General features: G+C 38.6%; 3 protein-coding genes and 3 pseudogenes across 19 annotated transcripts; 2 read left to right on the top strand and 4 right to left on the bottom strand.

Moving 5' to 3' along the window:
• Positions 1-4,513: 4,513 nt before the first annotated feature.
• On the bottom strand, positions 4,514-4,967 carry LOC127185167 (40S ribosomal protein S23-like; annotated as a pseudogene).
• Positions 4,968-16,617: 11,650 nt separating this feature from the next.
• On the bottom strand, positions 16,618-27,765 carry Fmr1nb (FMR1 neighbor). The gene is made up of 5 exons (XM_051141932.1): positions 27,468-27,765; positions 25,259-25,354; positions 21,218-21,355; positions 18,356-18,452; positions 16,618-16,621 (listed from the first exon to the last, which is right to left on the bottom strand). The coding sequence occupies exons 1-5, from the start codon at positions 27,763-27,765 to the stop codon at positions 16,618-16,620; spliced, it is 633 nt and encodes a 210-aa protein (XP_050997889.1).
• Positions 27,766-48,683: 20,918 nt separating this feature from the next.
• Positions 48,684-49,451, top strand: LOC127185180 (hepatoma-derived growth factor-like; annotated as a pseudogene).
• Positions 49,452-67,925: 18,474 nt separating this feature from the next.
• Positions 67,926-104,029, bottom strand: Fmr1 (fragile X messenger ribonucleoprotein 1). Of its 17 annotated transcripts, none has more exons than XM_051142217.1 (18): positions 103,755-104,029; positions 94,764-94,816; positions 92,712-92,805; positions 89,721-89,792; positions 89,174-89,322; positions 87,248-87,341; positions 87,046-87,162; positions 84,773-84,943; positions 84,583-84,661; positions 81,302-81,411; positions 79,739-79,873; positions 79,197-79,259; positions 76,868-76,954; positions 74,153-74,348; positions 73,405-73,512; positions 72,498-72,680; positions 71,742-71,830; positions 67,926-69,584 (listed from the first exon to the last, which is right to left on the bottom strand). In XM_051142217.1, exons 1-18 carry the CDS (start codon positions 103,803-103,805, stop codon positions 69,474-69,476), a joined length of 1,962 nt encoding a protein of 653 aa, XP_050998174.1. In that variant the 5' UTR covers positions 103,806-104,029; the 3' UTR covers positions 67,926-69,473. The 17 variants fall into 17 exon arrangements, 16 of the variants coding, with proteins under 16 accessions (XP_050998174.1, XP_050998177.1, XP_050998175.1 ...); XM_051142220.1 differs by having other exon boundaries at positions 72,498-72,644; positions 103,755-104,028; XM_051142218.1 differs by having other exon boundaries at positions 71,748-71,830; positions 103,755-104,026.
• Positions 104,030-108,996: 4,967 nt separating this feature from the next.
• On the top strand, positions 108,997-109,409 carry LOC127185054 (60S acidic ribosomal protein P1-like). Its single transcript, XM_051141588.1, has one exon. The coding sequence runs from the start codon at positions 109,003-109,005 to the stop codon at positions 109,363-109,365; it is 363 nt and encodes a 120-aa protein (XP_050997545.1). The 5' UTR covers positions 108,997-109,002; the 3' UTR covers positions 109,366-109,409.
• Positions 109,410-133,073: 23,664 nt separating this feature from the next.
• LOC127185495 (zinc finger protein 644-like) lies at positions 133,074-142,710 on the bottom strand (annotated as a pseudogene).
• Positions 142,711-144,179: the final 1,469 nt, after the last annotated feature.

Here is a 144,179-nt window from a genome sequence, read left to right as displayed (position 1 = left end):
CCCTCCTTTCCTACACCTGCATTTCTACATCTAAGATTGTTTCTTTAATACCACTAATGCCTGTAACACACACACACACACACACACACACACACACACACACACTTGCATTATTGTTCTCATTTTACCCTTCTTCCCTCCTTTTGCAATTCTCTGTTCTAAAAACACTATTCATCTACAAACTGCGGTTGAACAATTTGTTCAGCAGTTAAGAGCACTTACTGTTCTTGCAGAAGACCTGAGTTCTGCTCACACCATCCATGTTGACAGTTCACAACTGTCTGTACCTCTAATTCCAAGGGATCTGATATCTGATATCTCTTCTCCTGGCCTCCAAAAGCACCAGGCATATATGTATACATATATGCAGACAAACACTCATACACATAAAATTAAATTTTAAATCTACAAACTACATTTTCTCCAATCAGTATCTAATACCACAATCTCAGAAACACAAAGCAACAAGAGGATGAGTGGTAAATTTTTTATGACTACTACAACTGGTTTTACCATAAATAGAAATAGGGAATATAATTCCAAGTGAAGACAATTCATCAAAAGGACTCATACAAATTAAAACACACAAAAAGATTGGGTAAGGGGCAAAAACAAATACCAAGAGATGTATCCACCCCAAATATGTGAAACACAGATGTATAAAACACAACTAAAAAAAAAAACAAATATCTGAGATAAGAATCCACTGCAACACCTCCAGAAGCACACAGCTCCTCAATAATTGGAGCCAAAGGCACTAGGATAGCTGAAATGACAAAGAAAGTATTTATAGAATCCTAATATTTAAAGGATTAATAATCATATAGAGAATTCAAATAAACAGATGGAGGAAGTAAGGGAAACAATCAGAGATCTAGAAAATGATGATCAGTAAATGGAAATAGAAACTCAGAAACAAAAAATTAACAAGAAATTCAATACTTTGAAAAATATTTCAAATTAACAAGAAATTCAATACTTTGAAAAAGATTTCAAGTCACAGGTGGTTGATATTTCCCAGTCTTCTATACTTTTTTTTTGGAAAACTCACACAAATTTTCCACTATATGTTTTATACATTCTAGCACTAAAATATTTTGTATACCCAGAAAAAGGTCTATTTTTATTTGTTTGACAACTTCATGCACTTATATAATGAATTTTAGTAATTTTCACACCTATCTTACTCCACTCCTGTTCAGAACACTTAATAAATCCACCTCCTCCTTTCATGTATTATTTTTTATTTGTGGCTTTCCAATCAGTTTCTTATGCCAGCATAGGTGGGAAGTTATTTACTGGTCAAGAGAAACCTAACAAATGGTACACATACACTGTTAATTGTCACTAGACACCCAGATGGATACAGGGAAAGGCATGATAGATGGATGATAGATAGACAGAGCTTGTTTTTTTCTGGCAGTATCATTGGGTGATTATGCTATTTACAGTACATTAGCTTCACAATGATGGAACTAAACATTACATTTACCCAGATTTAGCCATGCGTTGTGGCACACACCTGTAATCCTAGCACTCAGGGGGACAGGCAGGTGGATCTCGGTGAATTTGAGGCCAGCCTGGTCTACAAAGATAGCTCAGGATAGCCAAAGCTACACAGAGAAACTCTATCTCAAAAAAAAAAAAAAAAAAAAAAAAAACTACTCAGATTTTCTAGTAAAGTTTGTTGTCCAGGGCACAAGTAGAAGATCTTTGTTTTTTCACTATTTTGTAATTTTTGGTTTCAAGTCTCAATTTGTGCTGTTAGGGAGACTGTTAATTCTCAATGTAATGCAATTCCGCTAATCAGGCTAACTTCAGCATCACAGCTACTTCTCATTTAGCTAATGTCTTTTCACTTGGAATAGATACAGTAACAGCACGAGCTAAATGAATGTTAATGTTTGTGCATTAATGACATACTTCTGATTTCTCCATCTATCTCTTGCAAGACTTAATCATATGCAAGACAGGATTTGGTACTACATTAGACATCAGGGTTGGAGATAGCAGTCTGAACAACCTTGCTCCTTTCCCAATTTTCTGGCAATCTCTTTGGCTTTTAATTTTTAATAAGAACCTTCACTGGCTAAACTTTTCATCTCTGGTCTGGCATTTATTAGATATCATTAACTGGTAAACTTCAATCTAAGACTACATTCTTTACCCACTGGTTGGTTATCTTTGATAAAAATAACCAGAAACTTAGCTTTTAATTCATCAGAGAACAGAAGTAAATGTTCATGTTTCTGTCTACAAGGTTTTCAGCCCATTCATACCATCTTCAGATCACATTGTGGTTACAATTTAAGTCTCATAAAGTACTTTTCCTTAAGCACTTGGTTCACTTCTATCTGCCAAAGAACATTTCTGTTACTATTTTCGTTTAGCTTCCCATAAATGTTGTTAAACATTATAGCACCAATGTCAGCTTCTTGATAGACAAGTTTACAAGCAGTCACATTTACTGAAGTCATTTTGTCATTTGCTATGCCTGATACTTTTACTGTTGTTGTTAAGAACTGTGGGCCTCTATCAACAGAACAAAGTGACAGCCTACAGACTGGGAAAAGATCTTTACTAATCCTACATCTGACAAAGGGATAATATCCGAAATACATAAAGAACTCAAGAAATTAAATACCACCAAACCAAATTATCCAATTAAAAATGGTGTACAGAGCTAAACAGCGAATTCTCAACAGAGGAACACTGAATGGCCAAGAAACACTTGAAGAAATGCTCAAAGTCCTTAGTTATCAGGGAAATGCAAATAAAACTACTCTGAGAGTCCATCTTACACATACCAGAATGGCTAACATCAAAAATTCAAGAGACAGCACATGTTGGCAAGAACGTGGAGAAAGGGGAAAAGTACTCTATTGCTGGTGGAAGTGCAGACTTTTCTCAGAAACTTGGGAATCATGCTACCTCAAGACCCAGCTATACCACTCTTAGGTATATACTCAAAAGATGCTCCACCATACAACAAGGATATTTGCTCAGCTTTGTCCATAGCAGCCTTACTCATTAATAGCCAGAATTCGGAAATAACCTAGATGTCCCTCAACCAAAAAATGGATAAAGAAACTGTGGTACATTTACACAATGGAATACTACTACTCAGCTATTAAAAACAAGGATATCTTGAAATGTGCAGGCAAATGGATGGAACTAGAAAAGATCATCCTGAGTGTGGTAACGAAACCCAGAAAGACATGCATGGTATATACTCACTTATAAAGCTTATAGATGTCTTCTGAGAGACTCCACACAGCAGAGGATTGGGACAGATGCTGGGACTAGCAGCTGGACTCTAGGCAGAATGGTGAGAGTAGTGTGGAAGAGTGGGGTAGGGCATGGGGGTGGAAAGACCAGGAACATTCAGGAATTCCACAAGGAGACCATCAAGGCCAGTGAATCTGAACTCAGTGGGCCCTGCAAACTGATGCACCAACCAAGGACAATGCATGCAAAGTACCTAGAACCCCTGTTCAGATGCAGCAGCTGGACTGCTAAGTCTCTATGTGAGGGGTTGGGGGTGAGAAGAGGGGAGACTGCCTCTGACCCTCTGACATGCACTCCTGTGCCCACGAGTTGATCACCGCCCCTTGGCAGGGTGGCCTTGAGGGCACACAAAGGAAGGGGATGCAGGCTATTTTGTTAAGTCTTGATAGGCTGTGGCCAGAAGGTGGGGGAAGAGTCCCTCCTCCACGTCAGAGGACTAGGGGAGGGGAATAGGGCAGAAGATGGAAGGAGGGTGGGAACTGGAAGATAAGAGCAAGGGGATAACAATTGGGATGTAATGTGAATAAATTATAATATTTTTTTTTTAATTTTAAAGAGAAAAAGAAAATAGACCTGTCCTTAAGCATCATTTGATACTTTCTCACAGCAATGAAAAAAAAGGAACTATTGTTTGTTGCTTCTTTTGCTTGCTTCTTTGTTGTCTTTCTTCATAGTTCGGAGAATGTACTGTTGACTAAACGGAGTTTAATTTCATTTGTATCCAAGGAAGCCACTGAAACATAGACTAAAGTTTTCATTCTATGAAATACCACAGAACTTCTTCACCTTAAGAAATTTTACAGTACATATGTATAGATCTTACCTTCAACAACAATTTTTCAACTGTGTTTTGTTGGGCAGTTCATCCAGCAGAATAAATCTACACAGTAAGTGCACATTTCCCAGGTACTCCATCTTTATCAACCTTCACCTTATAAAAACTCTTACATACACTTTATAAGCAGCCTCTGGATCTATATGGGATTTACTCTAGTTTCTATAAACTTTTTTTTCTTTGTGATTAACAAAATTCAGTATCTTCTGGAGAAACGCAATCTATTCAGATTATAATGAATCTTGGTAAACTTGATTTTCTACCCCTTTCAGTTGTTGTCATTGTCCAGGTAACTCCTAGTCTAAGCTGTATCTCTGTAAAGAACTTGCTAAGAACTTATTTTTTTTTTCAGAATATGAAAGTTTATTACTGTGTTTGCATTGTCAAAACTTATGATCTTGGTCTTTCCTTCTTGCCTTTGTAGAAGGCCAAAAGAGACACATTGGCTACTTTAACAACCTTGAATCGGACTCCAGGAATATCACCTACAGCCTGACCTTTTCGAACAAATCCAGCACCCAGAACTTCATTGTTTTCCTCAATGAAGTTCAAGCAGCCATCATTGGGCACGAACGCTGTGATCTTGCCGTTCTTGATGAGCTGCACCCTCACACACTTCTGGAGAGCAGAATTTGGCTGCTTGGCTTCAACCCCCTTTTCCAGCACAATTCCCTTAGCACAAGAGGCACCTCCAAAAGGATTGGCCTTCAGGGTTGTGCCCAAGTTTTCTTGTATTGCTTATCATGCCACTTCTGGTTACATCGGTGACTGCGGAGCTTCCTGGCAGTACGGAGACCACGACACTTGCCCATCTTGCCGGCAACACGGGCCCGAGAGAAAGAGAGAGGCGCTGCCAGAACTTGTTATTTCATAGTCCTGACAATACCTCTTTAGCTGCCTTACTTTCCAGATTACTACCAACCCAGGGAAGACAAAGCTAAGGCTATCCCATGACTATGTCTTCAACACACACACACACATACACACACGGGGGGGGAGGGAGGAAGGGAGGGAGGAAGTATAACACAGCAGGGCTCATAAACATCTATAGGCTAAGTAAGTAATAAACCCAGATGAACTTGGATATCATAAAGAGAAGTGATTTCTTAGAAAATTTTAGAGTTGAGGAGCTGCCCTCGTTGCATAGTGCTTGCTTAGCACGAGCACAGACTGATTTTAATCAATAATGCCAAAAAAAGCTGATTTTTAGAAAACATCAATCTGTTATATTAGAGAATACCAGGTCAAGTGTGGTGATGCACACCTTTAATCCCAGCACCTGGGAGGTAAGGGCAGATTGACCTCTGTGACTTCAAGGCCAACCTGGTCTACATAGTTATATGGTGAGTTTCAGGACAGCCAGAGCTAGGTAAAAGGACCTGTGTACAAACAAACAAACAAAAAACCCCACACTGTTTAAAGAGTATTTAACTCTGGGTAGTTAGTTATAGCTAATTTTATGAAGAAAAAAAAGAGATCTCTTGAAGTTTTATTTTGTTTATGTGTGAATGTGTGATACATGTGTGGAGGCCAGCAAAAGATTTTTAGGTGTCCTGTTCTATCACTTTTGGCCTTATTCCCGTGAAACAGGGTCTCTCACTGGACTTGGAGCGAGGCTGACAGCCAGCAGGATCTAGTGAGTGTCTCCAAGCTCCCCTCTCCAACGGTGCTTAAGTTAGCATTTGCAGCCAATCCATATTTGTGAATGTTGGAGATTCAAACTCAGATTGTCATTTTTGTCCAGTAAGTACTTGAACCATTGAGCCATTTCTCTGGTCCAGGTAGAATCTTTTTTTTTTTAACACAAAGAATACAGATTCGGATTTGATGCATACAATAAAGCTTTAATTCAATTTAAAACAAGGACAAAAAAATTATCTTTTAAAAGTTATTTGGATTTCGATGATGAGGAAAGTGTCCTCTCTTCTGGTAGGTCTGCATTGTCAGTTGGAAAGCAATGCTATGAAAGAAAAAAAATAGAGTTAAGTGACTTGAAAGGACTAATATAGTATTATATATATATATATATATATATATATCATTCTATTATAAAAGTAAATGACAGCAACAAAATTTTCAAACTATAAGCTAGATATGCTGATCAACATATACTTTAGGAGTCTGATAGACACATGGATCATATCTTGGACTTTTAGCTATATGTTACACTACCTGCTCCTTAAATATGCACAGTAGAATATTAGAAGAGGATGAAAGAAGGGATCTCATACTCATATACCATGAATCACTTAAAGGCTTAAAGATGTGTCAGTCTTTCTTGAATAAATGTCATGCTCAAGACACACTGGTTACTGTGACCATGATTATCAAATAGCTCCTAGCCTTAGAGTCAGAAGAGGAAGATTCCATTTCTTTATTTACTATGAATGGATGAATGATTCTTTAGCAGACAAAGCAGCACCCAAGCAATTTGATACTTTTCTTCACTACTTTATTGTCATCCAAATATTCCTAGCTGTAATACAGCTTCAGATGATAAACTTTCTGAAGTATTTGCCTGTAAAAATAAGTGTCAGTCAAATGGGTTAATCATAGACATATAAAGTAAATAGCAATGAAACAGTGAGCACTGTTGTAGAATAATAATTGGAGAACATTCCTTATTATCACATGGTTACAGGAGACAGTTCAACATTCAATAACGAAGCCCAGGGCAGAGTGGTGATCAGGTCTCAAGGCACTGAAATTAGCATTTGGAAACACAGCTGGACCTTCCTCCAACAATATCCTACTGTCAATTACCTCTAGTCTTTCTAGCACCTTCTGCTGCTCTCCTTGCTTTAGGTTCCTTTTTCAGCTTTGATCTTTGTTTCTTCAAAACTTTAAGGATCCTCTTCATCTTCCTTCTTAAAGGATTAAACAATATGATATATGAAAAGTTCAAATAAAGTTTATTTTTCAACAGTAGTGAGATAGCAACACTATTTACCCAGGTTACTAAATTTGCTGTCCAATTTTTTACCTCATTCTAAAAATACATACTTCATTTGTCTCCTTCAAATTTATCCTTATCAACTAACATTCTTTATAGTCATTGTCATCTTATGATCTGCCACAATCAGAATGTGGCATCAAATTCCTCTGTAGCATGAATGGTACCTACTCAACAACTACCTTACATATTTTCTAATCTAGGGCATCTTCCCTTTCACCCCTACTCCAGGGAGAATTCCCTGTCCTCTGACCTTCAAAATCAATAATAATGGTTTATATTGCATTGCTATTTACAATTTTCAAAGCATTTTAAATTTACTTCTGCTGTCATGTGGTAGCCAATCCAATACTCCCATGTGTCTGTGTAGTGATCAAGTGGAGGACATTATGTGCCAAAATCTTGCCCAGTTACCTCATACAGTTTATTTCATTTAGTTGTCGCAAAAATACAAGAAGGTACTGTATTTTGTATTTTGAAATGATTAAACTATCACTCATATCATGTATTACCATACTGCAGCACTAGCTAATACATGCTAACCACAGGAATGTTACAGATTGTATTACTAATGCCTTCATGTGTAAGAATGACCTTATTGAATTTTTTATAAATTTTCTTTTTAATTAAAATATAATTACATCATTTCCTCTTTCCTTCTTCCAAATTCTCCCATGTACACCCTCTCTCTCAAATTCACTGTTTAGCCATTACTATTACATGTATAGATATGTGTATGTATATGTATAAATATATAAATAAATCTGTATAGTCCATATAATAGTACTTGTATCCAAGATCATTTAATTTTCCTGAAGACAAACACAGGCACTAGCTCTATCCTTTTCATTTTTCAGATAAAAAACAAAACAAAGCAAAACTGGGACACCATTAAGAAAAGTAACTGGCCTGAGGTTGCCAAATTACTTAATGAGCCAGGATTCAAATGCAGACCTAGAAAGTTTAAAGAACAGTTTTCCTATCTCTGTGATAACCTATTCTTTTCTCCCCTCTGAACATGCAACTCCTTTAGGGTAGAACATTACCTTATCATTGATAGATCTTTATCAAGAACTGTTGATTATTGTTTATAGGGCTTTCACACTTCCTAAAGAACTAAACACACATGAATGGGGGGGGGGTGATGACAGAGGTTATGTAGGTAAATTCAAAGAAGATAGAGCTGAGTTCTGCCTACAAGATTATAAAAAGAAAAACAGAATCACCACCTTATACTAAGCAACATAAGGAAGAGAGCACCAAGTCACCCAACACTTTCCAAAGCAACTAGACTCTCAGCTTGTGGGACCCAGAAATAAATAAGGCTGCCTTTGAAAAGATGGCTTTGAAGATAATACTCACTTTTCTCCCCTAAAACTACATTACTGTGTTGTCAGTGAGCTCCAATTGTTAAGACAGATGTGAAGAAAAGAAATACCTTTTGCTCAATTAATCATAAAAATGTCTCTAGGAATAAAGTGAAATAGTGAGTAAGGGCCAAAAATATATTTATATGATGTACTTATTACCTTGTTATGTTGCTTTGTTCTTAACTGCAGTCTGGGGGAAGAAAGGAAGAACTAAAACTATATAGTTCTCAGTCTACTGAGGCCAGATATGTATTAAAATATAAAGAGTTTTGTTTTGTTTTGTTTTTATTTCACAAAGGCTACAATGTGATTTACTGATTGCTATTTGACAGTTCCAAGGAGCCTGGGACATCATTTCATAATAAAATACATTAACATTTCTATTACAAAATATATACATGTTCACTCTAAGCAGTAAATAAGAATAAAAATTAAAAAATAAAAATAAAAAACAACCCTCAGATCAGATTAGATCAACATTTGTTGCTTAAATGACTTAGAAAAAAATTAGGTTTATAGAAATTTTAAACATCCAGAGTTATAGACAAGAAATTAAGGAAATTAAGGCTTAAATAAGCATCCTGATTCTGTAACCTTAATATATCTTTTTATCATAAAATGACCAGATGTTCTTTATCCATGGGGTTTATTTTAAATTTGAGGGTATATATTTCACTTTTACTACCAAAGAAATATATGGCATAGTTATATTGTTTTGAAACCTACTATGGGCTGAGTAGATTGTGTGTGTGTGTGTCTGTCTGTGTGTCTGTCTGTGTGTCTGTGCGTAAGTCATAACAAGAAGAAGTCATAATGTTGAGTGGGAATGGGTAAACATGGGAAAGATTAGAAGGGAGTGAAGGGTAGAAATGATATAATAACAATACTCATGTATGAAATTTTCAAACAGTAACAAACAAATATTTTTAAGGCCAAACATGGTCTCTTGTATCTGCAACACTACTGGGGGAAGGGAAAACAAGTAGATTTCCAAAGACTACCACATTCAATGAGACACTGTATCAAAAGATAAGCTGGTGAGGGATCAAAACATTGATCTATGGCCTCACAAATACGCACTCATATACACACCTGTAAACATACATGAACATCTATACATACACAGAAACAGGGAGAGAGAGAGAGAGAGAACACTAACTCACCTAGTTTTCAAAGGACTTGGTTTTCATTTTATCTTTATCACTAACTTGTCATACATACTATGGCTGAATAAGTAACAGGAAATGATTAGAGCCCGGCATCCTAGAGACTGCTTCGGGTCTCTTGCCAGCTAAGAAGAAAGAATCCCAGCAGAATTACCATCTGCTGTAAAGGCTGCTGGCATAAACTTAATATTCTTTCCATATATAGGTATTTTATGTCAAAGTAAAATGGACCCACCCAGGCTTAAGGTCTGAATGTATAACAGGCTTGCATTATCTGAGACTCTGAAAAGAAAACCTTAACTTTAACTTCCTGTATCTCTGTATGCTAGAGTTTTATCTTATTAACTTTTATCCTATCAAGTGTCCCTTAGGAACTATCCAGTGATATGATAGTGACTTTAAGCCCCCAAAACAATATTATATATGACTACTGTAAAAATTTGCCTTCTTGGTGCATCATGTGTTTCCATAACTTTAATCCCAACATTCTAGGGGCAGAGACAAATGGATCTTTGTGATTTCAAGGCTAGAGTGGTCTACAAAGCTATCAAGGTCCAGGTAAGCCAAGGTTACATATTAAGGCCTTGTCTCAAACAAAGAGAAACACAACAACAAAATCCCACAAACTTAGCTTTAAAAAATCCACACCCATGCTATTAGGTCTTTCTTTCCTTGCCCTGGTGCTTAAACTTGTAATAAAACATCTTTAATAATACCTATAATTCTGATTTATAAGCTGTCTAGTTCTAAAATTATTTTCAGCATTGGAGTCAGATATCCTGGTTTGGCCTGAGTTGTGGTCCCAAAATATTAAGGCAAACTCTTCAGGCTGCTGAGGGTAGTATGGAGTATGCCTCCTACACCTATACCCCAGAACACTGACAATACAACTTACATTACTTCTGATGTAAAAAGTTAGATATTCTTGTATTTTTTGAAAATACCCAACATAGATATTAGGGGTAAAATGATTTGTCCCATATGTTAAAGGTGGTTTTGTTCTTATATATAATGTCTAATTTCATGGCTAGCATACTTAGAAAGCACAGGTCAACTTTTTCACATTCATTTACTTAAGAGTATACTTTCTGTTATGAAATAAACACTTCTAAATATTAGAGAACTAAAAACATGTAAGACATAAGATCTGTACTACAGGAATAGACCTATTAGAAAGAAGAGCAGATTCATAAGCTGATAATTACAACAAATTGAAGTCACAGACTGGTATGTTAGAGGTTGGTCTAATGTATTTTGATGCTATTTACTGCTTGCTGTCTCTGTGCCCCACAATTGTTTGTAATCTTGCCTAAGAACATTTTCCTGTTTGACTACAAAAAGAAAAAAGCCATCACACCCAGGCAGAGCAAATGGAATAGGTGTGGCTAAGGTTCCTGGGTCTTTGGGAAAGCAACCAGAGGGAAGAGCAGCACCATGGGTTACTGCAGAATGAAGCACATAGCGGGCATAGATAGAGATTTGGCCCAGATGATGATAATTAGCAAGTATTTGGGATAATGGATAGATGGTACCTCAATAGAAATTATTAGAAGCAGATGGCATGGGATTGGGGCAGAGTATGGGATACCTGCCCCAGTGTGAGATGTAGTTTAGGGGATTAATATTTGCCCTGCCCCAGGTTAACTAAGGCTATTTTAAAATATAACTGCTGTTTGTGTCTTGATTGACTGCTAGCAAGTTAGAAAATACCGCTGTAATAAAAATTATAGTAAGTCATACTGCTAAATTAACCACAACACAGGTAGGCAGACAGTGGTGGAAAATAAGCAAAAAGATGCCGGATCCAGAATGGACAAAAGTTTGGAATAACCTTCCTAAAACAGATGACATCTAATCTGAGATCTACTGCTTGCCTGGAAATAAGCTAGATAAGAATAGTGGAAGTGACGAAATACGTAACAATAAGTCACTCAGTGATTGAATGGTGATATGCAATATAGTCTACGAACATTCAAGTAGAGTGGTGTGACTGGGATCACTAAGTAGGACCACAAGTCTTAGGTAGTGTGATGGTTAATACCTTGGCTGTCAACTTAATTGGATCAAAGTTGTTGGCTAAGAGCCAAGCTTCAGACAGAACAAGTCTGTGAAAAGATTCCCTGGAAGAATTAACAAAGCAAGTAGAGACTGTCTCCTAAAGTAAACAGTGCCTTCTGGAACTGATGAAGATATAAAAAAGTCTGAGGAAAATACAGTGCTGATTTTCCATGCTTGCCTTTGCTCTTTGTTGGTTGAATTGTGGCTGCCATTAATGCTGTCCTCACTCTTTAATGACATCAGAACTCAGCTCCTTTACCCTTACAGTGTGGACTGAAAACCAGCAGTTCTCCAGAAATCCTCTAAGCCACTCAGACAGAGCGTTCTCAGCCTCTCCAACATGCAAAAAGCCACTCAACTATCCAGACTGAAATATCTAAGACAATTTAGCAAACTCCCATTGTAATACATATTCTTTTTATTATATTCACGTTATATCCCGATGGGATTGTTATCCCCTCACTCTTATCTTCCTCCTCCCTCTTCTGCCCTATGCCCCACTGATAGACCTCTGATGGGAGGTGGGGGGCTCCTTCCCCATTGTCTGGCCACAGCCTGTCAGGTCTCATCAGGATAGCTTGCATCCTGTTCCTCTATGTGCCCACAAGGCTGCCCTGCAAAGGAGAAGTGGTCAGATCTTGGGCACTGGAGTGCATGTCAGAGGTTCAGAGACAGTCTCCCCACCCCCATGCAGAGAATTAGCTGTACTTCAGCTACATCTGAAGGGGGGGCGGAGAATCTAGGTTCTCTGCATGCATTGTCCTTGGTTGGTGCATCAGTTTGTGCAAGGGACCCTGTGTCCAGATCGGCTGGACTTGATGCTCTTCCTATGGAGCTCCTGACCCTTCTGGGTCCTTCCATCTCTCCACTCTTCCGTACAACTCTCAGTGCCCTGCCCAGAGTAAGGCTAAGAGTTCATATATGTCCAGATCCCCTGCTGTGTGGAATCTCTCAGAGGATATCTATGTTGGGCTGATATCCACTTATAAGTGAATATATACCATGCATGTCTTTCTGTGTCTGAGTTACCTCACTCAGGATGACTTTTTCTAGTTCCTTCCATTTGCCTGAACATTTCAAGATTTCCTTGTTTTTAATAGCTAAGTAGTATTCCATTGTGTAAATGTACCACAGTTTCTTTATCCATTCTTTGGTTGAGAGACAACTAGGTTGTTTCCAGGTTCTAACTATTTATGAATAAAGCTGCTATGAACATAGTTGAGCAAATGTCCTTATTGTATGGTGGAGCATCTTTCTGGTATATGCCTTGGAGTGGTATAGCTGGGTCTTGAGGTACAGTTATTCCCAAGTTTCTGAGAAAGCATCGGATTGATTTCCAAAGTGCTTGTACAATTTTGCACTCCCATCAGCAATGGAGTACTGCTCCCCTTTCTCCACATCCTCAACGGCATGTGCTGGTGTTTTTTATCTTAGCCATTCAGATAGGTGTAAAATGGACTCTCAGAGTCATTTGATTTGTATTTCCCTTATGGTTAATGAAATTGAACATTTATTTAAGGGTTTCTCAGCCATTTGACATAGAAAAATGCAAACAGATCCATATTCTATCACCCTGCACAAAATGCAAGTCCAAGTGGATCAAAGACCTCAGCATAAAACCAGGTACACTAAATCCTTTGGAAGAAAAAGTGGGGAAGAGCCTTGAACTCAGTGGCACAGGAGACAACTTCCTAAACAGAACGCCAACAGCTCAGGCTCTAAGATCAAAAATTAATAAATGGGACCTCATGAAACTAAAAAGCTTCTGTAAGGCAAAGGACACTGTCAACAGAACAAAACGACAGCCTACAGACTAGGAGGAGATCTTCCCCAAGCCTATATCCAACTAAGGGCTGATATCCAAATTATATAAGAACTCAGGAAAGTAAACACCACCAAACCAAATAATCCAATTAAAAATGAGGTACAGAGCTAAAAGAAAATTCTTAACAGAGGAGCATCAAATGGCTGAGAAACACCTAAAGAAATAGTCAATGTCGTTAGTTATCAGGGAAATGCAAATCAAAACCCATCTTACAACCATCAGAATGGCTAAGATCAAAAACTCAAGGGACAGCACATGCTGACAAGGATATGAAGAAGAGGAACACTTCCCCATTACTGATGGGAATGCAGACTTATACAACCACTTTGGAATCAATCTGGCACCTTCTCAAAAACTGAGAATAGTGCTACCTTAAGACCCAGCTATACCATTCCTGGGCATATACTAGAAAAATGCTCCAACATACAACAAGGACATTTGCTCAACTATGTTCATAGCAGCTTTATTCATAATAGCAATATTTGTAATAGCAACTTAGATGTCCCTCAACGGAAGAATGGATAAAGAAACTGTGGTACATTTACACAATGGAATACTATTCAGCTATTAAAAACAAGGAAATCTTGGAATGTGCAGGCAAATGGAATGAACTAGAAAAGATCATCCTGAGTAAGATAACCCAGACTCAGAAACGCACGGTATATACTCACTTGTAAGTGGATTATTAGCCCAACATAGATGCCCTCTAAGAGATTCCACACAGCGGGGGATCAGCACAGATCCTAGGACTCCCTGCTGAACTCCAGATGGAACACTAAGAGTGGTATGGAAGAATGGAGTGATAGAAGGTCCCATAGAGTCCAAGAGCCTCACAAGGAGACCATCAAGGCCGATGGACCTGGACCCAGGAGGGCCAGCACAAACTGTTGGACCAACCTAGGACTTTGAGACAGACAACCTAGACCTCCTGTTCCGATCTAGCCAACGGACAGCTCATTCTCCTCGGTGGTGGGGGTATGGGGACTGCTTCTGACATGAACTCTGGTGGCCCCAATTTAATCACTTCCCTATGGTGGGGAGGCCTGGTGGGCACACAAAGGAAGAGGAAGCAGGCTATCTGGATGAGACGTGATAGGCTGTAGTCATATGGTGGGGGAGGAGGTCCCACTTCTGTCAGAGGTCTAGGGGAGGGGAATAGGGTGGAAGAAGGAGGAAAGGTGGGAAGGGGGAAGATATAGAGTGGATAACAATCAGGATATAATATGAATAAATAGAATAAATTTAAAATTTTTTAAATATGGCTGATGTCTTCAACATCTCAGTACACTCTACATTAAATAGCAAAGCAATTATTGAATGGATATGCTCAGCTGCACAAATCACGAAGCACCAAAAAATAGAGGACTTCTAGTTGGTTCTGGGGAGTGACAATAATCTTCACCAACACTGCTTTCACTTCCAACCTCTTCTCATTTTTCATTGCTCCAATAACTGGCAATTGTTAGCTCTCTAGGTGATATATCAATAAAGGATAGTGTCCAAACTTAAGAGGCAAAAGAATATCAAAATCTCATTTGTTTTGGTTTAAAACTGAAGACAAAGAGGTGTTAAAACAAATTTCTCCCTAGGGTACACTCTAATGGCTCATGTTTAAGACCGAATGTGATAGCCGGGCATGGTAGTGCACGCCTTTAATCCCAGCACTCAGGAGGCAGAGGCAGGTGGATCTCTGTGAGTTCGAGGCCAGCCTGGTCTACAAAGCAAGTCCAGGACAGTCAAGGCTACATAGAGAAACCCTGTCTCGAAAAAAACCAAAAAAAAAAAAAAAAAAGACCGAATGTAATTAAGAAGAGCACATGGTGGGGCTGGAGAGATGGCTCAGTGGTTAAGAGCACCACTTGCTCTTCCAAACGTCCTGAGTTCAATTCTCAGAAACCATATGGTGGCTCACAACCATCTATAATGTAATCTGATGCCCTCTTCCATAGTGCAGGTGTACATGCAGGCAGAGCACTGTATACATAATAAATAAATAAATAAATAAATCTTTAAAAAAAAAGAAGAGCACATGAGTACTTCCCAATGATAAAATGGCAAAAGGATTCTTTCAACAGAGGCATACATCGTGTTACTGTGGATCGGTACTTGGCTTTTAGTTCCTGTGATTTAAAGAAACAATTGTATCTGGCTTCTTTTCTTTTTTAACAATCTAACTTTAAAACTTAACTGTATGTAAATGTATGTGTTAGAGGGGAGTTTGGGCATGTGACTACAGGTGCCGTTGGAAGCCAGAGGCCTCAAAAATCTCCAGAGCTGGAAATACAGGTGGTTGTGAGCATGGCTTTGAAAGAACACTACACATTTTTAATTGCTGAGCCCTCTCTCCACTCCCTCGTTTCATTTTTAAATAGGTGCATATAGATTTTTACAGCTATACCTATTTCATTTGATAGGATTATTTATTTTGACTAATTTAATATCTTATGTCCTTTATTCTTTGAAGTGGAAACAGGATGTGCGCTAAGAGGATTATTCTAAGGAAGTATCTTAGCCCTCAAAGGGAGTTTTGAAACCTTTGGTCTCCAGTCATCTCCTTATCTGGTGTTTGCTTCTAAAAACAGCCTACCAAAAAAAAAAAAAAAACAGCCTACCAGGAGAATCTGGCTGTCCCATCTACCCTCAACCACTGCACCTAGAAACTGAGCTGAATACTGACTGAGGTTAAAGTGCCACCTGTCCAGGGGCCATAATCAGCAGCTCAGAATGACAGAAGGAGCATACTGCTCGTATACAAATTACTGCTGTAACAGCAGAGGAAACCAAAACATATGTACTTCATCTTCTTATTCACAGAGGCTGAGTCTCTCAAATAGTCTGTATTTTGTAAAAACATAAAATATGTTTTCAGGGGATAAACTGTGGATTTCATTGTAAAGAATCCAGTGGATATGAATGTCTTCCTAAAACATGTTGGTAAATGTGTAATGGAAGATTCAGGAGAAATTATACCAATCTTATTATCCATATACTTCCTAAATTATAAAGCATAGCTCTAGCCATTGAATCCTAACAAAGATTTTGCATTTATCATAAGTTATTTTTTATATAAAAGCAAGTTTTGAAGGGAAGAAGGGAATCAAAAACTCCACTCCTACCCCCAATCACCTAGAAAAAGGAAAAAAATTAGAAAAGCAAACAAAGGGCAGGAAAGATTGCCCATTGGTTAAGAGCATTGGCTTCTTTCCCAAAGGACATAGGTTTGATTCCGAGGACACACAGGTGACTTACAACCATTTTTAACTACAGTTCTAGCACATTTGATGCTCTCCTCTGGCCTCCTCGGGCACCAGCAAAGTATGTGGTACAGGTATGCATACAGATGAAGCAACCACACAAGTAAATATATAACTAATTTTTAAAAGATGACATGACTTTGCTTCAAACAGAGAGAAAGAGACAGAGATGGGGTGAGGGTAGACAAAGGCTATGGAATAGAAACCATGAATTCAAGTAAGAATACTTGGTACATGACCATGAGGACTTGGGTTTGCTTATTAGCAGGGAAAAAAAAAGCCAGACATGGCCTTGTGTGCCTGTAACCTAAGCCTGTCTCAAATGAATAGGTGAAGGGTGATGGGCCAGAACATCTAGCATCCTCTGGCTTCCTCACAAGCATAGGCACGTGTACCCTCATACACATGAGCATATACCACACAGAGAATATTATCCACGCAAAATTTAAATCCAAAGGAATTCTAAGAAAAGGAATTGGCTTGAATGCAAGCAGAAACAGGCAAAATGCTGCAGTTGATAGAAAAATTTTCAATGATCTGTTAAATTTGCACCTTGTGAAAGAAAACCAGAAGTACAAGGCCAATCTGAGCTATGCAGTAACTTCAAAGCCATGCTGCACAACTAAATGAGTCCCTGACTGGAAATAGAAAGTGACAAGGCTGGGCAAATGGGTTTGTGATATTGCACTTACCTTAGCAACAAAGTCTTCTGATCAATCCTTAGTATTATACACACGCACGCACGTACGCATGCACACAGACACACACACACATACAATCTGTTGAAGTAATAAACAGAACCTTGAGATCCTTATGGAAAGTAAAATAAGGTGTATAAACATCAGAAATGCTTAATCTGCAATCAACAACTTTTCCCAGAAAACTGAAGGAGGTACTTGCTCTCAGTCATGCCTATGGTGAGCCTGTACTGGAATCTGAATGTGGGATTTCCTTAATACTATGTTTCTAATTCCCTGGCAATTTTTTCAGCTCTGGGAGTTGAACCTTTGAGCCTCATGCAAAGGAAGCACTATGTCATTAAGCTATATTCCTTGCCTCACACTTTCACGCTCATTCTGGCTCTGCTGTGTACTTTCATACCCGCTCTGTTTCAGTGAATAGAGCTACAAAAAAAAAAAAAAGAGCAAATTTGCAATCAGCAAGTGCTAGGTTTCCTTTCAGATTTTGTATAAATCTCTATGAAAAAGATCAGATATAATTTATTTTAAAGACAGCCCGATGTGTGTGCTCTAAGACCAAGGATAGAAGACCAATGGCAGCCTAACATTTCCAGAGATCCATTTCATTTGCAGTTAATAACCACCCTAACTGCACACATCTCCAACTTATGGAGTTCTTTTTCCTTCCTGTTGGGATTTTTATGATGAAATATACAAAGCATACCAAACACAGCATCTTTTAGTTGTGAAAAAAATAGCATGTCTTAAAAAGAAAAATTTAGTAATTTTATTTTTGTGTTTTTCCCAAAAAACAAAAGGCACCCAAACATCATCTGATCATATTTAAAGCGTTAGAATCAATGTGTCTACATACAAATATCCATGTATAGTTAGCACTTAACAAAGAAAGGATTATGTTTACCTACCTCCTGCGGCAAAGAGAGCAACAATACATAGGCAGAAGTCCCACGATTATCATGACGATCACAGAGCACCCAAACACCCGGAGCATCTGTAGAGGCTCTGTTGGTTTAATTATGACCCGTTACTTTTAGGACTAGGCAAGAGAAGCAAATCTGAACTATTTTACAAAGTCTTTATTTTAAAAAATATGAGTTAATAAAGTAAAATAAAGGTAAACTTCCTTATTATGTTTCAAGTACTTTCAAAATGTGGCCTCCAACAGCATCTTAAACAAAATAACCAGACTTTCCATTGGCAGAATATGATTCATAATATTGGATTCTTTATATGGCCCTAAATGTTCTTATTCTATGGCCATATGTTCTGCATCGTAGAGAATCTGAAAAACAAATCAATCTATGAACAGTTAACTTGGGAAAGAAATGGCTTTTTCAGTGATTACTTCCAAATTACAAAGTACTCAATTAAACACAGAATCAAAAATTTGCAGGTGAATAAGCATACTTTAGCTTCATATGCACTGATAAATTCACTATAATGTGATTAGGAAATTGTAAGTCATGGCTCAATTTTTCCACTAAAAGAATCAAATGTTTCCTCACACATAATAAAAACAGTAAACTGATTAATGAATTCCAAGTACCATATGACAGCATTAAAACTGCAATACTATATTCATGATCAGGCTTTAGTTTTCATCATTAATACTAGATATACAAAAGTAAGCTCTAAATTGAATAGGGACTTATATAAACCTAAGATACTGTTCTGCATGGATCTTATTATTATTACTTCTTAGTGCTCTATCACATCAAATCCATTCATCATGGAACTGGAAGATAGTATGTCCCCACTAGCAAATGAAGGTAAGAAAAAAAAAAGCAGATGGTATATTGCTTTAACTTCAGAAGGAAATAAAAATCTTAAAAAGGTAATTTTACATGGGATCATTTTTAAAGAGACAGAACAAAGGAGAGCTAATAAAGACACCTAACAGGAACCAGCCACATCTACTGCTACATCAAAGTCGTTGAAGACAAGATAAATGGGAAGACAGTTACATCGGAGCAGAAATGGAGAATAAAATGTTAAGTCATGTCTTAGCGTTTTAAGACATGTCTAACTGAGGTTATTAGGACTAAGCAGAAACTGATACCCCATAGGGAAAGGCCTCCCATGTAGCCTTAGAAGGCCAGAAGCTGGTAGAGTGTTTGCTTAGTGTGCATGAAGCCCAAGGTTTGACCTTTAGCATCACATAAATTAGGTGATAGTGCATGTCCATAATCTCACGGCAAATTTTAAGTCATCATCTGCTACAAAGGAAGTTCAGAGTCAGGCTAGAAGACTAGACGTGTCTCAGAAAATAAAAGTAAAATTTCTTTCTGATTTTTTTCCTGGCTTCCTATTTCCTATTCTTCCCTCCTCCAGAGGAAAAGCCAGAGAAATTTTTACTTACCCCACGACAGGTCACAGAAAGCAGAAGGTTTTTTTCCCAAAGCTAGCCAAAAGCTCAAAACTGTTACTATGACCCTCCACTGCCTTTCAATTCTCTGACCAGCTGCGTGCTGTGACACATGACTGAAATCTGAACATCTGAGGTTGCGATAGAAAAATGAGAAGTTCAACTACAAAGCAAATTTGAATCAAGTCTGAGTTCCATAAGATTACACTTATTAGTAAAAAACAAAAACAAGCAAACAGCCGGGTGTGGTGGCACACGCCTTTAATCCCAGCACTCGAGAGGCAGGTGGATCGCTGTGAGTTCAAGGCCAGCCTGGTCTACAAAGTGAGTCCAGGATGGCCAAGGCTACACAGAGAAACCCTGTCTCGAAAAACAAAAACAAAAACAAAAAAACAAGCAAACAAACAAAAAATAAAACAAGTGACAGAAGGGAAGAGAGAGAAAACAAAAAGAAATCTCTAACTTAGTATGTCATAAGATCTCAATTTCATAAAGGGCCCTCCCTGAGGCAAATACTGGGAAGGAAAGAATGTGCTACAGAGATGCCATTAAGACTCTGGAGAGACCGTCTCAGAGTTTTCCATTTAAATCAGTCTTTTGTCCAATCATTTATACATGTGTCCATACTTCATAGAACCTTAAGTATATTCTTGTATCATCTCCTCTTAATTCAAAAGCCTAAGTGTAACATTAAAGTATAATCAAATCAATTTGTGATGTTTTTCTCCTGCTAATCTCTCTTTTGGTACAAGCTTATCATCTAAGACTGTTTCCAGTGAGTGAGACGGGATTAATCTCTATGATAGTAAATGTTGATTGGGAACTGACTAGATTCAGAAAAGCCTAGAAGGTTAGTAAAGCACACCTCTGAGCTTATCTGTAAGTCATTAGCTGTGTGACCCTTGCCCCACAGATTATGTCAAAAGAAAGCTGACAATTCTGCCAAGCTCTGAAGCCCCTGTGCCCTGACCCAAACCTTGGAAATAAAGACTATGCCTTGTTGTACAACTTTGCACAAGCTGTAATAAATCAGTGCCTAAGTTTTACCTTTCAATAGGAGGTGGTCAGTAATTTGATAAATAGAACATTGCTGGGCACCATTCAACTACCTTCTCTTAGAAAGATGGCCATGCCTCATACAGTAGCTTAGATGTTTTGAAAAGAAGGAAGTGAGTGAACCAAATGAGCAGGTTAGACCAATTCTAAATGGTTAGTCATCATCTAAGGGCTAAACAGAAACCACTAGAAAACTACTGAAAATTTCTATTGATACTATTGGTCTTGGTTTGGGAGTTCCTTCAAAATGTTAATCTAGGAAGGCTAAAGATGTACTTAAAACCTTGCAACTATTTATTTAAACATTTTTTTCAGGATTTAATGTAAATAAACGAATGAGACTTACTGTCTCTCAGTGGGGCATAGCACTTCATTTTGGTCCCAGATGATGAAAAGCAACACTTGGATCTGAAACATTCAGTCTTGTTGAGATACGCCTTCTTATTACATGCCACCACTTCCTGGTTCTCTCTTATGATGCATGCTTTCAAAGATAGGAATCCAAGAAAGAATTGTTAGCATGATTAATAAGCACTTTTCATAGTCAAAAAATACAAAGCAAGAGAAAAATGAAAAACTCAACACAGTAAATTCTAAAATATAAATAATGATGAATGCTAAAGTTAAAATGAGAAAATAATTAACAATATACTTTTCAAATTGGATTAACTGCAGAAATATACAAGTTGTTAACTAATAGGGTATCTTTTTGATAGTAGGTCTCCAGTATACTAGGCCAACCTATATATCAAGTCCTCTATACAAACACAAATGGCCTTGAACTTGAGACAGAGCCTCTTGAACACTAGGAGTACAGATGACCACTGTGCCCAGTTTCATGCAGTGCTAGAACTCAAACTCAGAGCTTTGTGTATGTTGGGTAAACACTTTGTGAATAATCCCATGCTGGTAAAATAGTTTTAAAAGAACTATAAGCCATGAGGGAAATAGTAGTGACACAAAGACAACAGAAAGGATACTTTTTGTGATTTTGAAATCATGACACTACAGAAAAATAGAAGGTAGTAGCAATTATTCTATTAAGTAACTCAAAAAAAGCAAATGCTACATACATGTCCTCTCTCATGCATACATCCCATATCGTATATTCTAATTTTTATATCTGTGTGAGTATGTGGTAGGTATGAAACTAGAAAGGAAACTTATGACGGGGTAAAAAGAGGTCCTAAGGAAGTTGGAAAAAGAAAAAAAAAAAAGTAAGCTGAATATGTTGGGGAGGGTGGTTAAGATGGCTCAGAGATTAAGAGCATGTACTATATTCCAGAGACCAGAGTTTGATTCCTAATGCCCATATCAAGTGGCTCACAGCTGCTTGTAACTCCAGCTCCAGAAGGATCCAATACCTTTGTTTTCATTGGACACTTGTTCACACGTGCATAACCATATATTGGCATATAGACACATGATTAAAAATAACAAAATAAATAGTTAAAACATGAATATTTCTGACATGAAGTAAAAGGGGGTTAACTTAGGGAAGAAAGTGGACAAGCAGGAGGTGAGCAGGAGAGTAAGACCGGTAAGGATCAACAAAATCAGACCTGGGGAGGGTGAGGTAGGGGAAGGACAAAAGGCCTGTAGAGAAAAGGGAAACTGTGGGCTGAGGCATCTCTGAGACAAGCTGGAGATCTAAGCCATGGTAGGCTCCAGGGGGGATATGAGAGGGACTCTAGCAGAGACTCCTAGTAACAGAGGCCATGGAGATTGAAGAGGACAACCTCTAACTAGACAAGTCTCCTAGCAAAGGGAGGGGAACACCCAGCCCACCTACATAAAATTTGACCCAAAATTTACCCTGCCTACAAGATGTCCAGGGATAAAGATAGAGCAGAGAGAGCAGAGACTGAGGGAAGGTCCACCCAATGCTGGCCTAACACAAGACGCACTCCATGAGAGAGAACCAACCCCTGACACAATTAAGGATATTCTGCTATGCTTGCAGCCAGGAGCCTAGCAGAGTTGTCCTGAGAGGCTCCACCCAGCAGTGTCTCAAAACAGATGCTCAGACTCATAGCCAAACATTGTGCAATGCATAGGGAACCTTCTAGAAAAGTGGAGGGTAAGGATTGAAGGAGCTGCAGGTGACAGGGGCTCCACAAGGAGACCAACAAAGCCAACTATCCAGGGCCCAGAGCGGCTGGCTGAGACTGAAGCACCAACCAAGGACCATGCATGGACTGGACCTTGGCCCCCTACACAGATGTAGTTGATGAGCAGCTCAGGCTTCATGTGGGTTCTCTAGTAAGGGAAGCAGGGCTGTCTCTGATATGGATTCTGATGCCAGCTTTTCAATTGATTCCCCCTGGTGGGACTGCTGTGCCAGGCAACAGGGGAAGAGGACATACTCAGTTCTGATATTACTTGATGAGCTGGGGTGGATGGGAAGTGGGGCTCCCCTTTTCTGAGGAATAGGGAAGGGGAGGGGGAAGAGGGAAGAAGTGAGGAGGGATGGGGCTATGACCAGGATGTAAAGTGAATAAATAAATACGTAGATAAATAAATGAAAATGTTACCCTAAAACCTATTCCTTTGTATGCTATTTTTAAAAAGCTAATTAAAAAACACAGATGTGTATTTTTAAAAACAACCTTCAGAGTCACAAAAAAAAGTTTCCTTAACTGGCATACAATAATTGTATACATTTATGGGACACAGTGGCCTTGCAATAAATATATAATTATATATGTATATGTGTGTAATGATTATTTTGGAGTAATTAGTACATGCATCACCTTAAACCTCAAAATCTTTTCCATTATGTAGTTCACAATTATTGTTTTTAAAGAAGATAGCACATACAACCGAAAAATATTAATCTTGTTCTTTTAAATATGTGAATCAATACAGACCAAATTTTTCTTTAAAAAAGAAAGCAGGGCTGGGAATGTGGCTTAGTTGATAAAATGTTTGCCTGATATACATGTCATCCTGGGGTGGGTCCCTAGCACCGTATAAAACTAGGCTTGGTGGAATGTGGCTGGAATTCTAGCATTTCGGAGATGGAAACCAAAGGAACAAAAGATCAATACCATCCTGACTACATAGGTTACCCTTGGCTGTGCCCCTGTTCAACAATAATGAAAGAAAGCAATGGAGCAAGGAAGAGTAAAGAGGAGGGAGGGAGAAGAAACAATTTGATTTGAGGAAGAAGTTTTATACAATTGATTTTGCTTTTATTTCTTGTGTTAGGAAAATTAAAATATAAAAACAAAATAGCCTGTGATCCAAACACTCAGGGAGACAAAGGCAGGGGGAATCTGTCAGTTTGAGGCCACCCCGGTGTACAAAAAGATTACAGGACAGCTAAGGCTACATAGAGATACCCTATCTTGAAAAAAATAATAATAATAACAAACAACCATTTCAAAGGCCACTTCAGTGCTTACACTACTGTAATTACCCTCAGCAAGTGGTGGACAGTTTATCTCTGCTTGTTTTCAAAGCTCTAAAGTTTAACCTTCATTTATTTCTGTTATACTCAGTAAGCCCTTCTTTTAGCCTATTCTTAGACATATTTTTTTTTGTTCATTCAACTTGACTATGGCAATAGTTTTGTTTTAAGAACTCATTTATTTTGCTACCTATGAGGATAGCTACTTTATACTTGATGAAATCACTAGAGAAGCATAAAGAGATTTTCCACAGAAGTCTTCAATGATGTAATCTAGAATTAAACAATGGATTTAATTTTGTGTTTAGATAAGTATATCAGATCTTCTTAGAATGAATTCTATATAGTTTTTAGTAAAATCTTTATCATGACAATTTATGAGAAACTTTGCTTTGAAAGGGGACCACATGCTGTGCAAAATAAAATGTGTTTGTGGTTAATAATCCTCAAGGGCCATCATGTGCTTGATTTAAAAAAAAAAAAAAAAAAACAAACACACATATACAGATCACAAAATGATGCAACTTGAAACCTGGACATTTTATGATTAACACAGATGGGAAAACATCTGGTACATTCTGTAACAACAGAGCCACTGCTTAATGTCACAGAAGACATCAATTTAACAGTACTGGTTCAGTTACTAAATTAGGCCATGCCTCTCAGGTAAGTTATAAAGGCTTTAAGTATTTCTAAGAGAAAAATATTTTATGAAAAATTATAAGCTAAAAAAAAGAAAAATTATAAGCATAAGCCTTAATATGCCACATTTGCCTTACAATTATTATCCCAGATCATCTTCACAATTTCTGGGGTATCTTCATTATAAGATGAAAATGCTGATGTCCAGAGTCAAGGCTCAAAGGCAGTTCCACTCCAATGTTGAGAAAACAAACTACTTCCTAAGTACTTAACTATTGTTTTTAAAACAAGGGCATTAAGTAAAAAAAAAAAAAAAAAAAAAAATCAACTTACTTGTTGGAAAGAAAAAATTCAGCAAAATTTCCCCGTGGGAACCATGTTCTAGAGTTTCACCATGCCATGGCAATTTCTCTCTTGGAGACACAGAATCTGAAAAGTGTTAAGTGAGATTATTAATTCCAGTATATATAATAAACATTTTCAATGAAGCTTTTATAGTAATTAACCTTTGCTTAACTAATTATGGAAATATAACAGATGTTGCATTTTAATATTCTAAAAGCATAGACACTGATAATCAGATTGTGATTCTGGTACAAAACTGCACATGTATTCAAATTAACAAATAGTTAACTTACTAGCTCACACATTCCATTGGCCTTCTGGGCAATGTTTTAAATAACAAGTTTGGCTAACAAAAGCTTAGTGTTTAAAATTTTACCAATGGAAAATTCAGGAACAAAAAAGAATAGAAAAATAAAAACGGTATGCATTCCAACTAAATTAGAACCTACGAAATAAATTGAAAACTGTGCTGATGTCCTTACACAGGGATACAGGTCTTAGACCTCTTTCATTCTACTACAAAGATACCCTGACACAAACATGTGTATATACACCGAAACACACACAAATAAAAATGAAACAAGTCTGTAAAAATTTTGAGATACTAAAAAACTGATTATGTGCATGCAAAAGGTAAAATAAGTTAACTCATCTATATCATATATAAAAAGTAACATAAATGGGTCAACAATCCGGATATAAGAGCTAAATCTTTAAAATTCTTAGAAGAAAACAGAAACAGTATTTATGAACTTGGATTTGCCAATGGCTGCTTAAATATGACACTGAAGGAACAAATAACCAAAGAAAAAAACATAAATTAGCATTCCCAAGAGTTTAAATCTTTCATACATCAAAGGGCATTATGTTGAGCATGACTTCACATGCCTGTAACCTCAGCATGCGGGAGGCATCAGAAGTATCTTGACAAGTTGCAACACAACCTAGGCTAGGCAGGCCTAGGCCAAGTAACAAGGTGACTTCAAACAAAACAAAGGCATTATGGACATTATGAAGATAATAAAAGACAATGTACACAACTGGAGGGAATAGTTACAAATCATCTTATTAGATAATGGTCTAATATATAGAACACATAAAGAATTCTGAAATGCATTAAAATTTTAGAAATACATTTAAAATGGGCAAAGTTTAGAAAGAACAGTTTTCCAAAGTTAAAAAATGTCAACAATCACATGAAAACATGTTCAGCATCACAAGTTATTCAAGAAATGCAAATCAAAACCAAAGCATGATACATTTTACATCTATAAGGAAGCTATCGTTACAAAGGGAGAGGAACAACAAATGTTGAACACTGCTGCTGGAGACATTAATGAGTAAGTCATGACAAATCTGTCTATGGCCTCCTCAGAAAAGTCAATACGTAGTTCCTATATGACCCTAAATTCCACCTTGCAAAAGTTGAAAATAGATCCACACAAAAATTTATATACAAATGCTCATAGAAGCATTACAACAGTCAACGTAGGAAACAACACAAATTTGGCATACTTGATTAAAAATATAAATATATGTATATGTATATATGTATTATATATGTATTATATATGTGTATATATATATGATGCATGGGTGTGTGTGTGTGTAAAAAAAAATCCGTATAATGGAATATTATTTAGCCCTAAATAAGGACTGACATTTTATAAAAAGAAGTGTGTGAGGTAGAGAGTTTGTGAGGAAGAGTGAAATACATTTCAATCCCCTCAATTCACACTCCCAATCCTGCCTTAATCCGCCATACTTGCCTCTCCCTCAATCCCCTTTACCCGGAACCGCAATCCTGCCTTACCCTCGCAAAAACTCCCTCACACATTTCAATACCGGATTCAAATCCTCAATTACTTAATACACTTTTAATCACCTCAATCCATGCCTCACCTCTGAATCCCCACTCTAGGCCGCCACGCACTGCTTTACAGGCCCCAGCAGTCCCTGCCCCTCCCCCACCCGCATTCCTGCCCCATCCCCGCAATCCCTGCCTCACTAACCGCCTTGGTCTCTATCAATTCCCCTGGGCCTCGGTTCCCCTCACCCTGCCACCTTTGGCCCCAAGCACGCCCTTTTCGCACCAATCCCTTCCCGGGCACTACCCATCATTCTGCCCCACCCTTATCCTCACCTCACTCACACTTCCCAAGGCCCTGTCCCACCTTGTCTACTCTCCAATACTTACTGGTGTTCACAATATAGCACAGGATCACCAAAGTCCAGATTAAAAGCAGAAACAGACCCAAGTTCCTCCGGTACCACATATTTTGCAGACACTGGCGAACTGCAGCCCAGAAGCCAAACTGAGGGACGGCCGCCATGTTGATCGTCGGACCAGATCTCTGTGGTCCTTGAAACATCCTGGGAGCCGGATTCTCGCCTCGGTGGCCGCTATCAGAAGTTGTTATCTTTGAGCGTACTCCACGGAGAGCCGCGCTCTTCGATCTATGCCTTCCCTGCCTTGGCCTGATATCCGAAGGCATGATTCAGGACTCCGGCCGGCCTAAGGCAACACCTCACAGCCCAGCCCAGAACCTCTGCAGCTTAAGCTCTCGTGGGACTTGAAACTCCTGGAACTCGGAACTCTCGTACCACTTGCAACAATAGCAGGTCTCGCGAGATGTCAGGCACATTCCTTCCCAATGACGACTTTCTGTAGCCTTCCGCACACCTACCCATTTTAACCCCTTGCATGGATGGTGTTTTATATCCTCCCGTTCCCGTGGCGCACGCCTTTAATTCCAGCACTCGGGAGGCAGAGGCAGGCCTTTAATTCCAGCACTCGGGAGGCAGAGGCAGGCGGATCGCTGTGAGTTCGTAGGCCAGCCTGGTCTACAAAGTGAGCAAAGGCTACACAGAGAAACCCTGTCTCGAAAGACAGAAATAAATAAATGTTCATAGATGATTACTGACTAAGTTAGGTGCTTTGTAATATGTATTCTAGTAGTATTGCTGCTTATTGTGTATCAAAAATAAATAACTGAAATTTAGATTTTAAGATAGGCTTGTAATTCTACTTAACATTCCTGTTTGTGCTGTAATTATAATAGTCACTATAATTACTCACTTCTAGTGGCCGTTATCCAAAAGTGGCTTTTTAAACATAAATTTTAATTATTTTAAGTTCAACAAACCTAAGGAATCAGTTATTTACTCACAGTCACCATCAAGTGTTCAATAATCTGCTTGTGTGCCTTAGGACTATCATCTTGGATATGGGGATGATTTTTGTAGTGGCAGAAATTTGTGTGGTGCTGGATCTAACATGTCTAAAGTCAATAAAGTAGATATTGAACAGATAATCATATAGCAGAACTGTATAAGTGGAATAAAATGCTATTTTCCTTCTGGGGTCCCTAAAATTGAGTTATAAATAAGCAAAAATAATGAGAAATATTGCAAAATGATTAAGAATGCTTGCATTTTATTACCACATTTGAAATCAGTGAAATTGACACCTTTCTTCTTACTAGACTTGATGTGTCACATTTAAAATGGGATGCTTCACATGGTCTATACCCTTTTTTCTTTCTTTCTTTTTAATATTTGCTGTAGTGGCTAGGGTTATATTCACTCATTCATTCAATTTTTTGTTGTTGTTGTTGTTGTTTTGGTTTGGTTTTTGGTTTTTTTTTTTTTGAGACAAGGTTTCTCTGTGTAGCCTTGGCTGTCCTGGACTCACTTTGTAGACCAGGCTGGCCTCGAACTCACAGCGATCCACCTGCCTCTGCCTCCCGAGTGCTGGGATTACAGGCGTGCGCCACCACGCCCGGTTCATTCATTCAATTTTTATTGTTTCGGTTTTTTATTCATTTCCACTTTACATCATGGTCATACCTCCTCTCCCTTCTTTTCCAAGTCCCACCCTCCCTCCCTGTTTCCTCTATGTCCCCTCCTACACTTCATAGAAAAGGAACTCCACCCACCCACTCCAAAGTATCGACTTGCATCAGGACTGAGGGCATCCTCTTCCCCTGTGGCCTGTCAAGGTAGCCATACCAAGAAAAAGAGATTTTAAAAAACAGGCAACAGAGTCACCCCCTCTCTCCTTACTAGCTACATGAAGCCTGAGCTGCCCATCTGCTACATTTGTATAAGGGGCCTAGGTCCAGTCCATGCATGGTCCTTGCTTGGAGCTTCAGTCTCCCCAGGCTACCCTGGGCCGTGGTTAATTGGCTCTGTTGCTTTTCTTGTAGAGCTCCTGTCCCTTCCAAGTATTTCTATCCTTCCCCACACTTTTCCACAAGACTCCCTGAGCTCCACCCAATGTTTGGCTGAGGGTCTCTGCATTTGTTTCCATCACCTGCTGGATAGAGCGACTCAGGACAGCTATGCTAAGCTCCCCCGTCTGCAAGCATAGCCGAGTCATTAATAGTGTCTTGAGTTGTCTATCTCCCATAGAATCTCAAGCTAGAGTCCAGCCATTGGTTGGATATTTCCTCAATCTCTGCTTTATTTTTGTCCTGCATATCATGTAGGTATGGTAAGTTTTGGGTTGAAATTTTTGTGGGTATGTTGGTGTTCCCCTCCTTCCACTAGGAGTCATATCTGGATAGACGGTGGCCTTTTTAGACTCCATGACCCCTGCTAGTAGGAATTTCAGCTAAAGTCACCTGTATATACTAACTAGAGCCTATCCTGTCATAGTTCTCCAACTTGTCACAGAAAAACCCCCATCCAAGATTTCTTTTCTCTCTGCAAGCCCATTGTCCTTCAGCCCCAGCTCTCCCCAGGTCTGATATTGACCCCTCATTTCTCTCAGTCCTCCCTCTCTTACCATGTTCCCTCTCTTTAACCACTTCCTCTATTCTATTTAGACTTGTGAGTGATATTTAAGCGTTCTTCTTTGGATCTTCCTTGTTACGTATCTTCTTTGGGTCTGTGAATTAAAGTATGGTTATCCTGTATTATATGACTAAAATCCACTTATAAGTGAGTATATACCATATGTGTTTTTCTGGGTCTGGGTTACCTCACTCAGGATGATCTTTTCTAGTTCCATCCATTTGCATGCAAATTTCATCATTTCCTTGTTTTTAATAGCTGAGTAGTATTCCATTGTATGGATATACCACAGTTTCTTTACCCATTTTTTGGTTGAGGAACATCTAGGTTGTTTTCAGATTCTGGCTATTATGAATAAAGGTGCTATGAACATAGTTGAACAAATATCTTTGTTGTGTGGTGGAGCATCCTTTGGGTATATGCCCAGGTGTGGTATAGCTGGGTCTTGAGGTGGAGCTATTCCCAATTTCCTGAGAAAGCACCAGATTGATTTTTGCTGTACTTGTACAAGTTTACACTCCCACCAGCAATGGAGGAGTGTTCCTCTTTCTCAACATCCTCACCAGCACGTGCTGTTACTTGTGCTTTCGATCTTAGCTATTCTGATGGGTGTAAGATGGAATCTCAGAGTCATTTTAATTGGCATTTCCCTGATGACTAAGGACATTCAGCATTTCTTTAAGTGCTTATTGGCTATTCAATATTCCACTTTTGAGAATTCTCTGTTTAACTTCGTACCCCAGTTTTTGATTGCTTTATGTGGTTTGGTGGTGTTTAATTTCTTGAGTTCTTTAGTGTGTCTGGTTTTATGTTAAGGTCTTTGATCCACTTGGACTTTAGTTTTGTACAGGGTGATAGATATGGATCTATTTGTAATTTTGTACATATAGACATCCAAGTAAACCCACACAATTTGTTGGATATCTGTTTTCCATTGTATGGCTTTGGCTCCTTTGTTAAAAATCAAGTGTCCGTAAGTGTGTGGACTTATTTCTGGATCTTTGCCTCTATCCCATTGGTGACCCAGTCTATTTCTATTTCTATGCCAGTAACATGTATCTTTTATTACTATTGCTATTGGCTATACCTCTTATTCTTTTTTAAGATGATTTACATTTATTTCTGACCTACACACACACACACACACACACACACACACACACACACACGACAAGAAAAAGAGAAAACTCATATTAGAGGAGATTTTTTTAATTCCAATATTTTTTATTTTATTAATTTATTCATATTACATCTCAATTGTTAGCCCATCCCTTGTATCCTCCCATTCTTCCCTCCCTCCCGCTTCCCTCCTACTCCCCTCCCCTATGTCTGTGACTGAGGGGAACCTCCTCCCCCTATATATGCTCTTAGGGTATCGAGTCTCTTCTTGGTAACTTGCTATCTTTCCTTTGAGTGCCACCAGGCCTCCCCATCCAGGGGACGTGGTCAGAAATGGGGCACCAGAGTTTGTGTGAAAGTCAGATCTCATTCTCCACTCAATGGTGGAGAATGTTCTGTCCATCAGCTAGTCTGGTTAGGGGTTTGAAGTTTACTGCCTATATTTTTCTGGCTGGTGCCATAGTTTGAGGAAGACCCCAGGACCCAGATCCGCCTGTCATCAAGTTCCTCTTGTAGGTTTCCAGGACCCTCTGGATCCTTCTGCTCCCCCATTCTCCCATGCTTCTCTCACGTAAAGTCCCAATAGGATGTAGAGGAGATATTTTTTAAAGTGGCACCCAAATAAAATGTGGAATCCAGACAGAATCAAAATAAGAGAATGCTATAACCCTTTTTCTAGCAAATCCCATTAACTGTTTTGCTTTCAGTCAAAGAATGCTTCAAATGGTATTACCTTAATGCATTTAGGTTTAGAAGGGATGCGAAAAATAATCTCCTCATTTGCATCTTTATCCCTATGGTATATATTCACTTTCTACTAATTTTCTTCTGTCATTCTTTGGAAAATTAGTAGATGTTGCATTATAGGAATAATGGAAAAGGTTTCCTATTCAAATAATAATTGAAATCTATCATGCACTGCTCCCCATCCCATTGCCTGGGAATATTTCACAATAATCATTAATTACAGGATCTGACAAGATAATAACATGCTTTCCATTTCTTTTATTTTTGTTTTGTTGTTTTCTTTTGCATCTCCAAAACTAATTTAAATAGAACACAATTATCCCAAATTGCTTATTAACACTTCTGAAACTACTGTTTGCAAATGGGGAATCAGGAATTGTCTGAGATTTTTCTCACTACTTTCAAGTATCAGGAGAGCTGGTGTTTCATAGATGTCAGAATAAGATGCAGGACTCTTGAGTAGGTGACAAAGAGCAAAAAGTTCTTCTTATACATGCTACAATTCAAAAGACCCATGAAAAACTGCCTCACAACAACCACCTTATTCATGTTATAGCACATATGAAAAATAAAATTAAATATATGGATATGTACCACCAGGCTACTCAAAGGACTCAGAACATCAACCTAGAGGGTGGCAACTCAGTTCTGACTACTTCACTTGTTAAGCTCTTTTAGGCTTCTTTTCTGTTTGTACCAATTGTGGGCTATATAAAGCCTGACTGTGAAGATACCTTCCACTACTGGCATTCTATGACTCACTAAATATAGCATTTGAGAGATTTTGTAAGCAGGTAAGGCCTGGTTCTTATACAATGAAATCTGCCCAAGCAATCTGCATTATATTGCTAGAAACTCAGACTTGAGCATTTCCAGGTATTCACAACAGTAATGTAAAAGTATTGCCACAAAAGTCTGGGCTTGACATGAACTCTGAAACCTCAATGTCCACCTCCAGTGACACACTTCCTCCAGCAAGGCCAAATCTCCTAATCCTTCAAATAATGCTACCCCCAAGTACCCTTGTTCACAGTTACACTACATCCTTCAAGACAGCATCTCAAAGTCTCAAACTCAGAGTGTGTTGCAGGACATCTGATTCCATTGTGACCCCCAAGATTGTGAACTGTAAAAACATGTTTATTCTTTGGCATGGTTCAGCCCTAACACACATCTTTTTAAAATTAATTTATTCAGATTACATCTAAATTTTTATCCCCTTGCTTGTCTCCTCCCATTCCTCCCTAACACACATCTTCAATCTAAGAACTTTGTTTATTGTAAACAGGTGATTATGGTATGCCTCAGCCAGCCCAAACACACACCTTTATTCCCAGAACATTCTGTTTATTGTAAACAGCTGATTATGGTATGGCTCAGCCCTAGCACACACCTTTAATCCAAGAGCTTTCTGTACACAGAATTTAATAAATTTAACAGTAGATCAAGAGGCAGAGCAAGAGAACAGCTGACAGGGCATAAGTAGATAGGAGGAACTTTGGAGAAAAAGAAGGAGGTCTTTAGCTTTTAGCTCTTTATTGGTTTTGGCTTTTAGCTTTTGGCTTTTTCCTTCTGGGCTGTCAGGTGAGCTAGCAGGTCTTTTCCTCCTTGGCTAGTAACTGAGCTAGTGAGCTTTTTATCTGACTGGCTGTCCTTAAACCCAAACCTGGTGTGTAAGAAAATCTGAAAATTTTAGTTTTTAGTTTTCTAGATTCTATAATATATGAACAGGTGTGTGAAGAGACTGGTTAGAGGCTATGAAAGACAGTGATACCTACAATGAATATACACCCACTCAATTCAGAGCTGTGCACATGAAAGCATATTCTATTTCTAGCTCTTTCCACTTTGTTCCTTAACTGTGGAGAAGCCAATCTAAATCCCCATGTCCCCTGCCTCCCTTGAATCCCCAAGATTCCCTTTCTACTTCCAGAGGAAGAGTATCATTAGTCTTAGAGTCTTTTGCTCCCCCAGACCATGTTTCTAGTATTGTCAGTCTCCTTCCTACTGGAGCTTATAGTATCTGATTGCACTTTAAGAGTCTACTAAATACCCAAGTTCTCAACTTACATATCATAACACCTGAATATGAACTCCTTTTGATGAAAATTCTTTCTCATTTTGCTTTTTTTTAAAGACATGGTCTCACTAAGTAGCCCAGTGGTCTGGAACTTAGTAGGTAAGACAAGATGGCTTTGAATTTTTGATCCATTACTCTGCCTCCTGATTGCTGTGATTATAGATGTGAGCCACCATGTCTGCCTCTAGGCTTTTATTCTTATGTTTAGAATCAAAGTGGCCACATCCCTTCCAATATCTTTCCAACTTCTTTCTTTCTTCTTTCTTTCTTTCTTTCTTTCTTTCTTTCTTTTTTTCTTTCTTTCTTTCTTTATGTGTGGGTGTGGGTTCCATAGCACAAGTGGAGGGTAGAGGACAACTTGCAGACTTGGGATGCACCAAACCAGAACTTCTCAAGATGTGATGCATTGCAGTGGAGGGCAGTGGGAGCACATACTTCTAATCCCAGCACTATATACGGCTCAAGAAATCCTATTCACATCATCTGTCATGGCAGCAAGAGCCTTTATATTCTAAGCCTTCTCATTGGATTAGCTTCCAATGTTCAAATAAAAAAGCTGATAAATTATTTATTGTAGAGAAAATTTAATCCAGCAACATGGATACCCTGGCAAGGGATCATATCCAAAGATTGAGGTCTATGTGTTCTGGCTGTAATAAAGGCACATCCTTTAGTATATACCTTTAATCCATCTGACTGGAATACAGACCTGCCTTTAGTAAACATCCCTAATCTCAAACAATGATGTCTAATTGAGGGGCAAAGTAAAAAATCTGAGAGAGATTTACAGAATGATTCAAATTCAAATTCAGAACATTCTCAACTCTCAGGAAGTCAGGGAAGAGAGGCTACTTAAGAGCAGTACAGGGAGAGAAACTTGAGTTCAGTTTGGTGCAGGTCAGTTAAGTGCAGTTGAGTTCAGATGAGCTTGTGCAGTTTCCATCCATTCAGTGTGCTCAGTCAATGCAGTCAGTGCAGTTCAGTGGCAGTTTTTCCAAGCAGAGCAATTTAGTGAGAAGATTAGAGAAGCCAGCTTGAATCAGTCATTTTGGAGAAGAGTTTTAAGCCAGAACAGCTGAGTTGAACCAGTCAGAGTTCAGAAAGAGCTAGAAAGGGAGAGCTAATTCATCAGTAAGTCTTGTAGGAGGGACAAGACCTGCCTTGGGCAAGAACAGAGCCAGCCTGGCAACACATGAGCAGAAGGGGGCCTGTAGAGTCAGCTTGAGACCTGCCTGGACATGCCTGGGCATGCCCAGAGACTGATGATGCCATGATGGGAACCAAGGAGGAGAAGCCACAGCAGCAGCTCACAGTTTAGGAGCCAATGGGACACTGGGAGGGGGTATAAAGACATGTCCTATTTCAGCAATAAACGAGTCTGCTTTGGCCACTTGCCTGACTCCAGGAGTCTGTGTCTTGATTTTGCACCAGCTCACCTGTCACCAAGGGTTTTGGGCCTGGGTCCCAGTAACAAAGTCTCAGAAGCTAAAAACATTTAGGCCTAGGTTAACAGATAGAGATTAGTAGCTGAAGCTGTCAAGATCCGGGATTGCAGAAGATTAGACTGTACAGAGGATAGAAGCTTCCAGGCTTGTCACTCAGGAGGCAGAGATAGGTGGATTGCTGTGAGTTTGAGGCCAGCCTGGTCTTCAAAGCAAGTCTAGCACAACCAAGGCTGCAGAGAAACCCTGTCTCAAAAAAAAAAAAAAAAAAAAAAAAAAAAAAAAAAAAAAAAGAAAGAAAGAAAGAAAGAAAAGAAAAGAAAAGCTCTGGGCCCAAGCCATGGATTCATAAAGTTTTGGTATGGCTCTCATCTCATTCCCTCATCTGAGGAAATATCAACAACATTTGGGGCGTCTCTGGGACAAAGCTGGAAATCCATGACAGAGTAGGCTTCTAGAGGATATCGGCATGACTCCAGCTGAGATTCCTAGCAGCAGGGCATGTGGAGACTGAAGTAGCCACCTCCTATACGCAGGCAGGACTTTCAGTGGAGGGAGTAAGACATCAACTCACCCACAAAACCTTCAACTGAAAATTTACCCAGATCTGCTTGTCATAAAGTTCTTCTTGTAGGTTTCCAGGACCCTGTGGATCCTACTATTTCCCCATTCTTCCATGCTACTCTCGCCTAAAGTCTCAAAGGGTGTCCTCTCCTCTGACCCACTTTCTTGGTAAGTAAAGTTTTTCATGGTACGTATCCCTTGGACTAGTGTTTTGATATAAGTGAGTATATACCGTTTGTCTCTTTTTGCTTCTGGGTGAACTCACTCATTATGATAATTTCTAGATCAATCCATTTGTCCACAAATTTCGGGAATTCCTTGTTTTTAATAGCTGAGTAGTATTCCACAGTATAAATGTACCACGGTTTCTTAGTCCATTCTTCTACTGAGGGACACTTTATGACAGGCAGATCTGGGTCCTGGGGTCCTCCTCAAACTAAGGCATCAGCCAAGGAGAATATAGGCAGTAAACTTCGAACCCCTACCAAGACCTAGCCGATGAACAGGATATTCTCCATGGTTGAGTGGAGAGTGAGATCTGACTCTCACACGAACTCTGGTGCCCCTTTTCTGACCACGTCCCCTGAATGGGGAGGACTGGCAGCACTCAGAGGAAGGATAGCAAGTTACCAAGAAGAGACTTGATATTCTAAGAGCATATATAGGGGAAGGAGGTCTCCCTCAATCACAGACATAGGGGAGGGGGGAAGTGGGAAGGAGGGAGGAATGGGAGGAAACAAGGGAAGGGCTAACAATCGAGATGTAATATGAATAAATTAATTAAAAAATGTCAAAAAAAAAGAAAGAAAATTTACCCTGCCAACTAGGTATGCAGGGATATAGATGGAGCAGAGATGAGGGAATAGCCAAACGACGACTGGCCCAAATTGAGACCCACCTCATGAGAGAGATTCAACTCTGACACTATTAATGATAATCTGCTATGCTTGCAGACAGGTACCTTAGAATAGCTGTCTTCTGAGAGGCTCCATCTAGTAGCTGATGGAAACAGATACAGAGACCCACAGCCAAACATTAGGCAGAGCCCAGGAAGTCTTGTGGAAGAGTGAGGGGAAAGATAGACAGATCTGGAGGGGATAAGAACTCTACAAGTAAACCAACAGAACAAACTAACCTAGGACTATAAGGGCTTAAAGAGACTGAATCACCAAACAAGGACCATGCATGTACTGGACCTAGGCCTCCTACACAGATGTAGCCAATCAGCAGCTCAGGCCTCATTTGAGTCCCCTAGTAAGGGAAGCAGGGAATGTATCTGATATGGACTCTGTTGCCTGCTTTTGGATCACTTTCAGTGGAAGAGGATGAGCTGGGGCAGGGAGGGGGCATCTCCCCTTTTCTAAGGAGAAGGGGATAGAGAAAAGGGAGAATAGAGTGGGAGGGTGGTATCAGGAGGAAAGGAGGGAAGGGGCTGTGGTAGGGATGAAAGTAAAATTTAAAAGAGAAAAATATGCCAGGTGTTATGGTGCACGCCTTTAATCCCAGCACTTGGGAGGCAGAGGCAGGTGGATCCCTATGAGTTCGAGGCCAGCCTGGTCTACAGAGTGAGTCTAAGATAGCGGAGGCTACACAGAGAAAACCTGTGTCAGAAAAAACCCTTTCCTTTCCTGATGTTTCATGACTCTGCCTCTCTGTGCCCTCCCCTTAGCTTCTCCTTGAAGGGAACACACCCTGAGTGGATCCATGGGATGGAACATCTGCCAAGTGCCTTTAATTGCAGTAAAGAACAAATGACCTTTACTAGAGAGAAAGAGAGATAGTCATGCTGCTCTGCCCTGAGTCTGTATAAGCATTCCGCTACCATCTCCCTGATTGGGACCTTTACTCATGAAGGGATCTGTCACTTCAAAGAATGACTGAACATTCACTTCAAAGAATGATTTATGCTGACTTTATCTTCCCCTGAACACCTGGTTATAGTTTTTCTGCTTTAAAAGAAACTCACTTCCTCCCCTCGCCACAGCTCCTGAGACTGGCGGCAGTCCTAGTTGGCTAGAAGCTCATCCTATGGTAAATAAAGTTGCCTTTTCATATATCTAGACTGTGGTGGTTCTCTCCTATTTATTGCACATCCCTCACACTCAAAAAGTAAATCACTGGTTATACTCCTTAACCAGTTATATACCCAAGTAACCACACAGAGAGATTAGGACATATTTAATTAGCCTAGAGCAATAATTACTCCATTCTAAACCTTCAAGCTAATATAGTTTTCTCCAATTCAGATTTACTTTCTCATATCCTAAGTTGGATTCATTTCTTCTAGTGTTTCCCAGTCCTTTCCACATGGATCTCTCCTGTCCTTCCTCCTCTTTCTGTTCCCCTCACTGAACCAGGATGTCCCACCCTATTCTCTCTTATTGTTCAGCATTGGCTAGTTTGTTTTCATTGGTAATACAGAGAACAAATGATGACATGTTTACACACCTTGAGACAGGAGATACTTAGAATAAACATAACAATGCAATATCCAGAATCCAGAGAGTAGGGTATAGAAATCAGCATTTGAATGAACAAGGGTAAATTGTACCCATCCACAAGAACATTATGCCAAAGCTGGTGTCTCTTCACGACAGTAAAACCTTAAAATACATTTACACTCCCAAAATACTAAATTTAATAAAAAAAAAATAATTTTAAAAAAATCACAATACCAGAAAGAAATAGGTTACTTGTTTTGGAGTTGCTGGGCAGTGGGATTCTGTGGACTCCTAAACATTATAGACTGTTTCAAGTAGTCTTGGTTATCCTACAGAAGTTTAGAGTAGAACCTTATTGCTGAAGATACCAAATGCTTGAATCATAGAACATGGGGAAATCAAGATGGAAGTTTCGTCCTGCTTACTAGCTTTCAAAGTGCTAGACAGTGTTATGCATACTACAAGAAAAGAGGAATCATCAGTTTTACCCAGCTGTAAACTCAACAAGCAATAATGACTAGCCTGGCAACCAGTCTAAGTGTGACACAGATATATAATAGGAATAACCAACCACTTTCTGATTGGATTTAAGGCTCACTCCACAAGAGGAAACTCATATCTGGAACCATTATCTGGCTAAGAACCTAGGGCTAGATGGGTCCTAGCCAGTAAGAGAGAACCTAGTACTAATATTCTACTGAATTGATATGGTATTAAACTGCCCCTTAATGATTTACCATTATGCACATAAATTAATGCATTTCTCAACTCTCATCAGAGAAGCTTCATTACATGTAGTTAGTGATTAATGCAGAGACATACAACTGGCCAAGGGACAGAAAGTAAAACTGAGAGACTTCAGAATGATCAGCCCTTATTTTATTCATTGTATATATTGCACACACACACACACACACACACACACACACACACACACACACACACACACACACAGAGTTTAGGGAGTATTGTGAGGAAACATTAGAAAGAGCTGTAAGGAGGCAGAGGTAGTGGATAGCTATAAGGAAATGTCTTCTGAATACAGCAGGCCACAGCAGGGCGGATACAAGCATAAACTCACAACCTCATACAAGCCCAAGCTAGTCGAAATTCTAACGCGGAGAGGGAAGATAGACCTAAAGTCCCACTGCTAGCTGAGTAGCTATTGGCAACTTTCAGCTGCTGAGAGAAGGAGGGTTGGTTTTTCATAAATTGAACATGGGCCAGTGAAGGCCACACATCTAAGACTATGTAGGCAGCACAAATTGGACTTGATGAAAAAAGAGGACACAGAGTTGACTACGTTGGAAAAGTTGGGTGGTGGAGGGTGAAATAACCAAAACATATATAAAATGCTCAAAAGACTAATAAAAATAAATAAAATTGAAAAATTTTAAAACCTAGCATGATGGTCCAAGCCTATAATCTGAACACTTGGAAGATGAAAACAGAAGAATCATAAATTAAAGGTCATCATCCCAATTAACCAAAATACCTTGAATGTAACATTCATATGACCCCTGATTGTTCTGTGGCTCTTGCTGTATGCAATTTTTCTACTTACGTGTAATAATATCACCCCCCCAAAAAAACAAATAAAACAATTTTTAAAGATCATCATCCATCCAAACAAGTAGAGGACAGACTGGGATATGTAAGAGGTTACCTCAAAAAATAAAAAATAAAAAATAAAGAAAATTGAGGTCTGGGACTATGGTTCAATGACAGCATTTGTGTAACAGATACAATGTTCTGAATTCAATCACCAGCAACACCAAAACAGAAAAAAGTGTCTAGGCAAAGAAAATGAGAACAGTGAACAGTGCTTGTCATGGAGGAAGCTAAAAAGACACCAGAAGGAACTAAAAAAGTATGATCAATGAAAAAATTTGGAAGCCAGGCATGGTGGCACACGCCTTTAATCCCAGCACTCGGGAGGCAGAGGCAGGCGGATCGCTGTGAGTTCGAGGCCAGCCTGGTCTACAAAGTGAGTCCAGGATGGCCAAGGCTACACAGAGAAACCCTGTCTCGAAAAACCAAAAAAAAAAAAAAAAAAAAAAAAAAAATTTGGGTTTTGGGCTCGAGGTGAACATGGGTTTGGGTGGTTGTTTTATAAGAGATTTATTAGAAGAGTTGTTAATTAAAGGGACAGCAGCATATCAAGGGCACTGAGGAAAGATAGGCTCACAGAGTTAGGGTCTCTTAGAGTTTTAGAGGAAGGGGAAAGTGATACAGATCGAAAAGTTTTCTCCACTTGGCTGTTGCTAGAGTAACAAGTAAACAGTCAATTGAAGAATGCTCACTGGTGGTAAACATCTTTGCTGGCTGGCCATTACTGTCAGTCCAAAGGGCAAGAATCTACACAAACAAGTTACTTTAGTTGTAGAAACCAAATGACTTGTACTTGCAGGAATTGTCACAATTCAACAAAAATGGAAGAATTTTACAAGAATGCATAGCTCTGGCTAACAGCATTATAGCTTTACAAACTGGTTTGGTCCTGTCTAACATCAGGTATGGGCTCTTTAAACAAATAAGCAGATATTATGTCACACTTAAAAGGATTGCTAAATTAAACTAATCCTTTTTTTTTTTTTTTTTTAACTAAACCATGTCTTCTTTTCCTTTGTGATATCTTCAACTCAACTTCCAGGTTATTTTTGATTCTTTATTCTCATACCTAATCAGTCTTCACCTGTTAAATTTGCTTCAAAAATTCTTCCTAAGCCTATCTTTCTCTCATGTTCCTATATCAGCAGCCCTAGATTGGACTTTTGTTACTTCTCTGGTATAGAAAACTTTCTTAAATAATTTCGCAACCAATTTATGCAAACACTAATAATAACTTAAGTCTCTCTTCTCACCCTGACATAGGCATCTCTACTTGAATTACTCATGTGGTAATGTAAAAACCAAACTAACGCCATGTTCTGTATGTCCTGTAACTGATGCCATGGTCAGTATTTTCTGTGAGACCAGTCCTCTAGGTGACCCTTCCCCCTGCATTCCAGGAATGACCACGCACTGCTGTAAACTGCACCTGCCAGCAGTCCCCAGAAACTCCACTCAATCTGCCTAAAGGTTGACGTTCCTGTGACCCACAACTTCCCTTGAGATTCAGCCTCCCCCAAATCTGCGTAAATGTTGACATTGATGTTACCCTCCACATCCGCTCATGGGCTTTTTTCCCTTTAAAAACCCATTACCCTTGAAGCTCTGGTACCACTCTCCTATGCTGTTGCATCAGGAAGGATTGTGTCCTGAGCTCGAGCCCATGATACAGTACCCTGTATATGTGGCATTGGCATCGAGTCCTGGTGGTCTTTTTGGGGTTCTCGTGATCTGGGCAATCTGGGTATTGCAGTAACAGCCATACTTTGATGATTATTCACCAAAAATACACACTTTCTCCACTGCCCTTTATCTCTGTCAATATCTCTAAAATAGTTTGCTCGAGTAAAAAATATGACTCTTCTTTAATTAAGCTAATTTCTTCAAACCCCACTATTGAATCAATAGAACTTCTCTGTCTTTGAAGCTATCCAAAGTGATTAGTTTCAGGTACTAACTCGGCTAAAACATGGAGCCTTGTTATTTTTTTTTTTCAGACATTAGTTTCAGTGTTGATTGAAGCTATTTTCTAGATGTTTTTAACATCTACAATCAACTGACTTTAAAGAAAACCACCCACCTTGTCAAATTTCTTAGAAAACCTTAAGAGTAAAACTCATGTTTCATTTATTTAAAAAACGTGAAAACAAAACCCATCACATTAAAAAATGAAAGAGTAGATGGGCATGGTGGCGCATGCCTATAATCCCAGCACTTGGGAGGCAGAGGCAGGGGGATTTCTATGAGTTTGAGGCCAGTCTGGTCAACAAACTGGCTGTCCAGGACAGCTAAGGCTACAGAGTTGTAAGACACCATGTGGTTGCTGGGAATTGAACTCAGGACCTCTGGAAGAGCAGGCAGCACTCTTAACCACTGAGCCATCTCTCCAGCCCCTGAAAAAGTATGATTTCTTAATCAATCCTAATCTGATTTTAAATTGCACATTAGACTTGATATTGCAGTGTTAAAATACTCTTACTGGGTTTGCTGTGGAGAAAACTGACTATTAAATAATGTCTGCCATTGAAGAATTCAGATCAGCCAGAGTTAGCCAGAATGCAGCCGTGCTAAACCTTTATTAAATATCTATGCCAAGCTGAAATAAGAAAAATTTCCACTGCTGCACCCCATTGCTTCTATCCCACCCTACTTGAAATCCAGTAGCTCAAGATATCTCCTAGAATAACCACACCTTCATGCCCACCTAACATATATATGCTAAGGCCAATGGCCTCCAGGCTGCCCCTCTCCCCTCTGGGCTGCTCCCTCACTCCTTCCCGCACTTCATTCAATTTACCCAATCCCCTTAGAGGTTAATTTTGTTAGCCAGTTAGGTTTGTACTAATTGCTGTTGCAGAATCATGCTTCTGTAAAGTGTATTTAAACCCACTGCTTTGGCTACCTGGGATCCCTCAACTCTTCTGAGTTTGATGGACCCCAACATGTCGGCTTAATTAAAATTCCTTTGCTTTGGCATCAACTCTGGACTCTGACTCTCAGTGGGCTTCCAGGAATAGACTCTGACGACCTGAGTCTAGCAACATCTATCTAGCACAGGGTTTAAAGCAAATCTGATTGCATTAGTCTCTTGCATAGTGCTTCTCCATAGGAGGGAATCACCCCCACTGTGTGGCTTCTCCAGGGAAGACAAAGAAATACTTACTAACCTCAGACAAAGCACCAATAGACCAGAGAAAGGAATCCACCATATCCACCCTGGCATACAAATGAGTTTCCTAGGATTATTTTGAGGAGCATGGGGGACTCAAAAACAGCTCCAACATGGGTTGTAGGCGTGGGTGTTCCCCAGCATTGCTCACTCTTACAGCTACTGAAGATTCTGAACTTGCAGTCAGCCTTCCAACTCCCATATACTCTAGCTCTCACAAGACTACCTGCAGCTGGGACAGGATCACTTAAGTGACCAGAATCTTCCAACAAAGACTTTTAGCAGCCTCATTAGCATTACTACAGGCCTATCTATCACTAGTATTGTTCTGCTTAATTTGTTGACAGAGAGCCTAGGAGTTCTCTTAGCTCACCACAATACCCCTACTTCCTGATGGCAGGCTGGGAAAATGTAGCTACAATACAACCCTGATGATTCATATACCTTCCCTTTGTTTATAAGAGCTCAGCATTTGCTACCTTCTTATTCCTTCTCATGTTTAAACCAAACTTTCCCAGACCCTGGCTCCACCTTACCACACACTCTTTCCTCCTTTTGATTTAGCTAAATTTGCCTCTTTGAGACTAAAATATCCATCTTTAACTCTGAGAATAGGATCAATGCCCCTCACATACTTTCCCCTAAGATCTGGCTTCTAATTATTAATATCATTAATCTTATAGCACTTGACTATGAAAAACAGAATATTGAATCATTACCAACTTTTCACTTAACTGGGAGCTTTTTCAAGACATTACATCTTTTTTTTTTCTTTTGGTTTTTCGAGACATCTTAAAGTAGGCATAATCTAGCTGTTAGCTTTTGTGTACATTCCATTGAAATTCCCTTTTTCAATTATTGCAATTAGGTAATTATTGCTGCACCTTATGCAATTACAATCTGATAAGATAAAAACAGAAGGCACGAGGTTGCGTGAATGAGTTTGGTCATGTGTTTTTGTGGTAAGTGAAATTCGTAGTAAGAGTCCTAAAATATTTCAGATTTATAATTGAAGGGGGAATGGCCATAAATGAATGTTAATTGCTTTAAGAATTTTGACTCTCAAAGCTCCTCCCAGACTTTGCTGTGACATTCCACTCCCTTTACATACCTCCTTAATTTTCTCTCCTTTATGCATTCCCATTGGGTCTCTTTTGTAGGTTTTAGTCTCTTGGACATGGCTGACATACCTTGCCTTCTACCTCGAACTTTTAGGGCAGAGCTTTCCCTTCACTACATAATCTGGATAGTTTGTTGTTCTTGCATTTTTTTTCTCTTTCTCCCTTTCCCCTTACCTACATTTATATACTTTAACTTGCCTTATATGAAAAACAATCCAGAGTCCTCATTTTTAATTCTAGGAAAAGGAATGTTAGGATTCTGCTTCAGTCTGCCCACCTGTGATGTCATGGCATATCTGCCAGCGAGGGGCTTGGCCCTGCCCAGGGCTATAAATGGGCAGACCCACCTTACCCTTCCCCCTCTCTCTCCTCTTCTCTCTTCCTCTGTCTCTGTCTTTGTCACTCTCTTTCTCTCTCTGCGGTACCCCTCTGAAGGAGAGAGAAACCTGTGTTTTAGGGTCTTATGAGGGAACAGGTGAGGTTAATCCACTAGAAGACCAACCATCGCTCCACTTTGAGATGCTGCTCGAGAGAACTGCTCAAGGGAAGGCTTCAAGGCTCCGGGCTCCTGCAGAGGTTCCCGGTTCTGGTTACTCCAGGTTTCAGCAGAAGAAATCCTGCTGGCAATGCCAGGGGAATTGTTCCTAGGAACTGATACCCTTACAGTTTTGTTATTGTCTTCCTTAATCCTCTTTTCCTATTGTTTTGGTTAGTCAGGTTATAAGCGATGTATGCTCGGTTAATAAGTTGTAATAAAAAATATCCTGGTAAAGAAAACTGAGACTACACCTCTCCCCATTTTCTTTCTCTCCCCATGCTCATTTAGTAAACCTCATATAATCTAATATCTGTTGCCTGGCATCTTATTCTCTTATTTCTTATTTTAAATTATTAAAACAACTAATTGTCTTTCACCAAGTATAGACTATGTGTTAGGCACCATGCCAGCATTATGTTTATCCTCCATAAGCCTTGAGATAAAGGTTAACCTATTTTTCTGAGGAAACTGAGGTTCAGAAAGTTTGCATGACTTGTGTTATGCTAAAATTGATACTTTAAATAAATTTGAAGTTGTGTGAAGTGGCAGATAATGATTCTCCCAATGTACACTGAAGGCATTGAGTCTGACCCTCTCAACAGGACAACCACTAATGCATTGCTTAAGCTATAAAGTACTCAACTGCCTTCTAAAACTCCATGCTTTGAATATTTATGAAGAAAATACATTTCTAATAACATTCTGTTGACCAGCTATGTTTTGAGAATTTTCTTCAAACCACATGTGGGAGGAGTCTTGAAGGGAGGGAATGGGGGACCTATCACATCTTTATAAGGTCCTAAAGAAAAACAAGCATTCAATTTCATAACGCTCTCCTTAGGGATCCAATGAGTTTACTGGACTTACTTATAGAGGATGGGTGAGAAATTATAGGAAGGAGCTTGGGTGATCCAATAGCAATTCTACTATAAGATCTATATCCAGCATGGATGATAGCTTCCTCATGATGGTGCAAATGGAATCCCCTTTCCTAGTTTGTCCCAGCCTATATACTCTAGCCCCTCCCTGAGACCCTGAGGATATTTGCAGTTAGGGCAATTGCACACAGCTGGTTGGGAGGGGTGGCTGTATACTCAGGTGAGGGTTCAATGACCCTCCCTACATCCTTCTTCTTTAAGGGAATGCCAGTAGTCAACAAGATCACTTATGATGATCTTTCACATCCAGATACAGCTGAATTCATAAAAACGATGGCTCATTTGGTAGCAGATATGTTGGATAACATCTTGTGATCCAAAATTACAAACTCTCCCAGAACCCTCTCTTGACACAATCCTGCAGAGTTTATTACTCCAGCCTTGAGTCACACTTCAAATATCCAGCAGGACATCTGTTACATGGTTTCATAATTTTCTATTACTGTTGTGGCTACTTATAGTAGACTGGCTCCTAAAAAAAGAGGCAAAGTGTACTCTAATCCCTTTTTCTCTATTTCTAGGATAGATGCTGACTAGTTGAAATATAGTCAAACTTGTTATAAATATCCCAGGCACCAGAATAAATGCTTTACATTTGCTCACCAATTTCATGCTCATATCACCTGTATGAAGGATAAGATACTATTGATATCCAGTTTACTGGTGAACATTATTAACTTTAGAACATTTATATAACTGTCTAAAGCTTCATGAATAGAGAATAGTAGTTTTTAATTAGAACACAGGTAGCTTCATTGTAGAATTTAAGAATGTTTAATTTCAATGCTATTGTTTATAACATCTTCTAGTTCCTTTATTTAAGAACCATTTATATGTATGTTTTTGGTTGCATTTCTGTATGTACACCATGTGTATATCTGGTGCCCTCTGGAACTGGAGTTATGGATGGTTGTGAGCTGCCTTCTGAGTATGGGGAACTGAACCCAAGTCTTCTTCAAAAACAATATGTGTTCTTAGCCTCTGAGCCGTCTCTCCAGTCTCTTACTGTTCTTAGCCTTTTGCTTCAAAATACATATACTCTGAACTACATATGCTCCTAGATATTGTGTTGAGCCATCTCCCCATGAAACCATTAAGTGTTTTAATATAATAATCCCAAATGACTTTAATATACTTAACCTACAGACATCTTCATTTAACAACAGAACACATTTTAAAACACAGGTTGCTTACCTCAATCACTACACGGCTGGCTGGAAACTGTGTCCCAGTCTTCTGCACAATATTAGAAGAAAATATTGTACTACTACATACCACTAGCCTGGGAAAGGAGAAATACTGAAAAAATTTAAATGTTGTTCCTACTGAATATGTCTCACTTTTATATGATTCTAATTTTAAAAATTGGACAAACCATCTCTAAATCAGGGACCAATGATCACAATAGGAAGTTAGCACTGTCATCTTATGAAATCTAATGACCTTATTCTATTAGCTAATTGTTCCAAAAATCCTTCATAAAGAAAGGCAACCTTTTCTTGTTCAAGATTCAATATAGGATCATAAATTGTATTTAGTGGCATTGCTTTACTATCCTATGATCAGAGTAAGTTCCTCAATACTTCTTTGTATTTTATGACCTCAAGAATTGTAGAGTATGGTTGATTTGTTTTATAAGATATCCAACAGGCCAGGTGTGGTGGTGCACTCCTTTAATCCCAGCACTCAGGAGGCAGAGGCAAGTGGATCACTTTGAGTTCGAGGCCAGATTGGAATACAAAGTGAGTCCAAGACAGCCAAGGCTACACAGAGAAACCCTGTTTTGAAAAAAACCAAAAATAAAAATAAAAATAAAATAAAATATCCATCAGCCTAGGTTTCTCCAGTGCTTCCAAAGGATTAGATTGAGCTTATTTAACTTGTAGCATGAACAATATAGATGTGATGGTGCATCTCAACCATGTACCCTACAAAGGAGGCACATATCTATTTGTCCTTATAACTCTTAAATTTTATGTTGAATTTTGTCTACCAATGCCATTCTCTTTTGCATCTACAACATGAATCACTGTCTGATTTGTGGTATAGGTGCAATACATATTGAGTGAATTTATCTCCATTTCTGTAAAGGCAAGTAACTACCCAAGCTCAAAATCTATACATCAGAAACCATACTTTCTTCCCCTAGTCACATGGCAATCATCAAATGCCACATGTTTTGTCTCCTAAATATTAAGAGATATGCTTCTTACTCTATCCCACTTTGAAATATGCTCTCAGTCTGTAGCTATGGTTGGCCTTAAACTTTCCGTGTAGACCAGACTACCCCCCAAACTTACAGAAATCCATTTTCCTCTGCCTCAGGAGTGTTGGGATTAAAACCATGGACCTTTGGAGGAGCAAACAGCGCTCTTAAGCCCTGTCTTTCTTTCTTTCTTTTCTTTTCTTTTCTTTTCTTTTTTTTGGGGGGAGGGGGGAGTTGTTTTTTTGTTTTTGTTTTTGAGACAGGGTTTGTCTGTGTAGCCTTGGCTATCCTGGACTCACGTTTTAGACCAGGCTGGCCTCGAACTCACAGCGATCAGTCTGCCTCTGCCTCCCGAGTGCTGGGATTAAAGAAGTGTGCCACCACCTATCAGCCTCTGTCTTTCTCTTTTTAATCTATGTCCAGAAACTGCGTAAGAGAAAATATCAAAGGCGCCAACGCAGATGCAGTGGCTGTTTTGGAGCTGGCGCTGGGGCCACCATTGAGGCGTGGGCCGCATGCAAACTTGGGTTTGAGCCTCCAGGCTCAGTGCTGAGCACCTGGTGTCGTGGAGCACCTGGCACCCGAAGCGGCCCCGCCATATCGCCATCCAACAATCAGAAAGAATGCAAGTGGGGGAACCTGGTGTTAGCAAAAAATGAAGGGATACCCACATTGGCCAGCTCAGGTTGATGAGATGCCTGAGGCTGCAGTGAAATCAACCTCTAACAAATACCAAGTCTTTTTTTTTTTTTTGCGGGGGTGGAGGGTGAGGGGTTGGGGAGATAGGGGAGACCCATGAGATAGCATTCCCAGGCATTCCTCTTCCTTTATGAGGAATCCAAGGAGAAGTTTGGTAAGCCCAAGAAGAGGAAAGTGTTCAGAGAGGCCCTGTGGGAACTCAAGAACCCTACAGTCAAGGCCTCTGGCTACCAGTCCTCCCAGAAAAAGAGCTGCGTGGAAGAGCCTGAGTTGGAGCGTGAAGCCCATGAAGGTGATGGTGATAAAAAGGGCAATGCAGAGGGTAGCAGTGATGAGGAAGGGAACCTGGTCATTGATGAGCCAACCAAGGAGTAGAAAGAAAAGAGGATGCTGAAGATGAGAGCAGGGGGCATGCTGGAGGACTCCCCTAAACATCCCAAGGAGTCAGAAGACCGCAAAGAGGAGGACAAGGAGATGGTTGCCTTGGAGGGTGAAAGGTGAAGAACAGCACCCCATCTGAGACAGGCTCTGGCAGGGGACCTCTTCCAGAGGAAGAGGAGGAGGAGGAAGAGGCTGCCAAGGAAGAGGATGAAGCCCAGGGTGTCAGAGATCATGAGAGCCTGTAGCCACCAATATTTCAAGAGGAGCCCCTGCCCAGTTCCTGTTGCTGTCTGGCTGCTACTGGGGAAACTGGCCATAGCCTGCAAACTGGGACCTTTTTCCCACGCAATCCACTTCCCTCCTTTGCTCACTTATGCTCATTTTCTTGGCCCTCATCTCCAGGTCCCTCCCTATATACCCTATGACCTGAGTTGGGGCCATGTGCCCCGGGATGAGATGAGGCCATTGCATCTCCTAAGATTTGTTTCCTAGAGTTTCTTTTGGGGTCTGGGCTGCTGTTTCCACAAAACTCTTGACACCTCTGTGCTCCTGCAGGCATTCTAGACCTTTGGGCTGAGCTGAGGCAGGAGTGGAGGTGATGGAATATAAACTTGAGTGTGGCTTCTGGGTGGCATCTCTTGAGCTCCTGTCTCCTGCCCCCACACCTGTTTTTCCATCTGCCTACATTCAAGAAAGGGGACACTGTGGAAGAAAGGCTCCCATCCATAAATTCTTAGTGATTTTGAGAACACTGTCTTTCCCGGATCTCAGGGTTCAAGAAATTGTAGTTTAACATCAAGACTTTGGGTTTTCCAAGTTGTTAGGGCCAAGGACCCAGACAGAGCTGAGACCTGAAGGATAGACTCATCATTTGCATTGAGCAAATGTCTCTTTAGCTCTCAGGTCAGAGGGTAACATGGGGAGACCCTGATACCTTCTTCTCACTTCCTACAACTCTCAAGGCCAACCTGTTGTAAGGTACTTCACCCAGACATAAAGGTAAAGACACATTTTTAAGGAAACGTTTTTAATAAAAGAAAATTACACACACACACACACACAAAAAAAACCCCCAAAAAACCAAGCCTATTACTCCTACCCCTTTGTGCTCACCATTCTGGCCCATCCCCACTGCTGACACATTTCCGAGGTGCACCGGGAAGCTCGCCTTCTGTTCAGGGTTGATGCTTTCTCTTTGGAGCTGGGCCTTTGATGTTTTTCCAGAGTTGGTCCTCTGGTGTTACCACACATCCAGTTCGTAGTCCACTGAGAACACGGGGAAAAGCCCCCTCTCCCCAGCCTCTTCTTAGTGGTTTCTTACACCCCTCTTTCTTCTCTTGTCTTTTACTCCTATCCCTTCTTTGGGCTCTGAAGAAAAATTGCTGACTGTAGCTTTGGAAGTGTAGCTCTGAGAACTATAGACAATCTGAGTTCTAGGAAAATAAAGCAGTTGATTACTAAAAACAAAACAAAACAAAACAAAAACTCATCTCTTATAGAATGGGCCTCAGAATAGATTTAATTGCACGTTGACAACAGAGGTTACTTTGATTTTTAAATGTATTTTATTAATTTATTCATATTACATCTCAATGGTTATCCCATCCCTTTTTTCCTCCCATTCCTCCCTCCCTCCCATTTTCCCCTTACTCCCCTTCCCTGTGACTGTGACTGAGGGGGACTTCCTCCCCCTGTATATGCTGATAGGGTATCAAGTCTCTTCTTGGTAGCCTGCTATCCTTCCTCTGAGTGCCACTAGGCCTCCCCATCCAGGGGACATGGTCAAATATGGGGCACCAGAGTTCCTGTGAAAGTCAGACCCCACTCTTCACTCAACTGTGGACTTAAAGAAATGCTCAACCTCCTTAGTCATCAGGGAAATACAAATCAAAACAATTCTGAGATTCCATCTTACACCCATCAGAATGGCTAAGGTCAAAAATTCAAGCGACACCACATGCTGGCAAGGATGTGGAGAGAGAGGAACACTCCTTCATTGCTGGTGGTAATGTGAACTACAGCCACTTTGGAAATCTATCTGGTGCTATATCAGAAAACTGGGAATAGGGCTTCCTCAAGACCCAGCTATTCCACTCCTTGGAATATACCCAGAAGATCCTCCAGCACACAACAAGAACATTTGCTCAACCATGTTCATAGCAGCCTTATTCATAATTGCCAGAACATGGAAACAGCCTAAGTGTCCCTCAGTAGAAGAATGGATAAAGAAACTGTGGTCCATTTACACTATGGAATACTACTCAGCTATTAAAAACAAGGAATTCCCGAAATTTGTGGACAAATGGATTGAACTAGAAATGATCATAATGAGTGAGTTAACCCAGAAGCAGAAAGAGTCAAATGGTATATACTCACGTATATCTGGACACTAGCCCAAGGGGCATGTCCCATGAAAGTCTTCACTTACCAGGAAAGTGGGACAGAGGAGAGGACATCCTGTTGGGACTCTAGGTGAGAGAAGCATGGGAGGGTCCTAGAAACCTACAAGAAGAACATTATGATGGGCAGATCTGGGCCCAGGGTCCTGCTCAAACTATGGCACCAGCCAAGGACAATACGTGCTGTATACTTTGATTTTTTAAAATAGTTCCGTAAGTTGCTTTTTCACTGTGTCAAAATACAACAGAGAAATCAGTTGAAGGCAGGAAGGTTTACTGTAGAGGTGTAAATCTATGGCTACTTGGCTTTGTTGCTTTTCTGGGATGCATATAATAATTCGGCTCATGCAGGGGAGCATGAAGGAGAGAAAATAGCTTACTTTGTATCGTTTAAGAGACAGAGAGACACAGGAAAGCACCAAGGACAAAAAATATCCTTCATTCTCCACAATTGAGTGGAGAGTGGGGACTGACTTTCACACGAACTCTGGTGCCCCATATTTGACCATGTCCCCTGGATGGGGAGACCTGGTGGCACTCAGAGGAAGGATAGCAGGCTACCAAGAAGACACTTGATACCCTATGAGCATATACAGGGGGAGGAGGTCCCCCTCAGTCGCAGTCATAGGGAAGGGGAATGGAGTGAAAGCGGGAGGGAGGGAGGAATGGGAGGATGCACGGGATGGGATAGCAATTGAGATGTAATATGAATGATTTTATTTTTCAATAAAAAAGAAAAAATATCCTTCAAAGGCATATTCCTAGTGAATTATTTCTTCTACTCAGGCCACATCTCCTTATAATCCATTCAGTATGAATTTATTAAGGAATTAAATCATCGGTGAAATTAATACCCACAAGATCCAGTTACCTTGAAAAAGAACTACTAGCTAGGACCTGAACCCCCAACATGTGAGCCTTGTTGTTATCTTACATCTAGCCCATAACATTTCATTCTTGCCTCCCAATACTTGCCAATCTCACAATGAACACAAGGAAAGCTCTTAGTTGTGACTCCCTGTAAAACTGAAAATAGAATTAGATGTTTAGCAACATACGACTGTAGAATAGAGTACACAATCTCATTTCAAGGACGAATTTGGAACTGAGAAAATGAGATTTGGGACTAAGACAAGACTGGAATTCAGTCAGGAAAGCAATAAATTCTGTAGCATTGTGTCTGGCATCCATGGCACATAACAATACAGCGTGAAATCTCAAGAACTTGGACTATAACATCCATACAGCCTGTAGCCTAAATGGCTTTTCTATTGAGGTGGTTCTGTTCACTTCCTGAGGATTTCTGGGTAGATATTTCTGGTATCTCCACCTTTCTGTGGAATCTCTGTTTCAATTTAGGCATCATATAACTTCAGTCATCACTCTCTCAGGAGTTGTACAAGAGGAGCCCAATACTGCCAAACTGCCTGGCGTGCAAGCCTTTCCTTTTTTTTATTTTTTAAATATATTTTATTAATTTATTTGTATTACATCTCAATTGTTATCCCATCTCTTGTATCCTCCCATTCCTCCCTCCCTCCCACTTTCCCCCTACTCCCCTCCCCTATGACTGTGACTGAGAGGGACTTCCTCCCCCTGTATATGCTCATAGGGTATCATATCTCTTCTTGGTACCCTGCTATCCTTCCTCTGAGTGCCACCAGGCCTCCCCATCCAGGGGATGTGGTCAAATATGGGGCACCAGAGTTTGTGTGAAACCCCACTCTCCACTCAACTGTGAAGAACGTCCTGTCCATTGGCTAGATTTGGGTAGGGGTTTGATGTTTATTGCAAGTATTGTCCTTGGCTGGTACCGTAGTTTGAGCAGATCCGCCCATCATAATATTCTTCTTGTAGGTTTCTAGGACCCTCGGGATTTGTGGACAAATGGATTAAACTAGAAATGATCTTAATGAATAAGTAAACGCAGAAGCAGAAAGAGTCAAATGGTATATACTCACTTATATCTGGACACTAGCCCAAGGGGCATGTCCCATGAATGTCTTCACTTATCAGGAAAGTGGGACAGAGGGGAGGACATCCTATTGAGACTCTAGATGAGAGAAACATGGGAGAATGGCAAGCCTTTCCTTTAAAATCTGGCCATAGGCTTTCAGTTCTCTAATACTACTGAATTGTGCATATCTTGAAAATCAGCATAATTTAGAATACACATGACTATCTTGAGCAGTAGCAAAAGTCATGTGGAAAAAAGATTGCAGTGGCCTCTGAGTGCCTGAATGGCTGAGTATCGAGAACTACCCTCCTCATGTGTTTTTGTGCAAGCTCTGCGATGCTCTCGGCTTAAAATTAAAAAGTTTCAAATAAGCTTGCACCTTTATATTCTTGACTTTCAACTAGTTTGTGGGATGCCGTTAGGGTGTTTTGTTTTGTTTTGTTTGTTGTTGTTGTTGTCACAGTCTTAAGTAATGGCTTGATTTTTATGGCACTAATATCTTCAGCAACAACATCTTCCATGTTCCTATCATTAAACACGCTTCTTTTTGAGCAAACTCCAAGATTCTCTTTGTTCCTTCCCCAAGATTTTCACTTTATACATAGATCAAAGTAGTCATCAATACCTATTCAGGAGCCTGAATGCTAGGCTTCCTAAATTTTGTTCACCATATTTGTCTGTCACCTTTAAATTAAGCCTCACACAAAATTTCAGGGCATGGCCAAAATATAAACACATTTTTGTTTATATTTTTTGGCCCAAAACACAAACAACGACCTCTAGCTCATTTCTCAACAGAGCCTCTTTTACTTTCTGAAACTTCATAAACAGTTTTGTCTTTTCATGTTCCGATCACCATTCTGGTCTATTGAACTGAAAAATAGAATCACCCATTAAGTTCTGTTTTGCTTTCTGCATTTGAAAATTGGGACTTTTTCTTACCCATTTCTTGAAAATTGTCTAAATTTCTCTGACAAATCATATCCAAAGGCCTCTGAGCACATAGTTAGATGTTGTTATAGTAACAGCCTTACTTCTTAGTGCCAATTTTCTGTGTTAATTACCTTGTATTACCAAGACAAAACACCTGCTGTCAACAACATAAAGAGAGGAACGATTTATTTTGATTCACTGTTTTAGAGGTGCCAATCTCCTATTCTAGCTCTGTTTCTGTAATGTAACAGAGCAACACATTGAAGACAATGTAGTGGGGGAAATAGTGGAGCAGAGCTGTTCATTTTACCATATTCAAGAAGCAAAGAAAGGAGGATGAACTGGGGATAATTAAACTCTTTAAATGTATATTCCCAGTGATCTATTTCCCCTAATTAAGTCACATTTACTAGTTTCTATGACTTCACAAAAATGACATCAAACTATATAAATTCAGAATGGATTCTGCCACTTAGTAGGTCATGATCTAATCAATATCCTCCTACCCAACCTCCTAATACTGAATTGGGAAGCAACAATTCAACACATGAGGTTCAGAGAACATTTCATAGTCAAATCATAACAATGATGTTTACAGGATTCATCAGTATGCCAAAGAATGTGTTGTCAAGTGAGGAAAATAATAAAGAGTAGCACACATTTCATTATGTAATTTTCCCTGTTGCTTAAGATCTCATTCCATGGAGCACAGGTCAAGCGATGAGAAAGACAGCCCACAGCTTTATTTGTGGTAGTTTGGAGCCCTCTAACGAGCTTCAACAGTTTCTAAAGGGTAGCTCTTTTTGTGCTGAAGTATTGACCCAGAATCAGGTAAGCTATAACAGACAATGCATAGTTAGAAATAGTAGTCCTCCTTTGTCCAAGATTTCATTTTCTATGTTTTCAGTGACCTATGTTTAACCTTAAGCTAAAATATTTAGTTTCGGTATTTTGAGGAAAAGAGAAAAGATTCACAGAAGTTGTGTTTTGTCATAATTTGTTTGCTTTGTTTTATACATGGTTTATAAATGAAACTATATCATAGATAAGTGTATGAAAGAAGTATAATACATAATTGAGTTTAGTATTACCTGTTGTTTCAGGCATGTGTATGGGAGTGCTGTGATGCATCTCCTATAGTTGATAAGGGGCTACTAGAATTCAAAGTCATACAAATAGCCAAAATAATCTGAAGTAGGTATCAAGATTACTTAGTCAATATGACTCCTGGGCACTTCAGACAGATGAGTATATCAATACAAAATACAAAAAAAAAAAAAAAAAAAAAAAAAACCAACAACAACAACAAAAAAACTAGTTGTGCATTGATTCCCCCTAGTTACTTCCAATGGTTGGAAATTTCTATGCACAACCAGTTGGGATCTGTCAGCTATCCTTAAAAGGCAAAAACCCCTTTATTAGAGACATATTTTAAAACTGGGTTTCACTACACACCCATGGCTGACCTAGAACTCACTAGGTAGACAAGGAAGGACTCAAATTTACAGCAATTTGGTAGGATTAAAGGTATATACCACCATGGCTGGACTGATATCTTTATACCTTTTAAAGATTTATTTTATTATTTTAAATTGTGAGTATAGGCATGTGTCTGAGTGCAGGTATGCACATATGGATGCAGGTGCTCATGGAAGCCAGAGGTGTTGGATCCACATTTCTCTGACTCATGCAGGAAAAATATTCCAGGTATTCACTATGGTCAGTAGGGATTTAAAAAGAAGGTAATTATTGTGTAGTGTGAGACACTATGAAAGTTTGCTACTCTTATCTGTGGAGGAGAATATAACTGATTTACATATAATGCCAGATACTATACTTCTACATCCACCACTGTATCTGAAACAAGATGATTCTTCCTATATGATACTTCCAGTAGACTGTTGAACTCGATCATGGTGCTCATATACAGGCTTAGATTTTTTCAAAAACCTACTTTATTGGGGAGTTCTTAAATGCGTCTACCTCCCTTCCACCCCACTGGCCAGAGTTAGGGGGTAAAGGTTATTAGGAAAAGTGGGTTGTGGATCTTTTTGTATCTAGTTCCTTGGGGCAATTCTACTCTTTGTTGTCAGGATACCAGCAGTCCAGTTAAATAGCAAATACTAAACAGCAACATGAACCAGCAACAGTGGCACCATTCAGCAGAAACAGCAAACATCTGCTGAATTGGCACTAGTCAGCAGAAGTAACAAGACTCTGTTGGAGTGCTACAAGTTGTTCTCTGGAGTGTTTCTCTCTCTGAAGAATAAAATAGATGGAGACCAGTGAAGCATTGTGAACTGTTGCAAAGTGTAGCAATGCAAAAGCATTTTCTCACTGTATGTGGGCTTCTATTTATCCCTTATCAGAATACATACAAAGATGTTTTTCCAGATGGCAAAAACCATGCTCCTCACATAGGACAGCTTCCAGCAAAACATTATGCAGCCTCTCACATGTCTGTTTTCAGCTAACAAACAGCATATGCCTCTCATAAATTTGTTTTCAGCTGACCAAGATCATGTGACCTCTCACAAGCTTGTTTTCAACTGAGGATGAACTAAAAACAGTTTCACATCCCACATCTTGGACCAAAACAAACAAACAAAACACATAAAAGTATCCAAAACTTTCACTACACTCACATACAGTCATTGCTATGAACTTAGCTCTTTCAAAAGTTGACTTTCCTTAAGAACTCATTAGCTTTGATGAAACTTACTTGGAACTGCTTGACTGCTCTATAGTTGAAGCTTTCCTTTCTGGTTCTCCTTTTATATCTATAGCATGGTCTGAAGTCTCTTTAGAGATTCTCTTGACACTTAGTACTTTATGCCTTATGGGTATTTTTACCCTTGAATCTTACACATCTGCTTATGTTTTGGAATCTACTTCTCAGAGAACCTGAACATACAAAGTAGCACTTGTTGGGAGCTTGCTGGAGTTTGTTGGCCTAGTTGATTGTGCAGTATTGAGGATTGAACATGCCATCTTAGAAAAGTGTTTTATCACTTAGCTGTATCCTTAGCCACAGAACTTGTTTAAGTGGCCAGCGCAGTTGTTGCTTGAACTTATTGCATATACCATCATCCCTTAGTCACACCTGCTGAATGACAGTGGAAAGGAGCATGGCAATACCAGTGAATTTTATGTGGGCGCACATATTGCTGAATTCCACTGACATGTTATACCATGTAAGGAAATCACAATTCATGTCAAAAGTAATCAAAGTCTTAAATCTATGTGTATGCTGATCAGGAGAGGTGGTGATTGCAACACCTAAGTAGAGAGGAGTTCCAAAGCAGACAGACAGAATTTACCATATGTCCCTATGTAGGGAGGAGTAGTCTCTGAATTAATCTACCAACACAAGCCTGTAATGAATGTTCTGCTTTGTGATATTCACTCTGAAGTACATGCTCCTGAACTTTCCGAGGAGCACAGGCTCTGGGACTATCCAAGGCTTATTTTCATGTTGGAAAAAAAAAGCAGCTTTTGTGATGATCTTCTTCTCAGATCTAAACATGTATCTACTGGGTGGGCCATCATGAATCGGACAGCATACAGGTACACTTAACTTACTAATTACAGATGTTTTGCTGTTTTCAGAATGTAATCTTTGCTAGGTGATTAGTATAGATGCGTTTATTGTTTTAGCTTGTATAAGAGGTTTCCAAAGAGAGTATGGAATGCGTTTGACTAATAGTCTCATCTTGGGTGGCCTGATCAAAGAATGATGGTATTAGCAGAAGTTCATGACTCTACAGAAAAGTAGATTGCAATAATTAAAAAGCACACTGCTTCATTGCCCAAAGCACTACCTGAAGTTCCATATGTTGTGCTGAGTTATGCTATATATTTCCAACACCTATTATCATTATGACAGCTGCCTTATTATTCCATTGAAGTATTTTTTATCATGGAGGAAGGCCATCTCATATGGTTAGCAGACTTCTTCATGTGGTATCAAGTCTCAAAATTGGGACAGTAAAACTCAATTTTACACGGTAAAACTAACATAGTATCCGTTGTAGGGGCCATTGCTTGTCCTTGCAGTTAGCTTGCATGCTAGTTGGATCTCACATATCATCTGGTCACCTTACTTCATTTCTCAGTTACAAACTGTTCTAATTTATTTCTATTGCTGCGATAAATATCATGACCAAAAGCAACTTGGGAAGTAGAGGGTTAATATATCATACATATTCAAGTCATACTCTATTATGAAAGAAATTCAGGCCAGGAACCTGAAGTCAGGAACTAAAACAGTGCTCATGGAGTACTGGCTTGCTCAGTTTCCATTTTGTACAACCCAGGACCACCTGCCAATAAATGGTACTTCCCACAATGGGTTGGGCACATGCATATCAACTGTCATTTTAGTAAATGCCCCACAGATTTGTGTATAGGCAAATCTCATGATGGCATTTTCTCAATTGAGGTTTTCTCTGCCCAGATGGTCAAGTTGAGAGAAAATGAACCAATGCACAAACCTCCTTCTACAGCCTGATCTTTGATACTAGGGCTGGGGCTCTGACTCTCACATTTCTCTTTCACCAGTGTTCTGTTAGATTCTGTAAAAATATTCTAGAATAAGAGACACGAGAAGGGTTAAAAGACACTGGTTCTCCACTCTGGTAGAAGCATTGAATCCAGTTTCTGCATGTTTACTTTATCATTTCCTCACACTCTTTGAACCAGCCTCATGATACCTCTTAAGACACCAGCATCAGCCCCACTGGCTGTCACCTCTACCTTAGTGCTCAAAGTCCCAGCATCATAGACTTCTATCTTCACCTTCAAAGATACCTTTAATGCCAACCAATGCCTGCTTTCCTTCCCTTATTGCTTCATTGCTTCCTTTCTTCTTTTCTTTCCTCTCTCCCTTTTTCCTTCTTCCCTCTCTCCCTCCCTCCCTCTCTCCCTCCGTCCCTCCCACTCTCTCCTCTTCCATCCCTCCCAGCTTCCCTCCTTCCCTCCCTTCCTTCCTGAGACAGGGCCCCATTATGTATTCCTGACTGGCCTGGAACTCCCTATGTAGACCAGGCTAATCTTGAACTCCCAAAATTTACTTTTCATTGCTTCTGGAATTAAAAGCATGTGCCACCATATCCAGTACATGCTAATTTCTTAAAGATATGGGTCATAACTCTCTGGGGACCTTCTTTGAGCTTTGAGTCCTCATAATCAGGTCCTCATCTCTTTATTCTTTTATGCCTAAAATTGATGGAAACTTCTTGTACATCTCTATTTTATGTTATCTCAATGTTCCTGGTCTGCATTTTTATCATTTTAACGTATTTCAGCTGATATCTATTTATCCTCCTTTTAATTTAATGATATTGTTTGATTTCTTGTCTGAGTAGGAAAATATTTGGGATATTAATCTCTTATCAGATGTATAGTTGTCAAACATTTTTTCTCATTCTATAGTATGTCTCATTATTGAATTATTTGTTTCCTTTGCTTTAAAATTTTTATTTTTCTGCATAATTCCATTTGTCCATTTTAAATTTTGTAAACTGAACTCTTGTAAAAAAAATTGGTGATACTCTGATTTAATCCAGGTCTTTCCACCTGCTAGGAAATTATTACTAAGATACATCCCCAGATGCTGTGTATATTTTTAAAGATCTATGTAAAAATGGCATGATAGATTTCTCATAAGTTCATAGTTTTGAGTCTTATATTAAAAATCATCTATTTTATACATATTTGTATTTACAGAGAGATGAAAGTCTGATCTGATTTATTTCTTTGGCACATGGAATTCCAGTTTTAAAAAATTCCCCAAACACCATGTATTGAAAAGACTATACTTAGGGTCTGGAACAGTAGTATATGTTTGTACTTTGAACACTTAGGCGGGATTAAAGGTGTGTATTCCAGCCAGAGAGGTTGAAGATGTGTGTCTGTATACCAGTGGGACCTGACAAACCTAAGTCTTTCCATGTGACCCCTTGACAGAATATCCACGTTGCTGGATTAAAATTCCTATATATCTGAATGTGGAGAAACACTATAAGTATGATTAGTAGAGGCAGAAGAGAGCAGGAAAAAAAGGCAAATAGAGAAAGGTAGTCCAAAACATATAGTTATGTAGATCAGAGGAATTCATTTCAAGAAATGTATGTATGGAACAGCAATGTTATTATATATTGTGTCCTTTTTCTTTTATAAATCTTTTTAAAAAAGATTTGTTTATTTATTTATTTATAAAGTACTCTGCCTACATGTGAGCCAGCAGGCCAGAAGAGGGCACCAGATCTCGTTATAGATGGTTGTGGGACACCATGTGGTTTCTGGGAATTGAACTCAGGACCTTTGGAAGAAGGGGCAGTGCTCTTAACCTCTGAGCCATCTCTCCAGCCCCAATACATATTGTGTCCTTAAATGTAGAGTGGATGTTAATATGCTGTTACCCCCCAAAAAAAAGTTAAAAATGAGGTAATATGTTTGTGAATCACATAGACTTGGCCCTTCTATAAGAGGCATATATTTCAAATTATCTTATACATAAAAAATTATCTAACAACTTGATAAAAAATGAACATTGGGCTGGTGTGATAACTAAGGAAAAGGCTTTACTACCAAGCCCAATGACCTGCGTTTGATCCCTGGGTCCCACATAGTGGAAGGAGAAAACTGAGTCACACAGGTTGTCTATTGATCTCCATTCACATGCTGTGGTGTATGTGAGCACATACATACATACATATTTTTAAAAAAACAAACATTACTAATGTGATTTATCTTCCTGATCAGATTTGATTAGGTCCCCATGATCCTTCTTGATCACTACCTTATGGAATTAGACTTAGTAATCCCATTGCTGATTGGAATGTTGGACAAATTATTCACATATACAAAACCATCAAGGGATCAGAATGGTTGGGGATAGTAGGTAATATTTTATAGTATTGACTGTGAGGCTTTAAGGCACAGGATTCTCTGCCCAAATTTGGATACCAGTGTGGTGAATTGCTTCACATGTTTGAATAACATATCTAGATATGGATATACTGTTTCGGATACCTAAGGAGAACAAAAAGGCCACAAGCCCCCTTTTGCAGCCACTATCGTTACAGCCAGTAGTTTTCCTTTATTGGGCTATAAAATATTCATTTGGCTTGCTGTTCTTACAGAGCCCAAATTTGAACTCCAGTGGCCTTGATTAAGGCTCTACCCTCATTCAGGGCTCAGACACATGTGCATAGCCTTTACACTAAGAAGACATACATTACAGTGAGAATACTTTCCTCACTGAAGGTGATTGTTAAACTGTCATCAATGTTATAGAACGTGCGCATGCAAGCCATTACTGGGGTACAAGCATTATGTATTGGGGGATATATTTGAGAAGGTCCTTTCAACAGTGAGTGTCAAAGCAAGGCTGTCAGCTTAGATTTCTCTTCCAGACCTTAAGTAAACAAGCTTGGGTTTATTTCATTTCTGGGCTATTTTCAGTGGTTTTACATTAGACTTGTGAGTATAGTTATTGTTTTCTCTGTTGAGACTTCATTCCTTTCTGCCATACATCCAAAACTGTCATTGATGTATCATATGCCAATTTCGTTTTTTGGACTTTGGGGAACCTCCCAACTGTTCTGCAGTTCCTCTACTCATCCATCAATAGTTTATAATAGTCCCTTTACTCTGGCCAACACTTTTTTAGGGTGTGTGTCATGTGCATATGTGTAGAGATATGAACACGTGTGTGTGTGTGTGTGTGTGTGTGTGTGTGTGTGTGTGTGTGTGTGTGTGTGTGTGTATGAAAAGGCCTGAGGAAGAAACCAATATCTTGCTCTATCACTCTTCACCTTAAGACACGGTCTCTCACTGAAACTACAACTAGCCTGGTGTAATCCTTCTGTCTCCAGTCACATTCTGCCTGGATTTTTTTGCCAGTGCTTGGGTTTTGGACTCAACTCTTCATGCTTGGGATCATGCTTCATGCTGCCATGGATGCTGGGAACTGAACCAAAATCCTCCATAAGAGTAATAAGTGTTCTTAACAAATGAACCATTTCTCCAGCTCCCACAAAATACTGTTTAGAAAGCTCAATATACATACATTTTTTATGAAAAAAAAAAAAGAGGAAGGCTAGTCATGATGGTGCACACCTTTAATCCCAGCACTTGGGAGGCAGAGGAAGATCTCTAGGAGTTAGAGGGGCCATCCTGGTCTACATAGTGAGTTCCCAGACAGTCACAGCTGCATAGAGAGACTCTGTCTCAAAAAAGGATGAAAGAAATAAAAAAGTAATCTTCAGACTCGGGCCTGCCACTGTAAATCTTATCAAAAGCCCACATGCTTAGACCAGAGGCTAATATAAAACCACTGAAAATAGCCAAGAAACGATATGTTGTTAAAATCCTTTCTAAATATTTATTGTTTATACCTACATATTTGTGCTGTGCTCAACCTTGGTCAGAGATGCTTTTTTTCCCCCCAGAGAGTAGCAGTTAATTCAGAGACTCATAATTGGCCAAATTCCTGAGAATAAGTAAACTTCGGTGTTTAGCTATACAAGGGGGAAATTTATATCAACCCTCCCTTATCCCAAGTTTTCAGAAACATTGTGGAAGGAGTGTGCTGGCTAGTTTTATGTTAACACAAATTAAAGTAACTGGAGAGAAGGGAGCCTCAATTGAGAAAATGTCTCCATAATATTGGACCATAAGCAAGCCTGCAGGCATTTTCTTAATTAATGCTTGATGTGGGAGGCTCAGCCCACTGAGGATGGGATTATCCCTGTGGTGATAGTCCTGGGTTCTATAAGAAAGCAGGCTGAACAGGCCATGGGGAGCAAGCCAGTAAGCAGCTCTCCTCCATGATGTACGTGCGTGCATGTATATGTGTGTGTATAGAATCAGCTCTTGCCTCCAAGTTTCTGCCCTGTTTGAATTCCTGTTCTTACATCTTTAAGTTGTGGGCTACAAATAAATCCTTTCTTTCTCAACTTGCTTTGGTCATGGTGTTTTATCACAGCAATAGCAACCATAACTAGGACAAGGAGGCAAAAAGAATGTAGGACTTAGAGAATGGGTAACAGTACTATGAAATGCTGTATTTAGGACATGGCATAGACATTGCTCATATAAGCTCATAGCAGCTATGGTTGCCATGGATGGGGGAAAAACTCCCAAGAACCCACACCAACTAAGGTACTATTGCCAATTGATGAATGCTGAGGGAGTAAAAGTCACTTTCTTTTGAGGATATTGCCACTGGTAGGTTCCCCATGCCCCAGTGGATGAACCTATTATCATGCACATATAGGTAGCATTAGTTAGACTTAGTGGATTTTAAAACATAAATTAATTTAAAAGATGAGGACTTGAAGTAGGAAAGGTGATGCAATGGGAGAGTCCAGGAAAAGTTGGAGGGTGAGTGAATGGTGGATATAACTAAAATATAGTATATATTAGGATATAAATAGAGAGATGCACCAGATGTGATATGAAGAGATTTACTTTAGAAGGGGAGAAGGGAGAAAGAGAATAAGGGACTCCCCGCGGGGGGGGGGAGAGACAGAAAGAGAGACAGAGAGAGACAGACAGAAAGAGAGACAGAGAGACAGACACAGACACAGACAAAGAGAGAGAAAGTAAGAGAAAGACAAGGTGGCAGTCAGACCCTTTATAGTTCGGCACACCTGGTGACAGCAAGCGTTGATGGCATAGGTTGCTAAGCAACCCAGAGGCAGCTGCTTAAATGCCAACATTCCTTCCTTTTCCAATAATTAAAAAAATGAGGACATTGTATGCTTTTCATGCAACGTAAGTTAAAGTTTATAAATGTTGGTTCATTGGAAGCAGCTCTTGGCTGCTATGCAAGGGAAAGGGGGAAAAAAAAAAAAAAAAAAAGCAAGAGCAACAATATGTCTGGATTATATGGTAAAGGAGAAGGAAAAGCTCCTGCCCTGGAAGGTTCAGGGCAGAGGGCAGGGTATGCCAGCCATGTTCTGCAGCAGATAGGGATTGAGGATTCCTGGGTCTGAAGCACATCATTCAAGCCTTTTGTTGATAATAAATGGATAAGGGCTGAAGAAATCATCGTTGGTTGCTTCCCGCTGACACTGGGGTGGCAGGGGGTGGGGGCAGGTTTCAAAGGCTAAAATATTGGCCAAGTCCAGGAAGAGCTGTCCAGGATCTGAGAATATCTGTGGCTAGGAGGTACAATGCTGGTCCAGCTGACACAATCTGTGAGGTTGGACTGGAGCACCTGTGGGTAGCTGCTTTGGCACTGTCCTAGATGTAGGGAATTTGGCAGGATACTGGAACATATATATGGGCAGATAACAAAGTAAATTAGGGAGAAAATTTCTTTTGGGTGTACATCTGAAACTTTTGGGAGAACAAGCAGAGATGGAAGTTTTGGAGTGAAGAGACAATGTTTGAACATGGGGAACCTCCTTCCATTTTACCCAACTGCTGGCAGTAATTATAAAGGTCTCATTTTGGATATGTCATAGTTTTGTTTCAGAGACATGGAGGTTTAGCATCCCTTAATTTGGGTATAGGGATTTTAAATTCTCAAGAAGGCATCCCAGAGGAACCTGGAGGCATGGCGAATGGACTACTCCCATAGGGAGGTGGAGTCAGTGATCTGTTCGGGTATTCACAGGAACAGATTTTGACTCAAAAATTGGTGCAATCTGTTCCAGCAACTCCTCACAGGTCAGGGACAAAGAGCACAGCCCAAACAGGAATGAACTGAGCCTGGAGATACAGTCTAAGAGCTGGGTTTTTAGCAGCAACAAAAAAACCAACCAACCAACCAAAAACCCCAAAAATACTGTGCCAAAGCAGCAGCTCACCCTAAGAGAAAGGTCCTGAGTAGCTGAAGGTCCTGCCAGTTGTGAAGATCAAGGTTGAGGTGCCTTCGCTCCAGTAAACCAGAGGTGTCCACAGTCTCTCGGACAAAGGGAAGCATCTATGCCAACTAAGAAGGGAGGAACTCACCAATCAGCCAGTGTTGGGTAAAGAAAGGTGGCAATCAGGTAGCCAGAAAAGAAATCCCAAAACTAGGGAAAGGGTGTGGAATACCACCATCCGAGACGGGCAATATGTGGGAAACTTAGGCTGTTGATTGGTATTACTTATCTGGATTCCATTCAACCTGAGAGGTGGATTTCCTTTAGCTTACAAGAATCCTTTTAAGTTTACAAAATGAGATAAATTTTAGACATGTTAGCATTATCATTGTTTGCAATCTGCAGTGAAATACACATTGTAGAAAAAGGTAGTAGGCATACATTTTTATGTTATAGCATAGCAGAGGCTTGGGAAAAACATTGAGTTAAAAGCATGAATATTCTTTGAGGTAAACTTAGGAAAGGCCGAAACTTTATGGATTTTTCAGCCCTCATGGGAACATCTCTATCACACCTCCACCCCAAGGTAAAAGACTGTAGGCGCTAGAGGTAGGGAAGGACTTTCTATGGAGTGTTTTCTGGATATGACAGGGCTTTGCACACATGATTGCGCAGTGACTCTGATTCTATGCAAGAGACCAGCCAAACACCAGCATTGGTGGAAGATCTACCCCTATCTGATGAACTTTGGAGTTGATGGCTGCACAAAGAGGAAGAGGGAGAGTAAGTTTTCTTTGGGGATTCAGTCCCTGACAGGCTCAGTAGATGACCCTTTAACAATGAACATACTGGAAACAATAAATGGTTCAGTCAATGGGCTTAAAAAAATACACGGCCTTTGGAGGGGAAAGTAGTAGTAAAGCATAGGAGTAGGAGGGAAGGAAATCAGGGGTGATTATATTCATGCCAAAAGTTTTCAACGAATAAATTATTACTTTCTTGTTTTGAATTCAGCAGGTAAGGTGCTTCCCTCCAAGCCTGAGTACTTGAGTTTGATTCCCCAGGACTCATGGAAATAATCAACTTTAAAAAATTGTTCTCTGACCTCCACATGCATACCATGGCACACATGTATACACAGAATTAAATTTTAAAAATGTATAAATCGCCTTTTTTAAACTACGAAGGCCTGCTTGCCCCACCCCACAATGGAAGGGTGTTCTAATGTATGCACAGACATGAATGAATGCTTAATATTATGTACTGGAATTCTATGTCTCAAAATACTGAATTTTATAACTGGAACATATAGTAGAATTTAAGTATTTCCTCTTTTTGTTAAAACAAAATAGCTTTTTATTCAATATATTTTGATCATGGTTTTCCCTCTCCCTATTCCTCCCAGGCCCTTCCCAGCTCTTATCCATCTACCCACCTTCCCCCTCCCCCCTTTAGAAAGCACACAAACTTCTACTTTTGTTTTTAAAGAACATATAAAAGCCAGGCTCCAACCCATATAAAATCTCAACATTCAGGAGCAAAAGGACTGCCATGAGTTTGAGGTAACCCTGGTCTATATAATAAATTCCAAGCCAGCTCTGGTTAGTGTGAGACTCTGCCACACTGATAAATAGGGCTGGAGAGATGGCTTAGCAGTTACAAGCTTACTCCTCTTCTATAAGACCTGGGTTCAATTTACAGCACCTACATGGAGGCACACAACAACCTGTAACTCTTAATTTCAGGGGCTCTGATTCTCTCTTCTAATGTTGGTGGATACCTACATACACATCACATATTACACACACACACCATGTAAAGTGATTATCTGCTTTGAATGATAAATATCTCCTCTAGCCCCAACACATTATTTTTGCCATTTGTGTCGAAATTTAAAACCAGAGCAAACATCTGTCAGACTAATATTTTGCTTTTTCATAAGTGCAACTTTTTAATAAAAATTTACATCTAGATAAGATAAACAATCTTCAGATTTTTGAAACTTTAATAAGATTTTAAAAACATGACTTTGAACTGAAAAAACATACACATTTTGCACACAAATATTGAAATATGAATCAACTCCAACTCCATTTGAAAACATGTGAATCAAATTACAGTTTTAGAAGTTAGTAATTCACATTTAAGCAAGTTAGCGCCTTGCTGAATTCAGCCTTTGTAAAAAAGAGACTTAGTGCATATTTTAACAGTACACTGTGACTGTGTACCATTTGTTGATTTTTCACCTTATTTATTAAACAAGATTACGTTCTTGAAAGTTGGTAAATAACGGCTAACCTCCTATGACATGTGAAATTTCCAATGGTAACAGTTACATTTTGTAACAGAACACTTTCTATAGATTTCTTTCCTATCTTAAAATTTTAAAAGCAATCATTGTAAGGATTGCATCAACATCAATTTAGCAGAGGAAGATCAAACTTTATTGAAACTGCTTGCATACAAAATATATTGCACTATAACCAAACAAATGTCAACATAAAATCCAATCTGTTGTCGCTAATATGTACAGAGAATATTGCCCAAGAGCAGTTACATTACAAGGTCATTCTACCTTGGTTAATTATCTACAGTATTTTAAACTGAACAGCTTACAGATGATGTGTGCAAGGTACCAATTTGTTTTCAAATACTATACATTTCCAGAATAAATAACTAGAAATCAACATTAATGTTTGGCAATACTTTTTAAAAGACTTTTTAATAGTTGTGAAATCATGTGCAGTTTGTTGCCATTTTATATGCTTATTTGTATGCAAGGAAAAGAAAATGGAAAATGAAAATTCAAAGAAAAATTCACAAAGTACATCAGAGGCAGAACTTCGGTTTGTACGGCTCTGTACAGATTCAGTGGTACCCCTACTCGGAGTTATTTTTTAAGAAAAATATAACATCTCAGAGTGAAGGTTCTTCACATATTTTTCTTCAGTAAATTTTATTCATTAAAAAAGAGAAAAACCTCAAAAATAAGACTCAACACATTAAAAAAACCAAAACCAAAACAAAAGAAAAACCAAAAACAAAATCAAAAATCAAAGAAAAAGTATTATTTGTTAACCAATCCTAGATCTGCTTTTCAGTTCTGCTTATACATTAGACTTCGTATTTCAAAGTTACAAAGCATTTAACCTGCTTCCAATGTTTCTCAAAGTACCTGTACTTCTGAGGGTTATTATGTATTCATGAAAATGACCTTCATAGCTCCCCAAAATAAGCTTCAACATAAAATATGAATGAAAAACTTGACAAAATTTGGGGAGGACAAAAAAAAAAAAAGTCTCTTAAGTTGAAATTTATCATCAGGCCAAAGAGCAGGCATATCCTACTAACTTTCGACCAGGAAGATTTGCAAGTAGCTGAAAACATTTTTAGCCTCTCCCAAATGAAAAGATAGTAATTTCTTCTCCTGTCTATACAGAAAAATTACACATCCCTTCCAATAACACTATTTGTCATACTTCAGTGCAATAAAATAAAAACAAAAAACAAGTCCTATTCTTTATACTGCCTAAGCTGATGTTTATGTAAGGAAAAAAATATGGAAAGCATGCATTCTTCTATAAAGTACTAATGTTTGACAGGGTTTGCTACATCTTTAACATTTAGTGTTTCCAACTTATCTTCCCTGAACTCTGCATCCAAATATAATATTCCTACCTGCCAAGATATAAAAAAGGCACAGATCATACAACTTTTTTTTTTTTGCTAATGAAAATGACAAATGTCACATCACACACATTTCAGGGTCCACTAAAATACTGGAAAAGTGGACCAAAACATAAACTGACACAGGACATGAAATGGCACAGCATTTCATGGAGACTTTATATGAGACTGAAGACAGAGATCTAGTATTATTACCACAAATGTGATTTACTCAGAAAGACTGAAACGTACTGCTGAGTTATATAGCCCAATGCAGAAAAAATGGTCCTAGTTAATAAAGATCACTGCTTAGTATTTTTAAAAAATAAAAGTAAATCCTGCCCTGAAGTGTTAAGTGTACTTAAAAGTTATGCTTCAAATTTCAAGATCTTTTTGTGCAAATCTAGAAGATTGTTGTTTATGGCCAATATCAAAAAAATTCTTTGCAGAATTTTTGTTCATTTCATGCCCTGTGCCATCTTGCCTACTATTTGTCTTTGGCCTAACAAAGTTTTCTAAAATGGAGTAAGAATTACGGAAATGGTAGAGGAAATATAACTTCAGAATTATGCAGTTTAGGGTACTCCATTCACGAGTGGTTGCTGCCCATCCACGCTGTCTGGCTTTTCCTTCTTCTGGTTACGATCTTTACCCGTGCGCAGCCGGTTACCTTCACTGGAGGTATTCTGTAATGGATTAATGTGGACACCCCTGTCATTATTGCAGCCAACTTTGATCTAAAACAAATTATAGTTGTTATATATATTCACACCAGATCCTATGTAAATGGCCTGATGAAAAAAATGTAAGCCTGAAATGTGAACTTCACATGTTAAAGGGAGAAATGGAAACAGATGGATCTGTGAGCTTCAGGCTATCCAGAGCTACATAAGTGAGATCCTGTCTCAAAAATAGAAGTGGAATGCAAGAGATGCCTCAATGGTTAAGAGCACTGAGGTTCAATTCCCAGCACCCAAATGGCAGCTCACAAATGCCTGTAACTCCACCTCCATGTGATCGGACATATGTGCAGAAAAAACACCAATGCACTTAAATGTAAAAAATTAAAGCATAGTAGGCTCTTCATTGTTCTTTAGCTGGAAAACAGTGGCCATCACTGAGTCCAATCTAAGAGAAAAAAAAATCTAACTTTGTATTCTCCTACTTTATATTCTAAGCAGAATAAAATAGTGAGATCATTTAAAACAAATTACTATTATTGGCTAATAGAAGATACATATGCTATATGCAGAGCATATGGCATACCATATGGATACACATGCATGCACACACACAAAGCACAACTCACAATAACATCATATTTCAAAAAGAATGACTTATTCTGCAACAACTGTGAAATTCAAGAGACACAAAATAATGTCTTTCTATTATAGCTTCACCACAATGAAAATTCAACTAGCCCTTTCACGAACTAACCTTTAGCTCCCACATTTACATTAATCATAGTTATCAGTAAGTTTTTTATACTGAAATCTCCACCTGATCCTTTAGAAACTTCCTTTATAGCTGCTTCAAAGTCTAAATGGGTAGACGGCTCAGCAGTTGTGGCTCACAAGCACCTGTAATTCCACTTTCAGTCCATGACTGAATCACCTACATACTCACACACATAAAATATATTCATTAAAAAAAAAAAGACATTTAAAAATTCTAAATAATGTTCTAGCTTAAATTTTTGGTCTCAGTTTGTATCAGTCTAGTATAAACTGTAAAAAAACTAGTATTGTTACTTTCTAGGAACTTAATGGCCTTATTACTTGAATGCTGAAGAATAACATGACAAGGGGAATCTAGAAACTATGATTTGTAGAACTAGAATCCTAGGAAGGTATGAAGATTAGTGTAATTTAAAAATAACATTCTAAGGGCTATAAACTATTTTAAGTGTCAAGGCTGACCACTACTAGCTTTTTTTATCTGTTCCTTCAGAAACTGCCATGAAGTTAGGATTCCCTTAGAGTTGGCATGGATTATAAAGATTCTACTATAAAAATTTTGAGTTAAAATTAACTATTAATGGATATTTTTTTCTAGACAGAAAGGAACCCATTACTTGGTTTACAGATATAGAGTTAATAGTTATAAAGTGAAAGAGAACATGAGTTTTGAGAATCAGATATCAAAATTTGAATGTATATCACATCTTATGCTAGCTAAGTAACTATGGGCACTTAAATGCAGCTTCTCTTTACTTACCTATAAATTGAACAATTAAAACTTACATCAATGGATTACTGTAAGATTAGGTGAGATAAAACACATAAGAGGCACTTAGTAAAGGTACTTGGATGTGTTCAGGGAGTAAATCTGAAATTACTTAACAACTGGTTAAGCACTGACAATAGCTACTTGAGAAGGGATCCTCAGACTAGACTGTACATGTAAATGAACAGCTGACCCACAGGGCATGGGAACTAGCTGGATTATCATAAACCCTATCTTATCATGACTACAAGACAGATAAAGGCAAAGGGATATCTCTGCAGTTAAAGGGAGAGGGTACCTGACTCAGGTCAGTTAGTACACTTCATTCAGAATATTTGTTTCAGAGGGTTGGAAAACCACCAATGGGGTCTGAAAATTATTATTTGGCTGCCAAAGTATTAAAAAATACTTAAGACAACACATTCCCTGGAGAAATCCTCATACTTGTGTATTTGTCACAAAGGCCTAAGATTTCCACAATTGTAATGCTGAAGCAAAATATTTCATATACCGTGGAGTTATTATCATCTTTGGATATATTTTAAAATAAAGTAGAATAACCTTTCAACTCTCAAATGGCCACATTCAAACTACTTAGATGGAAAGAATTTACTAACTTTTACCTGCAGGGATCCATCAGCTGTTCTTCCTTTAGCCTCTCTGGGATTACGTGGACGATTATCTGTTCGGGAATGGTCCTCATTTCCTGTATTAATAGTTTAAAAACGTTTAACAGTTACTGACTCTAAAACATTTGCTCAAACTTTTATATTTTCAGATCCCCCATTTAGACCAACAATAGAAGCTAAAATGTAATGAAGAACCTATCAGTTTCAATTATTCAACAGTAAATAATCTACTCTGGTAACAAGAAACAAAACATTCTGAAGGTATTTTATGAATCAACAGGTCAACCTGGATTAACGATCAGATGCTGATTAGAAACCCCAAAGGGGAATTAGTTCTCATTATTTATTCAGTTTCCATAAATCATAAAGGAAGGCTATCTGATATTCTGCTACTACACAAACGAAAAAGTAATCATTATAATGATAAACACAAAGAATCTATCACCAAGATTTTTATTCAGCTTCAAACAGCTAACAGTTTACTTTTCATCTTTACTTCCCTCTCTTTTAAAAATTATTACACTTTTATTCATTTATTTTTAGGTGTGTATGTGTAGGGGCACATACACCACAGCTTATGTGTACAGGCCAGAAGATAAGTAGCAGAAGTTGTTTCACATTCCTTTCATCATGTGGGTCCTGGGGATTGAACTAGAGTTTCATACTTGGCAGCAAGTACCTCTATTCACTGAGCCATCTCATTGGCCTTTATTCTTTACTACTTAGTTATGTAAACCACTATACCTTTGAAGCCTCCTCCTCTTCCTCTTCCTCCTTGTCCTCTTCCTCCTCCTCCACGCCTCCGTCCGTCTCCTCTGCGCAGGAAGCTCTCCCTCTCTTCCTCTGTTGGAGCTAATGACCAATCACTGAGTTCGTCTCTGTGGTCAGATTCTGTTTCAGAAGCATTTGATGCTTCAGAATTAGTTCCTATCGAGAGTTAAAAGTTATATACCATTGTCTGACTTTTAAAAAAGGGTAACAGACGCTTCCAGAGATGAAGTTTCAGGGGTGAGTCTATATTTTTCCCAATTTAGAAGCCTACCAAAGAATATACCCATCTTTTGTGTTTTAAAACAAGAAATTTTAAATTCAAAATCAAGGGCTTGCCATATTTCAAGTAATTTTGCTTATACAATTAAAAAAGGGTGTTGTTAGCTACCTACGTTCATATCTGAAGGTGCCATATTTTTAAATAGCTGTGATCAATGGAGGAAAAATGTCTATAACAATTTAATACTTTCATAATCAAAATTTCTATGAGAGCTTGTAATATTAGGCATTGGGGCAGAAGGATGTACACATTTTAGCCAATTCTAAAAGCAGCCAGTAAGGACCACCATGATATTTGTGTTGCAGGGGAGGGTCTCTTGTGGGATTATCCCCAATGAAAGGGGATATATGCATTCCTGATGCATAGCCCACAATCTCCCTCCCACTCCCAGTGGAATGAGTGAACAAAGGATCCCTGTAAAACAACTCTTTAAGTCTGAGGGAAGTTAGTGACATAGGGGATGGGAGTAGGGAAAAAGAGCTCCACCACAGTGAGGTGGAAATTCAGTTGTAAAAAGAACAAACTGTTGGGAGGAGGGTTATGGGTTAGGTTCAACGCTGGCCTTATGAGTGGGTATCTCTCCCCACTCTGGAATATCACCTGTTCTACCTCTCTCTCTTCCTCTGTTGGAGCTAAAGACCAATTTTAGCTTCATCATTATAGCGTCAGTCCTGTGGATCTCGAAGGTTTTCCATCTTAAAGAGTTCCCTTTTGAAATGCAAATATTTGTGAGATGGATTATATTGTATACCATCATTAGCAAGTTACATAGTAGATACACAGTTGAGCAAGAAAGACAGAGGAACTCGTAGGTAGGTACTGGGTTTACTAAAAGTTACTGGGAGAAAAGAAAGAAGCATGGATAGAAGAGCTGGGAAGGCAAAGAGACACTTTGCCTACTTCTTGACTATGCCTATGGCTGACTTTGGCCATGCTACTCAAAATCACCTTATGAGCCAGAGGACGTAGACCCCTGATTTACATAGTCCATCCAGCAAGTATGACTAGCACATGCCTGACAAAAAATGAGCCACAGTACACAAATGAAAAAAGTTTTGGCTATACAGTAAAAAAATCAGGAGAGGTCTTAGGTCATCAACACACAAGGGCTTAAGCAGATTTATCCCCAATTAGAATATAAACAGAAATCACAAATGCCCTGTGAACTGTGTGTGTCATTAGCAGGCTTTTAGTCTACATGTGTCTTGAAACACAATTTGACCCATTGTGAGTTGGAAACCATGTAGTGAGAAGAAATTGTTATAATGGAGTTCTAATGAGATTAGAGATTACCAGCTATTAAATCTAGGAACAGATAAAGTTACTGAGGAAAATGCTTAGTTTGTACCTGAAGTATATCCAGGACCGCGTCTGCCGTGCCCCCTATTTCTGTAAGGTCTACTACCTCGACCCATTCCTTGACCATCATCAGTCACATAGCCTTTTTCCTTATCTGTACGATTTGGTGGTGGTCTAGAACTAGCTCCAATTTGTCGCAACTGCTCATCAATTTGTAATCTCTCCAAACGCAACTGGTCTACTTCCTATTTAAAATATACAAGATAACAGTAAAAATAATTTGACATTTTACTTAGTAATACCTTTCTCCTTTTCATCAGATAAAAAAGTATACTGAAAATATTTCAAGTTCAGTTAAAAGTTTATAGTAAACACTATCAACACAGAATTATCAGGAAATTGAATGTCTCCTTAAAAAGATTACTATAGATATACTTACTGATGTCAAGACTTAGAGATATAACAAAAACACTCAGTCTTAAAGTTATATTGAATAAATTCAAGATTGAGTGATTTGGCACTATTATTCAATTAGTCTGTGGATAAGGCAGAGATATGTTAGTTTGGGGACTTTTGGATGTATAATTGACTAAAAACAATTACTAAGAAGTATAAAAATACAAATAAATTAACAGACATTTAAGGTTTAATCAACTAACCTTAAATAATCACACATTATAAATGAGCTCAATGAAATTATTTCGTCAGTTAATATTTTAATTTGCAAAGCATTATGCTTGGGGTATTTTTAAAAAAGAAAATATATTATTTTTAGATATAATTATACAATTAAGGATCACTTATTTCCAATAAACTAAAAATGCTAATATACCTTTTTATGAGGGGGGGGGAAATCCCTAGGTGTCACATCAAAACACCTATGTCTCACATCATGCCTTGAAAAAAACTTTTTAAAATACTTAAAACTGTTTAAACAAGTATAGCAAACAACATAATTTGAGTTAAACAGAATTTATAAACTCCAAAATTCACTGATAGACCCTTATACGTAGTATGTGCAAGAACTTGGGTTCTGTCAAATCCAGACAAAACTTTCATTTTAATCTTTGCCTTTCTAACATATCCATGAGCATCTCACTTTTAAATTTTTTATTTTTATTGTTTTGGTTTTTCAAGCCAGGGTTTTTCTGTGCAGCCTTGGTTGTCCTGGACTCGTTTTGTAGACCAGGCTGGTTTCGAACTCACATCAATGCACCTGCCTCTGCCTCCCAAGTGCTGGGATTAAAGGCGTGCGCCACCATGCCTGGCTGGGCATCTCACTTATTAGCTACAGGAAGCAAGATATGTAACGACAGCAAATATTCAGTGCGTCAATCAAGAAGAGGTCATTGAAACTAACTTGTCAAAATCTTGGTTCTGACATCTGGTGAAAAAAAAAAGTCAGAATGAGAATCCACAGTTAATTTTACTTGTTCTCTAAACCAGAATCTGTAATAAACTGAGTAGAATAAAGGAAAAACTGAAGCTGAGTGAGCAGCTTCCTGTAAAGGTATATTTCTAGCTCATGGAATATGTTATTTAGGTCTTGCATAACAAAACGGTATTCCACAGTTATTCTACTTAGGCAAAGCAGTCAGTCTTGGTGAGATGCCAGAGCCAACCAAAAGATGATTTGGTGATGGAAAGAATGGCCATGGAACAGCTGCCAATTACTAGACAAGATGTTCAATAGAGAAAAATAAAATTATCTAAGAAAGAGCATTAATTCAAAGAACAAGGGACATGACACAATGTAGCCCTATATATCTAGGTCATGATAATTATTTTAGCTAAGATTATAAAGGAAAACACATACAACAGATTGTACATAAAACACTGTCCAACAGAAAATAAATGGGCAAATTAAAGTGGCATACTACCCAAGCCCACCTTGCTGGATGAAAACTTCCCATGTTTACTTAGTAAATGAATGAACAGAATGACCAGATACTGCACCTTTTCTCCTTTCACTCTTACTAGCAGACTCATTCACATTTTATTCTTTAAGTCAGCAAATACATCTTAACATACCATCATAAATAAAACATATCATTTTGTGGACTTTAAAAAAACTATATAAATCTGACACACACGCGCGCACACACACACACAAATAAGACATTATAAAAATAAAACAATTAGAATTTGATTAAATTTTATGACATTTGGGCCAAAGGGAAATTGAAAAGCATTTAGTATAGGGCAGTGACTTGCCTAAAGTCACATAGTTCATAGCTGTATTGCCAATCCTGTGCTCTTTCTACTAATAGCCTCAGGTTCCCACTTCCCAGCTTGCAAGCTAAAGGAGACATACTTACTGTAAAAACAGTAAGATGGACATACATTTAAACAGAGGACTTCACAAAATGCTAGGATTTCTATGATAAATAACATAAGAGGGACAACAAAGGCAAGTGCTATACAAAATTTAGATTGGAAAAGATTCACAAAATCTAGAAGGATCAACTATATTAAGATTGTGTGTATACATATATAAAAATCATTACCTAAATTGAGTCTAAGGGCTTAACAGAAGAATAATCATAAATATAGGAATGTATTGAGAGCCCTAAGATTTACAATGAAAAATTAACATGTTTTTAAAAGAAATAAACTAAAAACAATGAGAGTACTTTATTATTTTTACAAAGTCACACACTGTTGTGTATAGTTTAGAAGGATCCTAGTTTTGGAAAGATTTACTATACAGTTTTTAATAATTCAGCACAAGAAGATTAGAAATTTAAAGTCATCCTGTCCTCACCTTTAAATAGTTCAGGTGATAATCCAAAAGAACAGTGGCATTAGCGATGCTGTCTTTTGTTCCCACAAAAACAAATGGAACCATACCCTGAAAAAGAAATAATAACAGTGAACTGAAAGAACTAGTGATGGTTAATTTAAAAAAAAAAACAAAGAAACAAAAAACCGAAAAATAACTAATGACTAAATCTCTAGCATACGGTCTGGTAAGCAGTAAGCACACAAATATCCATTTAAAATATAAAGAAATATGTAAAACCAAGTTTCATATCTCAATAAGGGCAGATCAATAGAGTGATTCCTTAGATATCACATTGTTTTTAAAGACCACCATTTAAAGTCAGGAAAATAACATATATAACTAAAAATTATTCAAGCTTTATTGTGAGATGTGTAGTATAAATGAGATGAATACTTATGCTTTAATTCATTTATTATAAGTTTTACCTATACTAAATTCAGCTTAAAATCAGACACAAGGGATACAAATGTAAAAACACACATACAAAAAAACCCAAAAACAACAAAAAACAAACAAATTCAATTTTGCTAACCAAACCAACAGAATTCAAATCATGAACAAAAATCAGAATAAATTAAAATACACTGAGCTATCTGTAAAACAACAACAACAACAACAAAAAATCAGGGTAAAATCATAAGCATAATGTTTAACAAGTCCATATAAATCTCAAAAATATATTATGAAAATCTTACACAATTCAATCAGAAGAAAAACTTTGATTTTCTCTCTATGTATACCACTTTAATATAGGGGTTGTTTTAAAGGTACAATCTAAATATGTGTACTTTTCATTAGCATAAGAAAAAACCCAAGCCATTCCATATCACAACCAGTAGGGAAGCCTAGTCACAGCAGTACAAAGAGGGGACAATTAAGACACAGTCTAAGTTGAGAACAGTTTAATTAGTTTGCTACTGAAAAAATATACATGGTTATTGGTATTCACACATAACTAATGAAAAATATTACAGTTATAAGTGTTTGGCAGTTAAAAGGTATAAAAGACCAAGAATCTATCTCTTGAGCAAAGTACCACTCTTTCCTAAAGAATGTTTTCTTGGTACATGTAGTGATTGTTGGGATGCTTTTGCCTGCTTGCAGTCATTATAGAGTAGGTTCAGGATAAGGAAGGGAAGGACACAGGATTTTCTTTATCTTGTACAAGAATGTTACTACTGATGAAGAACACAACTGAACCATCAGAAAATATTCCTTATAGCTTTGTTATCATCTGGTAGGCATGGTACTGCTTCCTAGCAGCAGTGACTATCTGAACTATCAGGTGGCCAAGAAAACGTGTAAGGATTTTCTTTTTTTGTACTACAATATATAACCCTCCCCCAATATTATTCCTTTTTTCACTAGCATAGAGAGTCACAAAGGCATTAACTGTATTATTGCCAAGTGCCAAATATTAAGTGAGGGAATACTACATGCTTTCCAAGTAATCACCAAAATAAGCTTTAAATTCTGTGTTGTAGATTTAATTAGGCTGAATTTGAAGAACATCATTTAAAAGTATTTTCTCTTATAACAGTACAAACTGTTAGAGTACCCAAGGACAACTCTAATTTAAGTGTTTAATGAGAAAATCTGAATAAATTGAAAATAAAGAACAGTAATTATTAGGACAAAGTGATTCTCTGTTCTAAGATGAGAACTAGAATGCTCAGCAGAAAGGAATATCCAGTCTACTTGCTGTTTTACTTCTTTGGATAAATGACATTTTTCTTTTAGTCTCTCTGAGTTATACCATCCTTATTATAAGCAATTCTCATAGGCCAGATAAGAGACCCTGATATCAAGGAGTTTACAATGTGGCTGAGGAGACCAACAAGAAAACATAAAAAACATTATGCTCTGGATGAGCACACAGGAGCATGGGGTAGGTGAGAGACCTGTGGTAGGGTACACAAGGAAAGCTTCACTCACAACACGGTCAGAGATATAGAAAACGCAGGATAAAAAACAGTCTGGGTAGAATAAAACCATACTTGGGTTTCTAGTGTACATATCTAGAAGCAGCAATTATAATAAACTGCAGAGAATTTCAAGAATTTCAGTAGGGCTCAAATATCCCTAAAAGACATAGGGGAAAGGCTGGTAGGAAATGACATTGGACATGGAAGAACTACTAAGTGAAATGAAGTTGTTTGAGATTTAATGCAGGGCCGTGGATCCAAATACCCACAAACATTCCTCCACCAGCCCTCAACCATGAGGCTCATTTGTAGTCTTTCTTAACAAGGGGAATAAACATTAAAATATCAACTTAAAATGTATTTTTCAAGGAATGGTTTCCTACCTGCCAAGCCTTGGGTTCAGGTTTCTGGGGTTCCCCTGCTACAATTGATGAAACCACTAACACCTAAAGTAGTATAAGGAATGCAAGTGATGTGATTAACTATAATGAACGATACACAGAAGCCTGAACGCAGGACTTTCACTGCAGGACTTCTAAATGCATTTCTAAATAGGTTAGTTCAAATAGTGAAAATCAGTTTCTAAAATATTGCTTTAAGAAGTAACTAACATATCTAATTGAAGGTACACTGTGACTTACAACACCTGCAAAATTTAAGGAGTTACAGCATGGAAAAAAAAGTCCACCCTCAACTGAAAAAAGTGACCCCATTAGGTTTATAGCTTAAGATCTGTCATTGTGAATAAATGGAAAAATATGAATTACTTTGTTTTGAAATCTCATATGGTATCAATCATATGTGAAAACATAGAATAAGAGTAGCCTGCAAATCTAACCAGAGAAAACAGCCCAAATACCAAATGTGGAATCTGTGTCAAAGAAGTTACTTTTAGTGTGGTTAGAGGTGACAAATTAATTCTTACCCTCTGAACTTTTGTACTGTTAGGCTGAGAGAAATGGGTGCTGTTTTCCTTTGTATCTAAATGTTTCTTTTCTTCAGAGGAATTAGGTCCAACCCTTGAATTACTGGAAGGTAGGGAATTTGGTGGCATAATTTCCTTGATAAAAAACATAAACACAAAAGATAAAAAGTACCAATTTTATAATTATTTAGTTCCATTACTGTATCAGTGACTTTTTTTTTGTTAAGCATAGCCATTTAATTATGTATAAAGCAATCTTATAATTCAACAAATTAAGGACAAACAAAATGTTTAAAGTTCACTTTTTCTCATTAACAATGATGTTTAAGAGCACAGATTACTATTAAAGGGTTTTAATATATAAAATTATAGGGAGTAAAAAATTATACAATTAAAAACCAAATCAGGGGTTAGAGACAGATGGCTTAGAGGTTTAAGAACATGTACTGTTCTGGCAGAGGAACCGAGTTTGGTTTCAGCAACCAAGTCAGGCAGCTTACAACTGCCTGCAACTCCATCTCAAAGGGATCCATTCTCTCTTATGTTCTCTCTCTCTCTCTGTCTCTCTCTCTCTCTCTCTCTCTCACACACACACACACACACACACACACACACACACAGACACAGACACTTTAATGAATAAAAATAAATCTTAAAAAACACTAAGTGGGCCAGCACTGGGGAGGCAGAGGCAGGCAGATCGCTGTGAGTTCGAGGCCAGCCTGGTCTACAAAGTGAGTCCAAGACAGCCAAGGCTACACAGAGAAACCCTGTCCCAAAAAAAACCAAAAACCAAAAACCAAAACAAAACAAAAACCCAAAACCACCCCACTAAATAGATTTAACTTCAATTAAAATAATTTTTTGTAAAAGACAGCTAATTAACATAAAAATTCTGACCTTGTGTTTAGACAGCATCTTGAGAATACAATTCCATCTCGGACCTTGTTGTTCCTTCCCACATCCATACAGCTACTTAAAAGGTTACTACCAATAATCTTATGTTCAGGTAGATAAGACTGAGAATTAATTGCCATTTATGGCAGAACCTATAATGTACACTTTGTATGAGCAAACTCATGGCTATCTATTATAAGATCACAAAATAAGATAAATAGTGGTAAAAATTACTTAACTAAACACCAGCATTAGAAAACTGGGTGGTTGGTGGTGGCACATGACTTTATTCCCAGTACTCATGAGGCAGAGGCAGGCAGATAGAAGGTCAAGGCCAGCTTGTTCTACATAGACAGAGTTCTAAGACAGCCAAAGAAAACACAGAGAAACCCTGTGTTGCACAGCCAAAAACCAAACCAAACCAAACTCAAGCAGATAGTCTGTCTAAAAACTGCTTTATATTCATGCTCAATAGTAGAGCACATACCCAGTAGGCACAAAGTACTGGATTTGATTCCCAGAATCACAAAAAAAAAAAAAAAAAAAAAAAAAAACCTTACATGCATATAATACAGGAGCCTCTACATTATTAAGTAAAACACAAAGACACACACACAAAAACTTACTTTTCTTAGACAAACAAGAAACATTAGCACTATTACATACCTCTTCTTGTGGCACATTTTTCTCACTTTCAGCCTCAATCCTCACCCTCACAACTCCTGACTTGTCCACGATCTCTTGAATCAGTTTTCCATTTTTTCCTATTACTTTGCCTAAGAAATAAATAATTCATGTTTGGCTTTAAGAAGGCACCACTCAAATCCTACAAGCACACTTCACTATAAACTATCTTACACATTCACATATACATACTGGATTATAAAATTTAAAACAGAAGCTTCTTAAGAAGAAGATAGTTTAATTATAAATTAGTCTCTTTGATTAGGTCATTATTTAAACTCCTTTGGTCAGGTACTACAGTTGATTAGTACTTGTAAACTGATTGGGGAATTTAAAAATTTTAAAGGTTACTCAAAGAGAACCTCTTAACTACAGAAGAGTGTATACTTTAAGCTTACTGGGACTGTTGTATTTAGCACTCTGTAAAGCTCTACAAGTTATCACTTGATAACTTCAATTTTTATCTAGTTCTGATTCACATTTCCTAATTTATAAATAGAAACTATTTTTAGAATTATGTATGGAATATTGGCAAATGTTGTTAAGTTTAAAGGGAACTCAGGGAGCTACCTAAATACTAAAAGGAACAAATTCTTCAGGCTAATGTAACTAACAGAATATTATTTCTATGTACTAGTCACAATTTAGAGAAGCATATTCAAAGGTAAAGCACACTTTCAGATAACTCAAAATGACAATAAAAGTTTAGAAATATTCTTCAGTAATATATGTTGAAACACAGAAGAATCAAGTACTAGTAATAAATAGCATTTGGTTGCACCTCTGTGTAAAATTCAATTATATATAAAACTGGGTCATGACTGCTTTCATGGCCACCATCATACATGAGTATATAGCAATAATTTATAAGTTAGGCACTACTAATTCTAGAAACCCATATATGAGCTATATCAAATTTCAAGGGCTCAGCCTTGGAACCTAAACCACTTACATAAGACATGACTAAAATGCTGTTATAAGCTTGTTCTACCACCTCACCTGAGGCAAAATTGGTGAAAAGGGAAGTCAAAAGTTGCTTTCAGCTATTCTAAATAAGAAACTGGCAAAAGATCTTCTTACAGAAGGATTCATGGTTCTTGTAACCAGAGCCACAGCTTTGACATTCTTGCTGTGTGTGAACTCCTCATTTCTCTACCATGAGCTCTTTGGATTGGCCAGTGGTTAGAGGACAAAACTCATGCTACTAAACCAGGATTCCTAATTTAAAATGTTATAATTTCTGCTCTACTCTTCTTCAAATGAAAAGCAAGTAAATATAGATATACATATACAAACATACACTGTTTTTTTCTGTAAAATCCTTATTTATTCATGAAGGTTAACTTTAATAAAGGTATAAATTAGCATAAAGAAAAGTGGTGTTTTAGCATGTTTCTATTAAGATAGTATCTTGACTACTGAAATTCATTGTTAAACTGCATAAAGAACAAGCAACTTTTTTGTTTGTTTGTGCGAGACAGGGTTTCTCTGTGTAACCTTAGCTATCCTGGAACTCACTCTGTAGACCAGGCTGGCCTCAAACTCACAGAAATCCACCGCTTCTGCCTCCCCAAGTGCTGGGATATAGGTGTGTGTGTACATGCCCGGCCACAAGCAACTTTTTAAGAAAGATAAATTGGTGTGCATACTGAAAGTTTGTGAAAAACAGAAAATAAGTAAGTAGGTGAGATTCTACAGAACTCATGAAATTCTAATTACAACATCTCCCTGAACTTCTGCCCAGCAAACCTCAGAAAAAAATGCTTTCTGAATTCCAGCATTCCCAGTATTACAGCATGACTTCCCCAAACAGAATTCTCTCATATTACTAAGTATAAACACAATGAAAAGTCAGTTACACTGATTTACAACAGGCTTTTTGGTGAAAAGAAACTTCAAACATTCTCTACATCCAATACAAGACTACAGGTATAATGTCACTTTCATCTTTGGTAATCTAATCTAATCTAGTCTAGTCTAGTCCTATTACTGCAGTTGCTTCCAAACTCCAAAGGAACAACATGCTATAAATCTGTTGTAATGAAACGGAGTAGTTATGAATAAAGAAAAGAAAACATCAATTTTCTACTGCGCACAGAACTGTGTTAGGTACTACACATACCTACATTTCAATTAAGTAGCTAGGCCATTAATTACCACATTCATATATACGCTACTCTCAAGAGCTAAATCACCCAAAGTCACAATGCTACCAAATATGTCTAAGCATGGTTCTAACATAATCACTTCATCCTGTGCTATGTATGCATCTTCTATACAACTGCTATGTGTATTGGTAACACTCCATTCACATACTTGTGTTGTAGCATACATGTAAACTAACTTCACTGGTATTTATACCTTACCGTCAAGCTGTTTTTATTAATGAGAAAAAAATTCCATGACTCTTGGGCTTTTTTGGAGTCAGGGTCTTGCTATGTGTACCTCTGTTATCCTTGAATTTGTGATCCCATCTCCTGAATGCTAGAGCATTACTAGTGCTTTTTAAATGACACTGAAAGATGATTACAATTCTATTTTGATGAAATGTAGCCATGAATCTTGTAAACTATGTATATAAAACACATAAAGTTATTCATTTTAAACTTCTACAAGAGAATTAAGAGACAATATACCCCAAATTAACTTATAAATTAAAAACACATTTTGTATTTTCTTTTATAAAGCTATACCAGGCTTTGGTTTGTTCTACTAAAGCTAGCTGAATAATTTGGGAACGCAAGTAAAAAGTTCCTAATGCTAACACCCACCATAGTGATGATTAAGAAACATTGTTCAACTTAAAAGGAGGAGCTACCAATGACTCCATAAAATCTCAGGATATTTGGAGTTTAATTTACCTTTCAAACTTACTACATCTAGGTAACATACATCCAGATCTTGAACTTAGCAATAACTGACATGAATGCAATCATTTTACCAAATATCTCCAAATTATAAAACTATTTCATCAAATATTACCAACTATAAAAAAAACTAATACTATTATACCAAAAATACACTATGAGACTAGGTAAAATTTATCCTTTCAGCCATTTATAGGTCTGAACTACCAAAGTACTTCTTGTATATCTTCTGAAAATATAATCTTTACACTATAGGAACAGGCTACATTTCAAAGATTGCTTCAATTAGATTACACTTTTCAGTGATGGAAAGAGATTCAACTGGTATAGAACCTGTCTGTGTACTAGAGTTTTGTTTTTCTACTATATCTTAAGTTTTTTTTTTTTTTAACTTACCTACTAAGTTACGTGGAACTTGTATGACATCTTCAGCAAATTCCAGAAAGCTTCTAGCCTTTTTCACTGCATCCTGATCCTAGTAAAGAAGGGTGGAGGGGTGTAGTATCAAAAGAAAAGATTTAGCATTTGAAATGCTGTCTGTTTGCTTCTTTGAGGGGGGAAATGGATTATATGGTGAAATATTTACCTCTCCATAAATATGAAATGTGCAGGTATCCTCATCTAAATCAATAGCAGTAACCCCAGGTACTTTTCTAGCTTGCTGAATATTAGCACCATGAGTACCAATTGCTAGACCCATCAGATCTTCTCGTACGATAAACTGTTCATGAAATCTTGAGGCAAGCTGCCTTGAACTCTGAAGAGAAATGCACAACTGGTGAACATGCTTTATCAGTTATTAAGACAATTTCATTTAGGTCAGCCATGTAAATTATCTTGACCCTATATATCAGGGTCCTATAAATTGCTTTAGTTGAAAACTAATTTTAGAATCACACACAAGTTTGTTTTAGGCTACTAAAGGTCTGTGCCATTTAAAACATTTTTTTTTTTTTGTTAACAGGAAAGAGCTTGTTGACAGTTTTTCAAAGTTACTTTTGAAAACCTATTTGCAAGGCTGCCTTTGTTATTCAATGATATCCACAATATAATAATTAAGAAGCAGACAAAATATTCCCAATTGAAAAATAGCTCACTTGGTCTGACAGACTCAATTAAATTTAAATAACAAAATTAAAAATGCCACCTTTAAGGAAAAACTATTCACTGCACTTTTTATTATAGATATATTAGTAAATTTTAAGAGAAATGGTGCCATTTTCATCATCTATCATGAGGTATGGGGGATCTAAACTCCTTCTGTTGAAATGTGGCACTAAAACAACACACTCTCCAGTCCCCAAAACTAAGGAAAAGTTTCCTAAAAGTTTGTGTTTTGGCACTTAAGTGATGAGCACTTACAGAATACAGAAATATAAAAATTGTATTAGTTATACATTCAGAGTCTGCAAGACTTTGTGATATGGATCCATAAGCTTGATGAACTCTTTAACATAGTCAGCAATGACAAACTAAGTTCCAATGATACCCCACACATGTGGATAATCACTGCTTTTAAGTAGCATATAAAAACTGAATGTTTAGTTCTAACATGCCATTAATGAAAACCAAACAGATTAGTGGCTCATGTTAAAAATGGGTATTTCTTAAAAGGATTTATGGACCTCTTTAATATTAGTAGTGAAGAAAATAGGCATGCACACTAGTTTATCATTATTCAACACACCTCATAATTTGAATGATGGATATATCTAACGTAAGCTATTTTAAAAAAACAACAGTTTTTCTAAAGATAGTAGTAAAGTGTACAAAGTTTTCTAAGATTTTCCAAGAAGTCATGTTTTTGCATTTTGATTCATTAGCTTGGTTCATTCTTCCCATTGATAATTTATGGATACATGTAAACCAAAGGTATGGTAAAGACATTCAAGAAGAATTAGATGCTTAAGAAGAGGTATATGAGTACATTTTCATAATACTCACAATGAAATTACGAAGGCTGCTGTGGCCTAAAAGTTATGAGAAAGTCACTAAACAAACCACAAAAGTGTGAACATGGGGGACATCAAGAAAGAATGAGAGCAAAAAACAGTCAAACGGACCTCAATGTCCACTTAGCAAACAAAAGTAAAATTTTCCTTTCCTGTTAAAAGGTTATCGATTACACATCAAGTTGGAAAATGACAATTTTCACAGCCTCAACTACCTTTTCTCTTAACTGCATTTTGAAACTCCCTTCTTTTGCTATATCAACTGATGATTCCCCCTTAACAGAATGAATAATGATGAGGGAACGCTCCAATTTGACAGCAATCTACTTGAGTTGGTACATTAAAATAAAATCCATTTAGTTTCTATGGTAATGGATGGAAGTACTAGATAGTTATCAATGAAAATAAATGCATGGTAATGGCAATTACTGGAGGATTAATAAAAGTAGATAAAATGCACCTTAAGAGACGAAATAGTAAGTTAGGGAAATAGCCTCTGGCAGGAATCTGAGGACAGGAGTTTTAAAGAGTGACAACCAATTAGAACGAAGAAGTTCTATACCCCTTTAAACAGAGATAAACATATATAATGAAAGGAATAAGATATTTAAATACTTTCTAATACTTTAATGATAACATGTTACATAGAAGAAGTATTGTCTCACTTTATAGCAGTGTCGACAAACTTGGGGTAAACACGAAATGTCCAAAATTTCCTTGAAATATATGAATGCTATGTAATTTCAAAATAACAGGCATGAAAGCTTTAGTATGGTTATATTTTATACAATTTAAGTTTTCAAACTATTGGGAAATAGTAAATAAACAAGCTGTCCATACTTGAATTTGAGAACCATACAGTTATTTCTGGACAGCCTTACCAATAGTGCTATGGAAAGAAACATACCTCCAGTTGTTTACTGGCTTCTTCATTTCTCAGTATAAGAGACAACTTAGTGCGCAGACTTCGAAAGTGCATGTCAATCAACATGTGTGCTCGCTTTGAGGTGACTTCGTTGATGGACTGAGTGATTCAAAGTTAACAATATTGTTACCAAAGCAAATGCCCCAAATGAAATAAACAAAACTGGATAATTAAAAACACTCACCAAAATGACCAGCTGATAATTTTCTGGATCATAAGTTACAGAGAAGGCACCAACTGCCTTTTTAAAATCTTTATGTGCTGATTCTTTGGCACACCTAGAAATAAAAAAATACTCATCATTCATGAATGATCACCAATCACTAGCACAAATATATAGACAGAATTACACTAAGAAGCACATGTGGTGTTACATGCCTGTAATGCCAGCACTCAGGGAGGCAAAAAGATGTGGGGATCTCTGTGAGTTTGAGGTCAGCCTGGTCTACAAAACAAGTCCAAGACAGCAAAGGCTACACAAAGAAACCCTGTCTTGAAAAAACAAACCAAAACAAACCTCCAAAAAAAGAATTATACCAAAAACCAAGGATTTATATTAACTTTTACTGGAAAATACTAGAGCTATTTACAAGTTATATTCTTTTTTTTAATACATCTTTGAAATAGTCAAAGCAAACTTTTTTTTTTTTTTTTTTTTGGTGTTTTCGAGACAAGGTTTCTTACTGTAGTCTTGGCTGCCCTGGATTCACTTTGTAAGACCAGGCTGTCCTCAAACTCACAGAGATCTGCCTGCCTCTACCTCCTGAGTGCTGGGATTAAAGCATGTGCCACCACATCCCAGCCAAAGCAAACATTTGACACAATAAATAAAGGATAAAAAAGTAGCTAAGTAAATTTTTTTGAAAATCTCATACACAGGCATCTATGCCACCTCCATCTTCTGTGTCCCTCTACCTATTTTTTAAGCACTTATTTGCCTGTGTTTCTGCGTGAGTACATGCATGATATGTGTGAACATACACATGATGTGTGTGCATACATGTGGGCCATACCATGCATGTGAAGGTAAAGGGACAACCTACTGGAGTTTGTTTTCCACTTCCGCTGTGTGACGCCAACTCAAGCTGCCAGGTGTGGCAGCAAGTTATACCTATAGTTATTTCATCAGCCCTAACTTTGCATTTTTCCCCCTCTTTTGAGATATGGTCTTATGTTAACCTTAAACTCAATTATGTAACTGAGGGTGGCCTCTACATGAGTGTTGAGATTACAGGCTAAAGAGTCATGCTCTTAAGGAATTGCTGTTAGGGTTAAAATGCTGAATGAGCCACATATAAGGGTATCACTCACTTCTATATAATTCCTGATTTTGCTTATAGATAACTCAGTATTTTAGTGGGCCAAACTGAAACTTAAGAAACTACAGTGTCTCTAAATTTCTTTTGTTCTTTTTTTCTTTTAAAGAAAAATAGCTATGTCTGTTAAAACAGAGAATACATATAAACATGCATATGTCATCTCTAGAATTAAAAAAAAAGATTTCTATGTATTCTGAATTATAATATGGCATTTGTCTAGGGTAGAAGTTCACATCAGACTTATTGGACCTTTAAAAGTCAATCTCTTATCTGAAGTATTTAACACCATTCCAGATAAAAGACTACAGACAGGACTTTTCCAAGCCTCTTCAGCATTAAACTTAGTATATATTTTTCTGAAAGTATTTTATCTAAAAAGGAAAGTGTTAGGAGAAAAATTTTGTAGTCTACAATGTGACTTTTGATAGAATTATTATTTTGTTATTTTCAAAATCTTAAAAGCTTATGAAAAAAATTGGTTTAGAGAACTTGATGTACATTACACACTTTAGCCATATATCAAGTAAGTTTAGACAAATACAAGACTTACTTGATTATATAACTAGGGAAATACTTATCTTTTCCCCTTCACTACTGTAACTAAACTACTTTTGCCAAAGTTCACTGAATGCAAAAACATACTATTTTAAAATTTACACTTTGAATAAGTAACCTGTATACCTATATCTGCATAGGTATGTTAAAATGTCTATTTGTAAAAATATACACCCTTGCACATTCCCAGCATTTTTTAAATATAGCCTTCTTTTTTATTCTGTATATCAACTTACATTTGTCGTAAATCTTCTGGCACCTCCAGTTTGATCTTATGGAAAGTATCTTTTGTAGCAGGTTTGTTTGGATTAACAGACCGTAGACGCTCAATTGTAACAATTTCATTGTATGTAGCATCACATGCTGCATATTCTATCACATAAAACTGAGAGAAATAAACAGGTCATTCTTAGTCATATTTAAAAGAATAGAAACCTATATAACTTTTCCTCTCTTTCTGAGACAGGACCTTATTAATAGCTCAGCCTAACCTACTACTTACTAGATAACCAAGGATGACCTTGAATCCCTGATCCTTCAAACTTGATCACTTAGTGCTGGGATTAAAGCTCTGTTCCTACTATCATTTTAAAATATAAACTCTCAGGGAAGAGGGGAACTTTATTCAATGGAACACATAGTATTTATATAGTAAACTTATAATGAAAACATTTTCATAAAATGACTTAAAATTAGGCAGTAATTCAAATGACACCAAAATTAAAATGTAGTACCTGGGTTTTTAAAAAGGTAAACAGTATAAACAAATGTGCATTTTCCTACCTCACCCTTTATCATCCTCACTTTAGCTAACCACCAACAGCAAGGCTCTTTTTCATTTGCTCTGGAATAAACCTACACAAAAATGACAAAAACAGAATATTTGTGATTAACATAATTCAGAACCAGCAGACATCACACATTGAGGGAAACCTCTTTAAAAGCCCCTACATATCTTTGAAATTGTATGCCACGTGTCTTTAACCAAACTGTACCTATATACTGACCTAGACAAAGATACATAGTTGGAAACAACCTGAAAACTCATTGTTAAAAAAAAGCTCTTTGCTTACTTCTCTGTTCTATGTCAGTAATACTTAGTACACTTAACATGGACACTTGACAAAAGCTGACATCCATAACATGGGTAGGTTTTCCTCTATAGGTACTTAATGAGCTACAAAGTGTATCTGAAATCATTTCAACATCATTTTGCTTTATTATGATAAGTAAAACTAGTCCAAAGTCACAGACAATGGCTACAACTACCTGTTCACTAAGCAGTTAAGTTCACTGACCACTCAGCCAACTAGGTTCCTGGCCTTCATCTCTTCTGAAGGCTACACTGTTGTTCAGACTCTTCCTCTCCATGACAAAGAATAAATCTATTCAGGCAATATTTTGAATACCATTTTTTTTCTGGCTCATATACACAGTTCTAATAATTATCTCTTAGGAAACCACCCGAAAGTTCATTTGCAATGTGTAGCATGGAATTTTTTGTGACAATACTAGCAAATAAGTGTTAATAGAATGTAAGTGCCTACATTCTAGCTTCTGAGGTAAGTTCTATGATGCATCTCATTGGGCCTTACCCGTCATTCAACTAAGTTGAAAAAACAAAATGGTTTTCTTTACCCCTCCAAATTCTTGCCATGGAAACAAACAAACAAACACATAAACTGACCTTTGCCTTTACACAGTCTGCAACCTACAGGGAAGTAATTACCAGAGGGTTTTGAAAAAGAACAAACATTTATTTACTTGGTAACTTAATTGTATGGTTGCACATGTGGAGGTCAGAGGATACCCCTCCCACACCCCTCCTTTTTTCTTTCTACTATGTACGATCTGGGGATCTAACTCAGATCATCAGCCTAAAGGCCTTTAGAGGTTTAGATAATATCTCTATTTACAACTAAGATCTCTTGCAAAGCGAAACCCAGAAGACACTAAATACATTTTTAGGCAAATAAATAACACGTTATCCCTTATTTAAATTATATGGAGAAGAACAGTTTTGGACACTCAGAGACCTCCGACTAGACTCTGAAATATCATTGCTGCACCTGTATTATCTTCCATGTAGCCTTTTCTTCCCTCATATGACTTTCACTTGTCATGACATTAGCTATTTCAAGTAGAATATAAATTCATCAAAGCAAGAAGACTGTCCTATTTTGATGTATCTCGACATTTAGAAGAAAATTAGCATTCAAGGACCAAACCTAATTTTGCTTACCTCTAACAAGTCTATTTATTTGCTTTTTTCATACTACAAATATGCATAAAATTACAAAGAATAAGGCATTATAATAAATCCTGCAGAGTTTTTTTAAGAGCTCAAAATGAGGCTTGTGAAGTAGGAAATAAAAGAGACTACAAAAATTATAAATGAGTATAGGGGCAAAGTATAATAGAAAACCACTTTTCAATAAATAGAGAATCACAAGGACAATAATTTTGATGAAGTCTCAATAGCACCTTTGATTCCAAGAGCTCAATGGTAAATGAATGCCCTGTAAAAGGATATTTGAGCTATACATGTGATATAAAAGATACAGGTTTTAAACACACACACACACACACACACACACACACACACACACACACACACACACACACACACACTTACTTATACCAGGTAGCTGGGTATAATGGCATACACCTTTAATCCTGGCACTCAGAGAGGCAGAGGCAGGTGGACCAGCCTGGTCTACAAAGTGAGTCGAGGACAGCCAAAGCTACACAGAGAAACTCTGTTTCGAAAAACAAAAACAAACAAAAATCCCAGAAATATACAGTACTACTAAAATAAATTTTAGGTTACTAGTCTATTAAATATTATTATTTAATTTTATTTATTTGTTTTCTGAAACAGGGTCTCTGCATGTAGACTTGGCTATCCTAGAACCCACGATTTAAGACCTAGTAGGCCTCCAACTAGTGGAGGTCCACCTGCCTCAGTCCCCGAAGTGCTGGAATTAAAGGCATGTGCTACCCATCCTGGTTCTAAAATTATTTTGTCTTTTCTTTTTGAAGATTTATTCATTATTTGTATAGTATTTTGCCCACATGTGTGCCTGCACACCAGAAGAGGGCATCAGATCACATTATAGATGGTGAGCCACCATGTGGTTACTGGGAATTGAACCCAGGACCTTTGGATGAGCAGACAAGTGTTCTTAACCCCTGAGTCATCTCTTGAGCCCCTAGAATTATTTCTTAAATTAGTTTTAGGAGGTCAAGATCTCATGTATGCAGAACTGGCACACTCTAACTTGTTATGTAGCCAGTGATGAACTATGAACTCCTGATTCTCCAGCCTCTACCTCGTCAGTACTGGGATCATAGGCATTCTTCATCATGCCTTGTTAAAATTATTACTTATTTTTCTTTGTAAAACTATTTTTCAAATTCATTTTGCTTAAAAAGTGATAGTTGTTAGCATATAGTCATATTTAACAATAGTAACAAATGAAAAAAGTATTATCTAAACAAAGATTTAGAGATCGGGCAAAGGTACTAATGGGTAAAGGAACTTGGGACAGTGACAAGATATTCTGAGTGTTGTTTAAATGGACAATTATAAGCACCATTTAACATCTCAATTCACTAACTAAAAGGGATACTCAAAAAAATATGCCCACTTCAACTCTAACACTCAAAGTGGGTTAAATACTGTTAAAAAGCAAGGTATACGTTAAAACTCCAAGAGCATTAAATACACAGATGCTTTGAGTCCTTAGCTATTTCATGGCTAGAGGAACTCACCTCAACTTCATCACTTTCGTTTATATCTTTATTATAACCTACAGGTGGTGGGAATCTCACATCATGGAATGGAATCTGTCTCTCTGGTTGCCAGCTGCAAAAAAACAAAATATCATTATTTGGTTATGTTCCCAGTGTATAATGCAAACAGTGAACATGCTGTAATCAACTTTGGTTAAATGTGACTTTTCTTTGTTTAAAGAAGCAAATGCCTTCAAATGGCCAGTTTTTGCTGAGTAGTGCATAATGGCAATGCACCGACATTTTAATAGTCTACATGCAGCATAGCAGCTTGTGCTTCCACACGTAATTTTTCTAAACACAACAGATCAAAAGTACTATTGGAAAGGGTTTTCTTCTAATAATTTCAACTCTAAGACTTTTAAAACCTAAGTCCACAACAGAAATTAAATTAGTACTGATAATTGTTAGTAATATTATCAACATGGTTTTACTTGCAAAATAATTCAGACGACATTTCACCAACCACAGAAACTGTCCTCTAATTCCCAAGCAAAATGGCAGTCAGCACATTAGCAATTCTCAACTCACTTTTACCCCTTTAAATTTTAGATCCCACGCAGTGGTCAATTCTTGCCATGGGTAGCTGGATGCTGATTGGTATGATGTATCAGCATGGACTGGGTTGGTGTGTGTGGGGGGTGTCTCCTAAACCACAGAAACCCAATGGAGACAGCCTACAGGAGTTCAATTAAATTGTCTATATTTTTACATTTAAAATAATATAGAATAGCTTTAAGACACCATTTTTTAACGTATAGACATAAAATACTAAGTAACAAATTGTATAGATACTGGATGATTCAATAATGGGAGCAGTCACTTTTTTCATAAGAAGACACTGAGATCTGTTTTGTGCAAAACATCTATTTTTTTACATTTATTTAAAAATTTATGTGCTTATACGTATGCCTGGTGCCTGTGCATGTGCATGCAGAGCCCAGAAAAGAGTATCAGATATCCTAGAAGTAGAGTTTCAGGTGCTAAGAACTGAATTATAATTTTCTGTAAGAGCAGCAAGCATCCTTAACTGCTAAGTAATCTTCCTAGCCTTATAAAACACTTTTGAGAAATATCAATTTGTCCTTTTTTCCTGTTTATAAAGAACTATTGTATAAGAGGACAAATGAGTCAGAATTTATAACATGTTAAAAAGTCACTAGTTATCAATAGGTATAAAAAAAAAGCTGTTTTTGTTTGTTTGTTTTTTTTTTGAGACAGGGTTTTTCTGTGTAGCCTTGGCTGTCCTAGACTCACTTTGTACACCAGGCCAGCCTTGAACTCCGCCTGTCTCTGCCTCCTGAATGCTATGATGAAAAAAACTGTTGTTTTAATTTTACTCTTTTCAAGTGTATTCATAAGTCAACAGATATCCACAAATCCTGACTTGAGACAGATATAATTTATAAATCACATAATCCACCAACTTAAATGTACAATTCAAGGGTGTGTAGTATGTTCTCAGACATATACAATCATTATTAGTGAACTGTATGTTTATAACACGATATTTGATTTTTTCACATACCCCATATTCCTAGATTTTTAAGTATTGTTTTATGATCTAGAAACAAAAAGCAGTAAGAATTACCTGCCATTATTACTGATTAAAATATATAAAAAATAAAAGTACCCTAATAAGGAAACAAATTTTTCTATATATAATTAAAAAATACTGTAAAACCTACAAGCATAATTTTGTTGTAAACATCCATGAATTCCCACATTTTCAACTTTTAATAAAATTACAAATATTCCTATTTAAACTGTCATCTAATAATAGAGAAGAATGTGCCTTTTGTTTTCATAATCAAATGGACTTAAGGAATGATCAAGATTCTACATTAAGGACCTATGAAGTCATTAGCAAAAGAGGGCCTTCCATTGACTTAATACCGAGCTCACTGAGAACTTGTTTGGTAATAGGAAAAAACACTCAAACCAGATTTCACTTTTAAAAGTGTGAAAAAAAGGAATGGGTATAAAACATTAAAAGTCCTCAACATTAAGATTATATAGTGAGAGACTTACTTGTTTTCAAAAGCAACTGTTATAGAATCTTCATGGACATCTTTTACAAATGCCTGCAAGAAAAATACAAAAAATTAACTTTCAAGCTTGAAGAGCATTTAAAGGTAAATTTTAGAGATATATATGAATAAAACAGATCTCTGATTGGAAATCAGGTTCTGATGTTCACTTGGTTACCACATCTATTTTGTCAGGTACTATATATTAGGCTTTAGGAATACAAATAGTTACAACACTAAATTAAAAAGAAATTGTCTCCAAAAAAAAAAAAAACAAACAAACAAAAAAAAAAAAACAAAGAAATTGTCTCAAGAGTTTAGCATCTCAAAGAAATAGCTAGACTGCCCATTACATTCGGTGTTGAATATGAATTTAGAGGTATACTTTAGGCTACATTATTAAAAGTTAAGAAACTTGTTCTAGAACCACCTGCCTAGCAGTAAACATAAGCTGTAACTTCTCCATAAATGCTCTATTATCCTTCCCCAGTTTTCACTTGTCTATCTTCTATTTGCTTTTTGGGGTTTAATTCAGATGGAAACTACAACTAAGTTAGGTTTATATACTGTTATCTTTGAAATACTTAAAATGAATGCGATGAATATCTACTAAGTGGACTGCTGTCTAAGATGTTCCTCTCCTAGCCCTGGTGAGTCTGTTTATTGGCGGCACTGTTAGATACTGGAAAGGTAAGGTTTCTACTGACGCTTAAAAGTATAAGGAAGAATTAGCCGAAGACATGGGGAAGATGGAGAATAAAAACGTAGACAATGAAAGGCAGCTTGAGATTGGAAAAAAAATCAACAAGAAAGCTGAGACTATGAAGGAAGAATAGTTTTTTTAACCCATGGTGTGGATGTAAATAGGGGTGGGATGGCTATCTATAAGTCAAGCAATAAATGTTCCTTTGAGAACACAGCAGCACCAGGGAACCTGCTCAAACTAGGTGACAGAGAAAGTTATTTCTCCAGGATTCATTTCAACAATATGGCACAGGTATAATAAGGATTACAAAAATTTCCATACAACTTGCAAAAGAAATATTCGAGGATAGGTGAGAAATATGTGTATCAGGGATAAAAATCTCTTAAGAGAGCATCTGCATGATTATGTGAAGCCAATGATACAATGGAGGCTCTAGCTGGAAATCCCAGCAATGTAGAATATGAGGTAAAAAACTGCAGGGAACAAGCACAAATACACACACACACACACACACACACACACACACACACACACTTATAGTTACAGGTTTAAATGATTATGAATCCAAATTTTCTTCCCATCCATCTGATGTTGTTTATTTCCCAGATATATATAAATTATTAAAATTTCTACAGCAGCAACAACAAATTCTATAGCATATTTTAACATCTCTGGTTTAATATTATTCATAATACTTTAGAATATACCCTACTTCATAAGCAAGCATGCTTCCAGTGTGCTAAGGGATTGTTTGCCCCATTCAACAGCAAACGTTCCTGATTCTGAATTACAAGTTGTGAGAAATGTTCACTCAGGATATTGATTTTATATACTGTGCAATAAAATTATGGAGAAGGGGAAGAATACCCACTTCATCCCCAGGTGTTCTTTGTCCCCACACAATAGCTAATACTAAGTTAATAATATATTTCTGGAGGAGATTTAGATTCCCAACTAAAATTAAGACTTTCATTTCTTTCATTTACTAAGGAAAGGAAACTGCTTCTGTCCCCGTCCTTGCTGAAAGCTGTATGATGTTTGCATGCCTTGGCAACAACACAACATGACTAGTTCTTTACAGTGCATTATATACTTAAAATGTAAACTCTTTTGTCAGCAAACTGAACCTTGGTACAGTCAGGTGGAGAATTGCTTTTTGTAAACCAAAGTCTTTCAAAAACTGGTCTTTGCCATTTTATACTGTCTATGTTAACCAGAAGTGTGACCTGTGGCTATTTATATTAAAATTCATTATGATTAAATTCAATCACCTATTCATCTGCCCCATTTTGAGTGTTCAAGAGCTATGGATGGCCCAGTGGCTACGGTAGCACATCCTACTGATTTCTCCCTTCTTAAATTATCCAGTTTAACTATATGCATTCAGTACATTTGCCTATTCCCTACAGACTACATGTCTATAGATTATATGGCTATATTCTTATTTCTCCCTTCTTGCCTAAATTATTATCCAGTTTAATCATATGCATTCAGTACATTTGCCTATTTCCTAAAAATGTTTTCGTTTTCACAGTCCTTGAATGTAATTCTGGATGAAAACTGTCAGAAATAGTTTGAGCAATCATCCTATCCCAACAGGGCCACTGCCTCTGAGTTGATGAGGCTTATCTATGCATAGATATTTGCATGACTGTTTCAAAATCAGTCATTTTAGTCATATTAACTGAATATAGAATTTAATACTTTCTGGTTGCTGCATTACTAAGTAGAATAAAGGAATCTCATCAGTGGACTCTGGTCTGCACACACACTAAAGACAATACATCCTGTCAGTTCTAAAGTCTTTTAGCAAACCTTCCTTCCACAGGTCCCATATCATTCCATGTGCTCTCATCATCCTTCTTCTAAGGATACTTCTAAAATCTCTGCCTCTCTCAACTCATTCACTACGTTCCTCTGGAGAACTATTGCCTAATGTACTAACATGGAAAACATTTTGCTGTGATTCTTTCCTATCATGCTAAATTGGTGTTTGTAAAAAGAACGATATGCTAACTGGGAATAGGGCTACCTCAAGACCCAGCTATTCCACTCCTTGGAATATACCTAAAAAATGCTCCACCACACAACAAGGACATATGCTCAACCATGTTCATAGCAGCCTTATTCGTAATAACCAGAACCTGGAAACAGCCTAAGTGTCCCTCAACTGAAGAGTGGATAAAGAAACTGTGGTACATTTACATTATGGAATACTACTCAGCTATTAAAAACAACAAACTCCTGAAATTTGCAGGCAAATGGATGGAATTAGAAATGATCATCCTGAGTGAGTTAACCCAGACCCAGAAAAATACACATGGCATATACTCACTTATAATTGGACATGAGCCCAACACAGATGTCGCCTGAAAGTCTTCACTTAGCTGGAGATTGGGATAGATACTAGGACTTCCTATTGGGACTCTAGGTGAGAGAGGTTAAGGGAGAATGGGCTGGTGGATCTTGACCGGGGGGGAGGGGGTCTGCACAAAGTACTGTACCAACCAAGCACAGTGCATGCAGTAAACCTAGAACCACTATTCACATCTAGCCAATGGACAGTACATTCTCCACAGTTGTGTGGAGAGCAGGGACTGACTCTGACATGAACTCTGGTGCCCCATATTTGACCACTTCCCCTTGGTGGGGAGACCTGCTAACACTCAAAGGAAGCAGCCTATCTGGAAGAGACCTGATAGGCTATGATCTTACAGCAGGGGACAAGGTCCCCTTCTGTCACAGACCTAGAGGAGGAGAATAGGATGAAAGAGGGAAGGAGGGGGAACAGGAAGATACACATGAGGGGATAACAAATTAGATGTAATCCGAATTACTCAAATAAAAATTAAAAAACAAAAACAAACAAAACAACAATAAAAATTAAAAAACAAAAACAAACAAAACAACAACAACAACAACAAAAAGATAGGCTAAGAAGATTTCTGTGATATATTCAAAGGCATATTAGATGAATGCCCAAAGAGAGCTTCACTGCATCTGACAGGTAGGTCTATTACTGGGATCAGAGAACTTAGAGGTTGAGTTTTGCTGTGAATTAAATATAGGCTCAAAATCTTGGCTCTATCACATAATAGCTGCAGAATCTGGGAATCTCAGATTCCTCATTTTTAAAAGTAAGGACATGGATTAGCCTCTTAAAGTTGTAATAAAACTATACACACATGTAATTTCCATAAATGATACAGAACCATAAATGTTACATTCTCCCTCTACACTTTAAAAAAGGCTTTAATGGGACTATCAAACCAGAAACTCTTTAGGACTTGACTAAAAAGATTCAAGTTCTACATAGAATGGATGTCAGCCACTCAATATTGCTCATGTTTTCCTAAGGAGAGATGAGATTTAGCCACTCATAATCATGACAGGATCCACAGACTGCTATTTGGAAAACTAGATGAAAGCCTTAAAGGTCAAATAAAGGCTTAAAAAAGAAAAAGGAATATTTCTACAAAATTACTAAATACTAAATGGTTACTTTGACTCTGTGGAGAAAAAGATTTTAGAGTTTGAAAAATGATGATAAAAATTAAAAAAAAGTAGTGACCAAACACACGAAGGTTGTTCACAGAAAATTTTATGGCATTATAGTATGTTCCTATTAATGGCAATTGGCCAAATCATACTCCTGAGGATATACAATAACCAGAACTATCTAATCAAACATAACTTTATTAAATCGATGCACAAAATACAGAAAGTTGAGTCCTATTTGGGTAAACTTTTATTCCTCTATTATGACTTCTTCACATAGCTTAGGTTTTAAGATAGCAAACTAGGGATTAGAAAACAGCTCCATGCTTAAGAGCACTGGCTGTTCTTCTAAAGGATCCTGTTTTAATTCCTAGCATCCACATTCTAGTCCACAACAACCTGCACATCTATCCCTAGGAGACCTGATGTCCGCTTCTAGCTTCCTTGGTGCATAGACATACAAGTAGGCAAAACATTCATACATGTAAAATAAATTAAAACTTAAAAAGTTAACAAACTATCTTAGAAACAGAGATGAACTGATCACTTTATTTTATAAAAAGTTTCAATGTAGCCTCCTAAACTGCCACTGAAATATTACATTATCAGTAGAGACCTATGACAGAATATGTACTGCAGAAAAAGCTTAACAGCATTTTAATATATTCCTCCTAGAGATAAATTACAGGGGCATATAAAAGGTATGTTTCAAACCTAAGGCTTCATATATACAATGAGTTTTTATTCTAAGAAAAACAGGATTCACCCTGACCAAAGACAACACAAGTACAAAGAAAATAGTACCCACTGACTTGTTTTCCTGATGTTTATATACTGTTCATATAAGTTATATAGCTTTTCTGGTTTAGTGGGTTCCTAGGGTAAGTAACAAAGGCAGTGTCACAGCAGGGTCAAAGATTTCTAACTTTATTTTTCTTTAATATGAATTTATAGAAATAAATTACAGGATACTACTTCAAATTAGGAGGGTTAAGAAAGAAGATCACTGATACAAAAACTGGAGATTAATGACATCTTTGTATTCACAGTTAAAAATGGTTGTACGATAACTGGAGTTATGGGATGCTAATTAGGACAATGGCATAGTAACAAATATGAGCAAAGAGTATAATAAAATTGAAAAGTGGGCAGCAAATAGAATCCACTTTATTTCTTCAAGCTAAATTTCATAATTTCATTGTCAAAAGTCTGATTTCCAATCCCAGATCAAAAGACACTAAATCTTAGAAAGGGTATGTAGATTTGGGAGGATAAAATATGGTGATTTACATCATTTCTTTCTTCAACATGTAAATTAACACCCATACTTGAAGTTTGCTGGATTTCAGAGAAAGCCATGAATATGCATTTCTTTGAATTTACCTAGGCATATAAATTTCTAAAGCTTGTGAAAGTTTACTTGTGGCAAAATATTTATTTCAACTAGTCAGTGTAGCTAAAATGATATGCTGGGCACTAAAGATTTTGTTAAAACTTTTTTTTTTTTAAAGACAGAGTCTCCTATGTAGCCCTGGCTGGCATGAAACTCAGAGATCTACCAGCCTCTGACTCCCAGGGGCTGGAATTACAGCTGTGAGCCACCATTTAGAATTTTAAAAGTCTTGACTATATATTGTATATTAATTAACTACTGCATATGGTAACAATACTCAGCTAATGGGAGTCTTTTCTCAAATGGTAAGCTTAAAATTAAAATATTTAAGTATATTTGTGAATTTGCAGAATTATATAAAATTATGAATTAGATATTAGCTGTCGTAGTTTGAAATGAAAAAGTCTTGTATCATGTCTCCAACATGATTTACTAATTTCCATCCTAGAACACAAAACCTAGACATCTTTGCATATAGAGTACTTTCACATCTGAATGGCACACATTCTACTTCTCAAGTGAAGTTAATTCATTATTATTCTCAACATACCCAAACTGCAACACACACACACACACACACACACACACACACACACACACACACACACAGCCTACATAGGGGCAGATGCCCCTAGAATATATTGCAACAGTATTAGTTTAAGCAATGCTTTGTAAAATCATGAGATACAAATCAAAGTATTTTCATATTTTAAATAACATGCCTGAAGGGCTCAAAAACTAGTACATGTGACCAACTTTTTCTAGGTTAAAGAAGTATCAAAGCTAGAAAGTAAAGGCTCTTGTGATCACTAAGTCTAACTTTGTTTTTAAAAATAAACACCAAAAAAGCGCCTGGTCTTGAGATGGTTCATCAGGTAAAGGCTTGCAGAATTGAGTTCCATCCCCAGTAGCCACATGGTGGAGACAGCCAACCCCTGCAAGTTGTCCTCTGACAAGTGTGGCAAGGGATGCACAAAGGCACCCACTCACCCTCTCATAGTCACAAGTAAATCTAATAGTCTTAAAAATTAAACACCAAAACAAACCCCTCCCAAAACATAGATTTGGTTGGCCTTTAGCACACTAGATGTATGATCTGTGAATTTCAAATCTTGGCTTTAGTGATCTTCTAAAGAATCAAATCATTCCTAGCGTATGTTCTATCTACATAGTTATTTTGCAAACTTAATATGGATAACTATTTGACTTACTTGGCTTTAAATTTTTATTTCTATCAATTTAACAAGCAAGGTCTCCAGTTTTGCCATAATGGTCTTTATTTTTTCATCTTTGTCATCTACTTCACCAGAAAACAGCTCAGCATGTTCCTACTTTATTTTTCCTGTTCACAGTCAATGCTCTCAGTGATGTAAAATTTAAACCTACTTCAGTATAGACAAAGCCCTTCCCTTAATATAGACCAGTTGAAACAAACAAACAAAACCAAAAAAAAAACCTGAAATATATTAGCAATTTTAAAAGTACTACATGCCCATCCAAGGAATAAAAGAATAATCCACAACCCATTTATTTTTGTTCACCTTCAAATTAAGAAGTCACTGAAAAACAAAGAAAAAAAAACAAGGTGATTAATATAGAAAAGAGAGAACTTAAAAAAAGATTCCAGTCAGTTTGTAAGCAAAATTAGTGGAGCCAATAAATCCCCAAGAGTAGGATGTGCTACTTGCCCTCGATGGAAAGCCAACTTCACTAAAAGCCACTAACAGTGGACTCAAATTTAAGCTGGTATTAGAGATGAACAAAAATACTACTTAACTATTATCCCTTGGTCATCTGTGTCTTGGTACCCAACTCTAGCAACTAAAACTGTCATTCTAGAACCTAGAAACCTTCTAACGCAAACTAACCAAAAGTAAATGGAATTTTTTTTTTTATTACAGCAAATTGAAAAAAATGCACTGGTAAAATTAATAACATAAATGCTGTGTTATTTATGTCTCATTCTATACTACAACAAAAGGATTTTTACTATAAATTAGTATTTTACAAATTTCCCTCATTCATGAAATTTATCTTCCTCTAAATGTGTCTATAAACTTGGTAAAAGTATAATTTATTAAAGTCATTTTCCTGAGTTCAGTCAAGTATGTCCCGTTTGAAATGTCCAAGTTATTCTACAATAAACTTAAAACTGTTGGACAATGGTAATAGCTATTTTCCATGCTTCCTTCCACGTGCAGCTTCTGTTACTAAAATATTCTAGTGAAGTGGGGCCTTACAGAGGTTATAAACATTTAAAAAGGAGAATTTATAATATTGCTAGATCTGCATTTATGCAGACTCAACAAGCACATTACAGTAGATATATTTTAAGGTTTCTTTAAAAATATGCAATGTTACCTGATATTCAGTGGTATAAAAAGCCTCAGTAATTCCATGAATGTCTTTTTAAAACCCCAAGAATACAGTCCACTGCGACAGTGCAAAAGTCAAAGCGAATATACCCAAGTTGATGCACTTCAGAACACAGGAAAAATATTCCAAACAGTCCTGGTAAAATTAACTAGCAATTATATAGTCCCAGTTATTTTTCCGAAGTTCGGTGGCATATATTCGGGTGCTTGAGAACTTAAACACAAAGAACAATTTTAAATAAGCAGACCTGCTAATATTTTTAAGAGGCCAAGGCATGCATTATCCCTGAATTTCTCCCAGTTAGAAAGAGGTTAGGGGGCCGTGGAGAGTCCCTTTGGCCAGCATCTATAATGACTCTCTTTAGATGTCGTGGTCTTTCGGAAACTTTTAGGTCTAAAAACCTCCTTCGAAATTCACAAAGAGAGGCCACTAAAAATCAGCTTGCCTTTGTGATTCCGGGCTGAGTACCGCTTCTTACTACTCCCTCCACACCCCTAGCACGGGGGAGCTCTCCAAACTCGGGATCGCGGACCAAAAACCAGGGGCCAAGGAAAGCCAAGGGCCGACCGGCCGGCCGGGCAGGGCGAGCGGCGGCCAGGCTGAGGCGGCCCCAGTTCCTTCACGGCTCCCCGCGTGTCAGGCCCGGAACCCACTGGGAGCGGATTATTTGGGAAAGGAGGGCTAAGCCGCCGCCGCGGCCGCCGCGGCCGCCGCCGCCGCGGCCGCCGCCACCTCACGCGGCACCGGCCCTCCGGCCGGATTCCTGGCCCCTGCATTCCAGCTCCGCTCACTGAACTTGGCCATTCAGCCTCCCTCAAGCTCCCCCGTGCTCCTTTCGCGTTCCGCCCGGCGCGCCGGGGCCTCGGGCGAGGGTCGGAGCGCTAAGGTTGCCTACAGGCCGCGAGTCCGCCGCTACCCTCACAACCCCCAGCCCGCCGCGCCCGCGGGGCCTGCCCGCCTCCCGGGACACAAGGGAGGGAAAGGAGGCCGACGACCGGGCCTGTCCGGTAGCCGGTTACCTTGTAGAAAGCGCCATTGGAGCCCCGCACTTCCACTACCAGCTCCTCCATCTTCTCGTCCGTCCTCGCGCCAGGAGCCCGCCTCCGAGAGGTGGGCTGCAGGCGCTCGAGGCCCAGCCGCCTTCGCCGCCGCCGCGTTACCGCACGCCCCCCGGCAGCGGCGCCGCCGTCACTGCCACCGCCCGCGCTCGCCGTCCGTTGGCTTCACTGCCCGCCCTCTCAGGCGCGGCCCCTCACCGGAAGTGAAACCGAAACGCTGCCGAGAGCGCCTGACTGACTGAGGCGGTCGGCTCAGCCCGCGCCTCCTGTAAACAGTCAAACGGCGTCACGTGACACGCACTGCCCCCTCCCCCGTGGGCCCCGCCCCTTCGGCTCCGCCCTCACCTCCTCGGGACTAGGGAGCTCACGCATGCGCCCTCCTGGGAACCTGCCCAGGGTAAAAGGGTGGGCCCTGAGGCGCGCATTTGCTGAAAGGCGGGAAAGCACAGAGGGTGGTGACAGGTCGCGCTGGCCCTGGTTAGCTGGCTGGATCTAGAGGCCTTTTTTTTGTAGAGGAGGAAGCAAGGACACGGGAAAAGGCCTCCCGTTGTCGAAAATGCGGCCCCTATCAGACCTGCAGCGGCTTTGAGTAGATTTTTTTTTCTCCGCCCGGACGTCAGGATGGGAGGGGCGGTGAAAAAAGTAATAAATTCAACACTTTGATCTAGGAACAGTAGTGACCATATTGACCCTGACTTGTGTGACCCATACATCCAGAAAGCAAAGTAAAGCGCTGTACTACCGTGCTATTTGGGAAAGTACTGTGGGAACATCCAGGATTTTCTGAGGGCCAATGGGGTGTGCCAGGACTCCAGGAAATGTTATCCCTTTCTCTCTATTTTTCTTTCTTTCTTTTTTTTTCTTTTTCTTTTCTTTTCTTTTTCTTTTTTTTTTTTTTTTTTGTTTTTCAAGACAGGATTTCTCTGTGTAGCTTTGATTGTCCTGGACTCACTCTGTAGACTAGGCTGGCCTCGAACTCACAGAGCTCTATCTGCCTCTGACTCCTGAGTGCTGAGATTACAGACATGCGCGCCACCACACGTGGTCAGGCCTGCCCTACACACTTTCCTTTCATACTTACAATTCTGCTGTGGGGGAGCGGGGAGAGAAACGCGTGTTTATTTCCTTGCCTCTCTATGAGCACCCTGTACCGGAAGCTGGACATCAGTAAAGCATCATGGAATGTGTCTATGTACATCGTTGTGCCTTGTCCCTGGAGCTCTCTTCTTTTGCCTTTCACAGTAGAGCCAAGGCTAACTTTTTTTCTTTTGGCCTCTGTATTGGTTTGTGTCCAGCCTGACCCATGCTCCCTTAATCTAGAAGGCTTGCAGCCAACTGAGAAGTTCATTGAATGTCTACCATGTGTCAAGCACTGTACTAAGGGCTGGTGAGTCATTGGCAAGGCAAAACAAACAAACAAACAACGCCCCCAAACCTGCCATCATTAACATTCGAATCTGCAGGAGTAGATGGGTAAAATTCAACTTCTCAAAACTGTAAAAGTGAGGCTGGAGAGGTAGCTTGAGTGGGCAAAGGCTTTGCTATGAAAGCCTGAAATTCTGAATTTTTGAATCCCCAGAATCCATAGAAAGCTGGGCTTCCATGTATAAGTAAGTGCTCTCACGGAGCTGATTGTCCAGAAGCTCACAGGTCAGTGTGCCTTACCCAGCTGCAAGCAACAAAAAGAGAGACTCTGTCTCTAGGTAGAGAGCAAGGACTGCATAGAAAGAGCTTGTCCTCCGACCTCCATGCATGTCCTGGGGCATATGTGTGCCCATATGAGTGCATACAAATACATACACACATTAAAAAACTGTAAATATGGCATTGCAACTGCAGTGAGGTCTATTAAGGGTGGATATGCCTTTTACATTTGGATATGAACCTGACTACAGAAGCAAGATGATTGCAGCTGGAATGGGACACGGAATACTTACTTGGGAATGTGCACTTGGGAGAGGAAGGGTGAATTGCCCCAGGCAGATGTCATATGACTGGGATAAAAGGCATGGTTGGGCTTCCAGTTCTCAGCCTTCCCCAGCCAGAACAGTGGTAATGCTATTGGAACTCCAGCTTTAAGGCAGTGACCAATTGAACTGAATGAAGCCTTTGGAGTAGCCACAATATATTAGGAACCCAGTAAGGCTGAAAATAAATCTCACCATAGGCTGGATGGGAGCATAACATTAGTTTTAACTCCATGGTAGTAAAAGGGGGGCGGGGATAATGCTGGAAAAGGTAAGATATGCAATTTGAAATCCCAGACCTTTAACACATGTCAATCCTTCACAAAGGTCACTGTCCTAAGACATGATTTCATAATTTCACGTCACTGTACACATTTTTCTTTCTCCTTAAAGTTATTAAGTAGAGTCCACATGTGTAGATATTTCATTTCAAATGCAAATATTTGAGTGAACTTTGCTTTCAATTCTCAGCATGCTTTCATCATTAGTTCTTACATGGCCTCTCTGTTGCTCTTATTATTGTGTAGGTTACTTGTCACTCTTCTAGAAACAAATGGTTATATCATTGTTAGTTTAAGATAGTATTTTATTTTTCGCAGGATTGAAGTTTTTATTCATGGGAATTTAAAAAAATGAACATCTGTGCTAGTGGTAGATGAGGGTGAGAGAGCAAGGCAGGGTGGGGCAAGCCAGAGGAATTCCCCTGCGTTGGAACTAAAGCTCCAGGTTCATCCCACTGTGGATTTCATCATCTTAAAATTTGTGTGCCACTTTTTAAGAAGGATCTTATTAGCTGGGCGGTGGTGGCGCACGCCTTTAATCCCAGCACTTGGGAGGCAGAGGCAGAAGGATCTCTGTGAGTTCGAGGCCAGCCTGGTCTACAGTGAGAGTTCCAGGACAGCTAGAGCTGTTACACTGGGAAACCTTGTCTCACAAAACAAAACAAAGCAAACAAAACAAAATAAAACAACAACAACAACAGAACGATCTTATTTAAATGGGTGCCAGTTTGGGCCACTATCATTTTCTTCACATACCTAATAGTGTCACTGGGGTCCCATTTGATGCAGGACTTTCTTTCCTAGATGTTCCTTGCAAAGTTGCAAATCACCATAATAATTGTGGCTGGAGAGAGGCTTTGCCTCCCACAACTCTTATGTGCTCCAGTCTTCACAGCTTCCTGTGATCCAGTACCTCTCTGTTTACCTTCCCACCTCTAATCTCCTCGAACCTATCTAAGACAGTGTTTTTTTCACTTTTATTTATTTATTTTTTTGCATTACAACTTTTAAATTAATTCATTCATATTACATCTCAATTGTTATCCCACCACTTGTATCCTCCCATTCTTCCCTCCCTCCTGCTTTCTCCCTACTCCCCTCCCCTATGACTGTGATTGAGGGGGTCCTCCTCCCCCTGTATATGATCATAGGGTATCAAGTCTCTTCTTTGTAGTCTGCTATCCTTCTTCTGAGTGCCAGCAGGGGACGTGGTCAAAAATGGGGCACCAGAGTTCATGTGAAAGTCAGACCCCACTCTCCACTCAACTGAGAAGAATGTCCTGTCCATCAGCTAGATCTGGGTAGGGCCTCAAAGTTTACTGCACGTATTGTCCTTGGCTGGTGTCATAGTTTGAGCAGGACCCCTGGGCCCAGATCTGCCCATCATAATGTTCTTCTTGTAGGTTTCTAGAACCCTCTGGATCCTTCTATTTCCCCATTTTCCCATGCTTCTTTCACCTAGAGTCCCAACAGGATGTCCTCCCCTCTGTCCCACTTTCCTGGTAAGTGGAGACTTTCATGGGACGTATCCCTTGGGCTAGTGTCCAGATATACGTGAGTATATACCATTTGAGTCTCTCCGCTTCTGGCTTAACTCACTCATTATGTTCATTTCTAGTTTAATCCATTTGTCCACAAATTTCGGGAATTCCTTGTTTTTAATAGCTGAGTAGTATTCCATAGTGTAAATGGACCACAGTTTCTTTATCCATTCTTCTACTGAGGGACACTTAGGCTGTTTCCATGTTCTGGCTATTATGAATAAGGCTGCTATGAACATGGTTGAGCATATGTCCCTGTTGTGTGCTGGAGCATCTTCTGGGTATATTCCAAGGAGTGGAATAGCTGGGTCTTGAGGAAGCCCTATTCCCAGTTTTCTGAGATAGCACCAGATAGATTTCCAAAGTGGTTGTAGAAGTTCGCATTCCCACCAGCAATGAAGGAATGTTCCTCTCTCTCCACATCCTCGCCAGCATGTGGTGTCGCTTGAATTTTTGACCTTAGTCATTCTGATGGGTGTAAGATGGAATCTCAGAATTGTTTTGATTTGCATTTCTCTGATGACTAAGGAGGTTGAGCATTTCTTTAAGTGTTTCTCAGCCATTTGATATTCCTCTGTTGAGAATTCTCTGTTTAGTTCCAAGCCCCATTTCTCAATTGGGTTATTTGGTTTGGTGGTGTTTAATTTCTTGAGCTCTTTATATATTTTGGATATTAAACCTTTGTCAGATTTAGGGTTGGTGAAGATCTTTTCCCAGTCTGTAGGCTGTCCCTTTGTTCTGTTGCCAGTGTCTCCTGCCTTACAGAAGCTTCTCAGCCTCATGAGGTCCCATTTATTAATTGTTGACATTAAGGCCTGGGCTGTTGGTGCTCTGTTCAGGAAGTTGTCTCCTGTGCCAATATGTTTCAGGCTCTTCCACACTTTTTCTTCTAACAGATTTAGTGTCTCTGGTTTTATGTTGAGGTCTTTAATCCACTAGGACTTGAGTTTTGTGTATGGTGACAAATATGGATCCAATTGCATTTTTCTACATGTAGAAATCCAGTTAGACCAGCACCATTTGTTGAATAAGCTATCCTTTTTCCATTGAATAGATTTGGCTTCTTTGTCAAAAATCTAGTGACCATATGTGTGTGGATTCATTTCTGGGTCTTCGATTTGATTCCATTGATCAACCTGCCTATAGCTGTGCCAGTACCGTGCTGCTTTAATTACTGTTGCTGTATAGTACAGCTTGAGATAGGGTATGGAAATTCCTCTGGAAGATCTTTTATTGTATAGGATTGTTTTTGCTATTCTGGGATTTTTGTTTTTCCATATGAAGTTGAGAATTGAACTCTCAATGTCTTTAAAATAGACCAATTTCACTTTTCCTCAGCTGCCGCCAAGGTGCTTGGTTCTTTCGAGGAAGCTAAGGCCGCGTTGGCGTGAGGCCCTCACTTCATCTGGCGACTAGCACCATGCTGGCAGTTCACAACATGGCCTCTGTCTCCGAGCTCGCCTGCATCTACTCCGCCCTCGTTCTTCACGACGACGAGGTGACGGTCACGGAGGATAAGATCAATGCCCTCATTAAAGCAGCCAGTGTCAACGTTGAACCTTTCTGGCCTGGCCTGTTTGCAAAGGCCTTGGCCAATGTCAACATTGGGAGCTTCATCTGCAATGTAGGGGCTGGTGGGCCTGCTCCAGCCGCGAAAGCTGCACCAGCAGGAGGTCCTGTGCCAGCCACCGCTGCTGCCCCAGCTGAGGAGAAGAAAGTGGAAGCAAAGAAGGAAGAATCTGAGGAGTCTGATGATGACATGGGCTTTGGTCTTTTTGACTAAACCTCTTGTTAACCTGCTCAATAAAAAGCTGAACCTGTAAAAAAAAATAGACCAATTTCTCTTATGAACATTGACACAAAAATACTCAATAAAATACTTGCAAAATGAATACAAGAACATATTAAAGACATCATTCACCATGACCAGGTAGGCTTCATTCCTGCCATGTAGGCATGGTTTAATGTACAGAAATCCATCAATTTAATCCACCATATAAACAAACTGAAAGAAAAAAATCCACATGATCATCTCCTTAGATGCAGAAAAAGCATGTGACGAAATCCAACACCCTTTCATGTCTAAAGTTTTGGAGAGATTGGGAATACAAGGCACATACCTAAACATACAGCAAGCCAATAGCCAACATCAAATTAAATGGAGAGATACTCAAGGAAATTCCTCTAAAATTGGGGACCAGACAAGGCTGCCCATGTTCTCCATATCTCTTCAATATAGTTCTTGAAGTTCTAGCCTGAGCAATAAGACAACAAAGGAGATCAAGGGGATCCAAATGGGAAAGGAGGAAGTCAAATTATCCCTGTTTGATGATGATATGATAGTGTACATAAGTGACTCCCAAAATTCTACCAGAGAACTCCTACAGCTGATAAACACCTTCAACAAATTGGCTGGATACAAAATTAACTTTAAAAAAAATCAGTAACCTTCCTATATACAAATGACAATCATGCAGAGGAAGGAATTAGAAAAAGTACACCCTTCACAATAGCCACAAGCAATATAAAATATCTAGGAGTAACTCTAACCAAGCAAGTGAAGGACTTGTTTGAATAAAAAAAACTTTAAATCTCTGAAGAAAGAGATTGAACAGGACACCAGAAGATGGAGGGATCTTTTTCATGGATCGGGAGAATTAACATGGAAAAATGGCCATCTTACCAAACGCAATTTACAGATTCAATGCAATCCCTATCAAGATAGTGCTTTTAAAGGCCAGGTTTTCTTGTAGGGAAGGCTGACCAGGACTCAGTGTTAGTAGAGGCTATCCTTGAACTCTGTAGCCTTCTTTCGCTACTTCTAGAGTGCTGGGATAAAAGGCATGTGCCTCCAAGCCTGTCACAAAATACATAGTATTTGTGTATGGTACTTGTATTTACAGAAATGCTTCTGGACTGTAAATCTGTTCCTCACTGTTCTCCTTACATTTTTATTAACATTTCTTTTGAGACAGGGTTGGCCTTGAACACACAGTGATCTGTTTGCTTCTACTACCAGAGTATTGGGAATAAAGGCATGTCACATCATTCCCAGGGTCATGAAAACTTGTGATTTTCTTCATGCACCTTGGCAAGAATTGTGTGTGTGTGTGTGTGTGTGTGTGTGTGTGTGTGTGTGTGTGTGTGTGTGTACTCCTACGGACTTGTGTATATACTTCCTGGTGTTTTTTTCTTTTTTTGCATTGCTTACACAGCAGGAACTGAATGCTTAATTTTTTGCTGTTATATACAACACATTAGAATTTATTTACATTTATTTTCCTCATTGGACTGTTAGTATTATCTAGGCAGAAAAAAACTGTGTTATTCAACCCTGTAGATTTAAACTGGTGTTTTTCCTCTCTACTTTATCTTTCCTCTTTTTACTTCTGAGGTGGAGCTGTACTCTACAGCTCATGCTGGGGTATTTCCTTCTTGATTCAAGTCTCAGTCTCACCCTGATGCTTCAATTTTGAAATTCCCCCTTGCAGGAAAGTTATCTTTCCTCTCAGGTCCTAGAAAGCTGATTTGCCCAAACTGTATTGTTTTGACTCAGATTTGTCTCAGACCTAATGTCATACAAAATCTTTTCAGAGTCCAGAATCTTCTTCTTACCAGTCATGCAATATCCAAGTTTCCATGATTTCACCTGGTTTCCCTTGGTCATTTTTGTCTTCTTTTTTTCTCAACTCTCAACACAAAACAACACCCCTGCTTATGTATCATACCCTTCATACTGCCGTCCAAAACATCCCTGGTAAATGTCTTAGGTGAAACCTAAAGTCATTATTTATTCAAGCCTCAGTGTTCTACACATTTTGCCCTTTTTATCTCATCCACATCACATTCTAATTTTCACAATCATGATTCTTTCTTTGATATATTGATAATATTAGGCAAGTTGTTAGTCTTTTTCACTAGACTGTAAACTTAGTTTAAAAAAAGAGTTCTCTTTTGTTTATTGCTTGTGTCACCAATGTCTGAAACATAGCAGATGGTTTCTAAATATTTACTGAATGAATGAGTGGGTGAACGAATACATATTGAAGACCCAGCATATATGAAATCTGCTCCCATGCCTGTACACATCTAGCCCCACTTTGGCCCCCACCTTCCATTAAATAACCGCCTGTTGTCTCTCCATCGATTTCTTCTATATTTCATGGTTTTGTAACTTGAGTCCTCTAAGGCTTTTTCATTACACAATCCCAGCTGAAATGCCTTCTGTCTTTCCATATATGGAAACCTTACTTGCCCTCCAAGACACTGCTAATGTCTGACTTCTTTCATCATTTGCTTTGACCTCTCCTTTGAAACAGATACATGAAAAAATATAATGCAATGTTTTGTACTTACAGAAAGTTGAGCAAATAGCTCAGAATTCTACTCTTCTTGTGCCCTGCCCATGCACAATCTGCTTCATTGTTAATATCTTGCACTAGTATGAGAATATTAAATATAACTGATACATTATTAGTGAAAGTCTATTACTTACAATGACATTCACTATATGTGTTAGATAGTTCTATGGGTTTGACAAATCCAGAAATTATCCACAATGACATTATCACACAAAATAGTTACACTACCGAAAAGCTTTCATGTTCTGTTTATTGTGCTACACCTAACCATTAACTCCTTACATTTTTTCTGTCTGTTTAGTTTCACCTTTTCCAAAAGATCAAGTCATTAGAGTTATGCATAGACTTTTCATGGCATTATTTACATTAATAATAGAGATTTAACATTCCTCAATGTATTAGAGGTTTTTTTAATTAAACATTTTTATATTAGAGTTTTTTAATCTATTCACTTATTGGTTATGATTACATATAAAGCTTCTTTAAACTTTTTTGTACAGTTTTGTTGTTGTTGTTGTTGTTGTTGTCGTGGTCATTGCTGTTTTGGTTTGCTTTGTTTTTGTTTTGGTGTGGAGACATAAGCTTTCACCTCATCTTGGTAGACAGGAATATATGTGGTTACTCATTCATACAGCAATACAGTGTCTGAGTTTGTACCAATTGCTGAACGCTGTTTCAAAATGGATGCATTATTTTGCCTTCTCATCAGTTAATAGGTGAGAATTCCTATTGCTCCTTTTCCTTGTTTAATAATGTATGGTGTTGACATCTTTCATATCTTTAGTTGCCACCTGTATACCTATTTTAATAAGGTCACAAAATGTTTTACAGTTTTTATTAGGTAATCTTCTTTTATATGTTTTAAAAACAGGTATTTTTGTTACGTGTATGTCTGTGTGTGGGTATGTGCCTGTGAATGCAGGCGCCCACAGAAGCCAGTGGCATCAGATCCCCCTGGAGCTGGAGTTACAGGCTGTTGTGAGTCACTGAACATGGGTGCTGGGACTGAACTCAGGCCCTATGCAAGAGGAAAATCCACTTCTAACCCCTGAGCCATCTCTCCTGCTCCTCATGTTTCTTAGTTGCTACAATTGTTACATGTTAAATACAAAGTTAGCATTGATGGGAATCAGGTTGCGGTAAATGGAAACGGTACTGTGTCTTTATTGTTGTTGTTGTTGTTTTCAAATGATTTTTTCCAAGTAAAAGGTTTACTACTTGTTGGAGCTGGGCTGACGTATTTTGTTGATAATTACTGCCTTCAGTCTCTGGGCCCCACCTGTACCTGGCCTAAGAGCCTAACCTGTTTGACCAATAAAAGGCCATCACACCTGGGCAGGGCAAATGGGCTAGGCGTAGCTAAGGTTCCAGGCTAGGGGAGACAGAGAATCTTGGGAGGAAGAGACTGGTGGAGAAGAGAGGAGGAAGAAGGTTGGCAATGGGTTAGGTGGAGGAGAAGCACATGCTTGGCGTGGATGGAGATTTGGCTCAGATGAAGAATATTAGCAAGTATATGGGATTATGGATGGGAGGTAGCTTGATAGAAATTCCTAGAAGCAGATGGCATGGGATTGGGGCAGGTATGGGATACCTGGGAAATAATTTAGGGGGTTAATATCTGCCCAGCCCTAGGATAACTAAGGCTATTTCAAAACATAACAAATGTCTGTTTCTTGATTAATTTCTAAGGGGTTAGAAAATACTGCTGTAATAATAATCATAGGCCTAATAATAAACATTATTAGGCCATACTGGTAAAATAACTGGAACAACTACTAATTAATATAAAGCTGTTGATGTACAGCAGTTAATGGAGTCCTTGCTTAGTATGCACAAAACCCAGAATTTGATCCCCAGTACTAAAAATCCAGGTTTTACGATGCATGCCTCTAAAGCCAGCCCAGCACGGCGGTGGAAGCAAAACGATCAGAAGTTCAAGGGCATCCTCAGCTGCATGAAGAGTTCCTGTCCTGCAGGAGTAGGCCCTATTAAAAAAAAAGATAATACTTACTGTCAAAAAACATAAAATAATAGTATATTTGCATTTAAATGATAACAAGTATAGTTAAAATGAATGGTACCTAAACCTTCTGCTCTATTCCTAAGATATTTTTACAACTGATACCTAGGCATGTCCAGAAGACTCAAGGAAGAAAAAGATTGCCATAAGTTTATTATTCCTGAGAGATGAGAAGCCTATTATGGAAGAACATATCTGGAATAGATAGGTCAGGAAAGTGTGGTTTAGAGGACAGCTTAGGATGATGACACTGCTTCAAAACTTGACGTAGTAATTATCATTCAGTGCTCCTGACCCCTAACCATGCCCTCATGATGGAATTAAAGAGCTAAGAAGATCATCTAAAGATTCTCTGTAAGGCATTACTTGGCCTAAGTGGAGCTGACACCAACTGTTGTTACCAATTAGTGAGAGTGTGCATCCTCAATTCCTTCATAGCATTGACATTGTTCATCCATACAGGAATTCCTGGATATAGTAGCACCAGTGGTATAATTGGAAGACTTAGGTATTAGCAGCCATGTTTCATCTGGAAGTGGTAATAGAGCTTTAGAGATAGGAGCTGTCTGAATAGGAACAGGGAAATAGAAACTGCCATCAAAGGAGAACACAGTAAGCATTACTTGGTGATTTAGTTTTAAGAAACAAAAGAGACTGCTATATCCTCTGAATTATGTGGAAGGGAGCAGGGTCAGAGAAACACAATTGTAGTACTGCTATTATGACTCTTATTTTTACATCTAGGTTGATGTGACTGAAAATAAATATATACAAGGATGTATTTCACCAGGCCTTGCAGTAGATCTGATTGATATTTGATGGGTTCCTTTAGTGCTGAGACCTGACTTATAAATGTTGACTAATGTACACTATATTGAAGAACAGAAGGAAACAAAAGTCAGTTTGGCTTGAAAGATTTATGTATAATAATGCTTTCACCTGGTAAATGGTAATTTTGTCACATAAATAAGAAAATAATAATGCACACTTTGATCAGACTATTATTCATTGAAACTGACCAATCAATTATTTCAAAGAAATGAATTCTTCAAAATTAAAGCTGGGAGCCAGTTTTAATCTGATCACTGACAGTTTGGTCTTCTGAGAAAGCTATATAAATACTAAAAATGGAACAGATCCTGCAATTTTTTAAAAATCAGGATCTTCTTTATGGTAATAAACTGTGAAAATGTGTGTAATAAAACTGGAGGGAAACGGGCAGAGTTTTAAATTTGAAGTCAATTTGTGGTTTAATGTTTTATGCTTAATGTTTACAAAGTTTTGCAAGTGAAAAGAGATACCAATTCCAGTCTCTCTGCCTCTCTTGGGGAAAGCAGATATTGGAACCTCCAACTGTTGGGAACACATCAAGCTTTGAATTCTTCAGGACTAGGCTGATAGGGAATTTTCTCCTTCGTGAGCTGAAAGACTATGTGGAAAACAGCATCCCACACCATAGGCTGAGGAAGAGACTACTGTACAGATTTTTCCTGGAAAAAAGCTGTCATTTTCAAAATAAGAGTAACGTGTATTGGTTAGTTTTTGTTAACTTGAAACAGCTGGAAAATCACCTAGGAAAAAGGACCCTCAGTTGAGGTATTGCCTTTGTCAGGCTGCCTGTAACTAAGTGTTGTATGGTTGAAATGACTGATGTGGGACTGTCCAGCCTACTGTGGGGAGTATTACTTTCTCCAGGTAGTGCTGGCTTGTTTAAGGACACTGAACAAACTAAGAGGGAAGCAAGTCACTAAACATCATTTGTCCACAGTCTCTGCTTCTGTTCCTGTCTCCAGGTTCCTGCCTTGAATTTCTATCCTGACTTCCTTCAATGGTGAGCTGGCCTGACAGCTTAAGCCAAATAAATCAGTTCTTCCCCCAAGTAGCTTTTGGTTGGAATATTTTGTTACAGCAATAGACATCAAACTAAGACAGAAGGTATGTCTAGTTTTTGCTTATCTATCATGCCGGGGTCCATGCAAGAGGAACAGCAAAACAGCTCTAGAACTCATGGAATGCTGCCCCACCAGTTAGCAAACCCATGGTGGATGTGTCTCAGCAAGGCATAACCCTAAGAACCACATGTCCTGAGGACTTCATGCTGTTTCGGAGCATAGCTCTGCTTGTTATCTTTGCAGTCCTTTTGAGGCCCTTAATATGTGAATGGTGTGAGTACTCTAAAGGGGGCTCCCATCCCCTCACTGGGCAGTATCATTGGCATACTCAATAACAATGCTTGATCTCTTTCAGGCATTGCTGCTGGAGCAGATTAATGATTCAACCACCATCTCTGAAAACAACCTATGGATGTAGATTGTTAAAAATGATCATTACCCTTAGAAAGGATTTAGAAAAGTAGATTGTTCAACAAGGATAGGTAAAGACGTTTTTGCTAGTGGCTCTGACGTAGAAAGACTTAGATTGTTTAGCAAAGTAAGGTAAAGATGTTTTTGCTGTTGGCCATGATGTAGCAAATCTTAGGGGACAATTGAAACTAGGAGAAAGCACACTCTTATTAGTAAAGCTAGGGACGTTTTGAGGTTGGCAAAGCAAGAACAATGGCCCATAGCAGCATTGGCTGATGTGACTCTTTCAAGTCAGGCTGGTGACTGAGATGACGATTGATTTCTTTATTCTATTTTTCTGCCCTCGGCTTCCTGATAAGATTTAATAAAACATATTAATGAGTGGATGGAGCACCTTTAGGACTTAAAGTAGAAATGGCTGATTATTTTTATATAGGAGTTTAGATTTGTGATTCTTTTAAGATATTTCTTTATAAGATTACTTCTTAAGATGATCAATTCCTTCTTTGTAACAGCAAATTGTAGCCTGCCAGTAAAGAAAAGCTACCTGAGAAACTACCTTGCTTGCTTATACTCTGTTAATACGTAACAAGTTGCTTATGTACAGATGTATATGGGTTCTTAGAAATAACTTGTTATTCATATTTGTTCCTCACCCATAATATGTAAAACATTTGATCATGTGAAGATATTGGGGAACACGATTGTCTTACGTATATCCATTGTAATCATTTATCTATATAGAAATAGAATGTAAACACATTGTGATTTTTGCACTGCTTGAAAGATTTTGTTGGGATATATAACTGTGAAAGGATAAGGTTAAGGACAGAAAAAGGATAAGGATGAAGGTAAGAAGATAATAAAAAGAAGCAGCAGCTTATTGAAACTTACCTGCTGGAGTCTGTCTTTCTTTGTCATCTAGTATAAGTGTGTGTGTGTGTGTGTGTGTGTGTGTGTGTGTGTTTCTTTTCTCTCCTTCTTTCCCTTTCTTTTTTAGACGCTTGCCACCATCAGTGGAAGGCCCTGCTAGGAGCCATTAGCCCTAGACCCCGCTTGCCACCATCAGTGGAAGGTATTGCCAGTAACTATCGATTCCGGCCTGGGAGATTGGCCTCGGAGAAAGTCTACAGGCCCACCAGTCAGCCAGCCACAGGATTCACTTCCCACCTCAGTTTTCCCCAGTTGATGTCGAAGCTGGACTTCAATATTCTGGCACCCGAAGAGAAGGACATCGATACTACCACTTTCTATACTGTTGTTTCACTAGGAGTCTTTTTGATTGGCTTCTACCTGCCTCAACCTGAAGTTCCTTTACAAGTATGGTTTTCTAAAATCCAGAACCGAAGCCCCCAAAGGGAAATTGCTGCAGTATACGTAATCGCCTCACAGATTCTACCTACAGCCAGAAAGAAGATTCATCAGCCATATCAAGGTAAGTAGGCTCTCTAAAAGGCATTGGATATTTGGAGCAGAAAGGAGCATAGGACATTTGAGAAACATAAGGGCAACTAAAAAGATAATAGCCAAAATTAAGGACAGAATGATCACTATTAAGATCACAACATTATAACTCAAAGCCTAACTCAAAATATAAAACACAGAGTGATGGAAATCATGAATAATTAGGATATTTGGATGAAAGATATAGGAAGTGCAATAGGAAAATTGATAAGAGTTCGAGGGAAAGAAAAAGAAATCAAGAGTAAACTGTAAAGAAATGAGAGAAGTAAATCTTCCTCTAAGGATTAAAGATCTGAGTGTATGGACTGAAGGTACATAGCAAGTTCCTGACTGGATCGGTAAATAGAGTTATGGAGATGACCTGTGCTTTCTAAGATATGAGCAAGTTGGCGTAGAAGGAACTCACTATTTCCTGCAGTGAATTAAGTTACTTGAAAAACAAAAAAATTATTTGTAGATACCACCACAAAAGGAAACATCCAGGTTATTAAACTTGTCCAGGTGATGATGATGCAAGACTGAGATGGGAAGGGCAGTTCTAGATATAGCAACAAGTCAGCTGTTTTCTCTGATATGCATAGAAAATACTACTAACAGGAGTACTTTCATAGCATTGATATTAAAGCAAGGCTAAGCAATGGTGCATCTATTCTTATGCTATCGTAAAGATTGCTTATTTTGCCAAATATTGCTAGTTCTTTCTAGTTACAGAATATAACAGTATCTTATGTCCTAGTTAATTTTTTTACTCTCTCTCTCGTTAATTTTTTTACTCTCTCTCTCTCTTTCTCTCTCTGTGTTGTGTGTGTGCATGCATGTATGCATGATATGTGCACAAATGCACAAACATACATGTATGAGTGAGTGTGGAAGACAGAGCTGGATGTCAATTTTGATGCTCTCAATCTTATCTTCTTGAGAAAGGCTCTCTGTGTTACTCTAGAGCTCCCAGTTTTGGCTAGGGTAGCTGGGCAGGGATGGCTAGTAATTCATGTGCCTCTGGTAACTACCCTGGTGATGATCTGAACTCATGGCAAGCACTTTACCAACTCAGGCATCTCCCCAGAAGCTTTAGTTTATTTATTTTTATTTTTACTTTTTTTGTTTGATATTTTAAAAAAGATTTCCCTGTGTTGCTTTGGCTGACCTGGAATTCACTTTGTAGACCAAGTTGGCCTGGAACTCATAGATATCCACCTGCCTCTACCTCCAGACTGATGGGATTAAAGGTGTATACCACCAGATCTGGCTTATTATTTCCATTTTTCTCAGTTCATTTTCATATGTATGTATGTATTTTTCCTGCATGTATATCTGTATACCATGTGCATGCCTAGTGCCCATGGAAACTATAAGAGGGCATTGAATTCCCTGGAGCTGGAGTTACAGTAGGTTGTAAGCCATCATGCAGATGCTGATCCACCTCTCTAGCTTCTATTGTTTCTATATCTAACGACAAAAGGGAATTGGGGCCCTGAAGGGAAGAACAATATGCTATTTAGGCAGAGGCCTATGTAGGTCTCTTAAGTAGATACCTCATCACCTAATACCTTACAGCAACTCAGGACTTCAGTGACTGAGCAATCGGTACAGTTTCAGGACAGGACTTGCTAAAAGCTAGAAGCTTCAAATACTGGGAAGGGGTGACAGCAGAGATGAAAAAGCTTTGAATTCCATGGAGCTGATCCTCATAGAAATTGCATGGAACATAGAGATTACAAAGGCAGAGGATTTTTTTCTATTATTTAGAACAATTTTAAATTAAATATATTTTGATCATATTCTTTCTCTCCCTCAAGTCCTTTCTGATCCACTCCCCATCCCTACTCACCCAACTTTAAGTTATTTCTCAAAAACAAACAAACAAACAAAAAAACAATACAATAACAGAAAACCCGAACCCAATAAATGAGAGATGCATGGGAGAATAGCAAAATAAAAGGATACAGAGGGTCCTAGAAACCTACAAGTAGAACAATATGATAGGCAGATTTGGGCCCAGGGGTCCCGCTCAAACTAAGGCACCAGCCAAGGACAATACAGGAGGTAAACTTTAAACCCCCTCCCAGATCTAGCCAATGGTCAGAATATTCTCCACAGTTGAGTGGAGAGTGTGATATGACTTTCTCACGTACTCTGGTGCCTCACATTTGACCATGTCCCCTGGAGGGGGAGACCTGGTGGCACTCAGAGGAAGGACAGCTGGTAGCCAAGAAGAGACTTGATACCCTATGAGAATATACAGGGGGAGGTAATCCCCCTCAGGAACAGTCATAGGGGAGGGGAATAATGGGAAAATGAGGGGGGGGAGGAATGGGAGGATACAAAAGATGGGATAAACATTGAGATGTAACAAGAATAAATTAATAAAAAAAAATAAAAAAAAATAAAGAGCGCATTTAGCCAAAAAAACCAAACCAAAACAAAACAAAACAACAACAACAAAAAATAGAACAAACAGAAAACAACAAAGCAAAAACCCAATCAGAAAAAAGTAATAAAAAACCCCACCAAACTTTAATCATATAAATCATCATCATCATCGTCATCAACAACAACAACAACTACAACAAAACACACACACACACACACACACACACACTTCTTGTGGAGCCCATTATATGTTGATCAACTGCTTATGAACATGAAGCCTGTGCAGGAGTTGTTCATATACCCCGAGTCACTCTATTGTAGAATAACTGATTTTCTCTCTGAGCAGGTATGGATGACAAGTTCAGTTTTTAACCTCTACCCTAATGTCTAGGTATTCATTCATTCATTTATTCATTTCTTTAACAAATAAAACAAAATAAACAAAAATGTGATAAAATGAAAGCTATTGTATTGAAGTTGGACAAGGCAAACCAACAGAAGGAAAATAACTTAACTGAAGGCACAACAATCAGAGGCCCACTTGTTTGCACACCCAGGATCCTATAAAAACCAGAATGAAAGTATGCTGAGGACCTGGTACATGATGCTTGACTCTGTAACTTCATATGAGCTCTAATCAGCTCATTTAGAGGGTCTTAGTCTCCTGGTTCGTATACTCATTCTGCCTCTTCTTTAATGGGGTTCCCAGAGCCCCGAGGGAAGGGATTTGATGGAGACATCCTATTTAGGATTGAGCGTTCCAAGATTTCTCACATAAAAGCAGAGAACTTAAATAGCTGTGCTTCTAAATTTTGATATAATAGAAACATGATATAATAGGAATCAGTTATTTTACAATGGAGTGATTCTTCTAAATGGTATATTATAAAAGTACTGCTAATAAAGTTATAAAATCTTTGTTTTTATGTACTGTCACAGAAAAAGGAGGTCAAGAAGGGAATTGGATCCAAATTAAAGATTTTTGTTGAGAGTATCTCTACTCAAATATATATTAAAAATTTTGACTTTCAAGGCATCTGGCATCTTTGAGTGCTGATTCATAAAATGAACTGTTTTTTTTCCAAAATCAAGAGTTCAAAAATGACTTTTTGCCTAAAACAGAACCCTTCACTTTCTGAACAGGACGCCAAAAGTTCAGGCACTAAGATCAATAATTAATATATTAATAAATGGGACCTTATGACACTGAAAAGCAAAGAACACTGTCAATAGTACAAAATGGCAGCCTACAGAATGGGAAAAGATCTTCACCAATCCTATATCAGACCAAGAGGTAATATCCAAAATATATAAAGAACTTAAGAAATGAAACACCAACAAACCACATAACCAAAGTAAAAATGGGGCACAGAGCCAAAAAGAGAATTTTCAACAGAGGAATCTCCTCTAATGGCTGAGAAGCACATAAAGAAATGTTCAGCATCCTTAGTCATCAGGGAAATGCAAATCAAAAAGACTCTGAGATTCCATCTTACATGCATAAAGATAAAAAACTCAAATGACAGCAATGCTTATGAGGAAGTGGGCAAAGAGTAACACTCCTCCATTGCTTTTGGGAGTGCAACCTTGTAGTACAACCACTTTGGAAATCAATCTGGAAGTTTCTCAAAAAGTTTGAATAGATCTACCACTCCTGGGTATATATCCAAAAGATGCTCTACCATACTATGTTCATAGCAGCTTTATTAATAATAGAATCTGGAAACAAACCTATATGTCCCTCAATTGAAGAATGGATAAAGAAAATATGGTACATTTATACAATGGAATACAACTCAGCTATTAAAAACAAAAACATCATGAAGTTTCCAGGCAAATGGATGGAATTAGAAAAACATCATCCTGAGTGAGGTAACTCAGACCCAGAAAGACACAAATAATATGTACTCATAAGTGGAGATTAGCCATAGTGTAATGGATAACCATGCTACAACCCATAGACCCAAAGAAGTTATGTAACAAGGAGGGTTCAAGGGAGTATGCTTGACTCTCACCCAAAAGGGGAAAATAGACATCTGAAATTGATGGAGGGAGGGAACTTGGTAGGACAGGGAGTGGAAAGGGGAACAGGCGTGGGGGTCAGGTATGGAGAAAGGGGAGAAAGAACAGAAATTGGTGGGGGAGCATCTCTGGGAAAGGGGTGGCTCTGAGGAGTATATGGAGGTGATCCTAGCTGAATCTCCTAGCAGCAAGGAATATGAAACCTGAAGAGGCCACCTCCTGTAGCCAAGCAGGACTTCCAGTGGAGGGAGGGGAACACCAACCCACCCACAAAACTTTTGATCCAAAATTTTCCCTGCTTATGAGAAGCCCAGGGATGAAGATGGAGCAGAAATTGAGGGAATGGCAAACCAATGACTGGCCCAACTTGAGACCCACCCCATGCGAGAGAACCAACCTCTGGTACTATTAACTATCCTCTGTTAGACTTGCAGACAGGAGCCTAGCGTAACTGTCTTCTGAGAGGCTTCATCCAACAGCTGATGGAAACAAATGCAGAGACCCACAGCCAAACAATAGGCAGAGTTTAGGTAGTCTTGTGAAAGAGTGGTAGTGAGAGGAGATTAAGGGAGGGGTCAAGGACACCACAAAAAGACCTACAGTGTAAACTAACCTGGGCCCATGGGGTGTGAAGGTTGTACTGGGAGAAGAGGAGGGAGGAGGCTGTGATCAGGCTATAAAATGAATAAATAAATTAATTAATAAAAAAGAACCATCCAAAATATATGCAAATGAGACGCAAAATTCCACTCCTTAATGGTACCAAAACAATTTCTGTGTGAAATTTTCCTTATAAGGTGAATGGATCCATGCAGGGATCTGGGAAGACAGATCAGACAATATTTAGATTATGAGTCTGAGCAGTTGGTCACTAAGTTTCTGCATTTATAGAGTGTTCTCTGCATCCTATGTATAATGAACTGAAATGGCTTTGAGACTTAAAGGTACTTCTTTATTTTACAACTTAAAAAATTAAAACTAAATGCTTAATGATTTTATTTTAAAAATGAGCTCAGTATAACTGATATTGGTGTATGGGGAAATTCTAAGTCCAGATAATTGTTATTGAATGGCTCCTTTCCAAGCCTACATTTGGGGGAAAATAATAATTTATTTTTCTCATTTTTTCTTTAACATCTCTGCTTTAGATTGTCATTTCTGAATGGACAAATAAAGAGAATTGGCTGTACCTTTAATCAAATAGAAAAAAAAATGTTGATTGGAAATAGTAGGAGTGAGGGTTAAATGGACACCAGAGAAGGAAAATCTATTGTATTGGCAGTGTGATAGTAGTTCTGGGATTTGACACTAAATTCAGCAAGGAATCTGAGATCCCCTTTCTTCCTCCCCCTGCTAGGTCACAATGTGCTGAACCAGAAGCCATAATGATACATACTATAATTCAGGTAGATGGACATCAGATAAGAACAGCCAGAGTCTAGGAAAACCATGTCTATACTTGAAGATTTTCATAGACTGTGCTTACCACAATTTGGAAAGATATTTTTTCCTTTCCTTTTTAAAAATCAAGCTCTAATTTGTTCACAGTATATTTTACTGTTTTGGTTTGTTTTTTGCACATGGTTCTTGGAATTTTGAAAATGTCCACTGTTGTGCAACCACAAGCAGTTCTTTCACACTCAGCCCTGCCAGCAACTGAGTTGTTTTCTGTATTATGCAGAAACCTACAGATTTGTATTTTTGTAAATGTGATATTAATTGAATATATAATATTTGCCTTTTTCTCCTTTTTTATTAATCATTTTTTATTTTTTACATATACATTTATATTATTACATTTATATATAATAAACTACCTATAGCAAGAAGAACCGTGACACAATCAGGAATTATATAAATGTTACATTTTTAATGTTTTGGCTATTTTTATTTGACAGCCTTGAAGAGAACATAATTCCTATCTTTGTGCTGGGCAAAATGTCTTCATTTCAGCTACAGACAGAATTCAGCCTAAAAAAGGGCAAGTTTGGATGCACGCAGAGTCAATGGACAAACTCTGCCAAGACAGGGTAAGCAAATCCTCAATAGTTCCTGCTTCACAAATAGATGCCCTTTTTGAGTATCTTTTTTTTTTGTTCTTAGAAAATGCATATGAATAGTGTCCATGCATTTGTATATATCAGTCATTTTACTTTGTGTAACAAGTAGGTAGAATATTACCTACACACATATAAATACACATACCCCATTTCACCACTCTGCTATTTGAAGAAAATTGAGGGATTTTCCCCATCTTTGAATATTATGAATAATCCTAGAATAAGCATTTACATACAGTGCATATGTGAATAAATGCTTTTAAAATATTTTGTTTTTACTTGCAATTATGTGTTTATGTGTATTGGGCTAGACACTTGTTCATATGAGTGTAGTGCTGTGTAGTCCAGAAGAGGACACCAGATTTCCTGGAGCCGGCATTATAGGTGGTGGTCAGTTGCTCTATTTGTGTCCTATGAACTGAACTCAGTCCTCGGTAAGTAAGAGTAGTACATGCTCTTAACAGCCTCTCAACAACAGCTTTTATTTTTCTTGAGTAAATATCTGGAAACTAGAATGCTGGGTCATATGATAGGTGTATGTTTAACTTGATAAGAAATCACTGACTATTTTTGAAAGCGGCTGTATGTTTAGCATTTCCATAAGCAATATGATTCTCAGCATGCTTATGAGCATTGGATATTGCCATTTAAAATTGCTAATCTAATTAGCATTTTGTGTCATTATATGTAGCTTTTAGTTTGCATTTGCTTGGTGAGCAATCATATAAAATTCACAAGATGGTTACGCATTTCTGTGTCATTCGTTTGTAGTACTGGGACTGCACCTTGAACATTTAAGCAACTGCTCTCCCATTCAGGTATAGATCCAGACAGACAGTTTTAAAGAAAATACTAGAGATGAGTACCACTGCCTCATGCATGCCAAACTTTACCACTGAGCTACATCCTTAGCTCTCTTTTAATTTTTTTTTATTTTGAGACAAAGTCTCACTAACTTGCACAGGCCAGCCTTGAAATTGTAATTCTCTCTCCTACCTTGTTCCCTCTCTTTTACCACTGCCTCTGGCTATTCTATTCCCCCTCCTGAGTGAGATTTAAACATCCTCCCTTTGGTTCTCCTTGTTACTTATCTTCTTCAAGTCTGTGTATTGTAGTATGTTTATCCTGTACTATATGGCTAAAATCCACCTATATGTGAGTATATACCATGTGTGTCTTTCTGGGTCTGGGTTACTTCACTCAGAATGATATTTCCTAGTTCCATCCCTTTGCCTGCACATTTCATGGAGAGCAGAGAAAAATAAGGGTGGTGATCAGTCCTGCGGGGTAGGGTGGGGCTAGGACAGAAGGTCTGCAGAGAAAAGAGAAACCAGGTGGAGTCATCTCTGTGACAAGCTGGAGACGTAAGTCAGATAAGCTTCTGGGAAGACACGAGGCTGACTCTAGCTAAAACTCCTAGTAGCAGAGGCCATAGAGACTGAACAAGCTACCCTCTAACTAGACAAGTCTCCTAGTGGAGGGAGGAGAACACCAATTCACCCACAAAACCTTTGACTCTAAGCTTGCCCTGCCGACAAGATATGCAAGGATAAAGATGGAGCAGATAGAGAAGAGATTGAGGGAATGTCAACTAATTCCTGGCTCAACCTGAGACCCACCCCCATGGAAAAGAGCCAACCCCTGACACTATTAATGGTACTCTGCTATGCCTAGCAGAACTGTCCTCTGAGAGGCTCTACCCAGCAGCAGTTTGAAACAGATGCTGAGATTCATAGCAAACATTGGGTGATGCATAGGAAGTGTTATGAAAAAGTGGGGGCCTGAGGTGACAGAAGCTCCACAAGGAGACCAACAGAGCCAACTAACCAGAGCCCAGAGGGGCCTGCTGAATTGAAGCACCAACCAAGGACCTTGCATGCACAGATGTAGCCGATGGGCAGCTCAGGCTTCATGTGGGTTCTCTAGTAAAGGAAGAGGGGGCCGTCTCTGACATGGACTTTGTTGCCTGCTTTTTCATCACTTCCCCTTGGTGGAACTGCCTTGCAGGCCACAGGGGAAGAGGAGAAACTCAGTCCTGATTGGACTTGATGAGCTGGGGTGGGTAGGTAGGGGGACTCCCCTTTTCTGAGGAGTAGTGGAGGGGGAAAGAGAGAGGGAGGGTGGGACTGGGAGGAGAGAAGGGACGGGGTATGACCAGGATATAAAGTGAATAAATAAATAAGATATTGTAATTCTCCTGCCTCAACCTCCACAGGAGCTATGATTATATATCTATGCTACAAGACCCAGATATATTTATGAATCTCTTTTTGGTAAACAGTCTCAAATATTTTACATTTTGTTATTTCTGTTATTATTATTCTGGATACATGTCCTTGACTACATATATATTTCGCAAGTATTCTATCTTACTAGGTAGCTTGCCTTTTCATTTTTATACTTAATTTTACCTTTTAGCTACTTCTCAGAGTAGCTTTCAAAGAATAATACTTGTTAATTCTGTTGACGCCCAGTTTGTTTTTTCTTTGTAGATTGTGGTTTGTGTATCCTCTATAAAAATATCCACCCTTAGCCCAGGAAGAAAACTGTCCTTTCTATGTTAACTTTTAAAAGTTGTATAGTTTTATTTTTGTTTAGTTCTACTTTGCTATACTGATCTAATAGGAAGGCCTAGCAACAGATGTTGCATTGTTCCAGGACCAAATGCAGAGATTATGCTGAAAGGGAACAAAAATTTTTCAAAGAATAGGTGTTGCAGTTAATTTACCAGTATGGCCTGATAATGTTTATTACTAGGCCTGTAATTATTATTACGACAGTATTTTTTAACCTGCTAGCAATCAATCAAGACACAGACACGTGCTTTATTTTGCAGGGCAGGGCAGATATTAATCTACTAAACTACTTCCCATAGTGGGGCAGGTATCCCATACCTGCCTCAGTCTCATGCTATCTGCTTCTAACAATTTCTATCAAGCCACCTCCCATCCGTAATCCTAAATACTTGCTAATTATCACCATTTGGGCCAAGTCTCCATCCATGCTGGCCATGTGTTACTCCTCCACCTAACCCAAGCATAGTCTCTTTCTACCTCTCCTCTCCTCGGGTCTCTCCTCCTCCCAAGCTTCTCTCAGTCTCCTCAAACCCAAGAACCTTAGCCACGCCTATTCCATTTGCCCTGCCCAGGTGTGATGGCCTTTTATTAGTCAAACAGGTTAGGCTCTTAGGCAAGGTACAGATGGGGCAGAGGCTGCAAGCAGTAATTAGCATCAAAATACACCAGACCACCTCCAACAAATAGGGAGACTGAAGTGAAAATACCCTATATGTTTCATCTCACTGGTATGGGGAAAAAGACAAAAGCAAGGGTATAGGTTGATAGAAGTAACACTCAATTTCTTACTCACATAAACAGCAAATAAATATCAGTGTCACAGGAAAGAAAAATTGCAAACAGAAATGCAAAATAAATAATGAATATAAAGCAAGATAGAAAACACAAAACCAAAGATACTAGACTTCATGTTATATTTTAGTAGATGGATATTTTACATTAGAATAAAGAATAGTCCCCAGAGGGTGTCCTATCAAAATTGTTTGTTTACTGCCAAAATATATGATGTTTCCTGGAATCCCAGTGAACCTTGGATGACTTTTTTTCTGTATCAGAAGGCAATATGCAAGTGTCACAGATGACAGAGACTATTTATAATGATGAGGACCTTGAAGGAAGTGTGGATCCAGAAGTTCAAGGATCCTAGCCATGTCTACACTTGGCATTTTAGATTCCTCTCACTTCCACCTGAACCCTGAAATGGGTTTAACATTGATTGGAGACACAGACTTTGTTTAGCTGTCCCACTCCAATAGGTGCCACCCATGGCTATTAACCCAAACACTGGGTGTTTAATAAATCTTCATTTGTGAGACACAGATTTGTATTTATGGTTTTGTTTTAGAAAATTTCTAGTAATAAACACATGTCTAAAGTAGCCTTAGAAACTAGGCATACTGTGGGTGATTAATTTTCTTCTTAAACTATATCCTTAAGTTTTTCAGAGTCTCAAGTAAAGGCCACAGTGAATAAAGAATTGAAGCAAGTGAGTTAGGTGTCTAAGCCATGGAGGGTCAATACTGAAATATGTCATTTTCGTTCAGGAATTAGAGGAAATTCAAGTTATATAAATTCCTACTTGAAGATCCCCATACCTCACTTTCCAGGATGCACAATTTCCTATGTAAATTAGCCATCTCCTCTTTGTTTATTTAACATGTTTCTCCTTCCCCAAGTGTTTTTGATTGTTAGTATATATCTTTTCTTATTTTCATATCATTCTTTTCCTTTCTGTAAAATGATTTTTTTTGTGTGTTTTTTAAAATCTTGTGACTAGGTTGTAGAGATACAGGTTTTTTTTAACCTAGTAGTTGTACCATAGGTGAACTGTGAAATTGAGAAGAGTGAATAACTAGTTTGCATTTATTTTAAAAATTGACAGTTGATAAGATTTACTTTTGAGGGAGTTAGTCCTTGAGTATTCTAGTTTTATGCCATCTCCATTTTGGTTGGCGTATCTCACCACCAGGCATGTTACTTTTCATGACTGTGTAGGTCATAATGAAGTGCATTTTTTTCTACACAAGAAGCTATACTGCTTTTTAAATCTTTTTAAGTTTTCCATTTTCAAGTGAAGTTTATGGTTTATCATCTATTGGTTAACCATAATTGAATAGGGTATATCATAGGGCATATAATTATCTCAGCAGTATCCATTGTATAATCTACCCTACCTTTGCCTATCACAACTTACATGTAAATTTTCTGTATATTCACAGGTATATTTTTCTATACTATGTTTCACTTGATTTTTCTGTTCTTTGTCCCTATACCAGAAATATCACATTTATTGTTGTTGTTTTATGGCAATTTCTCACATACAACAAGGCAAAGGCAAATCTTAGATACTGGATATATAAATGTATTTCTTACATGATGAAAATTTAAAGAATAATAAAAAGGTGACAATCCATGGGGGCTGTGGATGTGACTCAGTTGGTAAAGTCCTCATTACTACAAAAATTTGGTATGGTAGTGCATGCTTAAAATCCAAACACTTGGAAAGTGAAAAGTATGATTAGAAGTTCAAGGCCATCCTCGAGTACTTTGTAAGCTTAGTTTACAAAAGACCCTGATTTAAAAAAAAAAAAAAACAGAAAAAAGGAACCAATCTACTGAGTTCTAAAATATATTTTTGGGAGATGAAGAGATGACTCAATGAGTAAAGTAAGGACCTGTTTTCAGGTCTATAGCACCCAGACATATAAGAGCCAGGCATGGCAGTGCATGATTGAACCCAACACTAGATCACAGAGACAGAAAACCTCCAGAGCTCACTGGCCATCTAGCATAACCAAAACAGTGAGCTCTAGGTTGAATGAGACACCTGTTGTGACTTTAGTAGGGATTACATTTTATTGCATACTACTAGGCCACAAATCTGTTTTCTCTTTCTATTATGTGGGTCCTATGGATAGAACTTGGGTCATCATGCTTAGTGGCAAGCAATTCTACCCATTAAGCCATCTCACCAGCCCTGTGACAGCTTTTTGAATCTGGAAGGGAAAATTGTTTTCATAAATACTTGCTTATAATTAGACAGATGTTTTCCTATTCTAATAGATTTGGGATTTCTACCAATGCAATTTCATTATATTTTATAGTCTTAAAAATGGTTTGATCTGAATAGGTGTTTGCTGACTAGAAGGAATATTTATTTTATTAGGTGCCTAGAATTTCCAATTTTGATATTAAGTACGTGTGGTACTCAGGTTGAAGTCATTTTTTTTTTTTTTTTTTGAGCATGCATTGTTTTCAGAAAGCATTTGTAACCACTTTTGTGAGCTCTAGGCATACAAGAAAGTTTTTCCTATTGTGGGTCACATTTGGGCTCTTCTTACATCTCAGCAAGTTACAACAATCTGGGTCTCAATTTTTTTCTTTCTATGTACTGTACAGACATTAATCGTGCTTATCCCAGATGACTTTGTGATGATGGAGTATGGTAAAATATGTAAGCCACTTGTTCGTCAGCTTGACTACATTTGGAGTTGACTAAAACTCAAATTGCTAGATACACCTGTGGGGTATTTTTTTCCTGAATTAAAATATCTGAAGTGGGAAGAACTCTCTCTTTTTAAAAAATATTTTTAAAATTTATGTATTTAGTCTCTCATATATTACATCCTAACCACAGTTTCCCCTTCTTCCTCTCCTCGCAGCCCCTCCTGTCCCACGTCTCTCCTCCATATCTACTCCTTCATGTCCCTTCAGAAAAGGGCAGGCCTCCCACGGAATCAGACAAACACTGCATAACAAGTTACAGTAAGACTAAGCCCCTCTCCCCAATTTAAAACTGGAAAAGGCAACCAAGTAGAAGGACTAGGATCCCAAAAGCAGGCAAAAGAGTCAGAGACAGCTCCAGCTCATACTGTTAGGAGTCCCACAAAACCATGAAACTACACAATTGTAACAGACGCGGAGGGCCAAGTCAGACACATGCAGGCTCCCTGGCTGTTGCTTCAGTCTCTGTGAGTCCCCATGAGTGCTGGTTAGTTGATTCTGTGACTTTTCTTGTAGTGTCCTTGACCTTGCTAGTACCAACACTCCTTCTTCACCCTTTTCAGCACTCCTCGAGCTCAGCCTAATGTTTGGCTGTCGGTCTCTGCATCTGTTTCCATTAGTTGCTGGATGAAGCCTTTTTGATGACAATTGTGTTAAGCATCAATCTATCAGTGTAACAGAATATCATTAGAAATAATTTTACTGACTTTTTACGGCTGATCCTGTTTGGTTCTATTCTGGGTCTCTGGACCATCCAAACAGTATCAGGTGTGGGCTCCTTCTGGTGGCATGGGTCTCAGGCCCACAGTTTCTGCACCACCTTTACCCCAGCACATCTATCTTGTAGGCAGGATATATTATAGGTTATGTGGCTGGGCTGCTATCCCAATCCCTCCTTCACTGGAAGTTATAAGATATGGTCTGCTCAACCTCTACAGCCACCCTTACTAGGAGTCTTAGCTAGGGTCACTATTGTAGATTCCTGGTAGTTTCCATTGCACTCCATTTCTACTCTGTCTGTGAAATGCTCCCCAATTCCAGAGTATTGCTAATAATGTCTGGGGTTGGTTCTCTCCTATGAGGTGTGTCTCAGGTTGGGTCAGGCATTGATTGGTAGGCTATTCTCTCAGACATTTAAAAAGAGAATAACGCATTTCATCTTTAAGGCCACGTGTCAGTTTCATTAAGTTGGTTTTAAGGTCACTTTCTTGTGACTCAGCTGACTTATAATGGTAAGGGCTTATCATAGTAGGGTAGTTGGGCTCTGCTGGTGCTATATTGCCCTAGCTGTTGTTAATTGTATTCTTTTTCCCATTCCTCACAGAAATTTATTCCAGCAATTCCATTATGTCAGTTCTTAGCATGAGCACAATGTTACACAATTTTCATATATATAATCACATCCAAAACAAGTTCTAAAATTGAAATTATAAACACTCTCATCATATGTAGAAATATTTTCTGTATTAATAGTTTTGTTAACTGATAAAATTTGGAAGATAATATAAACAAGAAAGCCTATTCTAATTTGTGTAGTGAGCCTTGTTATTCATTACATTTCTACAATGTTAAATAGACAACTTTGTCTTGTAAGCATGTCAAACTGTACATAAAATGCTACAAAGAAACAAATCTGTTCACAAAAGTATGTATTGCAATAAAGAACATTAGATTTTTAAAATCTATTATAATACAAAAATGGAAAGGGTAAATAGATCTTTGTTGACAAAGTAAGAGGTGTCATGGACACACCACTTCATTGTCTGAGAAAAACAACTGGAGTAAAGAATACTTCCTTACCACAAATAATCTCCAGGCCTACATACATTTTTCTTTAGAAATACTTGTTTATACTGCACCAACCAAGGACAATACATACAGTAAATATTGAACCCTTACTCAGATCTAGCCAAGGGACAGGACATTATCCACACTTGTGTGGAGAGTGAGGACTGACTCTGACATGAACTCTGGTGCCCCATATTTGACCACTTCCCCTTGGTGGGGAGGCCTGGTGGCACTCAAAGAAAGAATAGGAAGGCTACCAAGATGAGACTTGATAGCCTGTGACCATATGGTGGGGGAGGAGGTCCCCTTCTGTTACAGACCTAGGGGAGGGGAATAGAGTGAAAGAGTGAGGGAGGGAGGAACGGGAGGATACAAGTAAGGGCATAACAATTGAGATGTAATCTGAATAAATTAATAAAAACGAAATACTTATTTAAACAAATTTCCCTCCAACTTTGTATATATATATATCCTTCCATGTGATTAAAAAAAAAGTACACATCTAGATAGAATAGAACTCTGTCCTATTTGGGTGAACAGTCTCAAACTATGAAGTACATGATCTTTAATGCCCTAAGTTGAGTAAATTTAATTATATAAAACACTAAATACATACCAAGAAAATATAATATCTTATTTTTCTATGTAAGTTTGGGGAAAACCAGAGCCTTGATTGTGGTAACACTGCAGAACATCACTTTCAGCACATCAGTCTGTAAGTATCCATGTGCAACACTTCACAAGTGGCTCTCAGATGTGAGACCTTCAGCTGAGTCAGCTCAGCCAACCACATAGTGACCCTTGAGAACACATTTCCACCCTATATAAAATATAGAGGCTACTTACTGTCTTAAGGGTTCAGTTTGCTCTCCTCTTACTAATCATGTTCTCCCATTTTTCCTACTTTACTATTTATGGATGGATACTTTCACGTGGCTTACCAAAAAAAAAAAAAAAAAAAAAAAAAAAAAAAAAAAAAAGACAAAGAATTTTAAATTTATGTCCAACTAAACTCGCTATTTAAAAGTATTCCTTGTTATATGACACTGCTTTTGCCATTAGTAAAGAAAATGAAGTTTCTGTAATAGAGGCAGGCTTTTTAAGCCATGCCAGCTCCAGTCTGTGGAAGATTAGCATTTACAATGTGTCATTGTAAGTGCTTAATCCAGTCTTCCTGAAAAGACAGTGGTCCCCTAAAGAGTAGGCCACACAACTTGCATGGAAGAATGTAAACCTGGTCAGCACCATGAGGTAATGTTAGCATTTTCTTCTTACTTCCAGATCTTGACCTTGATTTCTTTTTCTTACAATCTAATGGTAAATTTTGGCTTATTAATATCTTGATGAAAGAATAATCCCATCCAAAGTTATATCAGTTTGGTCCTGTGTGCATCTGTTCACTGTATTTTTGTTTGTTTGTTTTTTGAGACAGGGTTTCTCTGTGTAGCCTTGACTGGACTCACTTTGTAGACCAGGCTGGCCTCAAACTCACAACGATCCGCCTGCCTCTTATGCTGGCTTCTAGGCATCTGGGTATGGGGTAATTATAGGTATTGGTGCTGATTTCTGATTATCTTTGCTGGAGATTTATTTTAGATGGTTTTTCCCTTTGTTTCTGTTTCCTTTCTGGCCTTTTGGCAGCATAAGTGGCCTTCGTTTTGTGATTAGTGATACTTCAGGTCCAGTAGGATGTCTCCCCTGGGGTTTTGGTGGCTTGTGTGACTTCTGAGGTTCTGGGAACTGGCATAGTCTCTGGGGTTCCAGGTACTGGCTTGGCCTCTGACAGAGCAGGTGGCCTCCAGTAGAGCAGCTGTCTCCTTCACGAGTTGTGGACTGACATCTGGAGCAGAGGAGGGAGGGGACAGCAAGGCAGCAAGGTAGGCTGTTAAGAAGTGTTATCAGGAAAAGATTCTGTAAGGCAAAGGACACAGTCAATAGGACAAAATGGAAGCCTACACAATGGAAAAATATATTCACAAACCCTAAGTCCAACACAGGGCTAGTATAAAAAAATATAAAGAAATTAAATACCAACAAACCAAATAACTCAGTTAAAAGTGAGATACGGAGATAAACAGAATTCTCAACAAAGGAATCTCTAATGGCTGAGAAGCATTTAACTGTTCAGTGTTCTTAGCCATAAGGGAAATGCAAATCAAGACGACTCTGAGATTCCATCTTTTTTTTTTTTTCCTGTCCCTCCCCCCACCCCAAGACAGGGTTTCTCTGTTTAGCTTTGGCTGTCCTGGGCTTTTTAGACCGGGCTGGCCTCTAATGAACTCACAGTGATCTACCTGCCTCTGTCTCCCAAGTGCTGGGAGTAAAGGTATGCACTTGAGATTCCATCTTATACCAGTCAGAATGGTATAAGATCAAAAACTCATGTGACAGCACATGCTGGCGAGGATGTGGAGAAAGGGGACTACTCCTCCATTGCTGGTTGTGAAAGACTCAGGTAATTGTACAAACACAATTCCATCTTGTGAGTAGGCCAGAGTTTCTGTCTTTCAGAGTTTTGTAAACAAATACCTGTAAAAGCGTAGCCCTTGGGCAACTACTCAGGGACGCCTGGACACCTGGCCGAGGGAAGATAAGGTTGCTTAGCTACCAGTAGGAAAAGGCTTAACTCCTGACCAGAGTCATGTAGCCTCAGGAACACCTACCAGTTTGGGCCGGTTTGAACCAGTTCAGAGAGCTTCTAGCCAGGGACAGAGCCCTTACCAATCCCAGTGTACTGGTATTCTTGCTCCTGATCTGTGCCAGTAGAAGTAAAGATTACCTAACCCATCTTGGAACTTCCCTTGATTGCTTATAAAAAAGCATGTATGGTCAACTCAGGGTCTTTCTCCATCTTGTTTTGCATAGGTGAGGACCTCAGTGCACTGGATCTCTGTAGAATAAAAGCTCGTTGCTTTTGCATACAACTTTAGATTCCTGCTGGTCTTTGGGGGTCTTGCCAGCTGGGCATAAGAGTGGGAGTGCAAACTTGTACAGCCACCTTGGAAATCAATCTGGCACCTTCTCAGAAAATTGGGAGTAGTTCTACCACAGGACCCAGTTATACCACTCCTGGGCATATGCCCAAAAGATGCTCCACCATACCACAAGGATGCTTGTTCAACCATGTTCATAGCAGTAGGCAAATGGATAGAACTAAAAGATAATACTGAATGAAGTAACCCAGGCCCAGAAAGACACACTTATAAATGGATATTAGACATAAGAAAAGGATAACCATGCTACAATCCATAGACTCAAAGAAGCCAAGGAGGGCTCAAGAAAGGATTCTTGAATCTCACTCAGAAGAATAAATAAAATAGGCATCTAAAGTAGATGGAAGGAGGGAACTGGGTAGGAGTGGGAATAGGGAATGGAATACGAATGGGAATCAGGTGTGGGGAGAGTAGTGGTGGGAGGTGTAAGGGAAGACCAAGAGAGAAACCGGAGATTGGTTAAGGGTCATCTCTGGGACAGGGGAGGCTCCTGGGAGTCTATGGGGGTGATACTAGCTGATATTCCTAGCAGTAGGGGATATGGAGCCTGAAGAGGATACCTCCTGTAGCCAGGTGAGGCTTCCAGTGGAGGGAAGGGCACCAACCCACCCATAAAACCTTCCACCCAAAATTTGTCTCATGTACAAGAAATGTAGGGATAAAGAGGGAGCAGAGATTGAGGGAATGGCAAACCAATGATAGGCCCAACTTGAGAACCACTCCATGGGAGACAGCCAACCCCTGACACTATTAATGATGCTCTGCTACGCTTGCAGACAGGAGCCTAGCATAATTGTTTTCTCAGATGCTTCATCCAGCAGATGATGCAGAGACCCACAGGCAAGCAGTGTGCCAAGCTTAGAGAGTGCTTCAGAAGAGTGGGAAGACACTACAAGAAGACCTACATGGGGGATCACAGTGGTTGAACCACCAACCAAGAGCATGGATAGACTAGACCTAGACTCCTACACATATGTGGTAAATGTGTAGCTTGGTTGTCATGTGGGTTCCCTAACAATGGGAATAGAGGCTGTCTCTGACACTGCTGCCTGTCTTTGGATCCCTTTCTTCTAGCTGGGATGATGTGTCTGGCCTCAGTAGAATGGGATGTCCTTAGACCTGCAGCAAATTGAGGTGCCAGGGTGGGTTGCTACCCCTTGGGTGTCTCCCTTTCTCTGAGAAGGATGGCAGCAGAGGGGAGGAGGAATGAGGGTAGGACTGGGAGCAGAGAAAGGAGGGGGCTGGGATCAAGCAGTAAAATTATTAAAAGAAAAAGTGTTAGTAGGAGGGAGGTGGTGTCCTACATGGGGTTCCTAGGGCAAGAGTGACCTCCAGAGGAGCAGGAAGGACTTTCTTTTAATCTGGATTTTTTTTGAGGTGGGAAGATACACCTTTAATTTGGGCCACACCTTCTGCTGGCAGCCTGTATAAAGTGCAGAGACTCCTGCTTGCTATCTCTGGCAAGTTATTCCTTCACTGACATTAGAGCCTACTTCTTTGGGAGTCTGGCATATACTGAAGACCAGATGAAACATTTAGCCTCTCAGACTGACCAATTAGGACCTTCCATTGGTAGACAGCCATTGTTCAGAACCTTGGTTCTACAGTAAGAGAAATATAAAAATAAAATATCTGGAATAGGATTCCTAATTTACCAGCGCCTACAGTTACAGAAGCCTCTATGGTTCTTGAAGCCTCTCTTGGGAGCACAATGAGTACTGAAAGCCCATGGTGTGAACTGTTTTACAAACTTACAAAATGCTTTTTATTATTATGTTTCTTTTTTAACATATACATTTATATTATTACACATGGGTAAAATAAACTGCATACAGCAGGAAGAACCACGAGACAATCAGGAATTATATAAATGTTACATTCCTAGTGATTTGGCTACTTGTACTTGGCAACCTTGAAGTAAACATCTTTCTTATCTTGTTGGGTCTAAATTTCTGAATGGAGATTAATATCTATCATATCTCATGTCTATTAACTTAAAATATCTATCTTGATCTAAAAACATCTTAACCCCTAACCTACTAAGCTTAATTAAAAGACTAAACTATCTGGTTTTCAAACCCATCAGAGACTTGAGAAGGATAAAACTTAAATACTTGAGTGAACCTGGAGTTCAGGTTAGCAGCTTCCAAAATGAAAAAAAGATTGAGACAATTTTCTGCTTGAACAGTGACCGAATACTCTCTATAATGTTGGAGCATCATCTTCAGCCTTCTGGCCCAATGTACCTGGCAAACATATTTCTGAGGAAGGAACTATTGAGGACTTGCTTACCCCTGTCTTGGCAGAGTTTGGTTCTGGGTTTTGGTTTTGCATTCACACTCTCCTGTACACTGGCCCCTGGGGCTTTCTCAGGACTAGCGCTTGAGTATGGGGTCAGAACCACCCGCTTTCCTATGTTTTTCCTGAGCCAGTAGCTCCAGCCTGGAGGTACACCACCCACAGTTCAGTCTCAGGTACAAAACTCCTGGTTATCCATTGCGGGAGCCTGGCTTGCTGCTGGGAAGTGAGCACCCTTCCTCCAAGTTCTTAGAACAGACAAGCTGAGTGCGCAGCTTTAGCGCTGCAGCTGGAGGATGTGTCCACAGCTGCCTGGTCCCCTGTATGGGCCCTAGGTCTCTCTGAGGACTGGTGGGCCCAGATCCATGTTCTCCATTCCCACTGGGCCAGCGGTCCCACAGATGATCTGAGAGGAAGAAAGGGGGAGCGGTTGATGCAAACACCCTTGGCTCTGGGATTTGGTTTTGTGTTCACGCTCACCTGGATACCGGCTCCTGGGGCTTTCTCAGGACTAGCAGGTCGGTTTGCGGTCACAATCACCTATTTTCCTGTGTTTTTCCTAGGCCAGTAGCTCCAGCCCGGAGATATACCGCCCACAGTTCAGTCTCAGATACAAAGCTCCTGGTTATCTATGGCAGGAGCCTGTCTAGCTGCTGGGAAGTGTGCACCCTTCCTCCAAGTTCTTAGAACAGACAAGCTGAGTGCGCAGCTTTAGTGCTGCAGCTGGAGGGTGTGTCCACAGCTGCCTGGTCCCCTGTGTGGGCCCTGTGTCTCTCTGTGGACTGGTGGGCCAAGCAACACGCTCTCTGTTCTCCCCTGGACCTAGTATTGTCCAGATCTTCTGGACACCGTGCCAATCACTTCTGCAGGTGGGACCCTCCTGCATTCCCAGCTATCTGCTTCATTGGCTGGCACTGCTTCTGCAGCTGCTCTCCCGGAGGTCCGTGCTCTCTCTGTAGTTTATTTCTGTCAAATAGTGGAGTTCTCCCGCTGTGGTGGAGTGGGAAGCTTGGTGTTCCTGGTTAAGAAAATAGTCCAAATCCCTTACTCGATTACTCCGGCTTCTAACCGAGGTCCACCCTGCTTGCCGCCATCTTGGAATCCCCGAGACGTTCTCTTCTAAAGTGAAGAGTAAGTTATTGGACTGGCCCCTCCCATCATCATTTAAAAGCACATTTAATGGGCCTATTTGGATTCTGGAGAAAGCCATTCCTCACTTGGGTTATTACTCCAGACATATACCAACTAATTCAGAAAGCTGCTAGCTTTGAGTGGGGCCTGGACTAGAAGGCTCTTCAACAGGTTCAGGTCACTGGGTAGGCTACCCTCCTAATTGGACCATATGGTCTAGCACACCTGATTGTACTTGAGGTGTCAGTGGCAGAAAAAGATCATGTTTGGAGTCTTTTTCACGCCCCTATATGTGAATCACAGAGGAGACCTTTGGGATTTTGGAGCAAGATTCTTCCATCGTCTGCAGACAACTATTGTCCATTGGAAGAACATCACGTAGCCTGCTATTGGGCCTTAGGGCAAACTGAACGTTTGACAATGAACCACCAATTTACCATGTGACCTGAACTTCCCGTCATGAGCTGGTTGTTATTGTACCTACCAAGTCAAAAAGTAAGATATGCACAGCAATAATCTATTATCAAATGAAAATAGTATATACATGATTTGTTCTAAGCAAGCCCTGAAGGCACAAGCAAATTACATAAAGAAATCTCCTAAACACCTATGGTTTCTATTCTCATTATAATGTTGTCTGCTGCAAAGAATGTACCTCTAGCCTCATGGGGACGGGTGCCCTATGGTTTGTTGACTGAAGAAGGGAAGACTAAGGCCTGGTCCACTGCTGGTTCTGCAAATTATGTGGGTATCACCTAGAAGTGGACAGCTGTAGAATTATAACTCTTTTCTGAGACAGCACTGAAAGACACTGACAAAGGGAAATCTTCACAGTGGGTAGAACTTAAAAAATAAAAATGGTCACACAGTTTGTTTCAAAGGAGAAATGGCCAGACATGTGATTGTTCACTGACTCATGGACTACAGACAATGGATTGACTGGATGGTCAGAGACTGGAAAAAGAATGATAGGAAAATTTGTGAGAAAGACAACTGGGGAAGAAGTATGTGGCTAGATCTCTCCAAATGGGCAAAGGATGCAAAGATATTTGTGTCCTATGTAAATGATCACCAAGAGGTGTCTTCAGCTAATGATCAAGTAGATAGGATGATCCATTCCATGGATAGTTAGTGTCTTTTCCCAGACATCTCTGTCAGTGACCAATAGGCCCATGAACAAAATAGTTATGTTGGTAGAGGCAGGGCTTATGTATGGAATTGACAACATGTACTTCTACTCACCAAAACTTATCTGGCTTCAGTGGCTGTTGATTGCCAAATCTGCAAATAGCAGATAGCATCACTTGAGCTCTAGATATGGCACCATTCTTTGACAACATTTGACCACTCCCTTTGAGGAAAGGACAATGTTTTGTCCTTACTGTAGTAGATATGTATTCTTGTTATTGATTGGCTTTTCTGGCATGCAATGCTTCTGTCAAAACTTCCACCTGTGGACTTAAAGAATTCTTTATTCACTATCATGGTATTTCACACAATATTGCTTCTAATCAAGGAACTCACTTCATAGCTAGAAAATGGATCATGGAATCCACTGGTCTTACCATGTTCCCTACTATCCTGAAGCAGCTAGCCTGGTAGAAAGATAGAATGACATTTTGAAGACATACTTAGAGTGCAAATTAGGTAGCAGCAGCCTAGAGGTTCTTCAGAAGGCAATGTACATATTGAATCTGTGGCCAATATGTGGCACAGTTTCTACCATAGCCAGCACCCATGGGTCCAGGAATGAATGAGTAGAAAATAGAAAGGTTCTACTTATACCTCTAGAGATCCACTAGGAAAAAATTCCTTTTTGTTCCCACAAGCTTAAGTTATACTGGCCTAAAATTTTTCTTTGTTTGTTTGTTTTTTGTGCCAGAGAGGGGCGTGTCCCTGCCAAAAAGCAAATTAAATATTCCATTGAAGTAGAAGGTCAGATTTTCCTCTGGCCCCTTTGGGCTTCTAATGCCCTTAAGACAACAGGATAAGAAAGGAACAAGTGTTAATAGGAGTTATTGATCCAGATTACCAAGGGAATATTGGATTGCTTTTCCATAATAGATGTAAGAAAGATTATGTCTGTAGTTCAGGAGAACCTTTAGGATAGTGGTTCTTAACTTGTGGGTCACAAGCCCTTTTGGGGTTGAACAACCCTTTCACAGGGGCCATCTAAGACTATTGTAAAACACAGATATTTACGATTCATAATAGTAGCAAAATTACAGTTATGAAGTAGCAACAAAAATAATTTTATGGACGGGCATGGTGCCTCGTGCCTTTAATCCCAGCACTCAGGAGGCAGAGGCAGGTGGATCTTTGTGAGTTCGAGGCCAGCCTGGTCTACAAAGAGAGTCCAGGACAGCCAAGGCTACATAGAGAGACTCTGTCTCAAAAAACAAACAAAAAAATTATGTTTGGGGGTCACCATAACATGAGGAACTGTATTAAAGGGTTGCAGCATTAGGAAGGTTGAGAACTACTGCCTTAGGGTATCTCTTGGTGCTACCATCTCCTATGATTAAATTTAATGGGAAACCACAAAAACCTAATCTAGGCAAGGTGACAGAGGGCACAGACCCTAGAGGAAAAAAAAATCTAAGATATGCTTACTGAAGGTGGAGGAAATGCAGAATGGGTAATAGAGGAAGGTAGTTATAAATGCCAGCCAAGGCCACATGGCCAGTTGCAGAAATGACGATTATAATTGATATGAGAATTTCTGTCTTATTTTGTTAAGAATTTGTCCAGATATTTGTATTTTCTTTCCTTGTTTTCTTTATTATGTGATGTAACATCACATTGAGGGAATATCAGTGGTTATCATAGTTAAATTCAAGATAGTAAAATTATACCCTCAAGGAGCATTGACACTTATTCTAAAATTTATAATGTGTTTTCAGTTGTATGAGGGATAGTTATGTTAGGCATAATTATGACTTGGTTAGATATATAATACATTTGGGATTGTATGTGGGATAGTTATGCCATGTTAGGTGTAATTATGACCTGCTTATTGTTTTAATTTGGAAATTAAACATGACATAAAGAGATATGAGTGTGTGTCAAGTTGACAAAGAATTTTGGTGGCTATTCTTGGTTGTCAACTTCAAAACCCAAGAAAAATGAGAAGATTTTCTTAATTCAATCATGTGAAGTATGAAGTTCCACTTTTAATTTGGATTTTTTGAGGCGGGAAAATACACCTTTCATCAGGGCCACACTTTCTACTAGCAGCCTATATAAAGGCCATGGAAGAAAGAAGCCTCTTGTCTTTGCCTGCTTGGCTCTCACTTTCACTGGCAGGTCTATTCCTTAACTGTCATTCTATTACTTCTTTGTGATTCTGGAATATACTGAAGACCAGTTGAGATACACAGCTTTGTGAACTGAACAACTACTGGATTGTTGGTCCTTCAGATGGTAGACATCAATTCTTGAACTAGCTGGACCACAGTCTGTAAGACATTCTAATAAATCATATATATATGTATATATTGTTTTAATATATGGAAATTATACACATATAAATATAGTGTATTTATGTGTTAAAGGAACTTAAATGTTCAATTGCCTAACTCTTAAATTTTTTTATTAATTTATTCATATTACATCTCAATTGTTAGCTCTTCCCCTGTTTCCTCCCATTCTTCCCTCCCTCCCACTTCCCCCCTTCTCCCCTCCCCTATGTCTGTGATTGAGGGAGACCTCCTTCCCCTACATATGCTCTTAGAATATTGGGTCTCTTCTTGGTAACTTGCTATCCTTCCTCTGAGTGCCACCAGGTCTCCCCAGTAGAGCCCGACAAGGACAACATTCGCCAAGAGCCCTACACCCTACCTCAGGGTTTCACTTGGGATGCCTTAGACTTGGGAGACCCTGGTGTGCTGAAGGAACTGTACACTCTCCTGAATGAGAACTATGTGGAAGATGATGATAACATGTTCCGATTTGATAATTCCCCAGAGTTCCTCTTGTGGGCTCTCTCACCTGCGGCGTTCGAGTGGTCTCAAGTTGGAAATTGGTTGGGTTCATTAGTGCCATCCCAGCAAACATCCACATCTATGACACAGAGAAGAAGATGGTAGAGATCACAGAAGCTGCGTTCCAAGAGAGTGGCTCCAGTTTTGATTCGAGAGATAACCCAGCAGGTTCACCTGGGGGGCATTTTCCAAGCTGTTTACACTGCTGGAGTGGTATTGCCAAAGCCTGTTGGCATCTGCAGGTACTGGCATCGGTCCCTAAACCTTCCGAAGCTGATTGAGGTGAAATTCTCCCACCTGAGCAGAAATATGACCATGCAGGATACCATGAAGCTCTACCAACTGCCAGAGTTTCCCAAGATAGCTGGGCTATGACGAATGGAAAAGAAGGACATTCCAGTAGTTAACAGATGCTCAGCAGGTACTTGAAGCAGTTTCACCTCACACCCTTCATGAGCCTGGAGGAGGTGGAGCACTGGTTCTACCCCTAGGAAAACATCATTGACACTTTTGTGGTAGAGAATGCCACTTCCTTTCACCATCATGAATCACCCCACCCACGAGAGTCTAAAAGCTGTTTACACATTCTACATCCCTCACACCCAGATGCTGCTTCTAGACCTTATGAGCGACGCCCTTGTTTTAGCCAAAATGAAAAGGTGTGACTTGTTCAATGCGCTGAATCACATGAAGAACAAAATATTGCTGGAGAAGCTTTAAGTTCAGCATAGGGGACGGCAACGTGCCGTGTTACCTGTACAATTGGAAGTGCCCTAGCATGGGGGCCGAGAAGGTTGTGTCTGTGTTATGGTAACCAGTTGTCAGTGAGATTCTGCATAAAGCCACTGAAAATCCAAACCAGGAAACGGAACCTTGTTGGTCCAATTTTCACAAATGTGAGATCTCTGGCAAACAGAACAGAAGTGAACTGGCTTTACCAAACTGCTAGTGAACTTGACAATTGCATTGCCACGGGGTAGGCTGCGTAATGTCACCTTAGGCCGTGTTTCTTGTCTCCCTGCTTTCAATGAATTAACATGTTCATGCTGCCATGTTCAAGGAATGTAACTGCTGCATGTTATAGAGTTAATGGGTAAATAATAAAAGTATATATATTATATAAAAAGAGAAAGTAAAACCACGCAGAATTTTACCTTTTCTACCTATTTCTTTCACTTTGAAGAAGAATATTTTTTATTAAATATTTTTACACATACATTTATATTATTACATACATATACAATAAACTACCTATAGGAAGAAGAACTACAAAACAATAAGGAATTATATATATGTTACATTCATAGTGTTTTGGCAATTTCTATTTAGCAACCTTGAAGAAAACATCTTTCCTGTCTTAATGAGTCTAAAATTCTGAATGAAAATCAATATCTATCGTATCTCATCATTATCAACTTAAATCTCTATCTAGAGCTACAAACATCTTTTTTTAAAAATTACTTTATTAATTTATTCTTGTTACATCTCAATGTTTATCCCATCCCTTGTATCCTCCCATTCTTCCCTCCCTCCCATTTTCCCCTTATTCCCCTCCCCTATAATTGTTCCTGAGGGGGATTACCTCCCCCTGTATATGCTCATAGGGTATCAAGTCTCTTCTTGGCTACTTGCTGTCCTTCCTCTGAGTGCCACCAGGTCTCCCCCTCCAGGGGACATGATCAAATGTGAGGCACCAGAGTATGTGAGAAAGTCATATCCCA

The sequence above is a fragment of the Acomys russatus genome, chromosome X, assembly GCF_903995435.1.
Source record: "Acomys russatus chromosome X, mAcoRus1.1, whole genome shotgun sequence".
NCBI lineage: Eukaryota > Metazoa > Chordata > Mammalia > Rodentia > Muridae > Acomys > Acomys russatus.
The sequence above is the reverse complement of the archived record's forward strand: the minus strand, read 5'-3'. Positions and strand labels throughout refer to the sequence as shown.

Coding starts and splice junctions, on each gene's coding strand:
- Fmr1nb (XM_051141932.1), bottom strand. CDS start 27,765: ATGCCTTCGGATATCAGGCCAAGGCAGGGAAGGCATAGATCGAAGAGC. Junction 25,355..27,467: donor GTGCTATATTGTGAACACCA/GTAAGTATTGGA, acceptor AACACTTTTCAG/ATTCTGTGTCTCCAAGAGAG. Junction 21,356..25,258: donor GAATTTTTTCTTTCCAACAA/GTAAGTTGATTT, acceptor TATCTTTGAAAG/CATGCATCATAAGAGAGAAC.
- Fmr1 (XM_051142217.1), bottom strand. CDS start 103,805: ATGGAGGAGCTGGTAGTGGAAGTGCGGGGCTCCAATGGCGCTTTCTAC. Junction 89,793..92,711: donor ACGAAAGTGATGAAGTTGAG/GTGAGTTCCTCT, acceptor ATTTTTGTGTAG/GTTTATTCCAGAGCAAATGA. Junction 74,349..76,867: donor ATCACCTGAACTATTTAAAG/GTGAGGACAGGA, acceptor TATTTTAAATAG/GAAGTAGACCAGTTGCGTTT.
- LOC127185054 (XM_051141588.1), top strand. CDS start 109,003: ATGCTGGCAGTTCACAACATGGCCTCTGTCTCCGAGCTCGCCTGCATC.